The following is a 144,179-nucleotide window of genomic DNA, read 5'->3' on the forward strand; positions in this document are numbered from 1 at the left end:
GCACTTCAATGGCATTACGATGATGTAATTGGCAAACACGGGAGGGCGCGCCCAACTTGACGATTCACGTCTAGATCATTTCCGCTGCCACGATATTCAGAGGCACGTGCGATTGTAACCACGCTTAGATTATCGATATCATCAACTCCATACGTCCTGAAGCAAAACACTTTACCATGATCCTGTCCGTCGATCAAGCATTTATATCCCCTATATCTGGTGTTTTTGTTGTTGTCGACAGACTTAAAGGGATGGTGTAGTATTGGTTGAGGTGAGGATACAGCTTTTAACTTTTTGCGAGATACTTAGAAACCACTTCATGAAATGTTAAGAAGTATGCACTTCTAAGAGGAATTCGAGGTTTATTTGATATAAATCGGGCTTGAAATGGCTGAGATATCCAAAAACAAAGTAAAACATAGCGATCCTAATCAAAGGTGGTCCCACCTTTCGTTAGGATTGATTTGTTTTGGATATTTCAGCCATTTTAAAACCGATTTTCATTAAAATAAATGAACTTTGAATTCCTCTTAGAAATATGAGCTCTTTCGTATTTCATATAAAGAGGTTTCTCATTATGTCAAGAAATCACCATCAAAACCTGAAGCCCCAACTCAACCAAAACTGTACCATCCCTTTCAGGGTCATTGTAAGCCCTTCCACCTGGGACTAACAGTAATTATTGTATTAAAACGTGGTTTAATGGTGCATTATACTGCATCGCGTTCAAGACACAAATACTATTGGGATAATCTTCCTGTTCTTCCTAGTGTTCTTTAGCGTTAATTTCCTGAGGGATAGCTAATTGCGAGAAAGATGTTTATATACAATGCATTCATGTGGTTGTCATGGTTATGCAGAATGTAATCAGGAAAATTAATAATGCAGGTGTGTGTGTGTGTGTGTGTGGGTGTGCGTGTGTGTGAGTGTGTGTGCGTGAGTTGCTTGTTTATGTGAGCATTCAAGCAAAATCCGTGAAAAAATGAGAAGGCTAAAAGACAATATGGATGAGATCCTAGTCAACCAACAGTGTAGATTCATAGAATCTACCCTAAAAAAGAACAATACAAGAATTAATCAACGTATAATATAAATGCGAAGAGACTGAGAAAAGTTAGGGGGAAATACTATACAGACGAATGGGACTTACAGATCTGATCTGGAGGTATACGTGTTTGACCGAGAGGGAAAAAGGAAAAAGGGAAAGAGCAATGTAACCTTTATACCTTAATTACCATGACAACAGAAAGCGCCAATTCACGCTTTCGGGTGGCACTCCACTTCCATTACCGCCTGCTCCTGGTGATAAATCTGAGAAGGTAAACATACGCTGTTGACATTATTAACACTTTCAAAAATGACCGTTGATCGTAATATGAGAATCCAATAAAAGCACGTCACTTTTGTACATCCTACGGCTCTGAATAATGGACGGACGTCTATTTAGTGTGATCAGTACATTTACAGCCAAAATGATCGACATCGAGAAAAATAAGTTGAAAATTCGATCGCTCAAAATCTCAAAACATAATCTTTGGCCTCCCCCCGGCTCCCACCCCCCCCCCCCCAAAAAAAAACACCCCAATGTATTTCCATCTGATAACTATTTTGATGGTAGCCTCTTAGTTTTGTTTCAAAAGTATTAAAAAAAAGTCACCAATTTGTTTACCATGGAATGACTGTTTAATGCTTACGTCATAGCCATGTCCGGGAGTTCTCTTCAAGTGACAAGGTAAGTCAAGGACTATCAACTATGGCACAAAGTAACCCCCTCCCCACCCCCCACCCCACCCCCAGCTCTCCTTTTTTCACACATATACACATTAACGTCTCCTTTTCCCGTTCTTGACGTCATTTCTGTATTTTTCTTTCCTCTTCTTTCCCCCACACATTTTTTTCCCCGCGTAGTGTGTGGGATTCCGACTTGCTAACAGGTTTCCCACGTAATACAATGGACATTTCATTAGAAAAAAAAAACCAAAACAAACGTGGTACCTTGTTTAACTTTAGTGTATAAGAAAGCATCTTAAATGCTAGCAAATGTGTTGCAAGAAACACCATCTATGACGCACAAACACAAATGTACTTGTATCAGAACATTACAGTTCTCTGAAGTTTCTATAAATGTGCTTACATAAGAACCTATTTTTGTTTCGTTAACTCCGCTCTTCTGTTTTTTGTTTCGTGTCCTGCTCATAGTATGATTTGTTTGTTTGTTTGCTTTTGATATTAATTGCCCGCGGGAACAAATGTTTCCTATCATTATCACTTTTATCACTTCACTCTCTATTTCACTGACTCACAAAACACTCCCAGTAAAGTATTTTACTGCAATTTCAAGAGACACAGAATGAATGAAAATGTCGAAATCAGATAACCTTTCACATGTTTCAAGGCCCTATCTGACAACACCTCATTCTACTCCATTTTGTCATATCTTCCTCCCCTCTCTCCCTCTATCTCCCCCTCTCTTTCTCTCCTTTCCCCTTTTTTCTTTCTCTCTTTTCTCCATCTTTTTCTTGCTTTTCTCCTCGTCATACATGTTTGTCAGATAGTCGTGTCGTTTCTCTGGTTCATTTTTGTTCTCCGTTAACGGCTCTCATCACAGATATTGTCTCACCAATCCCTCTGTGTGTACTCGACTCTGTGTCTGCCCACATCCACAACTCATCTCTCACACACACTCTTTCTCACTCTTTCTGTCAACGCCATCTCCCCCATCCATGTCTTTTTATTCTGCATCTCATACGTCTCTTATCTTTCATCTCTCCCTCTCTCCCTTTGCCCCTCCTTCTCTCCTATGAATCTTTCTTTGTATATATATATATATATATATATATATATATATATATATAGGCTTACATTGCGTTTAAAGAAATATATATATATATACATATATTATGTATTATATATATATATATATATATATATATATATATATATATATATATATATAAATGCATGGAAAAAGTTGCACTTAAGTGATTTGCATTGACTTTTACACAAATAATCAAACAATCACTCATGAGTCTGAACTTTTAAGCATGGTTTATTGCATATTTCTCTATCTCTTTCTTTCATGAGCATATAGAGAAGTATTTAATAATTGATATGTCCACCATCCGCTTTCGAACAATGACCAGCCGGCATGTCTTCCTCATACTGTTAACTAAAGTTTGTACTTGGCACTGCTCAATGTTGGCCCACTTGGCACTGCTCAATGTTGGCCCATGCTCTCTGCAAGATGCGCTGAAATTCTTGCTGTGAAGTGTCATCTTTCACCTTCTTGCTCGCTTTCCGCTTATCCCAAAAGATTCTCTATTGGATTACAGTCAGGGGATCTTGCAGGCCACTCCATACGTTCGATGCCATTTACCTCAACAAACTGATCTACAACTTGAGCGCATGATGCAAAATGGCCATAAGCACATTAATGTGATCAACCCAAGTTGGAATTAAAAAGCACATGGCTTTGACCAACATTTTCATATTGAAAAGGCCTATTGTTTAAAAAGTATGCATAACATCTGTTTAATAGAGACGCACGTTGTACCTGAAGAAATTCCTGAGAATTACATAACAATTTAAAAAGGTCATTTGCTAACTTGCATAGGAAATGTACACAATATGCTTCATATAACCTTAAGTGCAACTTTTTTTCCCATGCATTTTGACATAAAATGCACTTTTCCACACCAATAATGATATCTGGTGGCAATGATATTCCATTTTTGTTATGAGTAATACAATTCCCTATCCATTCCCGTTTGAATTATGAAAATCGGTAAAATACTTCTTGAGATATATCCAAAAATGCTGAGAGGGGGGAACTTAACTTTTTTGGTTGAGTGTATATATATATATATATATATATATATATATATATATATATATATATATATATATATATCCCTGTCTTATCTTTCTTGCCGTCTCCCCTACTTCTCTTATCACTTTATTTTCCTTCCTCTCTTTCCTCGTTCTCCCCGTGGTTTCTCCCTCCCTCTGTATAACACCTGTACATGTTTTTTTTTTTTCACTGTCTCCCTTATATTTCTCTCTTATCACTCATCTCTCTCGCGCTCTCCCTCTCCCTCTCTCGCTCCACATCTCTCAGCATTTCTTTCATGTCTAATCTCCTCCTCATCCACCCTCCCCTTCTATTCCATCTCCAACCCCCCCCCCCCCATCCTCCCTCTCCCGTCCTCCCTCTCTCTTTCTCCCTCATCCCCTCTCTCTCCCTCTCTCTCTCTTTATTTCTCTCATGGACAAATAAGCCATGAGTCAGAGTCCCTTTTGCCTCGCGCTCCGGGATGATCATCAGTGTGGCTCCTCCTCGCCTTTCAAATTAGATTTTCGCCGTTGCCCCTGGCAACGCGCAAATATCTCCAATCGCTCGAGCGTGTAGATGCCTGCATCCAAAATGGGTTGGCGAGAGATACGCGCGTAGTTGCTCTTCGAGTCCATTATTTGCGTCCTGCAAATTTTCAGAGTTTCTCACCTTCTCTGCATTGGAATGAAAAAAACAACAGCAAACAAACACTCGATCAATAAGGAAGATGATTCCGCCATATTTTTCCTTAAGATGTCAGCGTTTGGTTATGATCTTGAATGTCTAATAAGATTCATTATGTTTCTCTTTTGACAGTGAATTAGTGCTTACAAATATTTTATTTGAAAGAGTAAATTAAAATGAGAGCAACGCCCAAACATATTCGCTTATAATCAATTTCCTCGTTTTTTATTTCATCAGAAATAAAGTTATGCATCCAGAGGTCTACAAAGAAGGAAAACATGGAAATAAATAAAGATGAGGTCCTTTTGAGAAGTGTAGACCAAGCAAAATTTGTGCAGAAGACTTGTGTTCAATGGCTATATTAGTGGTTTTCATTCATTTTATTTCATTCAGCGATCAGTGCCCTTTGTTTGGTTTGGTTTGGTTTTATTTCTGCCTTTTTCAAATCACACATAACAAAAAATACATGCATTTAGAAAATAAGCTTAGCATACTGTCCTATAAATTCATTCAAAGGACAAAGAACATGACAGTATTCGATGTATAAGACATAATCATACTATCACCCCCCCCCCAAAAAAAAAAAGATTCTGAAAGAAATTGTGAAAATAGCATTTATAAATTATCTAACTGATGATTGATTGTTCATTCAAAATGTGTCATGTCGTTACGATAAAAGAAATGTAGAAAAAAGGGGGATTTAAATGAATAGATTTTAGAATTGTTCATTTCTAGACATTGTAATAACAAAAAAGCAGGAGACCGCGATTATAAGCAGCAGCTTCACTTTTTTATGATCGTAGCTAATACGTGCAATTTGTGATAATACTGTAAAGATTGACATCAACTGAAGAAGGTGATGAAATTCTTCTTGTCACTATCAGACTCGCTGTTCTAAACCTTTAAAGTCTTATAATAAAGTCAACCAAAAAAGAAAAAAGAAAAGAAACGAAGACTAGTGACACGTTGCATATTTCATGATTTCTAAACTTGATTTCGCATTTTGTTTATTGTAAAAAGAAATATATATGATTTTGATAAGGTTGCGTGTGTAGCTACATTCATCAATAAAATGCTGAAAATACACTGTATGCTCACGCTTAAAATCAGTACGGCGAAGTTTATTTGCCCTCGTAATATACAGATAATTACAGTATCAAGATTTATATGTCAGCAGTTGACACCTGTCAAGCAGTTATTACCGGTTTTGATAAAGTGGAAATCGATATTTTGTACACATTTTGCACTCTACGCAGGAAAGCAGCGTCAGCTTTATAACGAAACGTTAATATCTACCGAAGACAGCAGCCCGTGAGAATCTATGCACCTGTTGGCTTGTCGTTAAAACGACTGGGAAGCCGAGGTTACGCATGCTGATGAGATCTAAATCATTAGTTTGGAGGGCAAAAAAACAGCGCTCACTACGAGCAGCTACATCGCTCCCATGTGTGTATTCCCATCCCGCCTGTTTTTGGTCGCTTTTGTTTTTGTCGTGTCTGTTTTTTTCCCCTCTCTTAAACCGGCCGCATCACGATTGTTATGGTGAGTTGTGTGGTGATCCCGGGCAGGCGATTAACCGTAGTGTCTACGTAGACTCACTGCGCCCGCTCGCGCTTCTTGCATGCAATCAGGAGCGAAAAGCACCTCACAAAGAGACTTCCGCGCGCAGACGACTCCATGACATACAACAAGTGGGATACCTCTTCAGTCCATCCCTGTGGGTTACTGTGCCACTGAGAGATGGGGGAAAGCCATTTTGGAAACGCACGAAAGAGACTCGTAACGATTTGACGTTTATGGCCATTGGATTTCGTTTATCTGTTTTTTATCATCTTCGCAAGAGGACGGCGTATAAGCTCGGATTATTTACCGCCAACTCTTTACGGATCCAAAGAAGAAGTCAATCTGTCCTGAGTGAGGGTTATGTATCTATTTTACACCTGTACTAATGATTGACTGGAGAATACTGCAGGTCAAACTAACACAATAGACTCATTTAAGTGCCTTTGTGACAAAACCAGGAGAAAATCATTCTTTCTGCAAACATCAGTAGCTCGTTCATATTTTCCTTGAGACGTTTCTTTGAGATATTCACACCTGCTTTTCTCTTTGGATTCCAGTGGGACGTCGATAACAGCTTTCTTCACAAAAGTAGACACGACATATCGTTTCTAGCTGTCTGTTTACTTGGCTGCAGCTTATTGGAATAGAAAGTGGAAACATCATTGTCACATACAGACAATATTTTGACAGGTGGGAAAGATGTATTATCTCGTTCGTTTGAGAAGTGATCATCGGTGACTGCTCTTTCGCGATAACCGCCAAGCTGGCCGACAACAGTGTGAACGTCTTCGCGCTCAATCGCTGTGGCTTCCTACACGCAGGTGCAACGTCGCCTAGGTGACTCACGGTAGCTGTAGCAGGTGGAAGTTGACTGTGATTTTCCATCCACGCATTTTTGCTACTTTACCGAATCGTATGCGTAAATGTTGGTAAAACATCTGCCATTTCATACTTGAATGTTATTCGAGGCAACTTATAGGTGGTTAGTAATATCATGCATGCAGTGAGTTTCATCGACGATAATAAGAGGGGAATAGTTTGCAGGGGCAGATGTCGGCCATGTTTGATGGCTTTATCGTCTTTGAATGTCCAACGGCTTTCTATGGTTAACTCATGTCGTCACCTGGCGTGTGCACCCTTTTAGCATACAACACTATCGTGTCGGGTGCATAGAGTGTTCATTACTCTTTCATTGATCAGAGCCAAGTAGTAAATCACGGATGTGATCTTACGCGTGTGGAACAAGTGAGATGGATACATACACACTCCGTTTCAATGTCAGTAATTTTTCCTAGTTATGTACGACAAAAATACAAAACGACAGTCTACGAGCGCAGATCAAAATTTAGTGCCTTAACGATTTTACAACTAAAGAAATTATACAAACTTGAAACGAACAAATTCTTTCATAAGATAGAGCACTTTTTATAAATTTCACGTCAGCTATATTTTCCGCTATCACTTTTCAGTACCGAACAAAAGCCTCAATATATAATCATGGATGTGTGAGAAATGTTTACCACGGGAAAATATAAAAAAAAATAATATTTCACTGTCTCTATTATATATTAGACATGCATATCATGCTTCATATATCAAGATCAAAGTTATGGCAGCTTAGATTATATTAAGAAGTGATGATTAGTACATGTCACTTAATATCGTGACTTACAGCGAATACATATCGGGACAAAGTTTGGATCTCTAATCGCCCGATAAATAAGTTAAAATTAGCAGACGCGTGATGGTGCAGTGACATAAAGTGCTTCGTATCTAATAGACAAGAGAGGAAGAAAAATGGATCAAAAACAGGGTCCGCCTGGTCAGGACCAGAGCCCAAATGATGAAGGTGGTCAGCAGTTCTCCAGCCAGCAGGAACTGGTCCCGCAAGAGCAAAGTGTTCCCGTGGAAAGTGACTACTCGGACCGAGAGGGAGGCGGGGAAGGCACAGCGGGGGGAACCGCGGAGGAGGCGGAGGAGGAGAGGGAGAGGCGCATCAGCGCCATGGGAAGGATCGTGGGCACACTACAGGTTAGTTTTCTCCACCGTATTCATTACACAGTTACTGAGCAGCGAGGAGAGAATGAAATAGATTCATTCTATGAAAGGACTTGTTTGAAATAGACATACTTTTCCTTTTAAAGCCATGTCATATCACTTTGCAGAAGATAGTGATCGTACACCAATCACATCACCATCGGATTGCCCATAAAATATTTGTTTCTAATCTCCTTACAGGGAAATCATCTGCGATAAAATCAAACACGATGTTAATACTCTATGGATATCCGATATAATGTATTGCAATTTAATAATTCCTGATCGTAGGATGTACAAAATTAATAGTCCACACATACCCACACTCCATTACAGCACAATGAAGCTCCGATGCTGTACATACTGCAACGAGATTTAATGTCAGAAAAGCCAGATAGATTTAAAAAAAAATAAAGTCTGTACGCTCTGGAGAAATTCCTGGGGTCAATGAAACATGAAATATGAACATGAAAGTTAATAGGGAAGTAACAAGAATACTAACTATATGATATATATGCAAGCAACAATGATATCATACAATTTCACAATCTGTGTTATTCTTGATATACCAACCACTAGTAACCACTTGTACATTGATATGTACCACCCATACGAGTCATTAACGACGTTTTGCCTTTCCACTCTGAAGATTTCAAGAGGTGCGAAAAAATGGATATCCCTTTGAAGAAGCTTAGATTATTATAATATTGTCAGCTGCAGTAAGCGCATGCACTCCGAGAATTATAGGCTTAATGCACGTTGGCCAGCGATCTAAACCCGACTGTTCATGATACGCGCTGTACCCCAATTGCATTTAAACTAAAACTGGACATTTGCAGTTGTGATTCTTTGTGACAGTGCGCCACCTGGATATCCACCAACTATCATTGGCATGAAGAGCAGAATTACACACTAGTCGAATCAAGAGGGTATAGACTGAAAGCTCTAAGAGTTATATTAATTTTGCATATTTGTATCATAATGGTTTCCCCCAGTGATTTAGGTCATAATATAAGCTTTGCTTCGTATCACTCATTTCCAGCGCTATATCTAATTTTTGGTCACCACTGCAATGTGCGCATTGTTTTCTCATTATTGATATTCGTACGTAAATTTTGTATTACACTTTAAGAATTGCACATTTATCAAATTGTGAACAAACAATCAAAAAATGTGAATTGACCAATAATGTATACTTTGTATTATGTATTACTTTTTGTTGGATGGAAATATAGCATAATGGAATTAGATCTTAATTGAACTGAAAGAGAAAAAACAACAACTGAAGATCAAAGATGATTCAATCCGTGAAATCAGTGTAGACTTTATGCCAATGACCTATAATGCTATTTCAAACAATTTAAAAAAAAAAATCGACCTCAAAACAAAATAGAGAACAAGTCAGGACGATAGTCACTGCAAGACATCTATCTCTTCTTAAACATTAGGGCCTAAAGATGAATGTACCGTGCCTATTCTTAAAATGGAAGTATACCTTTTTTCTTGTTTTCAAATCCAAAGTAACTTTTGCACCAGGGATGTCTTTGGCATCTTTAGAAAGAAAACACACAAACACACAAAAGAAAAAAAGCACATGGATTTAAGATTTCGTTTTGTTCCACAACAAGAACACATTAAACATGTTAAAGGGGAACTTCATAGTGCACTTCAATGCGGGCTCCAAAATCTCTTTCTTCGTGCTTACATATAGTTTTTATTATGCTTGGAACGTGAACATTCTTATAATTTCAAAGCAAATAGGCCTCGTAGACTGATCCTAACTGGTATCTTTGTGTGGTATTTTTACTGCAGCTTTACGAATGGTGAAAGTTGTCATAACTTAGTGTAAATCACGTCAACGTGTGATTCTGTAAAACAAGTACCCCCCCCCCCCCAAAAAAAAAAACAAACAAACAAACAAACAAACAAACAAACAAGCAAATCATGGGGGAATCATGTGAAGACGTGTGACGTTGCCTTAAATAATTTCCTTCCTGTCTGTTTTTTTATGATGACGTATCAATATTTCAGGTCTATCTCTTTCAGTTTTTTCATTTTATTTGTTTACAACCAATCTGATATCCCTATCTGATAAGTATGATTATGATAAGTCTAGTCGTTTCCGTTTTTATTTGGTAATATTTAGAAACACTTTGTCACTGCTCTTTTGCCAGTTATTAAACACATCATTTTCTTTGACTGACGATACGGCACAAATGATATTAGATCCAGGTAGATTTCCCCCTATGTAGCCCTGGTAGTGAATTTTTGCTGTATATCATCCTCTTTATTTTACTGGCTGTGGACACGCTATACCAATATTTGAGTGTATATTGAAGATTCAGAACTACGGGGGAAGAGTATCATGTTAAGGTTGGATAAAGTATCACATTTGTCCGAACGACGAAATAGCAAGGACCACTTTTGCATGCCCCTTGCTCATCACTCTACACCTGTTGTAATTTGATGGAATATAGGCTCCCATAGCAACGCTCACTAACCAATCAGGACCCAATCAAGACATCCCTGCGTGAGAGCGCGATCGGAAGACTAAACAGATGTCCCTCGTGGCGTAATTAAGGAGACTGCAGTTTGTCTACTTTCAACTATAGACTGATACCCATAGACCCGCCTGATATAAGCGTCTTCGCAAGCTGCCGGGGTTAATACGGCGTTAATTTACTCTTACGTAGCACCACTGATAATGTCCCCGTGTACTGGGCTCCTTGAGTGCTATTGCCCGGGACTGTATGATACTCGCGTGGCGTTGGTGAATGTTGCTGCTCTTTCACGCACGCTATCAAGTTCCGCGACTAAATTTCAAGGCTGTAACCATGAGGCATGTGTACATGCATACCGCATTCTTCATGAAAAAGCCAGGAGCAAAATGTTATCACTGTGTGTTTTCTTCATGTTCTTTTCATGTTGATTTGTATGCCTCTTCTGTGAATGAATGAATAAATAAAATCTTTTATCAATCTAATTCTTTTACATTATTTCATAGTGCTGGGGTTTAATGAATCCTGAGAGTGCTTATTCACTTATTCATTTTGTTTTCGTAAAGAGCAATCCTTTCAATGTAGATTTACTTGAAGGATTTTGGCAAAATTAGAACGTTTTCACTTCAAACAGAAGACAGAGCAATCTCACTTCGCGAGCAAGAGAAAGAGAGTGTGTAGGTAAATGCTTTTAGAACATAACATGGACATCCATCTTATCTATTTCTATGCAAGTGCGTGTGATCTTTTACGCGAGTGAATTGAACACTTGGAAAAATTATTTGAACAAAGGCCTAAGTTTCTACAATACGCAACTTAGACGAAGTGCAACTGGTAAAGATGAACTCCAGACGACGTGCATAATTCACATCATGTCTCAAAATCGATAGTGCCATGTATTATATTTGAGAAATTTATTTTGGTCCTTGAGCAGATAAACCAATATTTTGAAAACCCAAAGCAAATCACACTGAACAAGGAGGCTCACTGATCTCAGTATTAAAACATGGTAAAGTAGCAATGAAATAGAATAATACCATAGCACTTGCTCGACAACTTCACCTGTGTTGATTCTATGCACGCTTTCTTCTCCTGTTCTGCTTCCTAGATCATCCAATCATGTATTCTTCTCTGATGCTGCTGTGTCATCATCCTCGTTCATTTTGATTTTGTCATGAATTTTGAAAACATTTTCATTCTTTATCGCAATCCTACTAAATTCTCAAATTCTGTGCCCACAGCCAATTTATAGATGTTCTCCTTGAAGGCTCCACAAGTTTAACATTGATCTTCACACAAGTGTTTACTGAATACTTTAACATGTCATATTACGCAAGAATATTTTGTGGACTGAACTTGTAAGACAATTTTGCAAGTGGTTGAACTAGTAATCGAATGTACTTGCGTAGACCAATTGACCAGACTGACCCGTCAATACGCCTGGGGAAGCATCTATTCGATTATTTTCCTTTATATTAATTTATTATGAAACTTTTTTTTTTCTCTCTCTCTGGCCCAAGCCGTCCTAGGGAAATGATGCTGCAGATTTTCATCTTGTCCTGAATGAAATTGGCACCTCTGAATTGAATTGGTATAATTCGTTAAATCTTCATCAATCATATAAAAATTCCATAATTGAAAAAATCTGAAAAAATCAGTTTTTAGTTTATATACATATTTATTGAAGAATCTGGTATAGATTTAGGAATGAAGAACATATTGAAAATTTTGCAGCCGACACAAACACGAAATTTATGTGAATAACAAAGGGCTCACCAGACTCTATTTTACTAGGCACTGGCTATGAGTAGTAGTGTCCTAATGAGGAATGCGCTACTGATAACAGCACCAAAGCAAAGAAATGTGATTACTGGGATTCGATGGGTTAAAGGTGATATAGTTCTGCACTTGTGACGTCCATGAAATAAATCATTTTTCATTCACTAAACGTCAAGACTTCACTTTCATTTTGAGGCCACCTCAGTGGAGGGCAAAAACAATTAAATTACTGGTGTCCTGATGAATGATTACGACACAAGTGCTTCTCAGTAAACAGACGTTGGCCCAACCTACGCAGTTATGATATAATTATTCGTACATCCGTTATGAAAATGAGTTTTGCTGCATGTTAAAATAACAGTTATTGCGTATTGTCAGACGGACATCAGGTTTTGTTACTAGATTATCACCCATTATGTCTTCTTCTTCTTCTTCTGGTTAAGTCTGCCTCCTTCAATAGCCTGAAGATTCTTGCAGACTGGTGCTATTTACATTATAATACAATTTATTTACAGATATTTACAAGCACATAGAAAATTTGACGAAAACAACTAGCCCAGGGATGCCAAGTTCAAAAAAGTTTTATGAGTGAGATTTTCATGACTCGGCATCTCGGCATGCGAATATGCGCGCGAGCGAGGTTGTGGAAGGGTTTTCCCCCCCTGTGGCCCGAGTCCCACCGTAGGGAGCTTATTCAATTTTCAGCTCTTAATGGTGCGATCAGGTGCATACTTAAGTGACTATAAGACAAAAGGGAAATATACCTTCATTTGCAACTATCACTTTAATCTTTTGAGCTATGCTCATTATTATAGGCCCAAGTTGCAGACTTCGCCTGATGCGTGAGAAAAATGGGTGTCATGCGTGAGATCGTGAGATGGCCCCTAAATGCTTGAGTCTCACGCAGAATGCGTGAGACTTGGTAGCTCTGCTAGCCACTGTGATCAACCGTTAGACGGTTTCGAAATGATCCCACAGATGGCGCAGAAACAATGTCTGACGACAGGGAATTCCAGTTCCTTACAGTTCTTGGGAAGAACGAATGGCGATGCGATGTCTTAGAGATGGAGTGTCATTTAGTGCGTTTTCAAAAGTTTTGTTTCAACTCAGCTATGATGACGGGGAAATTCCCCTTTCAAGTGTAACCGTGATAACCGAACATAACGTGAGGGAGGTAAACCTGTAGTGATACGATCATGCACGCATGCGCATTCTGCGCATCATGTGCATGCCCATGTGCGTGAGTGTGTGTATGTGTGTGTGTGCTCGTAACCTTGTGGGTATGTTTTTCCATTATTGCTTTACTGACAATGTTTTTTTTTTTTTTTGGCTCATCCTTCCCTTTCCCATTATCACTGATTATACTTTTGTTTTTGTTTTTCGTGGTGTATTTTTGGTTTTTTTTTTGTCTCTCTCTCTCTCTGACAGCACAGAATATATCTTAAATCATGCGAGAAAATGACTCGACGTAGATTTGACAGCAATGCTTGAACGTCGTTGATCCACGAGGACCTCCACACAAATATCACATGTGATGCTATTTATCATCCAGCAAGCAGTGTTGTCAGGATTTGATAGCGTAATCGATGATTGGATGATTTATCCTCGCTGTTACAACGGCCATGAATTTTAATGCGTTTCCTCGAGGTATGTTTCATATCAAGGTAAGGGGTGGGGGTGGGGAGGGGAGTAGGTTGTTTGATGTAGGCCCTATATCTTCAAGTATGTTCAGAATCCATTCGCAGTGTAAGAGGCACATGGGCTTGAGCACGGATAATACGAGAACTTCTTATCTTGAAACGATCTTTGATAAACACAAGATGACTTCAGGAAATCTGATTAACCTGTTTACATGATTAGTTCTAAAACATCGCGGGACCTTTGCATTTTTCCCTTGGTAATAACAGTATGATTAGAATGAAGTTGATCGCTCTCAAAATTATCGAATAGAAAATGATCCCTTTAATGCTAATGAATTGATTACCCCTAATCAATGAAAGTTCCTAGATCCTACTTCGTCAGAATTGTGAAATCCCTTCCTCACCAAAAGGACTTAGAGATTCAGCAAACTTAGTTGAGAGGTACACGAAGGTTCGAAGAGGCTTGTTCCTAATTGTTAAACATGTTTGTTGTTGAATGAAAGCAAGAGAATATTAAGCAGAGGGTGACGATATGGGCTATTATTTTCTTTAGTTTGTCTCCAGCATGTTCATTAAAAATGTAGATGAGCAGTTTCGTTCTTTACAATTTTCATTTGTACATAGGGAGACAAATTGGGAAAAAAATACAACCATATTTTTTGCTATTGTTGACGTTGTTGTTGATATTGTCATTATCATTGTTGCTGTCATCTTCGTCGTCGTCGTTGTCGTCGTCGTCGTCGTCGTTGTTGTTGTTGTTGTTGTTGTTGTTGTTGCTGCTGCTGTTGAGTTACATTCCTATCAATGGTATCATACCACTGTCATTCCCCTCTCACTCGTACGACCGCTGCAAACCACACAGGCGAGAAAACTAGCAATGAAAAAACGTCTGCATCCGTGATGCGCGTTACCATGACGCAAAAACCTGTATACCTGGAAGCAGGTCCGTCAGACATCGAACGCGAAGTCCACAAAAAGCATGTATTGTGTTACCGACTGACTGGTTGTCGACTGCCTCTTCTGGAAACATTTTTATGATAATTTGCCTCATCTTCACATTTATTCGCAGCAGTGGTACCACGGGTGAATTCGATATGTGTGCGAACAACACAATACATCTAGTTTCCTCCTCAGGAAATGGAGATGAATAATATCGTTTCTCTGCGTTAAACAGACAATGCACTGGAATAAAAAGTCACAAACATAATAGATCCTGCTTGAGTGAATGTAGCGCACGAAACCCATGCAGCTTGTTCGATTTACTCGCTATAGGTTTACAGCCGGGGAGACACCGGTCTGTGTTCTGTCTAAATTTCTCAGAATTGGATGTGGAGTCTAAGCTGATAAACTAATTGGCACAGATTATTGTAGCTTTAGCAGCTCTCTGCCTCTTTAGCCTACAATTCATCCGATTACGTATATGACAATTGAAAAAGCCTGAATTATGTACTAGTATTTGCAAACTTGATGATTTATAACAGTTGTAGTTTAAAATCAATACTTTATTTATTCATCTATTTCAAGTCTTTTGTCAGAATTACCCACTCACCCAAAAGCAATGCATATGGCCTTTCATGTAGCCCCCCAAAAGATAAAGATATTTACATCTAATAGTTATGAGTATATACCGAAGAAATTCAAATAGAATTACATGGCCAAACCAAGGATATATTACAAACAGATTAAGAAACAAGTAGGCCTATCACGGGTTTTATGAATAAGTATAGTGCCTGAATGGTCTTCCAACGTGCACCTTGTGTTACATTCTTTTAAATTATATAAATAACAACAAATTGCATGTATTATACAATGTATTTTGATTGGGATGGAGCTTTATTGAATAAAAAAGAAGTATTAAGCCTACACAGTTAACGCGGGTTTACAGCAACTGACGGGCATTGCATACGCAGTTGCACAAGGACGTCCCGTGGTGTTGCTGCGACTGGGAGAGAGCGTTTTGATGGATAAATGGCGTGCGTAAACATGGTGAATGGGGGTCCCATTGCGTAGGTTTTGATGGATGGAACGTGACACGGATTCAAACGATGTCACTGTTAAAAAGCAATTACAGTACAAGCAGGCCAGACAAGCGCCTCAAACACCCAAAGCAAACAGACGGGATGAATTGAGTACTATCATCCCACAGTATGGCTAGGGAGCCTTATGATGCCTGTTTGGGCACTGATATTCATGTTTCAAGTAACTCGCAAAATAGCTAATAGTTGAAATGAAGATAAATTGTGATGATTATTTAAAAAAAAAATGATTGGTGATAGAAGAATTGATGAATGGGTACCAACTACATGATAAAAATGGTAAATTATTGCAATACTTTCATTAACGATTACTTCAATAAAGCAAAATACTGAATGTTAATGAAAATGTTTAACATACCGCTATCATGTAGCGAAATAACGGCAGCTTTTACACATATTATCAAATGGATTGTTATAGTTATGTAAAACCATCAAAGTTTGAAACATATTACTACATATCAGTTAACATTGAAATTGCCCTACTGGAAAGAACACAGTGTGCCACAATGTGTTCATAATACGTTCACATAGTCTATATCAAAACGCTTGAATTTAACAGTGTGAAGATAATTTCATACTGTGGTGTGGCTTTTCGCACACATTTGACATAGTAATGTTCTCTTTCACACTGTGAATTTATTGATGATTCACAATGTGTTCACAATGTTCACAATATGTTCACAATGTTCATAATATGTATTATTATGTTCCAATATATGTAATCATGTCAAAGTGTATTACCTGTGTTTGATTGGAAATGAAAATAAAAAAGCATGCATGTGAACATGCATGTGTGAAATGAAATGAAATGAAATGTTAAAACGCTCAAATTTAACAGTGTGGAGCGATTTCACACTGTGTTTCAAATAATGTTTCACATAATGTTTCATATACACTGTGGGACAATGTTTTCTTTCCAGCAGGGTGTGTTCAAATCAGTCCAACTATCCATATAGGTATCCAAAAGGAAGAGAGTGCAAAGTCTTGACAATAGAAGTCGAAATCAAGTAGATGAAATGTTTTCATTTGCAAAAGATGAATAAAATCTGAATAAAACAAAAAAACAAAAAAAAATAATAGAGACTCATGTCCATTGAAAAGACATGCACTGCCTATGACGTACAAGATAAATGAGAGAAAACTGTGAAATAACACGAGTGATACCGGCTCCTTTGGAAAACCATTCAAAATTTACAAGGTAACAGAAATCGCACTGCACTCTCTAGTGATTAGATGACTTCCCATCCTAAAATTGTCAAAGTACGTATGACATCAGTAAAAAAAAGAAAAAAATATGATAGATTTTCCTCAAAAAGACATTAATTCTACCTTTAGTTTATTCCTGGAAATGACGCTGATAGCGATGAAAAAGCAGCGCACATATAATACTGGCTTTTCGTTTATGTTTGAATCCATTCACACGTGAACATGGTGAATGAGTGCTGACTGTTTGGTATTTCTGTTCAATTAGTACCAATCTTCACTGTTCAGATGATGAGAGTGAAATGGTTACAGCAATTGTGCTGCGTTAAAACGTAATGGTCACCGATGTGCCCTGTTTTCGAAACAGGCCAAAGTCCTATGTCATATACAGAGCAGTCGAATGGAACTGAGACTCCGCCTCTAATGGTCTTTTTGGTAAATGATGAATACCTTATAACTTTGCGATACAGGCTGTATAAGATCATGAAAATACTAGCCATAATTAACATACACTGCAGCAACGGTACCGGTAATCGTAATGTACGGCAACATCAATCAAACCAAAGTAACAACGAAAGGTTTAAGCGCTGAAATTTACCCGCAGTTGAGAGTATCAAATCACAATTCAATAAGAATCTGGTATTCTGTCTTTAACATTTTTTTGTTTTTTTGAGAGCAAGACCAGGAGAAACAGCTATTCAGTTAGTGTTGTTTTCTCTATATCATAACTTCATGATAATATTCATACATCGAACAAAAATGATAATGACGACGACACAAAGAGGATTAGTATTCAAGATCAACTGAAAATTCCTGACTCATCAAAAACCTTTATTGTTCATTAATTTTTGTTTCCTCAGGATATGCAGCGTTTCATATTCCACAGACCATCTTATAACTAATTCATGACTATCGCAATATTCATTAGCGTCATTGCTACAATTAATTATGAATGCGTGTAGCGAATTTCCCCTATCAGCGTAGATAGAACTTCATTAACCAAACGATTACATGTCAATCATCAGAGTAAAATTTGTCACCCTTACCTTGAACAATAGCTAGATGCTTTTAACCCAAAATCACCATCACTAATTTCAATTTCAATTTCAATTAAATTCAAATTTCATTCACGTCCATCCAACAAAAGGTTGAAACAAGATACAAAGCATACGTTTTACAAATGAAGAGTTTGTTCGCAAAAACCGATAAGTCCATTTTTGAAGATTTTGAAGTACGGTCTCTGTCATGAAGTACAAAATAATACCTTTTAAATGATATATTGATCACTACATATAAAGGTACGTTTTTGAAGTTATGGTCAAAAGGAGCAAAAATTTTCCTATTATTCTCTTTATTTTTCTTGACCTTTAATCGCAAATATCTCCATTTAGCAAATATGGACTTATCGGTTTTTGCGAACAAACTCTTCAAATAATATTGCTTATCAACTTGTAAGGAATAATCACATACAATGTGGACTATAAAGTGTATATTAAAACCTAATTATTCTTTAAAACAATTTAATAGAATAACCAATGCAGCAATGCATACTTTGCAAAGTTGACATAAAAGTAAGTATAACGATGAAAAACAGTGGTCCACTGACAAGCAGCACTTGTAAAACGTGGATCACTTGTTATGTAAAGTAAAACTAAGTATCATCCAGAATCTATTCATATACAGCTGAAATATAGCTGTGAAATGTAATGCAGGTAAGGACATTATCGTTAATGTTTTGATGTACAAGGAAATACAAGTTGATTAAGCTAACAATGTTACAACCTACAGACACCTTTTTTTTTTTTTTGTATCCAGAAAATGCGGTAAAAAAACCCACACAATAAGACATGCATTCACAGATGCAAACATACTTGCCCACACACGTTTAAAATCACATGTATGCAAGTATCCAATCCTCGCCATCGTCTAGATCATTAGCTTTCTCTGCATGTATTAAATTTCTTCACGCCATCATAAGTATCAATCAATTTTTTTCACAATCTCCCAAGCATCACTTCGTGATATTAAAATCGGTTTTACTCTCTCTCTCTCTCTCTTTCTATTTCTTCCTCTGTCTGTCTGTCTGTCTTTCTGTCATACACACACTCAGACACACATTCTTTTCATATTTACATTAATATCTGATACACGAGTACTTCAAGCACAGTCAACTATCAGTATTTACTTTTTCCGTCGTGTCTTGCAGGTGATCAAAGGATGGATGACCAGGGGTGGTACGGAGGAGCCTACAAGGAGAGCAGACTCCTTCCTCGAGAGATTCGCCCTCGGAGGACCACAGATGGAAGGAACGCACAACATGTCCGGTGGAGGCACAACCGGAAATGGGTACGTTTACACAAACCTACATGCAAAAGCATGCAAAAGCAGACCGTTTGGAATGGTCTGCGTACCGAGGACGTCCTCGGTTCTCTTTGCGTCCTCGGTTTAAATGTAAAGTTCGTGTGTGTGTCCTTGTTTTCCACCATAGGTAAGTGCACAAGCCTTTCTCGTCTGTATCCCCCTTTTATTCCTCCTCTTCATTCCCCTACTGTTCTTCGTCCTCGTCGTCGTCGTCCTCCTCCTCCTCCCCATCACCGCCTCTGTGATGTTGAATAATTCATTTACCGCTGCTACCTTTAATTTCCCCTATTTTTCTCTATATTATAGGCCTACTAGAATTATCACCACCACACTGAAAATGAGAAAAAGAGAGCTTATCTGGTGCCATCACTTCGGTAATATTTTGATATAACACATTTATAGTCATAATATGAGTATGCGAGTGTATTTGAACAGTTTTGTTTAAAAGTATAACTTTTTTTTTTCAAAATCACAAAATATGAGAATGAAGGTGGAGAAAAAAAAGAAGAGGAAAGAAGCTGTGAAAAGAAACGAAAACGAATAGAAGGACCTTGTAGATATCTGGATATCCATGTAAACAAATTAAAAATAATGAAACTCCTGAAAATTAACAGTGGGCGCCGAAGGATTTTTTTTTTTCGATATGGAAAGAAATTTATCTGAACTTCACGTCTATACGAAAAGGCACACCATTCACAAAGTTGGCCATTCATCAGTGACCGAGTTTGCATATCCAATAGGCAGATAGGTGTGTCTGCATGTTTTTCCTTTAATTCATGCCGTGTTTGTGCGTTTAGATGTAATTTGGTCGACTATATGAGCACTGCCATGACTGTGTCAGGAGGCAGCAGTTAAAGATTTTCAGATATGCAGCCGCCACGATGTATTCAGTGTTTAAAAAAAAAAAATGTTGAATGGACGTATTCGTCAGTAGAGCTTTAAGCGCAGACTCGCAAAACACCTTATCTATACCTCATCAATGGATTTATCTGTGGTATTTGCATTATGGCGTCTCTGTTCACTGGGAGTCTTTTTTTTTCTGGCAATATGCCTAAATTGGCTAAATTGGAATGAATTTTCTTCGAATTCATAAAACTCGTATATGTCAAAGTGCTCCATAAACGTTTTCATATTTTTCAAATTCAAATTCAAACTTTATTTTCACTCTTTTTCCAATAGAATGTACAAAAAACAAACAAACAATATGATACATTTAGCATGCGAGTCGTTGATTATATACATACATATTCTATATACATAGTCAGACAGGGATAACAACATGCTCATGCCCTTATGTTTGGTACAAAAAGAAATATACACTCTATTTATACACTCTGTGAGAAAAAAAGTGGAGGTACCCACTCAAAAGACTATGCTTGTAACATGTGGGCACCTCTGAGGGAAAAGTGGGAAAGAGGGGAAGTAAAGGGGGTGAAAAACTTACAACTACAAAGATTGCGGGAAACTGGGAAAGTCGGGAATAAAAAAAAAGAAAGAAAGAAAGAAAGAAGAAAAAGAAAGCAAAAGTGTGAAAATAGGGAACAGAAGATGGGGAGAAGAGAGAGAAAGAGAGAGAAAAAAACCTAAATTATTTTGATGCATACACCAAGGGGCGAAGCCCACAGAGACAAATAGCCACGCGTTTTCGAAAGTGAAACAGTGTTGAGCTGCTTTCCAGCGGAACAGACTGCAACCGTGAGGGCACGTGAGGAATACAAAAATACTAAACGCGGTAAAAAAATGGTCGATGCCTCAAGAGAATGCTGCCTATAGTGAAAGAAAATACATTACAGAATTATATTTATTCGGTTGCATTATAAGACTTCAAAAGAAAACTCTTCAATCTCTTTTTAAAAGAATTCAATGACGGTGCATTTTGTATGTCCATGGGAAGGGAGTTCCAGAATCTTGGACCTACATAAATAAAAGTTTGTTGAGCAAGCACGGTTCTTAATAAAGGTAAATGAAATTCATTTGACTGTCTGGTTGGATATCCATGATATGTCCGGTTGCGCATGAACATGGAGTTAAAGATAGACGGAAGACAGTTATTATTATAAGTATACATAAATTGCCCGAGTTGAAACAAAAACAAATCTTTAATTTTCAGAATGTTATTATGGAAAAACAAAGGATCTGTATGAGAATATGGAACGGTGTTACAAATAATGCGAAGAGCCTTCTTTTGTAGCAGTAAAACCCTATCCAATAATATTTGATGAGTGTTTCCCCATACTAAAATTCCATAATTCAAATAGGGTAATATCAAAGATGAATACAATGTAAACAAGGAATGTTGAGGAATAGAAAATTTTAGTCTATTAATAACACCAATGTTACGTGAAATTTTCTTACAGACATTATCAATATGAAATTTCCAGGAGAGTTTATTATCGACTGTAATTCCGAGAAACTTAATATGGGAAACACTTTCTAAAACAGCACCACCAAAACAAATATCCATATTCAAATTATCTAAAGTATTACTGAAAAGCATATATTTAGTTTTTTGGATATTTAAAGACAACTTATTTGCTCGTATCCACTCACATACCTTTGTAACTCAGAAATAACTGTCTGCACAAGGGTGTTTGGGTCTTCATGCGAACAAAATACATTTGAATCGTCGGCAAAAAGTATGAAAGATAAAACATCGGAAGAAACACAAAAATCATTAATGTAAACAATAAACAACAGCGGGCCCAACAAACTACCTTGTGGGACGCCACACTTAAATTCTCTCATATCAGAGTTATGAATATTCAAAAAAAAACATATTGTTTGCGATCAGTTAAATAACTCCTGAACCACTCCAAGGCCTTCCCACGTATACCATAATGAGACAATTTGTATAGTAAAATATCATGATTTATAGTGTCGAAGGCCTTGGAGAAGTCCAGGAAGATACCAATCATATGAGAGTGATTATCTAAAGCATGTGCTACTTTATCAACAAAATTTAACAAAGCGTGACAGGTGCTATGCTTTTCTCGGAACCCAAACTGCGAATTTGTAAAAACACCATACATTTTCAAAAAATTCAACGTTCTTTTATATATAATTTTCTCTAAAATCTTGGACAAAGAAGATAATAAAGAAATAGGCCTATAATTACTTATATCTAACTTATCTCCATTCTTATATATAGGAATAACTTTAGCTACTTTCATTTGTTCTGGAAACACACCCCTTAACATTGACAAATTAAAGATATGTGCCAGAGGATGCGCAACAGAAGATATAACACCTTTCAAAATCATATTGCTTATGTCATCATAACCTGAACTTTTTTTGTTTTTCAAACCAGATACAATATCAATAACCTCATATCTAGTGGTAGGAGTAAAAAATATTGAATGCATATTATACTGATTTAGAAAATCAGAAAAATGTTTATTAGTATCAGGAATTTCTTGAGCAATGTTTTCTCCAATTGTTGTAAAATATGTGTTAAAAATATTTGCTATATCCACAGAATTATCAATAATTTCATCATTATATCTTATTTTCGATATACCAGACTTTTCATTTGATACATTCATTGCTTGTTTTAATATATTCCTTGTACTTTTTATATCACATCTATATCTTTCTAATTGCTTATGATAATATATTTTCTTTTCAATACGTATTATCTTAATAAGGGTATTCTTATACAAGGTATATTTCAATCGTGCTTGTTCAGTTCTTTTCATTTTAAATACATAAAACAACTTATTTTTTCTATTTATCGAACGCAAAATGGACTTCGAAATCCAAGGAAGCTTTGGCGTTGTTTTATAATTCCCTCGCTTATCCTTTCTTTTGGGGATACAAATATCCAAATGATTATTAAAAATATCCAAAAAATTATTCATAGCCAAATTGATGTCATCAGTATCAAACACACTATCCCAACTGAGATCATCTAAAGAAGCAGAAAATGAAGACAAATTTTCTTGGGTTACCCTACGCCTCAAAGATGGCTGGGATGAACTTTTGCTAATATGGTTAAGTCTAAAATGCGTCATTATTGGAAAATGATCAGTGATATCTGATAAAATCATCGACGAATCTGGAAGGGTTATAACATTACTAAATATGTTGTCAATTAAAGTGGCCGACTGACGGGAAACGCGAGTCGGTTTCGAAATAAGAGGTAAGAAGGAAGAGGATAAGAATGTCTCAAGAAATTCTCCCGAGATATTATCCGTTGTGTGTTTTAACAAATCAATATTGAAATCACCGAATATGAAGGAATCAGAGTTTATAGATAAAGGGTTGGTAAGCAGCTCAGTGAGATACGATAAAAAATCTTTGTTGTTGGAATTAGGAGGTCTGTAAATAATACCTATCACAATTTTTTTACTACCAGGAACAGTAATCTCAATGAAAAGTGACTCAACAATGTCATTCATTTTGCTAAGCTCTTCATGTACAGTGCATTCATAACAATTTGAAACATATAAAGCGACTCCACCACCAGAGCGATCCGGTCTATAATTCGCAAAAATATTATACCCATCAAGCGAAAAAGATTGTTTTGGACATGAGGATAACCATGTTTCAGTGAGTCCGATCACTGAAAATAAAGATTTGTTTGGATTGTCTAACAATAACTGTAATTCTTCAAAATGCTTGTTAATACTTCTTATATTCAAATGTACCAAAGAAAATGTATCTTTCATAAAACCCCTATTAATATCTTGAAATTTATTCAAAGTGACATAATTACACAATGGAGCTTGAGTCAAGTCATTAAAATCATACTGTATTTCTTCCGCTGCTGAATTAATGTTGTCAGCGACTAAGTCCTCATAAAAAAATGCACGATTGTTAGAGACTTCTTTTTCTAAGGAATCAGATTCAGGCGTAGTTGGTCTGAATAAATCAAAGAAATCATCGTCTAACATAGAGTGAAAAGGTACATCTATTCCGTCATACATTCTGGATTTACCCCCCCCCCCCCCAAAAAAAAAGACATCATACATGAAGATATAGACAATCCTACACAAAAGGATCAAGTGAAAAAGGAGAATGAAATAGAAGGGGTAATCATTTAAAGGGATGGTATATTGGTGGAGATGAGAAGTGGGCTTTTAACTTTTTGCGAGATACCAAGAAAACACTTATGGTATAGTACAGAACATACCATTTTAAGAGGAAATTAAAGTTTATTTGACGAAAATCCGGTTTGGAATGACTAACACATCAAAAAACAAAGTAAAACAAAGCGATCGTAAGTGTGGGTCCCACACTTTATTAGAATCGCTCTTTTTTTTTTTTTGATATCTCAGCCATTTCAAAACCAAATTTCATCAAATAAATTTTTAATTCCTCAGAGAATTACATGCTCTTTCATATTTCATAAGAGGTTTCTCATTATCTCACCAAAAAATGTTAGAAACCTGAAATTAGGTCCCGACCAAAACTATACAATCCCTTTAGTGTCATTATTGTCACATAACACCAAAAAAAAAAAAATGTTAGTTTTAGTACATGACATGTACTAAAACTAACATTTTTTGTTGTGTTATATGACAATAATGACACTAAAGGGATTGTATAGTTTTGGTCGGGACCTAATTTCAGAGTATTGTATTTGTAAAAGGAACAAGTGAAAAAGGAGAATGAAAAAAGGGGTAATCATTTAAAGGGATGGTACAGTATTGGTGGAGATGAGAAGTGGGCTTTTAACTTTTGCGAGATACCAAGAAAACACTTATGATATAGTACAGAGCATACCATTTTAAGAGGAATTCAAAGTTTATTTGAAGAAAATCCGGTTTGGAATGACTAACACATCAAAAAACAAAGTAAAACAAAGCGATCGTAAGTGTGAGTCCCACACTTTATTAGAATCGCTCCTTCTTTTTTTTTTTTTTTTGATATCTCAGCCATTTCAAAACCAATTTTCAGTGTTGAATTCCTCATAGAATTACATGCTCTTTCATATTTCATAAGAGGTTTCTCATCATCTCACCAAAAAATGTTAGAAACCTGAAATTAGGTCCCGACCAAAACTATACAATCCCTTTAATGTCATTTTTTGTCATATGTAATACAACCAAAATAAAAAAAAAGGAAGAAATGTTAGTTTTGGTATTTGTGACAACCTGTATTGCCGAATAATAATAATGATAATAATAAAAACTACAGTGTTTGCGAGATTGATGCACTAAAGTTATCGAGATTTGACCAGCTTGTGGTTCATTCTTTAAGGGGGATCTACTCTTTCTTCTCAACACAAAACCCACTAAAAACCCAGGTCAAAATAGAAATAATTCATGAAAAAGGTCTTCATTCCTTCCACTGTTGCCTTCAGAGGATTAAAATGAAAGGTTCGTCGCCTAAAAACAAAGACAAGAGCAGACAAACAAAACCAATAAAACCTGCAGAGTTAACATTCCTAGTAACAGTTTTTCGTGTAAATCAGTATGAAGAGTCAGATATGTTCCGATTTCTCTGACGTTTAACAATATCGCGGATGCAAACTTCCCCATAGGGCAGTTGCACGACATGTTTGATTGGGAGATTAAACAACATTGCGAGCAGGCTCTTTCTTGTATAGTCCCCTTCAATATTACTGTTAGATCATGAGAACCGAAGCGTCGCAATACTAATCACAAGATCAGAAGGCAAATCACGTCTCCCCTCATGGACTCGCCTTCTCCCTTTCCTCCTCCAACGTGTATCGTTCCCTCGCTCTGTGTGTTGCCTGCCTATGCTTGCTGAAATTCTCGACGAGAGAGCGAAAACTCGGGGGAGACCGCCTGCGCGCGGGATGCGGTTGCCAAGCGACGCTTTATACAGCCATCTATGCTGATGTGGTATGATTGAATGCTGAGTGAGGCGTGGAAGAGGATTTATGGTTGGACGGGTATCTCTATGCACAGGGCGCTCCAGGAAATCATGACAATGCAAAAAGCAGGATTTCCATTGCATCGTTAAAACACACATATGTACACACCGTGCGAACATTAGTGGTTTTGACAAACAGAACGGACCTCGTGTTGGGATGTATCATTATAACTGTTGTATTTTTTTCAGGCATCACTAGTAAATTTTAAAGATACCTGTCACTGAAGTTGTATTCCATGAAAAACATTTGCGAGGCATTAATCATCAAAATGAATAAAAATGGATGCTAATTAGATGTGTTCAGATGAAATAAGTCATTTTTGTAAATGCAAAATGCATTTAGAAAGATGGAGAAACATTAATTATCAAAATTAATAAATGGATGTGTGGTGTCACCGTGTGTTAAGTTTAAGTTAGTCATTTTGTGTGTGTGTGTGTGTGTGTGTGTGTGTGTGTGTGTGATTGCGGGGGAACAGGGTATTTCCTGCTCTGTTTATTGTGTTTCATGAACTCACTGATCCAAGTTACTAGTCGTGGGAAAATTTACTACGTAAGTGGCCACAAAATCACGATAAGGACACTCGAAGTCAGACACTTACTGAAGGTTTTATTCCCCTCCTCGAGTTGTAAATCACATAAATCATTGGAGAAATCAATACCAAAACAAATATTGGATTTTCCACTGGTCGTCAACGGAATATTATCTAGTGTCACAATGGCAAAGAGTTGCTACGCAACCGGCTGACACTAATCTATGTCGATGTGCTGCGATTGTATACATAAAGTGGACGGCATGGAAGATATATTTTCGTCCGAGTAACCCGCGCTTTTATTCTTTCTGTTCTTACGCGAAGATCAATGCGATGACGTCATTGGCCTGATCTGTGGTCGGGTTGGTTTAATTTTCATAATGTTGAGGCAGTCTTTCTCTGCTGAAGGCACTAAGGTCGCGCCTTTAATAGGCAGCGCTCAAAATCGTCGGTCGCCATCTTCCTTTCTGCGGTGTCTATTATACGTCACACTGGATTCATCCAGCTCAGCAGGGAGGCTTTTATTCCGTGTCTTACTTGTCGAATCTTTAGTCTTATTTTGTTATTGAGAAAATAGAATGATCTAGTATGCAAGCACAGACACTTCGTTGAATCAACACCACCGAAAAAAGAATATCACTAGTACAAGAAAAATGCGACATTTATGCTATTAAACGAAGAACAAAAGTGGTTAAAACGTTTTACTCACACACAAAACACACAAACATATTATACATATCTTTTCTCTGCGTCTTCCACATCAATCTACAATATTCATCTTTATTTCATAAAAAGCGATACAACATACAAAATACAACTACAAAACGAAAAGCCTTAGATGTAATAAGGGAAATAATTATGTTGTAGTGTATTTACAAATATAATCAGTATCATTAATTGATTTTTTTTTCTGTGTGTTATGAGCAAAAATGTGTTTTTCTATATAATGATATGATAAGCATATGAGATTAGATTAGATTTGGAACCATGGGTTGCTGACTAAGATCCTTCACTTATGTCAATGAATCAATTATTCCTTGTCCTCTAATACACTCATTATTTGACATGGTGAAATCACTGATAGGATATCGAAAGGAATAAGAATTCGGGCTAAAATTGAACCGTACTCTCTGATGTGTTATCATCTCAACCTTGTGTTTAGATATAAACTTGGTCAACAATGAGGTCTGCAATGCCATTTTGATAAACACGCACGCACACACACACACACACACACACACATGCATATAATTATGTACATGTATATATATCTATGTATTATGACAACAGGTATACAGTGCGATATCTCTTAAGGAAATCACGATTTAAACTTTTTTTTTTTTGCTCAATGTACTAAAAGTTTAGAACATATTTACCGTTTTCAAATATTCCGTTATGGTTTGATATGGGTCGGAAGCACAGAATCTTCAAAAAAAACAAAAAACTGTAAGGTTGATATGAAACCGAGAGGAAATGTTCAGAATGTGTTGGGAATTGTTTTTCTAGCTGTCATGAAGTTGAATGCGCCATTGAGCAATTTCCAACAATATTTTTATAGCTTTACGATCAAAACTAGCATAAACTCATGAATGATTTCATAAGTATTCTACAGCTTGAATCCCCAACTAAACAATGTTTAAACAGATTCGATAAAAGACAAAGTCGCGTAAAACATAATAAATACATACAACTGCAAGAATACAGGGATAAGCGTTTGATAACGTTTTCTTGTTACCCCTGCGGCACGGTACCATCCAATAATATGCACCATGCAGTAAATAGCCAGATATCCGCAATCAGTCTCGCAACGGACACTGTGCTGTGAGACACGCTCCGGTGTCTTCACCGGACAACGAATGCGTACGTGATATATAATCATCGCGATATTTTACTCGATCTTCGAATAGCCGACGGCAATCTTTTTGCGCTGGGATTGGAATTGATTTTGGAAGAGCCTCGAGGACCGCTCTTTCACGAGGAGATGACAAGGCAAGACTGCCGCATATTAATGATTAGGAAAGACCTCGAGAGTGCAGAATTGGGGGAAGAGAAACGCATGCACGAAATGGCCTGTACCATTCAGTGGTTGACTGCGGTTTTGATTCACAATGATCGTGTGCATTGGATTTCCATTTGTGGCAAGAAATTCACATGTTGTTATGAATTTCATTAGAATTGCAATTATCCTCAAATGACAGCTACAATAAAACACCATTTTCATCAACTGTATTATCATTGACATGTATACTTTTTACTATTTCTATCTTATGATTGAAATTATCATTTTCAATAAGCCAGTTCGGAGTTAGCTCATTGGAACATTGGTACGAATGACCTTTTTCTTTTTTCCTCAGTCGGTTAAGGGCACTTCACTCATTTCCAGAGGGACATAATACATGGGATTCATCAATCTTGTTTAAACAAAGAATGAACTTGCGTATAGACCAAATTAACACTCATGGATGCATTCATTTCATTTCTTTTTTTTTTTGCATTGTATGTATTAACAATCTCTATCCATTGATACAGCCAAATACCCCTTTTGCTGTCATGTGGCTGTGTTGGCAAACAGCATTTATAAGGATTACATGAATAATCATTACGCTTATCCTAGTGAATTTAAAAAACAACATGCCTATTTGTATGAATTGAATTTTTCTGCTCATGCGAAAAGTGGAACTGCGAACTTGTTTATGCAACTACAGTCAATAGTAGTATTATCATTACCATCAGATTATTTAGTATCCTTACGAAAAAAAAAAATCACCTTTTATATGCAGTCGAAGTGATCCTTGTCTGGCTGAGGGGATGTGATTGTTGTTTTCTTTTTATGCTGGATTTTATTTAGTATATAGTTTAGCCTTAAAGGTAGTCTGATTTCGTATTCACTTTGGTAAACATGTGTCAAGAAATGATACATCTTACTATTAAAGGAACGGAAAGCAAGAGCAAAAAAGTAGAAATCACGATGTTACTTTTGCAACACCGTAAGGATATTGATTTTCAGTGATAGTGCCGCATGAGGAAAAGGAGTTAGAAAGAGAGAGCAAAATGCATAATCAACCTTGCCTTCTCTTACATCATCGAAATAAAAGAATTATAAAACAACTATATTCTAACTTCGGTCAATATTAAAACGATGCGCAAGGCTTAATGCTGACTGTAAACAGATAATTGGCGTATAATTAATTTTTTCTTTCGTATGCTTATATGATTAAAAAAATGCTAAGTACACCAAAGAAGTCGGACATCTATAACTTCTGGGAAGTGGAATACTGTCTAGAGGTAACGTCTACAAGGTATGATTATCATTGTCTCTTACTGACAAAGCCGCGAGGTAGGAGGATTACGATGATGGCTGAAGGATTAGACTGAGAGACTGTTTACACTTTTTCTTCATACAGTTATACAAGAAAAGTGTAGAGGACAGGACCGACCACTGCACATCGTATTTTTTATCTATTTTTTTTTTTTTACGAGGGTATTCGATACATGAGATAAAAACCCAGTTCTACAGTCTTTCCAGAGCTATCTCACGTCTGGGGAGCGAGTCTATTGTAGTCACCTGTAATGGTAATTCTCACAGCCGTAAAGAAAGAAGGTGCAGTACAATAACCTTTGGAAAATAACCACATCCCCTGTTCAAAACCTTTGGTAGCACTCGTTGTTATTCCTTACCAAAAGCATAATTTCATGTCAAACATGTACCTCATTCTACACTTGACGCATGCTCATATCGACTTCAGTAATTTTGTCCATATGATGAGAGTCGAGCATTCTATCCTTTATGTCTGGCATACTGTATGTCTTTGTCTCAGTTTCTCTTTTCCTCTTTTCATCTGCCTTGGTAATTTATTGGGTCTCTTCCGTCTTAATTGCTTGTGCCATAATTCTACAGTTAAGTTCTCAATATATATTGTGTATCTATGCATTAAGAAATTGACTCATTTACACTATATGTATCATATGTATGTGTACATGTAATTGTGTGTGTGCGTGTGTGTGCGCGCGCATGAGCCAGCATGCGTCCTCTTTTATGTATTTGTATAAGTGTAGAAATACGTTAGACATATTTGCAGTATGTAAATCTTAATCAAATCTTCATTTTGTAACTTTCACATTTATATCATATTCAGATTTAGACTCGATCTAAAATTTACTGCACTTCGGCTTTTGCCTTTAGCAACATTAGTGGTATACGTGCCAGAATGATATGATCTTAAAGTATACATAAAAATTAATGGTATTAGTCGATGATTTACTTCAAACTCACTCATTTATATTGTGAGGATAATGTTGCAGAATTGCTCATTTCCAGGCATATTTTGAAAAATTACCACTTTCAAAACTTAACACACAACTTTTAACGTTCATTGAAAATGTTTAAAAAGTTGAAACATTTATTCCCGGGCCAAGACTACAGACCGCATTCCCTATTCCCATTTTTGTATCACATAAGGTTTGGTTTATTACCAAGTTAGCATTACACCGTTTTTTAATCTTAATGACAATTCAAGGTACTTTGTTTTGGGCAACCTGCTGTGAAATACAAATCTCTTACTTGATTAAAGACCACGGACAACGCAAAATAAGACTCTCTCGCCTTTCAGTTGTCTTGGAGTGGGAATAACGCTGTAACAAACAAGATAATACTGGTGCAAGCAGATACTATATCTGATATCAGAGCATATCTTAAGCAGCTTCTAATAAGGATCGCTTTCTTGTGCACTCTCTGTTACGAAGTTATGTCTTCTGTTTTGAACGCTGTAAACAGTGAATACTCATGTCATGTCGTCTCAATTAGGCTGTCATAAAAAGAAATTTATGTCAGTAAACTAACTATAGACAAAATAATGACCATGATGAAAACAAACGTTTGCATGAGAAAGTAAATTGACAAAATAGAAAAATATCCTAATTTTCTGATTTATATCGGTCAAATAGGTTCACAGAAATAAGAGTGGAACTTTACACCAACTCAACGATTTACATCAGCTCATCTACATTCGATCGGCATAAAATTACTAAAAAGAAAAAACGTTTGCATGAGAAAGTAGAAAAATGACAAAAACAGAAAAATGTCCTCATTTTCTGATTTAAATCCGTCGAATAGGTTCACAGAGATAAGAACAGAACTTTACACTAACTCAACAATGTACACCAGCTCACCGCTATTTGGTGAAAATATAACTACTAAAAAATTAAAAAGAAAATCAAACAAACAACAATACTATACCACGTAAGCGCACTTGCTGACATCTGACATTACAATTTTATTGTGATTCGACCTAATAGGCCGGATTGATGAAGTCACAGAATTAAGATTTCCCAGTTGCTGTGTTCCTAATAGCGCAGCTTTTCTGTGATGCATAAATTCTTCAACTTTATCATAAAACGAATATACAAACAAAGAAAATACAAAATATCTCAGATATTGCAAGAATTTGTTTTGATGTGGAACGGCTTCCAGGTGTGCAAGAGACCGGGTAGTCAGTCACAAACAGATCAATGCTATGATCATTAACATGTTTTCACTTTCCAAAACAGTCTTAGCCTTTGACATCCTGGATATTTGATTTTTGATTTCCAAACAAAGACCATAGTATATAATTTGTCTAACTATCTTATTTGCAGTTTCCTGAACTTTGATTAATTTCTTCGACTTTATCTGGGTAAAATTGGGGACGCATCAAAATTGTGAAATTTCTACATAAAGTTGATTGTTGACACATACAGATACTTGCGCGAATACGATGCAAGAGGACCGAGAATTATAACATTGTTCACTTCCGACACGCGCGCTGATCCTTGACAGCCATTCAGTTGTCATGGAAACGACTCATATCCCACGATGGTCCTCCGCTAGTGCATCATCGTGCGAGAATTGGCGCTGCACCATTGGACGTGCATGCATGTGTACACTTGACCTTTAGTATTTTCTCGAACTTTTGCCGAGTTGACGGAGCGGGAGCGAGAAACACAAATTAATAACCATCTTGCTTGAAACATGCTTGCTGATGATTTGTATGTGTGTATGAGTGTGTATCTTTTCGTTTGTTTCGTTGCATTTCTCATAAGAATACAGTCCCACGTCTCCTATCCGGCCTCCTTTATCCGGATCTCTCAATTATCCGGACGCGATCTCGCCGTGATTCTTTTTTTTTTTTTTTCAATTTGTATGATGATTACGGGGGAAAAATAATCACGGGATTCTAAACACTGACGAAATTCCTACACAAACTTACTTGATGCATATTATCCCCAACATAATTAACATACATTCACATCAAATTTTCATCTTATATGATGCATTTAGGCATTCACTACCCCGAAATCACAGCGAGAACATGGACAGAAAACTTTTCATTTAACTCAGGGCACGGTACAGGCGATTGTTCATTGAACAAATTATCAGAGGTGACAATAAGGATGTGGCATGTTCACGCAAAGTTGATACATGTACATGTAGCTACCATTGGGTAGGCAGCTGCGTGTAGTTTAAACATTGAGTCTTTCATATCCGGACAAATCCATTATCCGGATGAGCGCCGGTCCCGACATGTCCGGTTAGGAGAGGTCAGACTGTATGTAGAAGTCTCACTCGTCGAATTCGAATGTTTGTCTCCAAGGCTCTCAAATATCGAATGGCTGTCGTCTAGCTGCCCTGACAGTGATGAGCCGCAAAGAAAACAATATTAATAAAGTCTGTTGTTTCCCCCCCCCCCAAAAAAAAAAAAAAAAAAAAAAGCTGTATGAAAATTCATGAGGCATTTAGCAAGGCAGCCATTGGAGCGATGTGTTTTTGTACGGGCAGTCGACTTTGGTAGTCGAAGTATATCTTGTATCGTGAACTGTCAGTAAGAACATTGATGCATAGGATATCACCGTTAATGTGATGAAACGTTTTCTCACCCTTGAGTTAAGTCTTAAATTTTTGGGAACGTTTCACATGTCGTTGGTTCTATATTGCTTCAGTTATGATAAGCAGGCATCAGCCAGACTAGAAATTTCTCTGTTGAAACAGGAAACGCATCAGTGGTAACGAGGTATCCACAAACTATATAGAGGAACACAAATGTCTCTTACTTCACGATCCCTCTCCCTCCCCCACCCTCCATCACCATACCACCGCCCTCAGCTTTTCACTCCTTTTCTCTTTCCTTTCCCCCTGCCTTGAGACACCGACCGCAAAATTTTTTTCACCATGTTCCTTTTGTCACCTCTTCTTCGGTGTGATATGTGTAGGTGTCTCCGTAAAAAATGTGCACGTTTAATAAGTCGTTTGTATGGCATAGAGGCATGTAAAATTTTGTATGGGTTAGAACGCTTGTGTGTAGATGTGTATGATAAAGTAAACGATGTATTTTAGTTGAAGGTGAAATTTTATATGCTTTTGACAGCAATTTCAATTTGATAATGAAAACAACACAAAAAAAAGAAGTCCAAATGGGATAACATTTCTAGAATGATTACTTTTTCTTATTCATTCTCAAAATGAATGTTACAAGAAGGAAATTCATGACTGCATCCATCATCTAATGCTGACTAAATACATTTTTATTTTATTAGATAGCGCTCCTTTCGGCAAATTGATTTTATTCCAGAGTCACGATGGAATTGCGAGTAAACCAAAGTCGAATGTCAGACGAAAAAGGTGCCACAGAACTGTCACTTGACTGCGTAAATATCACGTGATTACCACCCAATGATATCACGTCACCTGAGAATTCTTGTCTGTATGTGCGTTAATTTCAGGGATGTCTTCATTATAAATCACACACACACACACACACACACAAACAAACACACACATACAAATACACATCTTTGATGTGTTTGTATAATGAACGTGGATCTTGCAAAAAGCAAAAATGAAAAAAAAAAATTGTCACAAGGGAAAAGAATAAATTCCTACCCTATAACTCGCAAGACATGCAAGAGGCTGCCCTCCGGGACTTCTTGCTTCACTTAAACTCGTGACGTAACTCAGGATTCAAATTCTTACATGGAGCTGAGAAAGGGCAAAAAGGGTTTGTCGGAATGAATATAGGGACCCCATACGTCGGAATCCAATTCCATCAAATTTGATTCACGGGGTGGATGCGAATAGATGGAGGAACCCATTTGCCAAACGCGTAATTAAGATAATGCATTTTATCCAGCCTTCCTCGCAATGAAAAGCCGACTCATATGAATCGCTTCCATTACATATTTCCATAGTGCTAACAATGAACATAACAACGAGAGCAACGAAAGACTCGCCTCGGTCAGACCTCGACCTGAGATGATAATTACTTGATGATAGAAACGCTGTCCTTCAACGACATGCAAATTCTATGCCAAAGTGACAATCCGATAAGCTTCACAAATGCACCCTGTGGGCATGAACGAGCTGGCTGTGTTATACACACGCACACACACAAGCGCGCGCACACACACAAACAGAAAAAACCAAAAATACAGACACAAACAAGACCAGGACTATCTCACACGAAGGCGCTGGACGCAATGTTTACAGTTTGTAGATGAATTATTCTAGTGAAATGTCTGAAAATTTTCCGGGTTTTAGCGTATTCTTAAACAATAGTCATGTAGTCAAAATAAGAACCACAGAGAGTCTCCAATTGTAGTGTACACACACACACACACACACACACACACACACACACGCACACACACACATATATATATATATATATATATATACATATACATATATATATATATATATATATATATATATATATATATGAAGGTGTGTGTGTATATGAGAGAGATCTTGATATCAAATTGTGGTGCGATATAATCTACATTTTTTGAACTATCTTACACACTCCAAACAATGCAATTATACTATCATTCCATCAAAATTGCGTGGACTTACCAAATGATTACTCCAATATTATTCTATTTTATTTTATTGTATTTCATTCAGTATACTATTCACTTGTTGCAGCTTTAACAGACGGGATGGTGCGATACATGAACGTAGCATAATCTTATATGCAAATGTTCACATATTCTACGAAAGAGTAAATCAATGATAAAGAACTAATTCATATAACGAAATCAAGCAACGAAAGGAAAAGAAGAGAGGGAGAAAAAAGCGAAGAAGAAGACGAAGAAGAGCTCGAATGACACAAACGAAGTGAAAAAAAATATAGACATTATTATAGACAGAATATAAACAATATAAAGGGAGGAGAAGTCGAACATAAAGTATATAGCACTCAGTAAGACAAGTTTGGATTATAACAAGAAAAACAAGGACAGCGTGAATACATGATTTGAAATAAAAACAATAATTTGAAAATATCGTTACACTCTACAATACTTCCTCCAGACTGTAAATTGCAAGGTTTCAACTGTCCTACATTCACAATCCTCGTACTTCGACCTTTTTCAGCATTATTTGATGTTTATTTCAACTTTCAGGTTACATCAAACGAACCGAATTACCTTCTTGAAAGCGCATTTGACTTCAATTAGGGAACAGTCAGACAAAGGAGATTAGATATTTCGATTTCATAACATTGGAGAGACTACAGCTACTTCATCTCATGGTCTTGAACGACTTTGAAGGACTTTGAAGTCAACGACCGAAAGCTGCTTTAAAAGGAAATATAGTCACGTGACTGCGTAATTTCGATAACTCCTCCGCAGTCTTCGCACTACGCACCTTCAAGTAAAGCCGAAATGATGGAAAAGAGATACGTTTGGAATACACATTAGCCATCGCCGAGGGATAAGGTATTTGGGGGCTCTACAGACTTTACTGCGTTCCTGATGAGATTACCCTTCCTGGTTCTTTCTTTTTCATTATTAGTCATTTTCTACTTTTTCTTTAATGTTGAAAATGCAAATGAACGGAATTCAGAAGAGCATATTCGCACCTCAAAATCAGCTGATCAATAGACAAACTAATTTAAAGTTTGTCACTTTTGTAGCTATTATATTGTATTCATGAATTTATATTAGAATTGTTTGTGAGAATGGAAGACTTGAAATCTTCCGAAATCATCTATCCCATCAGTATGCATTGATATCTGTCTGATATTGATGGTCTTTGGAAATAGGGATTTCCAATTATTGGCAATGCATTTTGAAATACTAGAGTACTATGCCTTTCAAAATTACATGTATAGGTACACAAGTCATGATCACTTTTAAATATTTCCATAAATGGAAAGAATCTGTACATATTGAAATCGATACCAGTCCTCTCCTAAGTGTGAGGCATTTTTGGAATGATAAATGATCCTTGTCATGGGATGCAGATTGTGCTATTATTTCCATGGTGGAGCACCAAACTGCGTACATTTTTGTATTCGAAAATTCGATATGGCACCAGGCTAATCGGTATCAGGCCACATTTCAAGAGAGCTAGAAATATATATCTTTAAGACAGGGTGGAATAAGCGAAATACCCTTTACTGGATTTTAAGATATCTTAAGTTCAAGACGTTGCACAGGAATGGAGTAATGCCCCCCCCCCCCTCCCCCCCCCAAAAAAAAAAAAAAATTCACCGGGATGATATACAATTCACAAAATTTGACATAAAATGTGAAAGCGGTAGCATTTCAAATATCTGTTCCTTTGTCCTCAAACTCGGAGTCTATAGCTATAAGCTGCATTCATGTCATACGTATCCAATCGCAAAAGTACAGAGAGTATTTTGAGGGATAACGCTACGTGGGAGGATAATCACTCTTTAAACATCTGGTTTCTGGGAAAGGTCGTATCTGTATAATATTCATCACGGAATTTATATATGATCGCACACCTGCACAGAGGTAGAACAAATGCTAAAATAAACGGTTTAAAAGTATACTATATCAGCTATGTGGGAACTGAATATACATGTGGTATAGATAAAGATGAATTAATTTACAAAATAAATCTCATTTCGAGGCTGATTTGGATTTCGTTTGAATTTAGAAGGAAATATTTTGGTTTCGGCGTACATTGTCAAAACATGTTAATGTACTTTTCCATTGGTGCTGGTATAGAAACTAGTTTTTCTTTTTAAGACCCTCCAAATGTGAACCTTTGCAAATGCCAGGACTACAGAAAAACAAGTTGGTGTACTCGAAAAAAAAAAAAGCTTTGAAACTATAATTCCGCTCAACTACTTTTGATTACCATCTAACCATTGCTTTCATAATGTACGTGCGTTCCTCACTTCATAAATTTACCCAAATTCGAAATGAAAGCACCATCATCCAGGCTGAAATAAGGATTTTTTTTTCTTCATGCTTCACATTGTTTTCTGCAGTCAGCCTATTTTGATTATCAAAATTTTATAACGCTATTATCATAAGATCATTGTAATTCTGCCAAACATTGTTCTAAATTGTACATGTTGTAAGGAGATATGCACATGCACTTTGTTGTTGGTTTTTTATCCACTTTCACAGTGTGTTGTAATAAAAAGGTAAAGGTTAACGCCAAGCTCTGCGAACTACAGTAAAATAATTAAGGGTTTACTAAATCTCCGAAATACCGCTCACACACACGCACACACACACACTAAAAGAAAGGGACAAAAACACATATATATTTTGAATACAGACAGAGTCTTTCAAATAAAAGTCTTATTACTTCTAGAACATTAATCGCAAGAGTATTTACACCATGTATGTCCATGTCTGCATTTGTATCCGTGCAAATAGGGAGAAACTTATTCATTTGGTATTGATTGCAACGATATATATTTGTCGCAAACGCATGCTTATTTGTGTGTGTCTGACGACTGTCTGTGATGACGATTGAAAAAAAAAAACACACGAAGATTTAATGAAAATGTCATGTGTACATCGTGCGCTTCGTGAAGCGATTATATATCGTGTGCTTTGTGGAGCGATTGTTCGGATTGACATCATCAAATCCATGAGGGATGTATAAGTGAAGAATAGATTGTGACTACTGGCAGACATTTGTGTGCGTCTGTTGTGGACTAACGAATACACCTGTACAGTATACTAAAAATTTTAATTTGTATAAGACAATAAGCTGAAATCTAAAATACAGTTAAGTTCTACGCAAACAATAAGTGATTCCTACGATGACAAAAAAAAAAAAAAAAAAAAAAACCTGTTTGGAAATAACGAACACCTAGATAATTTGTTATCTTTACCTAACAAGTCATTAAAGGGATTAAAGTTGTCGTTGTGTCCTAGCTTCATGTTTCTAACATTTTTTCTTTTTTTTGGTGAGATAATGAGAAACCTCTTGTGGAATATGAAAGAGCATGTGATTCCAAGATGAATTCAGCATTTATTTGATGAAAATTATTTTTGAAATTGATGATATATCCAAAACAAAGCGATCCTAAGCGTGGGACCCACCTTTTATTACGATCGCTTTGTTTTACTTTTTTGGGGGGGATGTTTCAGCCATTCGAAAACCGATTTTCATCAAATAAACTTTGAATTCTTCATAGAATTGTATGCTCTGTACTATTTCAGAAGTGGTTTCTTGGTATCTCGCAAAAAGTAAGAAGGTCAATCCTTATCTCCACCAATATTATACCATCCCTTTAATGCATTTAATGTATGGCTGCTTAACGTTAGGATACAAGGGTGAGACATGCGATATTTCATTATCTAATCTTTTTGTTAGCTGCCATTTTATACAGCGGCCGGGTAATACGACTTTCGTCGTACAGCGGTAATACGACTTTTCGAGAGGAGTGGGTATTCATAATGAAGTTCTAATTACTTTTCTTTATGAAAGAAGAAAACGAAAACTAAAGATGCCAACAAATAGGTTAATTTTGGCACACTTATGCATGACGTAAATCTTCGAGTGCAGTCATCGTGAAGTAAAACTTTATACATTTAATATCACACAACTGAAGCCATATGAAACGACCAAGAAAATATATATAATTATAATTTGTGTGAAAAACCAAAATATCAGAAGAAGACACTCTTTTTTTTCATCCAAGTGATACCTAATTCACTGAGACAAATACTTCGAGATTTATACAAGGCTTTTTTTTTTTCAATTCACCAGTAGGCCTACTGTCTACCCCCAACGACTTATTGGTAACTCTAAAAGGGGAAAAAATAGCCAACTCCCTTTTCCTGTTAGGGAATTGTAATATAATTTGCATTACACGAATACACTTAACTATTCGTTTCTTAGTGCCACATGTCTCTAACCAAATAGACAGCAAGCTCGTAATGTAATTAGCGGGGATGGTACGTCGCCTGATTGAGCGCCGCCATCCACAGTTGCTGAAAGTGATGCGGGCGCGTCACTATGGCAACTGCATGCGCCTGCATTATGTAGGAAAGTGAGAAAGGCCGGCGAGCAATCACGAGGACTATGGTAATTATGGTTGTCTTTCGACACTCAAACGTGAAGTGCGGGACTTTCGGACTCTCGCCACGGTCTACAGAGTTGTCGGGCTCCCAAACAATGAACGACGAGATGTTGCCGAATTTAGAATAATGCTTACTATATTTATCGCGTTTTATGTTACACATAAACTCAGCAGTGGTAGGATAATGAGCAAAGTGACGAGAGTCCAACCTGTTCTTTACCCATTGCGTAATGTAGTTTTTGCATAATTATAGTGTGTTGTAATAGGAAGGAACCGTCGTTTACTACTAGGTTTTCAAACTACGTTAAATACATTTGTATATACATAAATCTCCGAAATGAATACTTACACAGACACACTAGGGAGGCGGACACACACGCGCACGCATACACACACACACACACACACACACACACACGCCCACATTTACAGCATATTATACTGAAAAACACACATTGTCACATACAGAACCAAGGGAAATTCCTGTTACTCATGTAATCTTAATACTTATACGTGCATGTCTGCTTTTGTACCTGGGTAAATCAGGAAAGACTTATTCATGAAAATTGATTAGAACGATTTCATTGCCGCAAAACGCATGTGTGTGTGTGTGTGTGTCCGTGATGAAATTAAGAATACGCATGATATGATGCATTTATGTCACGTGTAATGAGGTGTGGTTTTGGAACCGATTGTTGGGACTGACAACATCCAATCTATGATTTATAGATGAAGAATAGGTGGTGACTATATTCACAGACAATCAGCAGTATGCCTTTGCACGTAAGACTTGTCATCTTTGCATAGCTCCTGAGCGCGATAATAACATCAAACACTACAGGCTCATCAGCCAGAGCGGACAAAGCTCGCGGGAGCCCGTGGTAAACACGGTCTCTTGTTTCAAGGACTACTTTGCCTCGGAGAGTGGCAGCCGTTTGGTAAAAACCCTTGGTGGAAAGTGGAAAATATAGCCATCATCAGCCATCCCCTCACCATGGTGACGATATGCAAGATTCAAAGGAACCTACCAGGCGTATAGACATGAACTCATCAATTTGATTAACAGACATCACACATCCACAAATTACGTTTCGGAAGCCTTGGCGCTGCTTCGTCCCAGATCCTTCCCCATGGAATTTCAACAGGGGTGATATTGCCAACGCTAAAGGCACACCTCACAATCTAAATATGGGGTTTGCTATTTAATGCCACCATCCTGCTCTCAATTAACAAATTGAATATAATCATGTGCGGCTGCACTGGCCAGTGGGCCTATACCGCCATCACGCACTGCGCCAAAATACTGTGAAAGGTCGCGAGGGGTTCTACTTCATATGTTATGCCTGTATGTTGTGTGTTGGTTTTTTTTTTTTCATCGATATCTATTAAAGTCATCTTCAGTTTGAAAAAAGAAATGAAAACAATTTTCCTTGCAAAATTAGGAATGAATGTAAAAAAGAAGGAGAAAAAAAACAAACAACGTTCCGGTTATCGTGGTGATGCGACTTGGACAATTTTATTGAAATCGTTGAAAGATTAGAAGGTAATGAAACGAAACTTTGATATAAGTTGCGACAAAATAAACAAGTTAGGCAAGAAAGTGGCGTAATCGTCTTGCAACTGTCGCTTTCTTTGATGTGTTCCTAAAGATATCAGAAAGTTATTCTAATTTTGTCAGTACTTCAGTCACTTTGTCATATCCCTTTGAACACAAAGTCATCATTGCTGAATTTTTACACTTATTGAAGATTTGTTCTGGAAGCAAAGAGACGACTTCTGATAACATGATGTTGTATATCGTCTATCTAGTCAGTCAATGTTCGTTATGCCGAAGATTCGTTATTAGATCTGAAAATGAAATATAAATCGTTAATCCGAATATTCATTAATCGGAAGACAAGATAAGGTTCGTCATGACGAAGGCTAGATAATCTGAATATGAAATATATGGTTCGTCATTTCGAAAGTTCGTGAATCCGAAAATCTAAAGACGGTGTGCACTAACAAACCTTCCTTACGAACCTTATTTCGTTTTCGGAATAACGAACCTTCGGAATAACGAACCTCATTCGATTTGGGGATTAACAAACTTTGCGAATGACCATGCTTCGGAAAATCGAACTGTAACTGTCAAGTTTGCATATCACCAGTAAGGGACCCTGAACAATATCATTGTTGTTGGAAAATTTGTGAACATTAAGGCCATTGAATTCTTAATCATATAATATGTCCACTTTTGTGGAAAATGTTGATGTTCTGTTTGTTTATCTGTCCATATCTATTTTTTTAAGATTTTTTTTTTTAAATCGGAGTGGACGTTGTATTGAAAAAAAAAGACAAGAACAAAAATGTTTCACTGAATCTTCTCCAAACCCAACCAAGGGCGTCTTGACTATCGCAATACATCATACATCACACAAACGACAGCTTCTCTTTATCATTAGGAAATACATGAGGAAATACATCAATGTGGTATTTGGTTTATGGGTTGTGTTGTAATGCATTATCGTTTTATTTGAAAATCCTTGGTATCCAAACCCTGTCTAAACACAATTCTATCGACTTGTTGATAAATTATCACTACATTTGATTTGATTTGATTTGATTTGATTTATTGGTTTCTGCGTTATCATTTTTTGACAGTATTATGTACACATACCCTCAGCACAAAAAAAAGTAAACACTTACTTTCCACTACAAGTTTTTCATAGAAGATTTTGGCAAAAGTCTTTGCGTCATGATAAATACCATGTTAAAATTATTTAATTGGCTATCAACCCGGTAGGTTAATACAAAGGGAAGTTTTACGCATGAGTGAACACATATGTCTTCCAAGGCAAAAAAAAAAAATGATTAAAATTGGCGTTTTGTTAGTCATTTGCAAAGGTCCTTCACAATAGCATTGACAAGGTAAGACCAGTTAAACGCAATGAAAGACATGAATGAATAGAAAAATATGTTTTCGTTCCCTTGTATATCCTCAACAAAAACAAAGTAGGAAACTAAAGGGGGAATATATATATATATATGTATATATATATATATATATATATATATATATATATATTTTTTTTTTTTTTTAATGTCACCTCAAATTCAAATGACATAATATGTAGTAGGCCGCTAAGGTGATGAAATGGAACGAATTCTGTTTTACATTCTTTTTATTTAGGAATTTTAGAGTTCATAGGAAAAATTCAAGAACCAGATATCATTTTCAATTTTCTTAATTTGAAATAACATTTCAAATTTCTCTGATGACATTTGAATTTGGATTTGACAAAAGATTCTTCATTTTCTCCATTATTTAATACCTTTCTTTATCTTTGGGGGCTACAAAGACATCATACAGATCAGTGGGTGATATTTGCAAATTAATTCGTGTTTCTTATTGTGTTGAATTTATCTTTAGTTCTCATTGTTGTATGGAAGAGGGCATGAATGGGAGAACTTGTCCATTTTTGCAATTGTTACTTTTGTGCCTTTGAAGAGAAAACGAATGTGTTCACTCATGCGTAAAGTTCCCCTTTTTAATGACCTACCAGGTCTATTAAGTTACCTTTTAAGTTACCAATTAAGTTACCTTTAACATGGTATATAATATATTAATATCTAGCCAAATGTTCTATGACAAATATGAACTTGAGAAAGTGTTTACTTTCTTTTTCTTTTAATACTGAGTGTATAAATACATACATACGTTATTTACAATCTTGTATAACAAAAGTTCTTTTATAACGTGAAGTCATGCTTCTGTAGTCTTGTTATAGCACAGTAAATATGACCTTGTGGAAGAAAGTAGTAAAAAAAGTATTTTGAACCATAGATTTGAAAAAAAAAATCAATTTAAATGTATGTTTATGCGAAATGAAATGACAAAGTTTGATGGTGATAGCAGCACTTTATCAGATTTTATAGTGTACAATGTTTTGTGAAGACAAACATCACCTATTTTTCAGTTTCATTGATAAAGAAGTTACAATTCGATCATTAATGAAAAACAAAAACAAAATAAAGTAAAGAGCAAGTACCAGTGGCGGATCCAGAGGAGGCGCACCGGGCGCCGCGCCCCCTCTTTATTTGTCGTTAAAATAAAAGAAATAAAAAGAAAAATGAGATGAAACCCGGAAGAAACGTATTGTTTGCGCCCCGCCCCCTTAACGGAGTTCCTGGATCAGCCCCTGAGTACTGTATAGCAGCTGAATTGTGTAAAGTGTGATAGAACGACCCCTAATGTCAACTCGCATTTCAAACCTCCCTTATTTTGCTCCAATATAATCATATATTACACTTATTTAGTCAAAGATGTAGTGCGCGCAAACGCTTTCAAATAATCTTTGTTCAATGTTTGTTTCGCTGTTTTCACTGAAAAATGAAACGAGTGCGGAGCATCCATAGGCGAGAGGAGTGGAGAAATTTGATGCTAAAAGTCCGCGTGGGATACATGTTTCTTTTCACATTATTTAACTTCATCAGCATGCACCCACAAATGGTAGCTTTTATTAAAAAAAAAAAATACTTGTATTATACTGTATGTGACCCTGCATCACAAAACCAACAAAAAGTCGCCAGATATGGATTTTAGGTTAAGAGCAGATTCTGAAAGAGCAGACTTTAAGCTTTAAAATGATGCATGACTCAAATTCAAATGTACTCTCCTAACATATCTAAACATCGGAAAGAAAGCACACACTCTGGAAAAGTGTGTACTGACATGACTGAGAAAAGAGGCTCTGAAGAATAAAGTCAATTCAAGCGCTTAATCTGACCGGTAGCTGGCTGCGTGCAATGAATGGGACAAAAGAAAAGAAGATAGGATGTAAAATTTCATAGCAACAACAATGAAGGGATTATGAGATTAAGCTGAAATTCATCATGCTCTATCAACACATTTGGTCCATGACTAATACCAACTTTCAAAGCAGTAGCTTTATAGTTTCAAAAGTTATTAGAGTTGACAGTAAAGAGTGTGTAAAGGGTTTATAAGAAATGAAAAGGAGACTCTAAGACACACCTAATCACACTATTCTAAAAAAAAGTGTGTCGTAGAAAAAAACTGCTACAAACACAATTCTCCGTTTGTTTTATCATCCTAAACTTTAGCATAATGTATAAGAAGACTTGCTCTTTCAGAAAATATGAAAAACTCAAGATTGACTAGGTTGGCCTATTTCACCTTTTTTGAGTCCACATACAAAATCAGGACTTGTGACTTTTTTTTTTTGGGGGGGGGGGGTTGTGATGATGCACAGTCACATTATGATATACAAATGCGTTCAATAGCCCACCTATTCATACATGACTTCTGATTAGTTGAAACTGCATCACTTGGACTATTATTGATTTGTTCAAGTCGAGTGCACTGTGGTGCTCTAAAACCACGAGATCATTTTCGATAAACACGTGTTTTGAATAATTATAATGTGTTATATTACTCACAATTGCCAATGATATGTGACATGATAATGGAGTCCATGTGCGTGGATATCAAACAATCGCATGAAAACATCATGCTCTTTTGTTTCATCTTTTCTCCTTATTGAATGGAAACTATGACATTTTAATATATTATTCAGCTTACGTCTAACATTATACATTCTAGGTAATAATTATGTAATTTTGTATTTCATATATCATATTTATACGTATAAAATTACATATAGGTAAAGAATAACCATCCATGTATATGAACATTTCTCACAAAATCCTGATGAGGTTACCTAGCATTGGTTTCTGATTTGGAACTGATTAATCATTCAGACAGTTAAAAAATTCTATGCACGAAACGGAATTGTATGATGTCCATGCTATTGGCTGACAACTTGGACAAGGTAAAATTATATACATGTACTTTAAAGAACCTTCTTCTAAGCATTTGGCACCTGTGGCATGCATGTCTTAAAACTAATGAATTAAGGTGATTACGACCGCTGAGATCTTCTCACACTTTTGACCTACCTTCGTGTCAAAATACTCCCCTTGGGGCACGAGACTCGTCTTGCAGTGGGTCGTCATCTCAATGGTTAACTCGCGACCACTACGAACCTCTCACGCGATCAGACATGTGCTCTTCTCTCTAATAAATGATAAATGTAGTACTTGAACTGGTAGCACTTAACTTGAAAACCCATTCAATTCTCACGCATAGTCCAGTGGAGCATTGCTTTCTGTATCCTACAGACCAGCATTACATTTAGATTCAAATTACATGTAGTCTGACAACCTTTTTTCCCTCCTTTTTCTTCAAACAAAAACGAACAATAATCCCGTGTGAAGAAATTATGATTTTGAATAATTTAGGACGTGGTAATTATGATGGAACATCTACTTTTCTCATTGATATTGCATTAGGTTAGTATGATGATGAATGTATGTATGTACGCATGTTGAGATACATAATTCGTATTTCTTATCTTATCGCCATTGTAGGCATTGATGATGTCTGATTAATATCAGCGCGACAATATTTTGAAAATGATCATTCTAAAACCATTGTTCCAAACACATTCCAAACGTGATGAGTCTCCTGACGTGATATGATCATCAACTTAAAGTGAGACGCTTTTAGCACAATTTATACCTCATGAGTTCCTTCATCATGTGCCTATGAGAACTGCGAGTTATCGTCACAATATCTGTATCATTTCTATCTTTATCATCACCGTATATCTGCATGCGGTGTAGGAGCAGATAATGAATTTACATACTGAAGTCACAAGCAATTCACAACTTGGAATCATGTATGGAATCTCGGGGGGGGGGGGAAGAGTCTCAAATACGCCATGGATCCAACGAGAAGTTTTGGTGTTTGTTTTTTGTTTTGTTTTTTTGTTTTTTACAAAATTTTCAGCCTGCCTCAGGCCTTCCTCAGTGTAGTGTATACTAAGACAATGATAAGTTTTTGCAAAAAAAAAAAAAAAAAAAAAAAAATTCTCGTTGGATCCATGGCGTATTTGCGACTCTTTGTTCTTATAATTATATAAATAAATAGATTTACGCACATCGATTTTTTTTTCTTATTTATAGAAAAATCTGAAAGCTTCACTGATCTGGAAAAAACTGTCATAAAAAAAAAACGAAGTATACATAGATTATTGTTATTATTTTCATTTATCTATTCATTCGGCAATACAATAACAATTTAACATGCATATGTTATATATATATATATATATATATATATATATATATATATATATATATATATATATATATATATATATAATACACATTGGCAAAAACCCCTGCAGTCACCTTTTCATTTACAGAGCTCGCCAAAGAATGTGTAATAATCAACCAGCGAAGACCATGAACACTGAAGCTAAATCCGTTTGTATACAGGCAATGCAGCTCCCGATGCAGTCTTCCCAAAATGCGGAGAGAGAGAGAGAGAAGAGGCAGAGAGAGAATAGGGAGGGAGAGAGAGAGCAGGAGAGAGATGAAAGAAAGGTGGGATGGAGGGGAGGAAGAGAGACCTGTCAGATTATGCCACTGTGTGTCCATGGTAACGGGATGTAGAAGCAATTTCACAAAATGCCAGTACTCAGTATACGCATCGAGGTTAGGGTTCGCTCCTAATGTCTCTGCTTTCATTATGATAATTGCTCGGACCTTTTCCGTATGAAAGTGTCGTTTCTCCGAACGTGAGGGTTTGTTAATTTCATTCATTAGAATTTTTTATATGTAATATATAGCAAAGTCAGTAGTCATGGTAGTATACCCCCTCCCCCCCCCCCCCATATCCTTCGAATTCTTACTCATGAATCATCACCAGAAATACAGGTATGCCAATAAGTCTGTTAATGCATTTATTTCCCTTGAACATGGATAAAAATTAGAAATGATGTATGCAACATCGTTTAATATTCTATACTTAATACATATTTTCATTGCTTTGGTTTTTGGTGTGTTCGTTTAGGAATATGTTCTTACAGGAAATACGCATACCGTATGTACATTGGTGTATGCGTATAATTATGCATGTACATTGCATGTATGTATTTAGAACGCGATATTCAATACCGTTTCTCCCTCCAAGTAACCCATCCAAGGACGGAATGCAAAACAAAATCATTCGCATACACTTTTTAGCATGCACTCCCGTGTAATGATATTGCAAGGCACCTCCCCTCCCCCCCACACACACACACACATTTTAAAAAATATATATGTATTACAAAGCAGTAGAATTTGATTTGATTTGAGAGGAAGGATATACGCACGGCTGTGTGCATGCCATCAGTGCTGATGGGCTTCTTATTTTCTTTCTTCTAACTAGTTTACCTTTTTGCGTTCATTCAGATATCTGAGTCTCTTCCCGGTTCAGTTATATGATATTGACATTCTGATTGTGTATCTGTATGATACATGGATATTGTTTGAATCACAATGGTTTGATTTGTGTTATTCATGTACATAATGAAGTTCCATGTAATTTCATGATGGCCCATTTGTAAAAAAAAAAATCCATGCAAAACTTCAGGGCGCCTTTGGAAGGCAGTTTTGTACAACTGAATAGGCCAACGCTGTAGGATAATAAGTTAAAGAAAACATATTATATATATATATATATATAGAGAGAGAGAGAGAGAGAGAGAGATGTAAGACAAAGTGTATATATCCATGTGTGTAGGCTTTTGTCCATATTAATATGTTTCGAACTTTTCACTCTCATGATGTACGTACAACCACATCATTTACTGGAGACTTATTAACACGCTTAGGCGTAGTATAGCATACACATGTATCGATGACATTATGTCGACTCAATCTTTCCCTGTTATAATGAGAAAGGGCCTATTGTATTAAAATTGACCATAAAAGAGTGGTATCAAATCAGGGAGATGAGACATAACACCTCTCTTATCAAATATAACCTTGATAGATAATGAATTAAGAGAGTTTTGTTATTCTGTGCTACCACGAAATGGTGATTCATGGCCGCACTCACATGCAAATTGAATGCGGCAATAATGCCATCCCTTAAAAAAAGATATGCCATCAGCGTACATATACCTGCCTCTACTATATGTTCGTTTTCAGCATAAACTAATCTAGGATATGACATCGTCACTTAGATAGTGTTCTGCCAGCGTGCATACTTTTTTTTTCTACTGTGTATCCTTTCTTTTAACATAATCTCATCAAGTGAATATTCATACACATCATTCTCGCATAAAGATGTTTATATTACTTACATACATTGAATCATTTGCAGTGATAGTTCATTTGCAGTGATATAGCGAATGTGACGTCTTTGTTGTAGGCGAAGCTAAGTTGCTAGGCTAAGAAAAAGATGCACTCAAAATATCATTGTGCACACTCATAAAATAAAAAAAAAGTAAGGCAATGAACTCATCTGCTCATCTTCTCCGCAAATTTGACCATAAGTCTGTAAGTACAATCCCTGTTTCATGAAAACACGTGAGACGGATGATAATAGAAAGATCCCGTACAGCTTTCTTAATGAATCTTTCACCTTTTTTTTTTTTTTTTTACTATCCCCACAAACAGAGACAACGTGAACGGGAAAAAAACTTTTCCCTTTAAACGAAAACATGTCGACTTCTTATAACCACCTGTACAGAATACTGAATCGTAGCTTCTCCAATGTTGTCTAAATTTAGCTTTAACAATAGTTTGTCTGTCATCACGTAGTACTAGCACCAGTGTTTTTTGTTTTGTTTTCTTTTTGTTTTGTTTTTTCTTTGTTTTTCTGCTTCATCATCTTTTCCAATTTTCTCCCTTGTCCAGTCAACATTACTGGTAACCAAAAAACTTGAAGAAGAAAACAAGCCAGTTTAGCATATATTATTTACTTGAAAAATTAATTTTGCCAATTTCAAATTGATCGAACGAGGAAGACTGTTACGATTATAAAAAAAGAACGATGCATATAATGATGTGGTCTGAACAATGGACCACATCATTATGTGTAGGTTTATTGGTGTTGTAATATATTCGTATATTTAAGATAGGGCCTCATCCACGTCAAGCTCTGCTTTATGATGACGGTCCTCTCTATTGATTTCTCATTTGTTCATATATGAATACAGTATGCCTTATGTTACTTTGATTCATATGTTATTACAGACTGATGTTGTTATAGAATTGACATTTCTTACATAGATTTGTGTGTTATACTCTCCTTTATTTGCATACACTGTATCACTTTGTTTTCATTTGTTATTGTATTTGGAGAAAGAAAATGCAGGAATAAACCAAACCAATCTACCAACAGTGCACGTGTCAATATAACAACTTGAATACAAAGATTCCCCTTTAACATAATCATATGTAAATTCAGCAGAGACAGAAATAAATGGCGACAAAAATATTCAGTCACCTGAAGAAAATTGACTGAAATCTGTTTTAACAGAGATGAAGCTGTACAAAATGTGGTTGTTTTTTTTTTTTTTTCGTGTACGGCCGTCCTTTCAAAATGAGAAATTTAACGATAATTTGTGATGTCAAAGAAGTAGAAAAATTCAAACAAATTGTAAACAGCATTTCACAAATTTGTATTCTTTAATGAAAGGTGCCATTTCCCTTTACCCCTCACTGACATTTACTGAGACAAGTGTTATAAAAAATTGTCCTTTGGAAGAGTTAGATTAAGTGCTCTTCGTTGTCTTGCATGAGTTTGTATACGAGTATTTGAGAGTGGTATATGTTCATTATGTTGAATAAGATTTCCGTATGCAGTATACAACCCTGGGATGATTTCAAGTGAACCAGGAGTGACAATAATTGATGAGATAGTGATTATAGTGACAAAGATGAAGTATAGTGATAATATCTATAAAATAATTCCAGGCATTTCCAGGCATGGTCCGGTCAAATCGCTTTAAACACACACACACACACACACACACACACACACACACACAACGTATTTACTGTATAGATGAAAATATATTAAAGATAGGTCATCCATTTTGCATGCAAATTTTTGAAAATTTGGTGAGAACACTTTGGTATTGGACAAAACAATATTTGAAAACCTGTAAATTTTGAACTCAAGAAGGTCTTTATTTGTTGAGTTAAATTGACCGCTAAGATTCGAATGATTATTTCGTACTATGAAAAAATACAAATCGAAACTACAAGTCTAGTTTTACAGACCTGTGTGATGCACTTATGTAGTTCATGTTGGTGGTGTGTTGTGATTTGCCATAGATAACAAAGTAAAAGAAGATAGTGAATTCTTCCTTTCTGACAACTTTAACATACACATCTTTTGTTCGAAGTAAAAGTATTGTATTACAGCCATAGGAGGATTAATGTATGCAACTGTGCCTCGTACACATAATATGTTATACGGTGAGCGTTTGGTACGTTATTTGAATTTTAACGGCTAACAACCTTCAAATATCACAGAAATGTTATAGCCTTACAATAGTCTTGTCATTCTGGTGGAATATATCATATGATGTTCTGTGCTATTTGAGGAGGAATGCCATAGGGATGGCCCATCTTTAAGGTTTAAGAGATGTTAGGTTTTTGCTCTATGATCAAGGTGACAGGAAAAATGAATGTGCTCAACAGGGTTCGTGTTTACCCCCCACCCCTATGAGATTCTGAAAACCCCATCGACTTTAAAGGCATGTGCAGATGAAACAAAAACGCAGCTTTAGTGCTCTAAAGTAGTTCTAAAATGTGAGTTAGGGACAGAAACAACCGATGTGAATATCTTATAATCAATGTTAAATATACAAAAAGTGAACCATAATCATAATAAAATTGTTTCTAGACTAAACCGTTAGTCTGGAAAAGTTATGGTTTTATAGTGAGAAGGTTATATGGTTTAGTGAAAAAAATAGTGATATCTTCTATTTTAGGCTTTATTGCGACGTTTTTATATGGTAGGATGTTTCGTGATACAACTAACCTACACATATGCATCAAATGTGATAACTCGACATTTAAAAAAGAAATCACTGCTCCCAATGGTAAACAATACCTTTAACAAAATCCCCTATAGATTCCGTCCTGGGCAGTGGGTATTACAGAGGAACACTTGCTGTGGAGTGGTGCTTGTGGAAGAGTATTATCGATCGTCAAGCCCGCTAAACTTGGAACCTCCGCCCCTCCTCCTTACACACACACGCACACACCCACACGCACGCACGCACACACACACACACACACACACACACACACACACACACACAGACATACCGATGTGTTGGCTCAGTGAGTAGAGCGGCTGCCCTCACAATCGGGAGGTCGTGGGTTCAAACCCCGGCCGCGTCATACCAAAAGACGTTAAAAGATGGGAGTTGCTGCTACCTTGTTTGCCGTTCAACAGTTGAAAAGGTTAGAGCAACGTCGATCTGGCGCTGCTCAGTGACTGCCGGGCCCACGATCAATTGGGCAAAAAGAATTTCCATTCTTGGAAAATAAAATTTGGAGTTTATATCCAAAACAATTATTATTACTATTATTATTATATAAAATCAACATATATATATATATATATATATATATATATATATATATATGTATATAAAATCAACCTTTATTTCTTCATAGTCACAGACAGAGATGGAGAGAGGGGTAAAGCGAGATGTGCAATGCTCATCTAACCGCAGACTAGTTCAGTTTGACAGAATGGCAATAATAATGATGATAATAATAATAATAATAATAATAATAATAATAATAATGATAATAATTTGATAATAATAACACCTGACATCTTTTCTTGCAACCTTCCAAAACTTGCAGGAATGCACAGCGGGCCAAACCTCGTATCATTGTCTTTGACCGCTCAAGCACCATGTACACCCGCTGGCTGTTCATCATCACACTGGCCGTGCTTTACAACTGGTATCTCATCATTGCTCGTGCGTCGTTCACCCAACTTCAGACCACCTACTCTACGCTGTGGTTTTCGCTGGACTACATCTGCGACGTCATATACATCCTTGACATATGTGTACAGCTCAGAACAGGTACCAGCAAAACTCACATTTATATCCACATTAGTAATTATTATTCGTATGTGTAATGAAATTTTAGTTTGTTGTCTTTCTTTCTCAGGCTATTCATACTCAAAACTATATTTCATCTTCCAAAATTTGCCGCATGTTACGTTAATAACGATACTCTATTTTGCATAGCGCACACTTTAACCTTTCGATAGACAAGGTTAAAGTCGAAGTTCATCTATATGGGAAATCAACCTGAACCGGTGTGAAAATTTGATATTAATGCAAAATACTTACTTCAGAAATTTTCATCTGTCAATGAAATAGCCTTCATCAGCAGAATGACCCGTCTTCGACTTGTTCACGTGACGGTAGATAAGTGGGTCACCGCACTCTATACCATACACTGCAAAAATTCGGATGTTAAATGTGAAACACCGAGCTGGTGTTAAATTTCTGGTACTCGTTTGTTAAAAGAACACCTTCGAGTGTCACTTCAAAACATAGACGAACAAGAACTTTCCAATAAAGTATTTGATTTTTGAAAAAAGAAGAAGTTGTAAACACGTTTACACCACAGTTACAGTTTACAGTTTATACCACAGTTACAACAGTTACAACAGTTACAACAGTTACAGTTTATACCACAGTTACAACACTAGTTGGTGTGGTCTCCTATTGTAGCTAGGCTGGTGTTATAGCATTGGAACTAACACCAGCAATATTAAATCAGCACCAAGTAGTGTCATTGTTGAATTAACACCAGTGCAGTGTAAAAAATATCACCAGCTATAGTGTCAAATTAACACAAGGAAGGGCCAGGTGAGCACTTTTCAGCACTGTCAAAAAGTACTTTCCACACTTGTCGGTGGTTTCAAATTATCGAGGTTCCCGGTCCGAAACCTTCTACTTATGTTTTGAGATCAAACGTTTGACAACAAAGTGCATAATCGATCGTTACAATAGCAGTCCACAGTTATTCATCGACACCCCTCAGTCTTGAATGACACGAGTTTCTTTTATCAAAAACGAGTGGGGTATTGTTATATAGCTCTCCTTAATTTTTCTATAAGGCCTATAGATCTCCATAACTGATACCAGAAATAGCATTTGACAATAACATCATTCAAGAAGTAATAGCCTTGAAAAAGTTGAAAAAGAGATTTTTCCCATTTTCTTTTTTTTTAACGACAGGGTAATTGTGGCCCACTACAACTACCGACGATATCTCAAAACATCAATTTTGTGATTGATTTTTTTCTCTCCTTCTTTTTCTTTAGACATTAAGTTGTTAAAAATTATGTACTCTTAAAAGACTCTTTAATTAAATCGCTTCTCGGCCTATGGCTATGATCATGACCCTTTATCAATTTATCAAGAGGAAAGTAGAGACATGTCACGTTAGAAGCTCCTCGGCACTCTTTGATAATTAAAAGACAGTTATCAGCTAAAACAATCAAGGCCTCGGCACACCAAGCACAGTAACGGCAACTGTTCGGATTTTTGTTATAGTGCGCCAAAAGGAACCAAGTCTGGTTCTGTTAAAAAACAAACAAACAAAAAACAAACAAACAGAAATGAAATAAGAAAATAAATAAATGAATGAAATAATAATAATGATGATGATAATGATAACGTTAATAATAATTCTCTACAATGTGACCCCAAATCTTACTCTTATATCAAAATCAAGAGCAACAAAATCACCAGATGAAGATTTATTTTGTAACAAAATTATTAGAGTGGAAGTGATATTGTAGCAGAACCTGACATGGTTCCTTTTGGCGCAGCATAACAACTACACAACCAAAAAACAAAAATAAAACAAGAAAAAAAAAAACCGGACCGTTGTCCAGTTCTTAACGCTCATCACACCTTGAATACGGGTGCGAGGGGATTTTTGAGCCTAGTAGACTTTGAGTCGAAGTATTTTCAAACCTGGTGACTAGCTGTATCATTTCTTCAAGACTGCTCAATTTATTTGCAAATGTGCTAGTTATAGCTCCCATACACAGATGACGCTGTACTCAAATATTTTCAAGTTAGAAGAGACTATAAGTGCTTCCGGTTTTTATGATGTAACCAGTGGCGGATCGAGAGGGGGTCGCATCGGGCGCGCACCCCCTCTTTATTTTTGGTTAAAACACAAGAAATAAAAAGAAAAAATGTGGGGGTGCGTGCGCCCCCACCCCCCTTTAATTTTGCAAAGGCGCCTCCCCTTGAAGGAATTCCTGGATCCGCCACTGGTAACACTAGAACATGTTAACTTTGGCTTCATTGTATACAGTAGAACGTACAGTATAGAATCAAAGACACTTGTGTATTCCACTTCAACATACGCCTGGACGTACATACTTTCGGACTCTCGCACACATGTACTCAAATTTATTCACAACGAATTCAAATACTTCTGATGTAAGAAACTTTTGAACAAAAACAAAACAAAACACATGACCAATCTCGAATTCCCTTCATCCCCCCCCCCCCTCTCTCTCTCTCTCATATATATATATACATATATATATATGTGTGTGTGTATATATATATATATATATATATATATATATATATATATATATATATATGCAGACATCATAGTTAAACCAAACTTTCAAACTGTTTCCACTCTTAATCGGGACAACACGAAGTTCCATGTCTTGTAGTCTAGAGTGAGGGTGTGTCTCTTGTGCCTTCTTTTCCTTTTGAGCAACCAACTGCTTATTAAACTCTTTGAATTTCCGAGGTTGTTGAATCTTTCATTATGAAGCAATAAATCGTATGAGTAATGTGTTGTGGTGATCTCGCTTCTTATTCTCCCGTTTTGATAGATTCACCACATTGACCGTCATTCTCAGTTACAGTAAACCGCTACCTGTCAGGGCCCCTTCTTCTTGCATGCTGTGGTTTTTCTTCCTCTTTTTCTTCATCCTCCTCCTTCTTCTTTTTCTTCTTTTTTCCTTCTTCTTTTCTCTATTTTTGTCTTTCAGTGCTGTCAGATTCAAATGACTTCAATAATCTACCTTTGGTTTTCATTACCATGTGTTTATCTTTTCAGGCTACCTGGAACAAGGCATGTTGGTAGTAGACTCGAAAAAGCTGAGGAACAATTACATGAAGGACCGGAAGTGGACGTTTTACTTGGACATGCTTTCCATCATTCCCTTGGATCTGCTGTACATTCAAATTGGAACCATCTACACTATTGTGAGGTTGCCCAGGCTGCTACGGTTCGGCAGAGCCCTGGAGTTCTTCGAGCGCACGGAGACGGTGACGAATTTCCCTAACGTGTTCCGCGTTGTCAACCTCGTCATCTACATCATCGTCATCATCCACTGGAACGCGTGCATCTATTTCTCCATCTCCAAAGCCATTGGTCTCGGAAGCGACTCCTGGGTGTACGACAGCAACTTCAATCTAACCGACAGCAATGGCAATAAATATCCTGCAGATTCTCTGACCAGAAGATACATCTATAGTTTGTATTGGTCAACCTTGACCTTGACCACCATAGGAGAGACGCCAAAACCTGTGACGGATCCCGAACACCTCTTCGTCGTTGTCGACTTCCTGGTCGGCGTTCTCATCTTTGCTACCATCGTCGGTAACGTTGGTTCCATGATCAGTCACATGAACGCGAGCAAGGCGGACTTTCAAAACCGCATCGACGGCGTGAAGCACTACATGAGTTTGAGGAAAGTTAGTAAAGAGCTGGAGCAACGCATCATCAAATGGTTCGACTACATATGGTCCAACAAAAAGACTCTAGACGAAGAGGCTATTCTGAATACCTTACCAGAGAAACTTCGTGCGGAAATTGCTATACATGTACATATGGACACGCTAAGACGTGTCACCATATTCTCTGATTGTGAACCCGGTCTTCTTGTGGAACTCGTGTTGAAACTGAAACCGCAAGTATTTAGTCCTGGGGATTACGTGTGCCGCAAAGGGGACATTGGTCGCGAGATGTACATCGTTAAACAGGGTAAACTCCAGGTAGTCGGGGAGGACGGAAAGACGGTATTTGCGACTCTGAGTGATGGCAGCTACTTTGGGGAGATCAGTATTCTGAACGTACCAGGAAGTCTATCGGGAAATAGGCGGACAGCTAATGTGCGCAGCGTCGGCTACTCGGATGTCTTTTGTCTGTCTAAGGACGATTTGCTCGACGCGCTGAAAGAATACCCCGAAGCGCGCGTCATCTTGGAAGAGCGCGGACGCACAATACTCATGAAAGATGGACTCATCGACGAGGAGGCAGCAAAACGCGGCGGGCGCACCGCAGAGCAGGCGGAACAAATCGAGAAGCTGGAACGGCTCGATGTGAGTATGACCCGTCTTCAAACGCGGTTCCATCGTCTCTTGCAGGAATACAGCAACTCGCAGATGAAACTCAAACAGCGGCTTACCCGGCTGGAGAAGAAAACAAAAGGAATCAGGAGCTCACAGTCGAACAACGAGGCGACGCCGAGGTCAGGACTCGATACGGAAATCGATACGAACAGGGGATATGTTTCATGATCGAACACTAAAACTCATGAAATTATGTCCAATATGCAGTGCTCGTATTGAAATAACTGTCATTTGTTATCAAACCAACCAAGAGAAACAGAGAACAAAGAAATTCCATATCAAATAGAACAAAAAACTCTGAACAACTTATCGACTCTATGCTTTCTTAACAAATTAGAGGTACATGACTTCGATTCTGATAATTCATTCATACAGGCTGTATAAGGCTGACACGTTTACATTTGTACATTTTATATACCATAAATGTCCTTTTCCTTATATTGCAAAAGTTTGTAACATAAGATATGATAGTTTTGATATGTCAGCATTCATAGATGCTATGGTCGCATGTCGCACTGGAATGTATATGAATATCTAAAAGGTGAATCTCTAACGACGGTGAGGTTTCGTTAATGTTTGCAATCTGATTCAACTGCAGCATTGTCAAAGCGCTATGATGCACGATGAAGAAAAACTAGGAGATATGAATACAAAAGAGAACCAGCAATTATGCTATAAATGTAACCATGCAATATGCACATCCCAGCTCTGGTTTCAAATCATATTTTCATGTAATGACCGATATTTGGTGCAGTATAGGTCAAAGTGTTGCCTATAAATGATTTGTAGATTGTCTTTTACGAGCTATCAAACTGATTATCTGTTAAAGATTTTTCTTCGATCCGCTTTATTGTTTCATGTACAATAGATTTGCATGCTGGGTTGTGAATTTTCATCGTGTAGCCGGTACTACCGAGGGTTTTATTAACATTGATTTCTTAAACCGCAAATCAAATATTTTAGAGTCAGTAAGGTATAATCTTTCAGCGTTGCCCTTCTTCCTCCCCCCCTTTTTTTTTGGGGGGGGGGAGGGGAGTGAATATCTCAAGTACAACCAATTTGCGTTTTTTGTTCTTAAAATATTCTCATTCATGAAAATTTTGCTGTAGGCTTAATAGGGTACCAGTCAAGGCTTTGGATGACAGAACATCTTCTGAATACCTCCTCTTTGGCGGGAAGGGAAGGGCTTGTCGTTGTTGTTTTTACGTGCGCAGCAATGTAAACATCGCGATAAAAGCGTAAACAGTTCTCCCGGGTTTTTTTTTTTGTGTTTTTTTTTTTCATTATCCAAAAAACACGTCTTACTAGGAATGTTTATTCACGAGACATGATCACGTAACATCTTGTGCTATAATCTACTCACAACCCTTTTTTTTTTCCTCCTTTTTTTTTTTGGCGCGCACCACAACGAAAACCGGCCTCCCTGTATGTGCCGTTGGCAGAGCATTCGCTGTATGAGTGTGTCGCAAGCTTGAGCGTTCAAAAGAATGGTTGACGACTGTAAAAAATGGAGATGATATCGCAAGAGGGCGTGCCAAACTCCAGTGCAATTATCACTATGTCGCTTACGTCATTGACCCTCTGATACCAGTGTACTGTCTCCACAGTGTGCGCAATGTTACAACGGGTGTCGAAATACAACGAGATACGTTAAGGCCATTAACATTGCTTTCAGGAAGCTAGAAGACTCGAGTTTCTTTTCTTGTTTGTTTTCATATTGATTGTTACTGAAGAGGTAGGTTACTGCTCGAGCAGAGTGATTATCATGTCTACGTCATATTTATATTGAGATGATGTTTTGAATTCAAGGGATGGGCACCGATATTCCTGACGCATATTGAACAAAGAGAGAAGGTTGTGGCGTTCATATCTAGTGCCTTCCTTAGCAGTGTTCAAAAATTGTCACAAACTAGCTCATATTATAACCATTCACATTTGCAGTCGAGAGGTAAGAGACTTCTGTGCAGTGAGATCAAAGCATTTTGAACTTTCCATACATATATATTTGTAGTGTGTGTCGGAAACATTCGTGGAACTTGTCAAGCCTATGCGACCGTTGTAAAAAATAAGCAATGCAAATGTATGTACGTGTGTGTGCGTGTGTGTGTGTGTGTGTGTGTGTGTGTGCCGAGCAGGGACGGATCCAGGAATTCCGTAAAAAGGGGGGGGGGGGGGCGGGACGAAAATTTCTGGTGCCACTTCCGGGTTTAATCAGCTGACAAGCATTTTTCGTTTTTGTTTTTGTTTTTGTTTTTTTTTTTCTGGTGCCACTACAATCGGCTGACAAAGATGGTTTCTTTGAAAAATTAAAGGAGGCGCACGCGCTTCCTTTCATCTTTTTTTCTTTTTATTTCTTTTATTGAAAAAGAAATTAAAGGGGAGGCGCGAGCCCGGTGCACCACCATCCCCCCCCCCCCTCCCTCCGATCCGCCACTGTCGAGTCAGGATGAAAAGCAGAGAACGGACCTTTTGCTGATTCTCTGGCTTTCGTCCTTATTTCATCATCGTGAAGAATTAATTATGGGTGAGTTTGAAAACCTTTGCTGATTAACATATTATATATGAATCATTACAAGATGTCTTCAGTTTACTCACTAGAGGTCGTCATAAGCTAGTGATATACCTCATTTATTACGCTGAGATGTTGATGCTGTGTCAAATTTATGTCAATCGTAAACGTAGATAGCGCAGAATATCATGTGCATTTTTATCATTGTTTCTTCAAACAGCTAGTACTCCGATAGTGAGTATTAGCACATAAGAAGGGCTCGACACTATTTTTTTTTTTCTCAATGGTGGTCCGTTCGGGCCACTTAAATCTTTGAATTTTAAATTTTGGTGGCCCGAAGAAGAAATGTAATTGCCCAAAATGAAACGAAATATGAAAATTACTTTTTAATGATAGCTGCCCGATCGGGTCACCAAAAGAAGACCTTTTTGGAAGTTTGATGGTCCGGCATTAATGTTTGGTGGCCCCGGGCCACCTCTAATGTTGAACCCTGCTATAGGTATGAGAATTATCGATGTTTCAGTGCTATTTTATTTTAAACGTAACCTTACCTGAAAACAATGACGGGACGCGTTTATCAATACGCACCATTACTATGTAACATTTCAACGCTTGCAATAATCCAGTGTATATATGGAAAACAGAACAATTTAAACGAATGAAACAATAGACATCAAGTGAAAATGAGTCGGATTGAGAAATCGCTAGGAATTGTGATAGATATTGGTGATAAAAATTAATGAAAATGGCACAGTGATAATTCTTAGAGATAGGAATAGTAGGTCAACTCACAGTGATACACGTGAAGCATTGTATATCACTAGCCAGAGCTAGACGCTAACTTTTACCTCTGGTGGTTCGGGCCACTAAAGTCTTTGAAAATTATATTTTGGTGGCCCTAGATAACAGACAACATGTAACAATCCATTTTGAACCTAAGGCGTACAATCAGACCACCAAACGGAAAGAAATATCAAAGTAGCAAAATACAACGTTCTATACATGTATAAGTAACAGACAGGAAAGCACATACTAATCATTAACTCGTTATGCAAAAATCTGTACAGTTATCAATAAGTACCACAAATTGTGACACGAAATAAAACCCACAAATTAATTTCGTTTTCAATATATTTATTTAGACACTTGCTTATAACAACCGTAACAACTAGAATGTCATTATTAACTTATATCTGTGAGGCCAGCATTATTGTGAGATCATCATTATAATTACCATTCGTTGTTATAGTGACTGAAAGGAGGGCGCTGAAATAGGGACCCTGCCATTTATGTTAGCCTGGCAGGTAGTTATTCTTTTTCGGGTGCACGTCACGAGACCTACACCCACGAGTCATACAGCCCAAGAGTCGTAAAGCTCACGAGAGAAACAGCCCATTGAGTTATACTATACTATACTTATACTAAGCTAACAAGGCCCACGAGACCGACACATTAAGTCCCGTGTTGTATCTGTCGAACTCGTGGGCTGTTTTTACCTAGTGTCGAACTCATGGGCTTTATTTATGGGGACCAAGTGTCGAACTCATGGACTGTATGACTCATGGACCTGTTTTTAATGTCGAACTCGTGGGTGTCGGTCTTATGGGATAACCCCATTTTTTTAACTTCACTTTCATCTCAATTGCGGATGTTAGTACCTGGTAGAACTCGACTTCATGGTCTCATTGAAAGTACGGTTCTTTTCCCACAGTGTATCATTATAAATCTTCTTTTTTATCGATTCTTTCTCTAAGACTTCATGTCTTACATAAATCTATTTAAAAATTAATGTTTATAAATCAGGCAGAGTTTAGATAGGAATGATGGTTTCTTCATGACCACCAATGTATTGAGTACCTGTATGCATAATACATGCCATAATTTTAGATGCAGTTTAATGTGAAATCTTGTGATATCATTGAACGTAACAAACATGATAAACACATATCCGTGCGAACGACATTGTATTTTTGAAAAGGATCAAATAACACTACAAACGATCAAACAAACGTACGCGTAAGGGTCACCACGTGACTCGAGTACTTAATGCATTGAAATGAGTACTGTTGCGACATTTTCTTCCTATTTAGTCTATGAACACGTTTCATGTCATGTTATGTAATCCACTTCTCGTTCGAACAATTCCGTAGTCGTTCTTTTGGGACCAAACGATTTCTGTTTATCACAGGCTCTACCATACCTTACGATTTGTGTTTATCTCTATAAGGATCAAAATTCTATCTGAGGCCAACAGGCAGTTGAAAAGTGACCACTAATTAGCGAACAAATCAGAGCGAGCAATGAACTCACAGCTAGGCTCTCTCTGTTCGCCAAGAAGGGAGAGACTGCTTATAACCTTCTTCTTTTCTATCTTCCTCTGCAAAATTAAATGCTTGCTTTTGTCGTGTACATCACAAATGAAGTATGGCTGTAATCACTGGTAAACCCGGAAAAGATGAGTGAACTGAATTTCTGTGGCTATGGCTGTAATCACTGGTAAACCCGGAGAAGATGAGCGCACTGAATTTCTGTGGCTTTCCTTACGATGGCAGAAATTAGTGTAAAGTTTATGAATGCTATGTGTTGTTGTGAGAATCATGCGTTTTGCTGGATTTTCATATTATCTGCTCATCAAAAACCAGTAGATCACGCGGACACAAAAAATAACATGAAAATGTGCAAGTAGTTATATTTGTACTGTGACATGTCATTACCAGTCCACATGCACTGCCCATACCTATCGAATCTGCAAGCGCTAAGTCTATTATCAACATACTTTCCGTACCACCTGCCATATTGTCAAATGTTTTGTAGCCAACAATGGCCAAGGGCACGTAAATTAGGCCTGTGTCGGGCATTAATACATGGTAATCGCATATTAGCATAATTGCTATCCCCTTTTAACTTTTGGAGCACATTACTGCAAATAATAAAACAATGGAAGCTTCATTGAAGCGAACATGGTTCCATGACATTAGAGAGTTGCTCCTGCGACAATTGCTCCCATGAAATATCTGCAAGCTAGGCCAAATATAATTAATCATAAAACCTACCCACAAACATAACGCTAACCCTATTGATGCTCACATCAAATTAAACCTAAAAACTTATCACAACCCTAACCCTACCCGTAACTCCAAGTCCTTGGAGACAATAAGACCGGAGCAACTGTCGCACGAGCAAATGTCGTGTCATTGTGAACTCATCCAGATGTAAAAGGTATATGCCAATTAATGATACATGTATAAAGCATACCATTTTGCGTTCCTCATATGAATCTGCACGGAATTCATATTTGAAAGCGTTTGAAGACAATGATAATAATGCAACGTATAAAAGGAGATGATCCATGTATTAACCTATACTATCTCGAAATGATTGGCTACTGAAAACGCAATACTAATTCGTTTTAGAAGTTTAATTAATGCCACCTTCCATTGGGCAATCAGTGTCGGCCAGGCTCACACTTAATATTGGTTAAATATACAAAAATGGATAAAATTTCAAATAAGATGACCCCTCCCCCCCCCCTTTTCTCTCTCTCTCTCTCTCTACGGCTTATATTATGATTATTTGTATTCATACTAAAACAATTACTTCAGTGTACTTGTTACCAGCGTGCTATGTAACGTAAATATCTATCACGATATTTTTGGTCTTTTCTAAAGTAGGATATATCAAATCGTTTATCAAATTTGCATAACAGACAACTGTTCAAAATGAAGACAATCTTGAGAGAATTAAATGTTTTGATAGCTCTCATTATGAAGAAATGATAGCATAATTTATTGTGTGTAGTAGAGTAGCTTTGTCTGTTTTGAGTTACTTTGTCCGTGTGTGTTTCGAAGGTGCAATAAATACTCGCTATCTGCGGCAGAACAAGATCTGACCTAATTATAACTCGCTTAAGATTAGGAAATGCTATCTAGCAATTAGAAACACGTGGTATCACAATTATAGTATTACTTTATATTTTGTGTATGAAGCTGTTGATTTGCATACGAGCAGGTGTTGTAAGTCGCAGCAAACGAATGTTCTGTGTAGTGCTCATAAATAGTATGCATCATTACTTATTTACAGGAAAACCAAGAACAAAGAAAAGAGTAATTCAAGAATGATAAAGTGATAGAAAACTACGTATTTGTATATATACGCCATGTAGGCTGTTTGTACATTTCTTGTATGATAAAGACTGATAGTAATAAAATTTTTCCGATTAAGAATGTTTTGTACGGTGTCCAATATCTGGTTCTCCCTGGGTTTTTTTTTTTCTTTCTTTTCTTTCATTTCTACCGGCAGCCACACACTGTCCTTTTTTCTTTTTAAGCAATTATTAAATTGCATTTCAACGTGAACCTAATCTCATATTATTACGAAGACAGATTTTTCTCTGAGGTTTAAGTTTTTCTTCAATTTGTCTGCCCTCTGTTCAAATGAAATTTATAAGATCGCAAGTGCTGATCTACATTTTAACAGACATGAAAAAAAAAAAGGATCCATCGGGGATGGAACGTGTCATCTACTGCATCCCGGGCATCGACACTACCACCAGGCTATCCTTGGTTACCGCAGTGACATGATGAACCTGGAAGAAAACGCATACCTCATGATTACCTTCACCCGTCTGCTCTAACAATAATGATCTTACTTTCAAGATTTTCCATCATAGTCAAAGTAGTCACTTGCCATATACCACCCAATCTGGTGGAAATGGCTCTATATATTCTACAGTCAAAGAAAGTTGAAGTGGCTGAAATCATGGAAATGCTCTTCACTGCGCGTTTCCTCTTTTCATCCCTCTCTTTCTATTCTGGAAATCACATTTGCAATCACTGAAATCTTGAGAAACTTTCACTAACCCAGACGAATTTATTGAATTGCAAGTGAAAATTTCATTTTCAAAACATCACATTATCAATATCTGTTATGATCTTTTACCTGGACTTCATGTGCTATTTTCTTCAATGCTTTATACTGTGAAGTTCTGGTTTTAATATTAAGCCTGATATGTACTGCGTGCTTGTTCTTTCATGGCTGACATTAAAGTTTTACGTCGATGGATAGATCTGCGAAATATCAAATAAAATTGATGTTGTCTAGCCCCCGCGCACTGTTTTCAAAATCATGTTATCCATGGAATGGCATGACCACGTGCTGGCTAGGCATTTTCATGAAGAGCAGTTGGTTAACGCACTTTCTTGTTTAAACTAGCAGTCAGTTCATGAAAAGTCATTACTGACCACGGGATATATAAATCAAGGAGGGATTTAACTTAGCTTTGACACCCAACCACTAAAAAAAAAAAAAAAACCACACACAAAAAAAAAAACACAAAAAAAACACCCAAAAACAAACATGAGAACGGTGTGCGGTAGTAATAATTGGAAGCTAACACAAACATACGCCAATTCGAAATCAAAATACGATTCCGAAATTATGTCAACAAATTATTTACTGAACCGTATTTTTTCTATTATCCGTGATTATCATCCTGTAATAAAGAGACAGCTCTCATCAATTCTGACAAAATGCTGAATCCTTATGAAGTTGAGGAAAAAACGTTAAAACAATATTTTTATGCTCATCTCTTGAGAGAATATCAAATCAAATTTAATGTAAAGTAGTAAATCTTTACTATCTAATGAAACTTGCCAGGATAAACACGATTTATCACATAAATGCTCTTCGTCTAAATTGTCTCGTCTTGAAAATATTTTTGCAGTCAGTTGCCAGTAGCTACTCAGACAGATGAGCTCCCTGAGCATTTACAAAATAGTGTAATCAATAACACAATTCAAACTATCTTTCATAAGAAAGTCACGTTCACAATACTTACATTTTTACTTACTTAGACACACTCTTAGAAAAAAAGGTTCTTTTGAGCACCATTAAATGGTTCTCAGCACTGTCACAATAGCGACACCCTTTTAGGTGCTCGTGAGAACCTTTTCTAAATGGTGCTTGTCGGCACCTTTTGCAAAAGGTGCCCATTAGAACCTTTTTCCCGATGAAATGGTGCTCGTGAGTACCATTTAAAAGGTGCCCATGGGCACCTTTTTGACTAAAGATGGGCACCTTTTTGACTCTTTTCAGAAGGTGCTCATGGGAACCATTTCATTGGAAAAGGTTCTAATGGGCACCAATGTTAAAAGGTGCTGACAGGCACCATTTAAAAAAGGTTCTCACAGGCTCCAAAAAAGGTGTCGCTATTGTGACAGTGCTGAGAACCATTTAATGGTGCTCAAAAGAACCTTTTTTTTTTCTTAGAATGTAGTATGTGAATTGATGTCTGTGTATTTTTGGTGTGTTTCACATGCAGTGCTGGTAAGGTGCTTCACTGGCACCATTCTTAAAGGTACATTACCTATCTGCATTGAAAATGTGCATCACAAACTCATTTGAAATGAAATGAATTCATCTGAATTTCATCTGATCAGTCAAACATACGTTCAAAACATGTATATTAGCAATACATCAGCATATCATACATTATCAGTGACACTAGAAAAAAAAGAGCAAGGATAACACACCCATGCACACACACTTTCACAAGCATGAATACATGTACATGACATTCACCAATATTTTTTCATGAAACATTACTCAATAACTGAAAACCATAGAAATTTGCTCTTTCACAAATTCGCAGAAATGTATTTATTCACCTTCACTTTTACAATCTAAAGTTCAGGTTTGTATTTTTCATGTTATAATCTGTCAAATATTCTGAACAAAATATTTTCATTTGTTCACTAATTTTTTCCCACAAACACCATCACACATCTCTGTACAGATGATATGAAATAGCAAGAGGTGCATCAGGCTTTTGAAATACATAACAAAATTTCTAATTCTCTGTGAAATAATTCCTGCATGGATGAGATACAGTAATTGTGTAAGTCTTAAGATAGGCAGAAGTCAAGTTCATTACCTGCTTAAGTAGTATGAGGAACTTTTTCCACATATTTGCTAGTTTGTTCGGTGTTTTTTTTTTTTTTTTAACGCATATTTGTCCTAAAAGCAACTACAAAGGGCAGGAAAACAATTCCATTAAACAGGACCTTTGGTATTGTCACAGAAAACATATATTATATTGCTGGTATGATACTTGGGATAGGATAAGCTTTACACTTCTTCGCTTCACTTCACTTCACATTCATAACGTCGAGTACTTGAATTGATTTATCTTTGTTTGTATACGAGTGACCTTTTTTGTTGTTGTTGTTCTGCAATTTGAAAGCACCATAGAAACATCTATACAACTGCAAATACAAGAAGAGTATCAATTCAGGTTAATCATGACTTATGACAATTTACAGCATGTCCTACGAAAACACACCAAAAAAAAAAAGAAAAGAAAAGAAAAGAACACATTGTTTTATAATGAGAAGGATAATAAGAATCCAAAGGGGAAAAGAGCTAGGATACCACACCCACACAGTTTCACAAGCATGAATGAACAAAACTCCTCAACCATGATCTAAAATATATAACATTGGGAATCGATAAAAATTTGAAGAGTTTGATAGCAAAAACCGATAAGTCCATTTTTGAAGATTTTGAAGTACGGTCTCTGTCATAAAGTACAAAATAATACCTTTTATATTGGTTACTACATATAAAGGTACATTTTTTAAGTTATGGTCAAAAGAAGCAAAAATTTTCTTATTGTTCTCTTTATATTTCTTGATCTTTAATCGCAAATATCTCCATTTGGCAAATATGGACTTATCGGTTTTTGCGAACAAACTCTTCATTTACACTTTTTTTTTTAAAGCAGAGCAACAAATTCATTAGAGTAAACTATATACAATGCAGGCCTAAAGCTGAGGTTTGAATTTGCTGTCCTATAACCTGCCTATGACAATAATATGTTGTTAGCATTTGTCATTTTGTTCACCAAATTTGCCAACAGTCTTTTAAACACCACCACCACATACATGTACATTTTGTATTTCTGCAATAGCAATATAAACTGGTGACAAAAGGTGCATCAGTGCTTTGAAATAAATTACATAATCTTCAATTCTCTACACAATATGTAATTCCTGCGTGGGTATTAATGCAATAAGTTTTACCTGTCTACGTGCAAACTTTAAAAATGTGCAGAAATCGACCACACAATGACTGGAGAAGTATAAAGAGCATTTTCCGTTTGTGCTTTTAAAGTTTAGAACTATGAATGACTCCACTTCTAAGATTGGCATCTGGTCTGATCTCATTACGTCTACCCCCCCCCCCCCCCCCCTACAGTTGATTCAAAGCTGTTAAATGCAAATTATAGTGAAACATTATCACTGGTACATTGTAAGTTCCAAATATTGTATTGGGATCATAACAAAACATGTGACCCTCCATCACACAAACCAACAAAAAGTCGCCTGACATGAATATTTGGTTGACCAGATTCTGAAAGAGCAGCTATAAAATACACTATAAGTCAATGCAAACGGACTTACCTACCCTATCTACATATTTCTCAAAGGTTTTCTCTGGCAGCATCAGTGTTTTTTCTTTGACTCAGCTCACTCTTGGCTAGCGTAGGTTTCTGGTCGATGCTGTCAACGGGCTATCGGGCTAAAATTGTCATTCTGATCGATGTATTCTTTTGGTCACCCAGCTCATTCTTGACTAGCCCATCGGTTCTGTTTGATGCTGTCAACGGGCTATCACAGGCTGTCATTCTGATCGATGTATCGTCTTAGCCACACAGCTCATTCTTGACTAGCCCAGGGTTCTAGCTGATGCTGCAAATGGGCTATCCCGGGCTCTTTGATATTCTGATCGATGAATTCTTGTGGCCGCCCACCTCATTCTTGGCTAGTGTTAAGCCTACGGTTCTGGCCGATGTTGTCAACGGTCTGTCACGGGCTGTCTCTCTGATCAATGTAGAGTCTACCTTTTTCCCTAACCGCACCAGCGACCCGAACACGTACGTACTGCTTCATTGTCCCGGCCAGACTTACTTGTTCCCTGGTTGCTGTGCATGTTGGTGTGTCCACTTCCCTGATATATGAATTGAAAGATACAATAGACCTACACCGCGTTAATAAAACAATTTCATTGCTATAATTCGATAAACAGAACACAGCATTACATGACGTAACTCGTCACTTAGAACAAGCCTGAAAACATACTGAAGAGATTTTGACCTAACAGTTAGGCCTACTGGGCTGTGGACAGACCTCTATTGGCTCTAACGTTAACACTGACAGTTATTATAAGTGCGAATATAGAACAAATTTCCTTATTGCATGTAGACGGTATAGACCTTACCCCGGGGCGCTCTTTGTACACAGTTATCTTTGCGTTCGGCGTTTGGGCTATGTTTCGGAGTCAGTAGACTCTATTTTTAATAGGCATAGAAATGTCTAAACGTTACAAATAATGCATACCTAGCTAAGTAACTTAGCCCTGCCCAGTCGCTGTAAAAACGTGACAGCCATGCTCCGGCCCCGCACGGCGTCTGTTCGGGCTAGCCCATGAGCCATTGCTACCGGTATGCCAAATTTCTAATTGGGAGAAGTGTCAGGCCTAACATGTTATTGTTAGATCTGGATCTACTGTACCTGGTAAACATTACACAAGATAGCAGCTTCGATCAAATTAGATCTAACATTAACATGTTAGGATCTAGCTAACCGTTAAGGTTAATCACTGACTGAAAACGAAAACTGAGTGCAGTGAGTGATGAATCTAACAGTAACACGTAACATTCTAACTTGATTTTGTACCAACGAATGTCATCTAAAAGTGAGATAAAACCACATTAAAACTAAAAATCTTACCTCTTCTCCTAAATTGTGATGACTGCCATGGCGAAAATGGAATTGACAGTGACATGTTTCCAGTCCACTTTGTCAAAATTAACGTCTAACGTTACCGGGTGCCGCTCGTTATGGGTGTGATGTGTTTATGTGTAGTGTCTACATACACTAGCCGTCTGCTGTCATGCATGCATGGGTATTGCATTGGCACTCTGCCGCTGTGCGGTGGTAGGTTTGCATAGGTGCAGGCAGGCCAGGGATACAATAGCCGCGGTTACATAGTCCTACAGTGCAGTACTAGTATGTGTACGTTTACGCGTACGCATATCTGATCGAGCGCTAAAATTGGATGGTGGCAGCTGTCAGTTGGCACGCAGCCAAGAGAAGTCATTAGTCTACGATAAAAACAATATGTACTTTTTATGATCACAGCAGTAGAAACACATACAATATTTTTGTACCAATACCACAGTTTTGGTGATTCTTACATCTGGCATTCGAATATACAGCAAGGGGAAAAATGAAAGTGGACCTAAAGATATTGTTTGACCTGCAGGAGTACCACAAATAACACTCGGGGACTGGATCGCATACTAGCAAATGGTGACGAACGGAACCATTTCGATTGGGAACCATTTATAGGTGCTCATCGGAACCATTTTGCGAGAACCATCTGATGAGAACCATTTTGGAGCCGACGAGAACCATTTGAGAACCTTTTTTTCTTAGAGTGCATGGTTGGCATGATTTACAACAATAGTTTTAAACTAATATAGTGCATGGTCATTTCCATATGTTTCGGGAGAATTGCTCCTTTCTGATTTCCCTTGAAGAAAATTTAAAAATTATTTCAACCTCTAAGTGTTCTTCCCTTCAAAAAATAGACAAAAATACTTTAAAAATGTATCATTCAGGAATAGGAGACCTACTTCCCAATTATGCGTAAGATGGCGTTCGATGCTGTTTCTATTGGTGTTCTTATTGTTGTTTTTCTGTTCATTCGACTTGGGTTTCTTGTTTCATTTTACTTCTCTTGTTTCGTTTGACTTTCAGCAGTTATAAAGATATTTACAAACGTATAAGTACACGAGACTATACCGCTATGAATAACTGATTATCCTAAATCTTCGTGTCCAACTTTAGTATGTCCTGAATACTCTGGGCCACCTCGGCATCATCGGCCGTGGCGTCATCACGGTCTCTGGGCTTCCACAACCACGCCGTGCTCGAGCCACGGATGCTCTTTTTCGCGGCCGCTCCCCTCCTTGGTCGAGGCTTCTCGAGACTCGCTTGGGGAGCCAGCCGTGTCTTCACGACTACGAAAACGAGAGCGATTACCAGACAGATGAAGATGATTGACAATGCCAGCAGGACTTGGATAACCGTGCTAGCTTGGTGAGCTGTGAGCTCCAAACGAAGTTTTGGTATGTGGACTACAACCTGATCTGAAGGACTCGTTGTCGTTCCACTGGTGTCATTGTAGAGAGACGAGTCGGATATCAATGTAGGAGATGTGTTCAGTTCTGCTCCAGTCGTCGTAACGGTGTTGCCAGGTAAGGTGATATCACAGCCCGTTGTATCCAGGTAGCTCTCCACCTGAGGGAGCGTTACTTTCCAAAATGCCACATCACTCGCCTTGTAATGGTCGCCGACCTCTATGCCGGTAAGTGTGAACGCAAGGTGACGTCTGTCTGCTGTATCGTACGTCGGCCAGTTTGGAGTAAGGCTGTCATTCATTTCGCCAGATCGATTTCTGTTTGGATCGCTGAACAATTAAAATAAAAAAAAATTGCAAAATCATGGATGATGCTTTACAAAACAGTCATGTAGACATAAATCTGGTGCTTAATCCGGACTAAACTCCGTTCTAGCACATACAATGCACCATGAACCAAGACGAAGCATCATTATCTTCATAAAAGTATGAATAAATGAAACTAAGATTTTAATTGAATTTGAATTAAATTGAATTCTTTCTGAATTTCCCAATTTCCTTTCGTCATGACATTGTCATTTCACAAATAGAACGAAATTTTCACGCAACGAATCTCCCATAACGAGCCTTCAAAATTGTGAACACGACAAGCATAATTAGAAATGACGCACTGTGTGGTAGCACTGCTAATAACATGGAAAAGATCACTCTACATACCCATCGATGATGAAATTTATGAAGTAGTGACGAATGTCATCCGATAGTTGGCGCTCTTCATCCAATCGTAATGCCTGGCTGGAGTTCATGCCGAGAAACCCTAAGATGTCCAGCAGGCGAGATTTGTGTGGGTTGGTCATGTTTGATTCGCACACAAATAGATACACGTCTGATGTGGGCGATTCACTGGTTACGTCTTCGAGGAAGGAAAAACCCGGCAAGAGAATATCGAGGTCATTCACAACTTCCGCCGAGTTTACAAATCCCAACGAACTTTGCGTTTCCGGTTGTGACCAGTCACCATATTGCTGTCGGATGAGGGTTTGTAGAAGACTACTTCCAGAGAGACCGGGTTCAACACGAGAAAGTTTCGTAGAGACATTGTATAAAAATGGAGGTAGGATACCGTTACCAACGAAGTCAATATTTCGATTTCTTGCCGCTCGTAGACCAATCTCGTTGTCAGCAGAGGAAAACCCAACAATGACGTCGACATTTTGCCGAGTAATAGACGTTGACATTACGTTTGTATCGAAAAATGGTCGCCAGATATTTGATACATTTTCATCACCATTAAGCACAGCCACAAGAGCGACAATGTCATTCTCTGATCTTGAACGTAAACACTGCAGAAGCACACTTTTCTCCGAGACGGTGCAGTTAAGCAGGACGCCTAATTCGTACGTGGCATCAACAGGTGGTTCTTGAAGAATGTCTCCGGGTGTCGTAGCTCCACCGTCGTCGATTAGCCGTTGGAATAGCGGTCCATGGCCGGTGTCGCTCGTGGTGTAAAGGTGCAGACTGACGTATGACTGGTAGCCACCGAACAATGTAACTCGATTCGGATCGCCACCAAGGAAGCCAACGTTCCTCTGTATCCACCTGAGAGCTAGCTCCTGGTCTAAGAGACCAAGGTTTCCTGGAGCATCTGGGGTACCTGCGTATCCCCCCCCCCCCAAAAAAAAAAAAAATAAATAAATAAATAAATAAATGAATAAATAGATAGATAAATAAATAAATAAATAAATAAATAAAGAAGGGTAATGATTTCAAAATACAACATACAATCAACTATTGGTATTAAACACATTTGATTATCATTTCTTATCTGAAAATGCGTTAATAAATCTGTTAGACTGGACTTGTGAAAATCACGGATAGAACAGTTTCGTGACTCGTTCGAGTCACTTCTAAGGCTCTGTCTGGCTGGCGAGCATTCAGAGCATTCACCCGTGATGGGTGAATGGACGATGTTACTGCCTTTATTGTTTGGACGTCGAAGAATTCTGGATCACCGACTTGTATTTACGAGTCACGAAACTGTTTTCTCTGTTCTCTCCGAAGAATCTTAACAACTACACTCACATTAGGAACACAAGAAAAGTAGCCAACATGTCAAATGCTGATACTGTAAATGTATTAACTGAAAATTCGGTGAAAATATCATTAGGTCCTACCATTCTATGAAAGATTGGATTGAAAATCGGTTGGGTTAAACATCGGTTGTCAGTACTACTGACTTTAAATCTGTGGTACGTTATTCCAAGCTGTGCGGCGGTGAGTGAAAAGAAAAAAAAAAAAGAAAGATATCAGGTACACCTACAGCTCTTTTCAAAATATGTTATGAGTATAAATACAATGGAAACCTCAAAACTGGTTACGCGGTTACGCAGTGAATGCATTTACAACTGCTGCCAAATGATTCAATGTTTATGATGTCAAAACGAGTGAACAACAAAGTGGGGGAAAGAGTGGGAAATGTGTTAAATTAAAGTGATATAATGCATGAAATACGTACCAACAGATAGATATCCAAAGACACCAACGCGATGTCTTATTACGACCACGATGATCTCATCACGGGTCAACTTGGTTGAACCGTCCCTGCCCACTTCCGGGTCACCGCTAGTAATGTAGGCTAGAACAGCCTTTCCTCTTCCGGTTCCATCGGCATGAGAGGAGGAGGCATTTCCACTCACATTCCCAGATTGGGTCCCCGCGGCTGTGGATGGCACGTAGATATCCAGCGTCAGGCAGTCTGTAGTTCCGCCAAATTGAGGCCCGCCATCGTCATGTGCTAGTGGCAGTTGGCGAATACACGGGTCAGCGGCCCTGTTGTTAACGTCATGATGTAAAATAATGTTTGTCGCAAGCATATCTAACGTCAGGTTATTGTGTACATCATCGAACTTAGGTACAATATTGCAGAGTGACTGTCAGTATCTTTCCAAATCACTGGTAGCGATTTCTTCCTTTTATACCTCTGTATAATTATTGAATTGCCATGTTGCCATGTTTATCTGCTAGTACAATGTATAATGTTTTTAGAGATGACAGTGCTTGCTAATAAATAAATTCAGAATCGCTTATCTATTGGTATTAGCGAGTCAGTCCGGTAATCGCCCTTTAGATTACCCCAGAATCTGTTTTTTTCTCTTTTTTTAACCAATTAGATCATAGTTGCCATAGTAATTGCACTCAACGTACACGGAATATATTCCTCTTGTTTTGGTAATTTGATTAAAGATTACAATTGAATGCTTAAGTATAAAAACGGCAAATTCCAAATGTGGCTATCAACTTTGGAGACCCCTTGCGAAAAAATTAAAATACAGTGTATAGATAACCATTGAAATGACTGCATTACATCTCAATTTGCTGACATCACATACCCATAACTGAAAATACAAGAATATCATGTTACTGGTTTTTTTTTCACATTTTGCATCTCTTTTGATATGCTATCTGTACAAATTCTTTTTACTGGTAGTAAATTATACAAAATCTTAAAATTAAATTCTTTCAATTTGTTTTCTTTACAATAACACAAGTTTCTTTTGAATATATTCATCCAGTCAAATGATGAGTCGAATATCTTTTAACAGTATAAACAACGTCTGTTACATCGGTTGTTTTGTTTATCTTTTGTAAATTAGGTAGTTTTTATAGTATTAAGGTAGCTAATTTTTCATATGCCGTAAACCCTCCTCCACCTCGATCCTCCACCCCCACTTAATAAGTAAAACATGAAAAAGAAACGAAATAAGTAGAAAAAACTCATAATGAAATGAAAAGAATTTAATTAGATTATATAAGATCAAACTGCATTAATTAATTGTTCAGTTGATTAAACAAACAATGAATACAAAGAATAAGACGATTCAAGTTCGAGGCTGAATGAAAGTCTACGGTGTTGGTTATCTCATGTGACAACACATGATTACGTTATAAATAAATCATGCCCTAACATCATTTCCGAACAGTCACATTTTTATCACGCTCATGAGAGGCTGCTAAGAGCATGCACTTCCGCAAGGCCAACCGCAAAACGACAAACTTTAAGATACGGTCATATTGACTAATCAGTTATAGGAACAGTAATTCAAAGTTCCACTTTTCTGAAAATTACCATACTAGAATAGCTCAACATTTAAATTGGACGCAATCTCAAATGTATAGAGAAGGGATATTATACAGAATGTGAACAGATTTTTAAACAAGTAATTCCTTTATTGTCAATAGTTGCTAGCTGTATAGTAATTATGATGTTATTAATATTATCACTATAATGTTTTTAAGAGGTAACTCTGGGAAATATAGTAAAAATGCTTTTATAGCTTACTCAGTAGCATTTCTAATACCAGTCCACGGGGAAATTTCTCTCGGAGGCATAAATCGCAGCGATCCGACAGGCGGCTCGGCGTATGGCACCCCGAGATACACGGCATACCTCGCCCCAGGCTCCTCTCTTTCAACCCCCCTCAGTATTCCATCAGCGGTGGTGCTTTCTACAAAGTTTGGATACTCCTCTAGCGCTGACACACCTGATGTCAAATAGCACGAAACAAGAAGTACAAGAGCAGGTAAAACTGTGGAAGCGTAGCGATCCATTTTGATCCTATCTGCGGTGCTATCAATTTTTTACCCCTGGCACTCTGCTGCAACAACTGTCAAGGCTTGTTCGAATATTACACACTGTACGTCACTGTTTTATCTTTGCAGGGATCTTACACACTTCCAGGTCAGGAACACATTTCCTACTTTTGATGACGATAACAGATCTGTGTGTTTGACATTCTGTAAGCCTTTTGCCGTGTGGTTTGTCGTATTACGGTTGTACTCTGACATTATGAGCTAAAAAAAAAAAAAACCCAACAAAACAAAACAAACAAAACTCGTAGAGTAGATTTCATCGAAGTATTCAAACGAAAATAGCGGGACCTTGCGGTCATCACCGACACACAAACACACACACACACACACACACACACACACACAATGAAGTGTCAATGTTTTGCATATTATGTATAATGACATGTTTATAACATGTGTATAAAATCTTATACGCTTGGCGTACATAATGTATCGTGCCTTTTTCTGTTTGGATTGGATAATATTATGCTTAGGGGAATAGGCCTAAGTTCAATGCCAAATGGCACCCCCCCCCCTCACATTATATAGTACATATATAGCAAGAACTATACAGTGTGAGATAGATACCCATTATACAGACTTCTACAATCTTCATGTTTTTATTTCAAAATCATCCCATATTATTTCAGTTATTTTCTTTATTTGTAAGATATATTTATATCATGATACATGTAAGTGTTTGTGTGTATTGTGTGGGCAAGTCTAAAGAGAGTAATGAATTGATACTAATACAGGTATAGGTATATCAATAGACCTACATTATATTGATTTAGATAAACGGATAAAGAAATTTACACTTACGGAAACAACCAAATGACTGTAAGAGATTCAAAAGTGAAAACGTAGAGAACAAGACAAGGTCGTTTCCTTAAGTCAATTCAAACAAAATCTGTATAGACCGCCAGGCAGGATGTGAACCAACATCGGTTCAGGTTTCGAATAACTCTTTGCTGATTGGATGATCATTATAAAAGTATCCGGTGTTGTTGTTTTTCCCCTTTCTCTTGCCATTTCCTTCCAGACGAAGCTTTCGATCGCGTAAAATGAGAAGCAATAATCCTTTTTCCTTATATTTCATTTTCGCTTTATCATATTGATCTGCACAACAAACTGTACTTCGATTCTGAAATTATAAGACTATGGATGCCGTTTTATTATCATCTTTAAGCGCCGTCCCCTTTGTGATTCCCCTTACAGAGCTTTAATCAATTGTGCGCAATAATTATAAAAAAAAAATACTTTGTATTCTTCATGGAGTGTAAAAAAAGAAAAAAAAAGAAATCAAAAACAAAACAAAAAACCTCAATACCTCTCATGTTTGGTTGATATATTTATGTAGATATATTTCTATAATAAAAGTTATGCTGAAAACAAAAATGACCTGCGGGGAACTGCACACTACCAGTATCTGTCATATTGTCCAGAAGCAAAGTTATTGGAAAAAAAAAAGCAATGTTGACAATAATCAGATAAAGGCAAGACAGGAAAATAAGTGAATAATCCGATTTACCATAATCATACATCCCACACAAGGTATTTCAGAAATAGTTTACAGGTATGATAACATAAGTTGCAGTTCGTTATTCCAAAGACTCCTCGTTCTGCAGATTTATTCCGAAATGTTGTTATTACGAAGAGTCGTTATTTCAAATTTCCAATTACTGGATTAACTACTGGAATTACTGGATTTCCAAATACTGGATTTCCGAATCCTATTTCATTTTTAGATAAACGAACCTTCAGAACAACAGTGGTGATAATGATAATGATAGTAACAATAATGAAAACCATAATGATAATGGCAATACTATTCCATATCATTCAGGTGGTATTAGATAATAAACACGTTGTTAATTTCACCATGCTATTGACAGCATAGATTTTGCTGGATGACATTGTATGGCCAAGTGTTACTCACGGCTAGTTTAGTATCATTATACAACTCAATCTTCAGAGGTAGATATTTTACTTTAATAAGATGTTATAAAGTGAATTTGGCCAGATGTGAAACGAAACGACAACCCTGACTTTTGCTATTAGTATATGGCTGAAACATCTCTCAAATTACAGTTTCAACTGTTAAAACGATAACTGTAAACAAAACTGCAAGTGGGGAGCCATGATTTTGGGGATATTTTTTCCTATGCATCCGCTTTTGACAATGACATTCGCGCCCACTGTTTTCCTCTTGCACGATGATTTACACCTAGCTTAAGGGGATTTTTGTGGAGAGTAAAGGATGATCTGTTTCAAATTATGTTAATAATCACCGACAAATTATGAAAAGTCTGTGCAACAGCTGGCATTACTATAAAGATATGCTGATCGAAAACATCGTAAACTTCAAAATAACGAGAATTATTTCTTCTTCTTTTTTTGGTGGATTTCCATTTCTGTTGAAAGAGTTAATGATAGTAGTGCAAGAATACCGGAGCGTAATCTCAGACACGTTAACTGTTAACATAAATTTGACACGATATTTTAAGTATGTAAAGGAAGGTTATACTATTTACTGTCATTTGACTATTATGTTCTTTGTTCGTCGAAGAAAAACACATTGTCATTTGACTGTGTTTTCAATTGCATAGACATTGGTGATGCAGACATGAAAGAGAAGAATACATATACAAACAACAATGACTATAAGGTCCGTTTTTGCCGGCGTTAGTATTGTTCTAAATCAACATGTCTTAGCGCTATTTAAAGGGGAAGTTTCCCTAGGCATGTTTGTGGAGTCAGTAAATGAAAAAATATAATAAAAAAAATAATGAAATGTCGCGAAATTCTGTTTTATCATAATTGTGTTAATACATGTTAATTCACCGTAGAGCTGTAGTTGAAACAAATCAAGCCATTCTATTTCTTTTTAATAATCTGTTTTGTCTCCAGGTGATGTCAAAGGGGAAATTATGAGCTGAGGAAGGAAACCACGAAAGAAAAGATCACATTTTACCTGAGCTGATAAAGCGTCGTGTCACCATAATACATGTACAGTTCGACCTCGATTATCCGGACATGTCGGGACCGGCGCTCATCCGGATAAGCGAATTGGCCGGATATGGGAGACACAATGTTAATGTATATAGCTGCCGTCCAAGTAGGCAGGCAGCATACCCCGCAACGTTGGTGTAGGTCTAATCAATGCTAGCCTGCGCAAAATAGTAGTCCCTTCATCACAAAAATAAAGTATATCTTTGTGTGAAAATCATACATGCTTTACGTCATTACATATTGAGAAACCTATTATACACATCTTATGAAATTAGTTAAATAGATCCCTGAAAGTCACTTTTTTTCTCAAGTTTTGGATGAAAAAAAAAAGTCCTTCACTGCATGAACGCGTTGGGATAATAGAGATTTCCGCATAAAAGGAGGCCGGATAATCGAGGTTGAACTGTATTATGCAAAATGGTAAAATCTTTGCTACTGAAACACACGAAAGACAGGTAAATGGATACGGGTTCTATTTTCGTCACAATGTATAATGTTGTAACACGTGTCCCGAGTATACCCGCATAAACCTGAAAAGTGAGGAAAAACAGCAACAACAGACAGGGATCGATCAGGGATTTAAAAGGGTATCATTACCATCATCACCTCAAGGACGTTATGGGTTTTAAAAATAAGACAAGAATTGGTGGAAGCAAAGCGAAAAAAAAAAAAAGAGGAGGAAAAATCTATGAGTTTTGAGACAAGCATATACAGAAAACAAAAACCCAGACAGATGCAGTTAATTTTCCCATGGGGGAAATTTATTTTTACCACATTATTTAAGATTAGGAATTAAGTTTAACATTCACATTCATTGCCAATTGAATGAAACTTTTGTTACAAATGGAATGCAAATTCGTTCCTGTAAAAAGAAAAATCTAGGTATAAACCTTTGTTAATCCACAATCAATTATTCTAAAGGATGGCGGTCTTCCTTCCCCTGCATTTCTGAGATTAATTCTCCAGTAGTAAATGTGTTTCCAGAGAGTTTTTATGTTGGCTGTAAAGAATACAGTAGAGATTAAACGCATAAGATAATATTTCTTATGAATCGAATAGAACGGGTCATAGGATTATTATAGTTTCGCAAGTCATCAAGTTTTACCAAAAGCTCTATGTCAGTATGTTTCCAGAGAGTTTTTTTTTTATGTTGGCTGTAAAGAGTACAGTAGAAATCAAACGCACAAAATAAGATTTCTTATGAATCGAATAAAACAGGTCATAGGATTTTATAGCTTCACAGGTTTTATGAAAAGCTCCACGTCTGTATATAAGTAAGCACTGCAAAAGCAACTTAGATAAAGTAATGATATCATGGGTACCCCGTTAAAACCTTCATGAAAATTCCTTCTTTAACATGGCAGCAAAAACAAAATCTTGTACCCCTCGCATGAGTCGTTCATTGTTGTTGTTGTGTGTTTCAATGACCAATAACCCAGGAATGAACACCTGTAACGGCACGGACTGCGTCGTCAAGTTATCAATCATAAACTTGATTTCAGGTAAAAATTCATTTGTTCACATACCTGTGGGAAATACATAGGGCCTTAGGTGATGATGACCTGAGTCGATCCCTTCGGCTCATTTGCATACCTTATTTTAATTATCCATCTGTACTGTGAACAAAATAAAAACTTATCTTTCGAACTCTATTTCAGGTCCGCTTTTGTTGCAAACCACTGAAGTACTTTAATTCTGGTCTTATTTTACTCCTTAAACCAATATCAATTTGTACATGGATATGGAGTTACCCTTTAAAGGGATGGTACAGTATTGGTGAAGATGGAAATTGGGCTTTAACTTTTTGCGAGATACCAACTAGACACTTATGAAATAGTACAGAGCATACCATTTTAAGATTAATTCAAAGTTTATTTGATGAAAATTGGGTTTTAAATAGCTGAAACATCCAAAAACAAGGTAAAACAAAACGATCGTAATAAAAGGTGGGTCCCACACTTTATTATAGGATCACTCTGTTTTGGATATCTTAGCAATTTCAAAACCAATTTTCATCAAATAAACGTTGAAATCCTCATGGAATTACATGCTCTTTCATATTCCATAGAGGTTTCTCACTATCTCACCAAAAATGACCAAATAAGTCTCAACCAAAACTATACGATCCCTTTAATGTAAAACGTGGAGACGCGATGTTTATCAATATGCACCCTTGTAGTTGAACCCTGTACCTCCTTCTTGAACGAGTGTTCCTTGTCAAGCTGTTCCTAACGAAACAACCCTTTTTTCAACCTGGGCTTTATTTGCTCACACGGTGAGTTCAAATTTTACCCCTGGTTCAGCAACACACATCACGTATCAAACGCAACAGATCCTGGAAACTACTAATAAGTAGGCCTACGTGCAATAGGCTCTTACTGCAAGCGGAGGGGATTTTATACTGAATGGAGTCACGGTGAGATTCAGAATGCACCGACCTGCCTGCAGTTCAAACAAGGTCAAACAAGGTTCGATAAAATCCTGCGTTGTGTACTCTGTGTGTTATGATATTGCAGCATGATATCTTCAGTGTAAGCACCCACCTGTTTCGCATCGGCAGAGCTATTCAAATACGAACAATTTATAGCTTCGTTGGTCAGCTTCAGATTTCGTGCACTTGTTGCAATAAGATGGCCCTCATGTGGAGCAAGATATCACAAGTTAGACTTGTTCTTCTTTTCATACATGTATTAATGCTCAACGAGAGCCAAGGAATGGACATCCTACTGTCCTTTGGTTCAGGAAAGGACAGTCACTTACTGGTGGCTTCATACGTTGGTAACAGTCTGGTCAATCGAGGGCATAATGTAACGGCACTAGTGGGTGAACTGGGATACAGATATCGATCGGGTGATCCGCACTTTGCCAACTTGACCTTCCAGGTCTACACGCACTCACTACCACCCGAGGAGGTGAAGGGACTAGAAGACATGGCCGTGGACGCCATGTTGGAACTCTCCGGCCTACGCTTCTTCGAAGTGGTGCACATGTTGAATATGCATGCCTTCAACGAATGCAGGGCCGTCATGACCGACAAGGATTTACTACGTCGACTTGAGAGCGTGGAGGTGATTGTACTAGACCCGGCCTGGCCTTGTGGGCTCCTTATAAAGTCCTACATTGAAAGCAAGATGAAGCAACAGGTACGCCTCGTAGCTCTAATCCCCTATGTCACGTCCGCCTTCATACTTCGCGACGCTGGGTCGCCTTATTACCCGGCATACCGGCCAGATGGTCTCACCGGTCTAGCCTACCCCATGACGTTCTCCCAGAGGCTATTCAATTTCTTCTTCTCAGTCATTATGATTAAACCAATGGAGCTGCTCTTTCTAGCTCCGTACTGCGACCTGGCGAGCCAGCTGGGCCTGGCGCCCATCGTTCGAGATGGATGCCACATGGCTGGTACGTACGATCTGTATCTCTTCAACTCGCATTTCACAACGGAAATCCCCTATCCCACAATGCCCAACGTGATGAATGTTGGCGGACTGACTGTTCATCCCGCACAGAATCTCGACAAGGTATTTTATGACATCAGTTATGCACACTGAGTTGAAACGTTTGAAAAGGTCCAATTTACGCACAGTGTATTCAATACAGACCACTGTCAAACTGTATGTACCCTATGACTTTGAAGCTATTATCAAATATTAGAGCTGTGAAAGTATTATTCAAGACTGCACTTAAAACACTTTGGTTTGAAAGAAACTAGTGTGACAGTATGCGGACGTTTTAGAACAGTGTACTAGTGTAATAGACGGTGTGCTTGTATTTCTAGATTATCATGATGACTATGATTATTAGAACTTTACTTGTTAACACGAGGCTGATTGATCTACCACACTTATTCTCACATTTAGTGAAAATTGTCAATCTAAAATAACAAGTTCAAGTTCAAATTCAAATATGTTTTTCATTTCCATCAAATAAACAGAGAAATTATATAAATGTATAAGAAGAAAATATTAAGCTAGAGCTCTTCGTTGAACTGTTGATAAGCTTAAGAATCGGGAAATTATCTGTAGATGATTGTAATTTACGAATACTTTGCCGGTAAAATGAAACTGCTTTTTTTAGGCCCAACTATACCTTTTAACATTGCGTGACTTTTTACGAAAATGTAACCCATGACAGGAATTAATATCTTTTTTATATTCAGTAACATTTATTCCGTGAAGCACCTTGTTTCATGTCATTCTCAGAATTATACAGATTATCTTGAGCAGTCAGGGGAACACGGTGTGATTGTATTCACTCTGGGTCACGTATTCGCTACCATAACGGCGAAGAAGCCAGAGATAGCCCGGTTCTTCGCCGAGGCGTTCGGCCGATTGCCGCAGCGCGTATTGTGGCAGATGCCCTCTGAGTTGCCTTTTCCGCTACCGCCAAACATCATGACAGGGCGATGGCTACCACAGAATGACTTGTTGGGTGAGTTTGAAGATGATGATTTGATGCCCCTATTATACTCTGTGAGAAAAGAGGATAGAAATACTCGAGAAATACGCCTTCTCTGTGTTAAATGCAGCGAATACTGCATCATTTGGATTGTGTTGAAAGTAAAGATGTTAGCTGTAAAGTATTAACAACAATGATTATAATAATAATAATAATAATAATAATAATAATAATAATAATGATAATGATGATAATAATCATAATAACAATAATAATGATAACATGAAAAGAAGATTGCATGGCGCCCATTGTAAAATGTTTCTAAGCACTTAAAGGTCCAGTTTACCTTTGGGAGCAGTGCTTTCAAAAATGTTCAAGATATCACATTTGATGCATATGTGTAGGTCTGTTGTATCATAAAACATCCTACCATATGAAATATTTGCAATAAAACCTAAAATATAAGGAGATATCAGGGTTTTTCTCAGTAAACCGTAACTGTATACGGTTTAGTCTGGAAACATTTTTTATTATAACTATTGTTCACATTTTGTGTATTTAACAACACTTAACATCGATTATACGGATTCAAATTTTGACAGTGGTTGTTTCTATCCCTAACTCACATTTTAGAACTATTTCAAAGCACTAATATTTTCATCTGCAAATGGTAAATTATGCCTTTAACAGATAACGACAAGGAATCAACACTAACAATTACAAAACAAAACAAAAAAGCAAACGAACATGTCCACAGGATTTGTACGCGATGCCACTTTAAATCACCTACCAGAACAAGTTGTTGGACTTGATATTGAAAATAACTGACACCTCAAAAGAAAAGGAGAGCCAATATAGCGCGTTCAATCACAAATTCAAACTCTGTGAAAACTGAAAAAAAAAGACTGAAATTGTCTTATTTGAATTGTTTGTTGTTGACCACAAATATTGATGAAATACGTGCATTTCTAAAGAACACAGTGTCCAACAGTGTTGTAAAATGTGAAAACGATTATTGTTTAACACTGTGGTATGGTTATTCAAAGGGTATTCCCGTAGCAATGATCTCTTTCATACTGTGAATTGATGATTCGCAAAGTGCTCGAGTTTGACAGTGTGAAGAGATTTCACCTGTGTGCACACTGTGTTTACAGTGTGTTCTTTCCAGTAGGGTTTATGCGACTTTGAAATGATTAAACACTTTTGACTAAAGAAATTAATTAAAGAATTTGGTGCAGTACTTTTTATTCTACGCCATTTTCTGAAAATGCAGTCATTTTCAAATTTCGCCGGATTTTTGCGACATATGAGATAATAATTTGAGTGCGACACGCGATCCATACGGTGAAATTGTGTAAGCTCGGTGATCCATGTCAACAAAAGATACAGCTTTCACATTGGGCACGGGCCAGGAAAAAACAGTGTGTGTGTGTGTGTGTGTGTGTGTGCGCGCGCCCAATATGAAAGCGTTATCAACGAGCTTACACAATTCACTGTATGGAACGCGTGTCGCACCCAAATTGATATCTCATAAGACGCAAAAAATTGAAAATGACTGCATATACAGAAATTGGCGTAGAATAAAAAGTACTGAACCAAATGTAATGATTTTGGTATCATGGTCTTCTGCAGAAGATGCTCTTTCTAATGATGTCAAAAAATATATCACTTTTAGAACGCAAAGTACTGAAAATCCACCGTTCCGCTTTTTTTGGGGACACCCGGTATAACAATATGACCACTTTATATTATGTTCTCTGTTATTTTTTTATCTGGTAAAAAAAAAAGAATAAGAATCAGCCATTTGACTACTACTGCCTTGTTAAAAAGAATAACAAATGGATGTTTTTATAAACTTCATCGGGGTAATCTAGATTAGGTAGTAATATTGGAGGTAAAGAAGCTTTCAACACGGTTAATCACTGAGTACAGCTCAAGTGTCGTCTAAATTGTGAAGACTGGAACTCCGTAGGAATGTCCTGATGCGTAGCGTAAACACCATTTGTGAAATCTTCGGTAAATGGGGCACCATCATCCAAGCGAGTAATAGAGTGTGGCGTTCCTCACGAGCATTTTGGTACGTAACGATTTAGCGGAATGCCTTGATCAACGAAACGTGTCTTCGTATGCAGATGACACATGCATACACTGCACATAAGAATCTTAAATTAATGGTCGAAACACTCAACAAACATTTGGAAGCAGTAAGCCACTAGCACAAACAGAATATCTTTTTTTTTTATAATACTTTAACATGAATTACTAATGTCAGTTTTCATCACTCGGCACAAAAATCAAAACAAAAACACAACTGAAAATGTAAAATACTTTTAGTTAGACCAAGTTGAATCATAAAGAAAAATGGCAAACAAGTACTATATCTTGGAGTCATCATTGATGAATATTCAAATATTGCAATCAGGGCACTCACAAAAAGTAACAAAGGAGGTAATTAGTTTGTTTGTAACCAATACTACCTCGTATAACCATGGTGATAACACAAAAGACAGTCTTTATGAATGTAAGTATTATTAGACAAGAAAATTTCATTACTGTGAGATGTCGTGTGGGAAAAATTGTGGTAGGTAGTTAAAGTGAAATAGCACAAAGATATAGTAACTCATGAAATTTACCCCAACAGTCTCTGTTATAATAATATTTCCATGAAAACATACAACTTCAGATGCACTTTACATATTGAGATTTGAGTCTGTAAGTTAGTAATTGATAGAAAACAGGAATTTTACAAGATACAGGAAGTAAAGAGTGGAATGATATTCCATATGACTTGTATGAGATTAAATCTTTTTTTATTGTTCCACATTAGTAATAATAATTAGTATAAAACATAAACATCACAATACAAAAGCATGGATGAATTGTCAAGTACAGCTTATAAGACAGTAAAACATGTGAAATATGAGGAATCTACATAGAAGCATTGCTTGTAGGGTGTAGATTCCCAGATGCGGATGTGAGAATATTTCTTACTTGGTATATGTAATCAAAGGAATGACAATTTGTGAATTGGAGAAAAATAAACGCCAAAAAGTAAAAAAAAAAACAAAACAAAACAAAACAAAAACAAAAAAACCCCAAAGAAAACAATGTCCGCGGCACAAGACTTCTTGAGAGTTGCGTGATCACCCGAGCGAGGTACAAGTCAGATGCAGTGTACAATAGCAGAGATACCGAATGTGTACAAACTACAAAGGAAGTTCAGGAGATAATACAGAAATCGCGAGCGAGGCACATGTTACATAATCGATAATGTCAGTAATGTGAAGTATGAACAGAGAATGTCGAGGAGGATTGAAAAATAGCTATAGATATGAATTCAGAAAAACTAGTTTAAGTTTATGCTTAAATGAATGAAGAGATTGAGATTGGATTATTTCTCTATCCAACTCATTCCAAAGTTTAGGTCCTGTAGTGGTTATTGTTTTTAAAGCAGATACGGTCCGTACAGGAGAAAGATGAAAAGAATCTTTTTGTCTAGTAATACTAGTATGGTAAGAATGAACTTCAGTATTTTTGACAAACATCGAAGAAAACACATCAGGGAGACCACCTAAGTCTCATTCATAGCGAGAGAAGGTGCTGTTTAACATTTTCATACGACAAACCCCACCTACAATTATAATACTTACCGCTGCAGTTTTGCATCAATGTCTTGTATTTGTTTGTATTCTCTACAGTTCTGAACATGTCCCCCCCCCCCCGTATGAGTTTTGTTTTCTTTCTAGTCTGTACTTTGAATACATTATGCTGTGCTTATACTGATATATTTTACGCACGGAATGGCAAAATAATTTTGCCAGTAGCTGAGAAATGACATGATAGAAAATGAAATATGAAATGATGGTTCAAAAAGAGAGCAATAACTGAAAATGAGTGTCTCATTATGTGCTAGCAAGAACATATTACAACAAACAAAATAGATGAAATACAACGACGTGATGCATATCTTGCATATTTGCTTTGTACAAAAGTGGTCATGAAAGAAGATTTTTCTCATGAGTGATAAAGGAATCATAATTTACTCATTCAGATATCTGTTATCTGATTTCTTTTCTGTTTTCTCCTCATTGCACAGAATGACGTGTTTGATTGGGTCATTTCCTGTGTAATAAAATTTTTATTCGTTTCAAATATTCTATCATAAAATTTGATGAGTGTTAACTGTTGCAGTAACATTAAACAAAGTTCTGTCACCGAGTATACCATTCATTTGAGCTGTTAGGCATCGTAGCATTGATAAAGATTGACAGAAATTGGTCTCTTAACATATTTCAACAGTGAGGACTAGTGGTAATCTGTTTTAAAAAGTAAACAAACAAACAACCAATTTAACAGAATAAGGTCAGCCGAGTAATTTTACTTCATGTCCCTTCCAATGTTATGGTCTGTGAGGCATGTCACTTTCACAGGCAAACTCCCTGTCGTACATCAATGGTGTCGTAGATGGCAGCATTAATGTTTTCAGTTTGATGGTTATAGTTGATATTGCAAAAAGTATGTGCGGATATGTTTAAAGTTGAATATGATGTTGCTGCCAATTTTTTTATTTGAAATTTTCTCGTTTGTAAGAGTTCAAAGTGTCCGTTACTTCTTAATGGGCATAAAATCCTATTATTTTTTACATTGCATAACACATCTACTTCTTCTTCTTCTTCTTCTTCTTCTTCTTGAATGTTGGTTATTTGGTGTATAGGTACGCAATGATGTTTCATGGTGAAAGTAAAATGTCACATAATGGGTATAAAGCATATTGGGCGAAAAGAAAGTATCACACTCCCGCTCATGTGTTTTCAGGTGCTTCACAGACTCGTGTGTTTGTGTACCACGGGGGCAACAATGGCTACCATGAAGCCGTGTACCATGGCGTTCCGATTGTCGTTTTCCCGATCAATGCCGACCAGTGGGACATCGCCGCTAGGGTCGAAGCCAAGGGAATTGGAAAAATGATCAGCAAGTACAACGTCAACGCCGATATCATTTACGACACCTTGACCGAAGTTTTAAATAATGATACGTAAGTATGGCGACAATGACCCTTCTCTGCCGCAGGGTAGTCCTCTCCGTGATTTACTTTGGGAAAAAAAAAAAAAAAAAACCCGAAGCTAGTTTAACTTTTGAAACACAGAAATTGTCCTTCTTTCAACAAAATGTTTCTGTCATTTACCCTACTTGATCATGCAATGGCATTACTCTTTCTTGAAATGAGGAAACTCAATTTTGATTGCAAAGACAAACAGCCTCTATTGGCACGATACGTCACATGTTTCCTTTTGACATAGCTTGGTAGACAAAGAGAATCTTGGGAACTTTTGGCCGTTTATAATCTTTGAACAAGTCAACACTTAACTAAAGAGGTCGAATGCATTCACGTTACATGCAATTCTCTTTCATAGGGTCCTTTAAGATTTTTTTAAAGTATTGTGAACAAGAAAAAAATGTCGGTATTCATAAACAAAGTGATTTATATATTTCTGCAAAGCTTAAGTCTCTAGGAATATGAATAGTTAACTTTCAGAAGGTGAAAATGTCTTTAGAACGATTGAGAGATGGTGTTTTGAGGCCCTTTTTAGACCACCTGAACCCGATCTGATGGCGAAATTTTGGTGACCAAAATTATGACGTCATGACATGGACGAATCAGCCCTGCGCTCGTTACGCTACCGCTACCTAACTTTGCACCTAAGCTACGCTCCAGGTATCACGCCGCCGCGGGCGATGGCCTGAGTGCACCGAGGTATCTGTACGTGTCTTGTTTACTCTATCAAGCAAAAGTGAGTTATAATTTCACTTATTGAATCCATCTTCCTTCGAATTACCATGAAGTATACCTTTTTAAATTTCTACTTGCGCTTTCGCGCCTCAGTCTCTACTCTTAAACGGCTTATAGTAACCGTTTAATAGGCCTAGTTAGTACAGTAGTAGAGCCTAACGTTACGGTAGAACAAGAACTCTGACCTAGCTAACGTAAGGATCTACGTTGTGGAGTAGCCTATGTAGGGTTGGACCTACTACTCATCGACCGCCTAATGTTTATTTGCTTGATAAGAGTATCTAACACTGAAATTCACGTAAAAAACTCCAACTTGACCTACGTGATTGAGAAAATCCAGCTCTATCAAATGCTGTTGTTCCCTTTTCGATTCGAAGTTTCAGTGCAAATATGTCGCCGACGAACTAGCGTGGCCTCGTTTCAGCTCCCCGCGGTAAATCGCATTATCAGGATCGACCGCTGTTTTTTGCATTGACAATGCACGCAAACCGAGTTGTATTGAACACCGTGTTGTAGAAAACGTCAACGAAGCTTTTTAGGAACTTCCATAGACATTACATTGTGCTGTCATTACGATTCGGTGAAAGTATTTATTCGAAATTTTGTCCTTGATTAAAACCATCAATGAACAGTGAATTATCGCGTTTTCCCACACCATCCTCATCTACATTCAAAGCCAATCCATTTTTATGTGCTTTGCGCACAGACGAAGACAAGTGCGTACTAAGTGTTTAGTGCGCGAATTATACGCGGTCGGATATGTAGTGGGGCTACCATACACACCAAACTAGCTCTCCGGCGGGGACTCGGCGGTTCGCTACTGACGTTGCTTCAGACTATATTATTAGTATTATTATGGCTATTATTTATTTCTTTATTTATTTAGTTATTTATTTATTTATTCATTCATCTCTTCTTCTTTTTTTAAATAATGGTACATTTTACCCTGCTGTTTCTGCCGATAAAGCAGATGCGACTAAAGACAGGCAAGGTACAGTATTGTATTGCATCCGCTCACAAAGAACTACGTGCTTTATGAATGGCGGACTCGATGTAGAGCTAGCTAGCGCTGCACACTCGATCGTAAAGGGTACGTTCGTCCATGTCATGACGTCATATTTTAGGGCCCCGAAAAGACGGCCGTTCTGGAGCGAAAATCGGTGAAGTAAATCAGTCAGTTTTAACTCGCGATTTTTCAGTGGTACGAATATATTTTAAAAAGTCACATAAAAAATCTGTTTTAACAGACATTTCCCTCTGCTTTGACACCTTCTTTTGTATGATTTTCTTGATTTTAATGTCTCGTTCACCATCCTTTAAGCGTTTTGCAAGAAATCCATTATTGCCTTGGTTAAAGTTCGTTATTCCGAAGGTTCGTAAAGGCCGTGTCACACCATTCCGGGCAAGCTACGCGGGCTTGTGGCGAGGAGGTAGTTTCCAGCACGTAGAAGATTTTCAGCGGGCGAACAAGAATGTTTGCAATTTTCATTCATGCTTTGTCATACCGTACGGGGGAACTTCTACGGCTTGACTTGCGGGGAAACACATTTACTCCCCGGAGCTCTCCGCAGTTGGTCCGCACCTGACAGTATCTAGCGCGTAGTTGCCCGGAGGTGCTCACGCAAGTCCGATTTAACCGCAGCCAAGTTTTGAGCATGACCAAAACTTTTTCCGGGTGAGTCGCGGGAATGCCCGTAGAGGTCCCCGCAAAACGCCAGTAGGAGACCCTAAGCGTCAGTACTTCCCAGGCAATTCCCACGCAGGTACTTCGCAGCCGCGTATGCAGCCAAGATAATGAAATTCTGTGAGATTTCAGCCATTCCATTAGAGGAATTCCTTCACTGAGTTGTCAGCCCCCATGCAACAGGTACAAAGGTCACACAGTATACTCTCAAGTATAACGCGTCCAGCAAGTAAATCACATGCGCTGACTCGCACAAATCCTTTTCCGCCCTCAGGAATGTCCGGTATGCTCGAAAATCCCTACACGTAACAAGCCCGAGTAGCTTGCCCGGAAAGGTGTGACAGGGCCTACACACGGTTGCGGGTAAAAAAAATATGCGTGCGCACCTCCGGGCGACTACTTTTGAGATACATGCTAGGTACTGTCATGTGCGGATCATCTACGGGGACCTCCGGGTAGTCAAAATTGTTCTTTGCAAGTCGCACGCAAGGCTGGTATGACACGGCCTTAAATCCGAAAATAAAATGAGGTTCGTAATTCCGAAAATGAAATAAACTGCATTTAGTGACAACATACGGTGTTGGATATGGATATTACGCAATGAAAATTGAATGAAAACATAACTTTACACACCCACCTATACACATGCATGCACACACATGCATGTACACACACACACACACACACACACACACTATACACGAACTGCAATATAATCCTAATCTGTAATTGTGTTATAAATAAAAAAGAAGTATTTTCTCCTCTCCTGCTTCTCCTCCTCCTTCTCTATAGAGTATGTCCCTACCCCCCCCCCCCCCCCAAAAAAAAAAAAAATCCACTTTTTGCACTGATAATACCCAACATGATTAAACTGTCTAAATGCGACTTCAGGTTCTTAAAATATAACATCTTAGCTCTATTTTGCAGAAAATCCCATTCAATTTGGTTAAGCGGTCACAGAGAAATGTGGATTATTGTAAAGCATGTGATGAGTCTGATTCTTCCAAGTTTAGCACCTGGATGCTCTTGGAAATGGAAATTAATGTGTGCACACAATAGACAGAACTTGGAGGGAAGAGATTTCTGACATGCTCTACAAAATTCCTCATTTCTCTTTGACCCCTGAAGCAAATTGAATGGGGGTTGTCTGTAAGATGTGGGCAATGAATTATTTTTTCATACCATGAAAATGCATTTGGATTGATTCACTATTTTTAAATTATCATTGCAGAAGGTACCGGTGTATTTTTTTTTTCTGGGGGGGGGGGGGGGAGAGACATAAGGTATGTCATCCTCTCTCGTCTTCTACTTCAGTATCGGGATGACCATGGATGACGTAAACAGTTATTATAGGTGGTCATCCAAAGGCAAACAAAACAAATTATATATATGACTATATTTATATTCATTTTGTGTTGCATATAATGTGAATAGTATTGGAAAATTGTTATGTTGTATATACTTTGTGAAAAATGCAGAAATAGAACAAATCAATCAATCAAAAAAGAAGTAAGAGAGAAAAAAAAAAAACGCAACTGCATGTACTGAACACCCCCTCCGAAAGGTATCCTGCGTACGTGCTCCCCTGGTCAGCCCCTTCTCACCCTCATAACTTCTCAATAGAAAAGATGACCCCCCCCCCCCCTTGGCCACAGATTGTTACAATTTGGCGAATAACAAACCTTAAATCATTTTCGGATTAAAATGAACCTTATTTTCCTTGTCGAATTAACCCTATGAAGCCCAAGGGGGGGGGGGAGGCACATTGTGCCCTCCTACCAAATTTTCGATTGCCACTCCTATACCCTTTACCCGATTTCAACCAAATTTGGTGACTTTTCCTAAAATCTTATTGCAAACATTGTGATGTATAATTTAGCTATGTCTGATATTGCTGGTTGCCATGGCAACCATAAACTGACAACCATGTTCATCAGAATTTGCACGTTTTTCTATTCAAATTTCAATCAACAATATATTAATGGATGAAATTAGGTTTTTCTTTGCTGTAATTTGCTGAAGGACCAAAATGTGAAGTAATTATGGGCCTGAATTACCCTGAAATAGTTTTCTTATTATTTCCTTTATTTTTATATGACGTAGGCATCAAACAATAGATATAATAGAAAAGTCGAAAATACAGCATTTTCCGAAGACTACCCTTTTATTTTATGACATTATCACACAAGCTTTGCCTGTAATATCATTTGTTGATCATATTATCAATCTGCAAACTCAAAATTCCAATATTATGGAAATATTACATGTGATACCAATATTTGTGCCTATCCCAAGAAATATATCATAGGTTGCATATATTTCTTTATATTGTAATGAATAGCGCCCCCACATGTTGACCTTGCGATATTTCAACCATAACTAATAATGAAGGTTGACTTGCTTTTCCTTTGTGGCAAATATGAAAATGATTGATATGAAATAAAAATATATAGTTACTGGGGATAAAGAAATATAAAGAAAAAATATGATTTTAGCCTATTTCCTATGTATTTCTTTATATTTTGGTAAATACCGCCCTCAATAGGTGCCTTTGAGAAATTTCAAATGTTGGGTCATGTAGAGTAGGAGTTGCTCTACCCATGTGCCAAATATGACGGTGATACATCATATAATAAAGAAGTTATATAGGGGCCCCCCTTATGGAACAAACACAGTGTTACCACAGTGTGTTCACATAGTTGACTATGTGTAAACAATGTGTAGTCACAGTGTTGTCACAGTGTGGTATTTGAGATCACATAGTGTACCACATAATTGGCATACCGCACACTTTGTGGCACACATATACCACAGTGTGGTATAGTGTTACGACAGTGTGTTCACATAGTTGACTATGTGTAAACAATGTGCTAACCATGTGGTCACAGCGTTGTCACGGTGTGAGATTTGAGATCACATAGTATACCACATTATTGGCATCCTGAACACAGAGTGACACACAAATACCACAGTGTGGTATATATCGAACTATGTGTAAACCCTGTGTTCATAATGCTACCACAGTCTGGTATTTCAGTTTAAGTGTTTTACCACATAATCCCCACATAGATAATATACTGAACACACTGTGATTCCTGTTTGACACAGTGTGGCATATTTTTAACTATGTGTAAACCCTGTGTTGATAGTGTTGTCACACTGTGGAATTTCAGATCATTCATTTACCACATAATCCACACAGACATACCACAGTGTGGTATATATTGAACTATATGGAAACCCTGTGCTCGGTGTTGTCACTTTGTGGGTTTCAGATCATTCACCTGCATCATCTCCACATACTTGGCATACTAAACACACAGTGTGGTATATATTGAAATATGTGTACTCCTGTGTCCATAATGTTGTTACACTCAAGTGGGAGTGCTGAGGTACAGAATGTGATACTTCATGCGGTATTCCTGTGGTATTCCTGTGGTATTCCTGTGGTGACACTGTGGTATTCCTGTGGTGACACTGTGGTATTCCTGTGGTAACACTGTGGTGTTCCTGTGGTATTCCTGTGGTACAGACTTTGCATAGCTCATGAATATTTATAAAAAGCAACCTAAATGTGAGAAAAGTCATAAAATACTTCGAAGTAAAAAAAATTCGAAGTATTTGTGATGGGATTTCCTGTGAACTATTGTCTAATAATGTTATGTTATACCAATGTCATAAATTTTGTTATGAAAAGGTAATTTCATATTCAATAACAGTGTTATCTAGTCAGTAACCGTGCCTTCATGCATTACAAATATTGATACATCTGATGACTATGTGGTATTAGATACATTTGATGACTATGTGGTGACTACCACATTGTACTGTGGTAGACTATGTGGTGAATACCATAGTGTGGTGGATTATGTGGTGACTACCACAGTGTAATGGACTATGTGGTTATAACCCTATGGTCATAGTGTGTGAGATTGTGGTTTGATTCACAGTGTTTTTAATATGTGTTTTGGACCATGTGTTGCACAGTGTGCTGACGCTGTGTTTCACACTGTGGTAAATACACAGTGTTACTACACGTCCCAAAATCACATATTAAACACATATTAAACACATGTGTTCGACACTGTGTTACACATTGTGTTCCACACTGTGTTCGACACTGTGTGCCACACTGTGTTACATGGTGTGGTAAAACTGTGTTCTTTCCATAAGGGGGGGGGGGGCACAATGTGCCCCCCCCCCCCCCTTGGGCCTGGAAGGGGTCAAAATAGCTTGGGCTTTATATAGGGTTAATGAACCTTATTTGATATTCAAATTAAAGCACCTTCGGAATAACGAACCTTATTTCATGTTGAAATTAACGGACATTCGGAATAACAAACTTTCTTTCATTTTCAGATTACCAAACCCTTAGGAGTATAAACGCCAGAAATTGTCGTATGAGCACAATCTTTTTCATTTCCGGATAATCGAGCCTTCGAACTAACGAATCTATTCATTTTTTTTTTCTCGATTTAATGAATATTCGGAATACCGAGTATCACCCAATTGCCTTGATGTCTTGAATTAGAGGAACTATGCAATGCAAATGCATGTTGACTTGCCCTGATTCATGATTCCCTCAACATCACTAATGTGGTCGTGAATGCCTGAATGGGTGTCATATTTTCCTTAATGTTCCCCTCTATCTTTATTTACATGTAGATTCCTGTGATACGCCCGAAAGCACCTTTAAAACCAAGATTTGGACAGTGACATCATCTGTCAATCATTGCTAAAATACTACTATGATTAACAAACGACAATGGAATGCACCTTTCTCTAGGTTGATCAAAACTTGCATGTTTCTATGTTACTAATATGATTTACAAAAGGCATTGCGGCCAAACATTCATGTTATGTACGGTGTAAGGTAAGTGCATTCAGATGTCTTGTTGATCATATTATTCATATAAATATGGTTGGTATCACTGCAAATCTTGGTTTAGAGTAGTTTTTTTTTTTTGGGGGGGGGGGCGCAACCAAGTAATCTGAACAAAAATTGAATAAAATCTATTAATATAAATATGGCACATGTTTATTTTTTTTTTTCACCACATAAGTGATGATAAAGGTACTCTGAATCAATACAAGTCAACCTGCATTTGCATTGCATAGTGCCTTTAATCTCAAAACATTCGATGAAAATTATTATATCAAAATTGGATGTCTAACTCCCCCGCATCTCACGACCTCCAAACGTTCGTTAAATTGAAACAGTGGCAGAGCGCTTCAAACATTTGTGACATTTATTGTCGGAATGCGTTGACTTCTCCATGACATGCATGAAAACATCCATACACATGCTCGATTTATAGAGCAAATATTCAATAATACTTCGGTAATAATGGTTATGATAATATAACAATGGACACGTCTCCAGTATGTACACTGCTCTTTAAAAGGGACCTATCATTGTCATTGCCCACTGTTAACTTTGCTGATACATGTTACGTTTTTTTTTTTTTTTTTTTTTCATGTGTATTCACTCGTCAATTAAAGCATTCAGGCACTCAGCGATTATGGTGTATGCCTGTTTTTATCACCTCATAATACTATTGATGATGATTTGCTCTCACGTAGCCAAGACACCCTAATTAGTATATACGGTGCTCTACAAGAGGGCCCTGCCATTATAGTTAGCCCAGGATTGACGGGTAGGCCTGCCAACTTGTATGGGCTACATACACCATGGTCAACAATGGTCAAACTGACGGACATTGTGCAAGGCATCATCACGTTAGCGGACGTTGGGCGAGATTCGAACTCACACTACAGAACTCTCAGAGTGAGAAGATATCAATATCTCGCCTTCTCCTCATAAATAGATTCACTAGAGACAAGTTATTCATATCCATAGCTTTCCGAATAAAAATATCTGCTAGAGGCGGGAGATTTAACGGAAACACTTTCACCAAATGTTATGAAATTGTGATTGAAGTGATTATTAACGCGTGATCTAAATTCATGTTGGGTGTTTCATGTTTCAGCTATGCAAACAACGTGAAGCAACTCTCCCGCGTGTTTCGAGACCGCCCAATGACACCAGCCGAAACTGCGGCCTTCTGGATCGAACACATCGGGAGACACGGCGGCGAGTATCTGCGATCGCCCATCCACTCCCTCAACACCATCCAGTATTTAATGTTGGACGTTATAGCGTTCCTCACTGTCATAGCTGTCATATGCATCATTTTGATATCTAGATTAATCAAATGCTGCTGTCGATGTTTCTGTAAAAGGTCGAAAAGTGGAGTGAAGCAAAGTAAAAAAGACGACTAGAGTGACTCCTCAATTACAATAATGGGATGAAGGAATTTAATTTCTTACTGTGATTTATTTTATTTTGAAAACATACTTATTCCTCATCACTATCAAGTCTGAAACGCTGTACCCAGTAAAAAGAATTTACAGTTGTTCAAATGTAAGAGTCTGAAAATTATCCGAAGGTTTCCGTCAATCACGGTGTTGTTGAAAAGTCGTGTATACCGGATGTCCCTTCTTGTGAATGCATTGAGTTCACGTGTGTTTGTGCATGACGTGTGTGCGTGGGCACATATGTGATTTTTGTGTTTTTTTCAGTTTTCTATCTATCTCTTACATAATGAATGCCGGCTCTGCATGAGGTTCCTCCCACACAAATGATGATTAGATTTCACCAAAAGCCGTAGACACTATAACACCATTAACATGATTATTTTAGCCCCGCCTATTATGTTCCTCCAATCTGTTTTCACTGCATCATATGGATGCCTATTGTACGGCAGGTGCTCTCTACTTCGGAATTGGCCCCTTTGTAATTTTTGTTACCTGCGAAGTTCCAAATTTGTCGACGCTGGATTTTAGACGTTCGGATAATTTTCAGAATTTTCAATGTGATCATCTGCATCATGCAAAACAAGAGAAGAAAGCATGCATAAATTCTACACTGGTGAAGTTGCTCAGGAAGTGATATTGCAATGAAATCACACTGCTATATCACTGGAATATGTGTATAGTTATCGATTTCTTCAAGATCCTGCTCTATACCGATAAAAAAAAAATGCGTTTCAGGCTTCTTCTCTGAATACATGTCATCATCAAATTCCTATGATGATAGTGAAAGGCATAAACTACTACGACATAAACGTTACTGCTTTTCATAGAAGACGATGGTGAATTCCAGGATTATGAAAGTTAACATTAGATGAGAGCAACACAAAAGAGTAGTATGAGGAATTTCAGTGCTCGTTTACTCTAACTTTGTTTTCTGAACTTTGTTGCATTTATTCCGCTGCCACGTGTCAAATGGATTCCATGAAATATCCAAAGAGATTATTCTAAATAAATGTTTCATCTTAATTAATCGTTCTGCCATGTTATTGAGTGTCGCGTTTCTCTGGGAGGAGAGTGTTCCACTGCATAAATGTCGCATGGAGACAGTCAAGGATCAAAGATTCTGGAATTCTTTAATTCTCTTGATAATAGTATAAAAGAAGCCTAATGTTCTAATATTTTTCCTTAAAGTTATATAATATTGTAAAAAAAACTTCTCATGCAACACAGTAAGTTACTCTTTCTTTTTTCTTTTTTATTTTCATAACTGTTGTTGCTCCGGTTTAATTTTACTTATCTTTGTACCTCAGCGAGTCCAAGCTTCTGTGCCTCTAGTGACTTGGTCATTATGACCCACCATTTCCTTCTCCACTCCCTTTCTTGTCCACCTTGGACTCACTATACCTTCCTCACTAATCTTTCTATCTACTTATCTTTTCTTCCCTTACAAGATAGCTGCATCGTGATTGTTAATGTGCGTCCTTGTGTGTGCATGTATGTGTTTACTGTCTGTCTTTTTTCTCTGTCTCTTAGGCTAATTGTCCTTTTTTTCAGTTTGATTTCCCCCCTTTTTTATGAGGGGACTGCATACTACAAGCTCTGCTTTTTAGCGGTCCCCTCCATTTCCATTAATGTGCGTCCTTGTGTGTGCATCCATGTGTTTATTGTCTGTCTTTTTTTCTATGATTTTTGCAATTGCCTTTTTTTTTGCAATTTGATTTTCTTTTTTTTTATGAGGGGACTGCATACTACAGGCTCTCCTTTTTAGCAGTCCCCCCCCCCCCGTTCCATTTATTTCTGACTTTACCCTACTGATATAACATTTATTTGTATCTCTGTTAATAATTTACCTGTGTCTTCATTACATGTTATTACGTTCATCACATTGTTGTACCGATTTCGTGACATAATCTGTACATGTGAATATCTAATTGTATTCCTGATTATTTTGTTGGAAATTAAATAAATCAACTTGAATCATCTTGAACTTGAAGGGAATGTGTGTGTGTGTTTGGGGGGGGGGGGGGATGGGCGCCTATTGTGGTCTAGTGGAAATTTCACAATTTCCAGCAAGATGACATTTGACATTCAAGAACGGAACATGATGACATTTCTTTGAATTTTTTAATTGAATCAATTGTAAGCTAGTGAAATCGTCACAATTTCCAATAAGATGGTCTCTGGGACTTAATGAACCCACATGATGACATTTTTTTTTTAATGAATTGAATCAATATTTGCTTCTTCATTTGGAAAATTACTGACTGTAAGTGCCCTCGGCTCTCTTCAGAATGACCTGAATACCACACCACATTGGCCCGCATTCACGAGGGTGGTACAATTGAAACCATGGTTTAAACCATGCACAAAGACCGTAGTTTTTAAGGGGCGCGGCCGGGTGTCGCATGGCCTATTTCGTTACGAAATCAGTCATTTTGTCTACGAAATGACCATTTTTATAACGAAAGTATCATTTCGTCGACGAAATCTTTTTGCATGATACATAGGAATACATAGGGTTTAAACCACTTGGAGTCCCCCCCCCCCCCCCCCGCCCACACACACTTATTTTTTTTTTTTCACCCCTGAAGTGCATGGCTGCAGTTTTTGCTTCAAAGCCGATTAACCCCTGAAGTTGTATCAGAACACTGCTGCTAAAGGGATGGTGTTTTTTTTTTCCTTTGCCAAGCCCCCCCCCCCTTTTTTTTTGGCGCTGTTGCGGATTGTCCCACTCACACAGGTGCAATGTTTATCAAAAGTTATCGCGTCATTATCATCGTTGTAAACCATGTTTCTTTTATTCTTACAATGTGGTTGTGAAGTGACCGAATAAGATGGCAATACATCCGATGACGTGGTTTTCCCGCACTTTTTTATTTTGCCAATTACATTCTCGACCTTAGTCAGTTTTAATTGCGGCGTATGATACAATAAACAAGGTCATGACAAATTACACACACACACACACACACACACACACACACATATGTATATATATATATATATATATGCGTGCCTGTGTTGGTATGATATTATGTATGTGTGCATGCACCAAGCATTTACGTTTATAACTAATTTCATCTGCCATTAGGGATAAAGGGTGTACCTGCATGAAGGCTTCAGCCTTCATGCCATGTATAATGCTAATTAAGTGACCATGAAAACAAATTTTGGTCTACCACTGGACTGTATGCCTTATTTAACATTTGTTTCTTGTTTTATTCGCGTGTGCAGCTCGAATCAATCGCAATTTATGAATACATATTACAGTATATTAAAGGGATGGTACAGTATTGGTGGAGATGAGAATTGGGCTTTTAACTTTTTGCAAGATACCAAGAAACCACTTATGATATAGTACAGAGCATACCATTTTAAGAGGAATTCAAAGTTTATTTGATGAAAATCGGGTTTGGAATGAAACATCCAAAAACAAAGTAAAACAAAGCGATAGTAATAAAGTGTGGGTCCAACACTTTATCAGAATCGCTCTTTTTTTTTTTTTTTTTTGGATATCTCAGCCATTTCAAAACCAATTTTCATCAAATAAACGTTGGATTCCTCATAGAATTACATGCTCTTTCATATTTCATAGGAGGTTTCTCATTATCTCATCAAAAAAAAAATGTTAGAAGCCTGAAATTATGTATCAACCAAAACTATTTAATTTAGGTTAATTGTTGTTGCCTCGGACAGACTGATTTTCATCTGCCATGTGCAATGTCATTTTTTGTTTCCAACGTATCGTTTTACAGGCAGTTAATGACAGGCTGATATTACCTTTTGAATGGAATCAACATCAAGTATCGATCACTGACTTATAATTTCACACCACTTCTAATTAAAAATTAGCCTGTATATACGTATCATATATATAAGCAATGACCCCCAAACACACTGTACATATATTATAACCTTTCTGCCCTACATGGCCTTATATTCTCAAGGAAATATCAACTTAACATATTCATACCAAAATCAAGAGAACTGTAAAGTGGTAAAGGAATTCAATTGTCGACACAAATTGTCAACACAAATATTGTCAAATCAATAAACAATGATAATGATAATGATGATGATAATAATAACAACAATAATAATAATTATTATTATTATTATGATAATAACAATACTGGGTACTTATAAACAAGCGCGATTGCAAAAAATTTTGACAACATTGTTACATTCATTTTTTTTTGGTCTGTGATTTAATTGGAATGATATCCATTGTAAAATAATTACATTAGTCATGAATACATTGTATGAACATTTATGAAAACACTTTCCCGTTTAGTCAGCATTTTGTCATGCAAACAATGAAAGACACAACTTATCACATGACGACTTTATAAACTTTGAAATACTATAAAATCCTATAATAGGTACATTTAAATCCTATTGAACATGTTCATGAATTTGATACGCCATGCTGAAATTCTCATCAACCTTGTGCTGTAATTCTAAGATCTAAGTCATATCATCAACTTTGTGCTTTAATTCTATGATCTAAGACATAAAACGCCGAACAGCGTTTCTGCAAGTGCGCTTGGCCTCACTGTTGGTCAACACGTACACCAAGGGTTGCATCCACGTCCCTGCTACACCCACGGCATCGAGGATGTTGAAGCCTATAAGGCCGGGTTGCCAGGTCGTCACCAGGATGGGTATCCAGCACGCACATGATGTCATCGTCATGAGAAATATGGTAAGGAGTCCTTTCACTCGCGCCCCATTTTTAGGCCAATTGTTGGAATGCACCCCACCATGGCGCCGCCGTCGCTCTGAGGATCCCGGGGAATTCACTGCAGAAGTGTCCATAGTGCGGAGGTTATAAATTGTGGATTCTTGGCGCACCTTCGCAGAGTGCTTCCTTCTAGCAATCCGCAGCAGCACAAGGTAGACCGTCGTGGACAGAACGAGAATGATAGCTACAGGACACGACAGGGTAATTTTCCGGATCAACTTTATGTATTCCGGCACGACGCACGTGTTGTCGAGAACGCAGAGACACACAATGCTTTGAATGAAGGGAGAAACTGGAATAGGCACAAACAAGCAATAGATTATCGTTGTGACGAGAAAAATCACCAATCCCACCTTTGCCACATTTGTCTTTGTGACTATCGCGTGATAACGCAGTGGCCTGCTAACCATGATGAACATATTGACGTTAATCCCACACAAACATGCCAGGTCGCAGCAAAACAGCAAGCGGTGGATAAAAGGGAAAGCCGTCCCAACTATCCGGCAGAGATTGGCGTCGGTGTGAGCAGCTACCCAGAGTATCGAGTAGAGACCCCACCATATCCCAAGTATGAGGTTAAGACTCCCGTAGACTTGGTAAAGCAGTCTTGTAATATCCCATAAATCCACCTGTCGGCTAACTATGACCAAATAGAACAAGTTCGAAATGAATGAAAACATCATGTTAACCGTTTGACAAGTGCAGTAAGGCGTCCAGGCAAATCCTGTGTCGTTATTCATGTTGCCGCAAAGATCACAAAAATCTGCTGGAGCAGTATACAATGAATGTGGCGCAAACAAGTTGAATTACCCCCTCGAGTGCTAGTAGGTACTGACATAAGCGTCGGCTCCACAACAAGCGCCATCAATGCCAGAGCTGCAAAAGCTGCACGTTCGGCTCTCGAGCATTCCATTAACGTGTCTGACCAAATTGTGTAGACTCAACAATCACAGCCAAACTAAAGGTTGGCGGCGTGATATTGCAGCTATTAGTTAAATGAATCAGTCGCTCATTAGTAGCTGATGAGTGGAAACTGGTGGAGATGGTGATTAATTCATCAAGCCCACCACCCCCTCCCCCCCCCCAAAAAAAAAAATGGAACACATAAAGATTCAGTCTAGTCATTCACTTATCCACCATTCCGAAATATTATTTGAGGGATATATCTCGTTAGGAAAATCTAGTACACATACAAATATTCTTGTAATTTTCCTGACGTCAGTGGAAAAATTTCAAACAATAACTGTCACGACGGGTGCATTTCATTTCTAGTGTATGATTTTCTTCCTTGTGGATCTGCATGCAATTACATAGGGGTTTCTACAGCTTTCTTTTTTTGAGAATGTCGAAATGTACCATCGTTGATTTATCGGGGGGGGGGGGGTCCTTGTCAAAATGTTATAATCGTGCTTTATACAACTTGAAAATAATCACAGATAATGGAGCCGACATATTTTTCTATCTTTATCTAATGTAGCCAAAAGTTCAACCACCAGACTACATTAGACAGTAAACCTTGAACATTATTTTATATACATTCATAAATTATACATAAGATATATACATATAAATAATATATATAAACTTTAAACTCTTTAAACAAACAAAATGATCATTGACAAGGCGGACATAATTTTTTGATGAATACAATTAAAGTCTGAAAGTGGGCCATATTATAGTACTTTGCGAGTAACTAGTTCTTTGAAGGCTATTTTTACACTGGATTTTAACAGGAAAAAAAGCGTCTGTTGTGACACAAATTATCGCCTCGTCACAAATTGTCGCCTCCGGCTCGGGGCGACAATTTGTGACGGAGTTGGCGGCACAAGTTGACGCCCCGTCACAAATTGTCGTCTGGCGACAATTTGTGATGAGGGCTGACTGCACAAATTGTCGCCCGCCCTCGAAGCACATAGTCATTGAAATACCAACACATAACTTACATGGCTACATCCATGCAAACAAGCATGTAAAAAGTCACGGTGAGGTTTCAAGGAAGTGTGTATGTGCGCGCGCACATGATTATTGAGTGTCTGTTCGTGCGTGTGTGTGTGTGTGTGTGCGTGGGTGTGTGTATTATTGTATTTCAATACGTATTATGGAAGAATGTGTGTTGAGGTGGTTTACATGCATTATGAGGATTTGTTTGAGAGTTTGTAGGTGTTTGTTTATAAACACGTATGTATTTGCGGTGTGTATATAGCAGTTCGTTTGTGCTAAAATCAACTAACTATTGGGAAATTATTTACGGCGTGTCGAAATTATTCGCCCATGCGTAAAGCATGCCAAACTTATTCTGGGACAAAGAATAGTGATATGGAAGTTGAAGTTAAGACTGATGGAAGAATATGACTGCAGTGAAAAAAAAAAAATAAACAAAGACAGATAACATTTAGGGAGGGTGTCTCCCTCGTTTGCCTTCTCTCGGTCTCTCTCTCCTAGCCCGCCTCACCGCTGAAATTGACACACCCATACTATTTTGAAATCAACGCCGCTGTGAACTCTATAAACACGTTATCATACACGTTGAAGGCATTTTCATTGCCACAGTAGTGCCTGCTGCTGCCCAAAAAGTTCGTTCGCACAAACATCAAAACACAAACACAGACACACGTACCTACAAATGTATACAGGCAGACGTATACACACAGACAAACAAACCACTACCACTATACAACCACCACACATGCACAGTTTCCACATATTGTATTATTGTACTCCAAACACAAACACACACACACACACACACACAGCTATGCGCAAAAGCATACACAAGTCACATAATACGCACCTACAAATCATACACAGCACATACCTTGCAGCCCCCCCCCCCCCCCCGGGCCCACACACACACTCATACGCATAACTTACTAGTCATACCCACCCCACCAACACCGGAGCAACCGCCCCAACCACACAATTCACAGTGCATGGCAGACGACAATTTGTGCAGCTACGTTTAATTTTGCCAGCACAAATTTTCGCCATCGAGGTAAAAAATTGGGAACTGCACAAGCATCACAAATTGTCGCCAGACAATTTGTGACGGGGGACAATATGTGCCGCCAACTCCGTCACAAATTGTCGCCTCGAGCCGGGGGCGACAATATGTGGCGGGGCGACAATTTCTGTCACAACAGGCGTCTTTGGAGGGATAGATATGTTAAAAACACACACACACACACACACACACACACACACACACACACACACTCTCTCTCTCTCTTGTCTGGGTGATCCTAATGAAATGAACAGCTGATTGAGAAAGGTGCCTGCAGAGAAGGAGGTTTTGTTGAATGTGACAGGAAATGTGATCTTAAAAGGATGTGTTGCTTTTTGCTTTACTGTAACTTGTTCTGCGTGTTATAAGATACATTTTAAATTACACATAGTTACGACACAGAAAAATGAGCATATCAACATCGGCAAAAATATAAATACAAAGTAAATTTTTGTAGGAAAAAGAATCAATTTCGGACAAACTAATTTAAAAGCTACTGCTTGCAATTTGGAGCACTGATTAAAACAAAAAAAGTTCGTTATCACATTTGATGCATATGTATAGTTCAGTTGTATCACAAAACACCCTACTATATACATACTTTGCAGTAAAAACACAAAAAGATATCTCTATTTTTTTTTTTTTTTTGATAAACCACAACTGTAGATGGTTAATTCTTGAAACAAGTATTGTTCACATTTGGTTTATTCAATATTACCTAATGTTGATTCTACTGATTGTCATTTTTACACTAGTTGCTTCTATTCCTAAATCGCATTTAAGAAGCATTGAAGATGTTTCTTTGTTGTTGTTGTTTTTTTTTCATCTGCAAGTGATAAATAATGACTTTAATACAATGGAACTCTTGGCATGACTGCTTTAGAAAATAGTAAAATCAATCAATGAATAAATTAATGAATAAAGTCACAATAATATATCATGTGAGCGTAACGGTAATCGAAGGATATGTTTGTAATGTAAGCAAGATTATCATATTTGGACTAAGTTGAATGTAATTGTGGTGTATATTTGTGCTCAAAACAAAAGTAATTGTTGTAAATAACTATGTGGCTTTACACGGTGTTTCTTAGTATTTGTGAGGTCAGGGTATACTTTCTGAAGCGGCAATGTTTAATAACAACTGTAATGCATTTGACTGATATCCATGATGTTATGTAATTATGGTTAGCTTTGAAATTTGACACTTGCATTATGAAGGTGCTGAATTATTAGAATTGTAATTTATCAATTTATTAATTTATTAGTTCATTTATTTACTCATTATTAAACATTGTTACAAACTACAAATTATAAACAATATCAGTGAAATACATTATAACATAAAACAAAAATACACTTCAAATGAAAAAAATGCAAAAATATAGACCTACAAATACAATAGTCAGCTTTTAAAGTAAGCTACATACATTTTTCAACCAGTTCACGAGTCAGATTGACAGACGAACTGCAATTCCATTCTTAGACATTTTTAGATTAGCTTAGATGAACACATACCTCTATTGTTAATTTTTGCTTGATTTGAGTTCCACTTGTTTTACTGCACTATGAAGAGAAACCTTCCCATTGCGCCACGCTTTATTCATTATCGACAGAAACACTTGTTTGTGTTCTATACAAATATTTCTTCATTTGTCATTTCTCTTTTCATTTTCACCAAATAAATCAGCATTAGGTTGTCTTTTCTTTCACGCAATGTGCACATCGTCTGAAGAAATATGGGGAACGCCCCACGACTAATCAATATCATTATTTAAGTACATATTGCTGCAATTATCAGAAACTGGGTATGTAAATGCGATGTAATTTTTCAATCTGTCAGAGATCTTGGGATCTATTCTTGATATCTCTTTGTCTGAACTTGAAGCCTATCTACGTGATTGGTACAGAAATGTATACGCTGCGTATTGACACCCAAAAGGGCTAAAGCATCACCGCCGACGATGAACCTTTTCCGTTATCATCTATTATCCCGATGCGATGATCGGAGAATTATGCAGCGCTTAACTGATATTGCTATTGCCATGCTACTGCCATGCTATTTTAGTCTTTAATATGGAAATATTTGACGGGAGATTAATTTCTAAAATTACCCTGTCCAAGCACCAATAAAGTCAAATGACATTCGTTGTAAACAACATCAGGTGACTTATAGCTGTAACGAAATTGCTTTGTTCCATCATTGCGTCAGTTTCCCTTTTGGACTCTTTTTATCTTGCTGCTTCTCAATTTCCGTTGACAGGCATACACGTAAAACTTATTTTTCGTTTTCCGTTGTGGTTGTCTTGTTTCGCAATACAATGTGTACCTGAAGATTTTATAATTGACATATCAGTTCAGTTCAGTTCAGTTTTTATTTCTGCATTTCAAAATCAATACAAATCCACAGATCAACAAAATACTTACATAGTCATTTACACAGCTAATATTCGTAACGTTTGGATCTTACATACATTTTTTTTTTCAAGAACGAATATCATATATGAAAGGAAGCAATAGGAAATGATAAAAATGAAATGCAGGGGACCATCATCATAAGCTAAGCTTGACGAGGAAGATGGCCCCAGGTAAAGAGATACATAAATAAAGAAAATCTTGCCACTCACTGAGTGGGGGGTAATTGTGTAAAGGGCACAACGAAGAGATACATAAAGAAAATCTTGCCACTCACTGAGTGGGAAGTAATTGTGCGAAGGGCGTGCGGTGCAGTGCGGTGTGCATTGTGTTGGGATGAATCTTGGTTTGTACGTTGAGTGTTATTTTGTGTATCAGTGTGATGAGGTGAATATTACTTCAGTTATGGCCGTGAACTCATTGTTTAGGGTGTTTGTTGACCAGGTGGTATGAATATTTTTATGTGTCAGAAGTATACTGGATTATGAGGGTGTTTTTTAGTTCTCGTTTAAAAATGTTCAACGACGTACGTTGTTTTAAATTAGGGGGGTAAAGAATTCCAAATATCTGGTCCATTGTGCTTTAAAGATTTTTGAGCTAAAATGATTCTGGGGTTTTCGAGATGGTAATCGGACGACTGACGTGTTGGATATGAATGAACGGTGAAATTTGGAGTGAAGAAGCCATCAAAAATTTTTGGAAGACAATTAAATGTATATTTATACATAAAAACAGCAGTTTGAAAGGTGTGAAGATCCTCAATTTTCAATGTTTTTAGTTGATGAAATATGGGATTGGATGGGGATAAGTAACGGGAATTGGTAATCAAACGTACAGCACATTTTTGGAGAGTAAGAATTGGATTAATTTTAGTTGAGCCACAGTTTCCCCAAACGATATTGCAGTATGTGATATGTGGTAAGATCAATGCATTGTATAGAATAGTCAGGGAATTTTGAGAAATGAAGTTTTTCAGTCGATATAAAATTCCTACAGTTCTTGAGACAGACGTGTGGATATTATGAATGTGATCGTTCCAAGTTAAACTCGAGTCAATTGTGATTCCTAAAAATTTAGTAGATCTTACTTCAGTTAAAGATAATCCATCAATATTGATATTATAACTGCTGTTAATGTTCTGTGAAGCAGTAGGTTTGAAACATATAAAATTTGTTTTAGAGACATTAAGAGATAATTTATTACATATAAACCATCGGGAGACTTTGTCTATTTCCGTGTTCAGAGTATTAAACAGTGTTTCGAGGTTTTCATGGGAGTAAAAAATATTAGTATCATCCGCAAAAAGTATAAATTTAAGAGTTTTTGATGTATTTATTATATCATTAATATATACAAGGAACAGTAGGGGGCCAAGAATTGATCCCTGGGGAACACCACATACAATATTAGAATTCGGGGATTTAGATGACTTAAATAGTACATATTGCTTTCTGTTGGATAAATAATCAATAATCCAAGAAAGTGCTAAACCACGAATACCATATCTTTTTAATTTGTAAATTAATATATCATGATCTATGGTATCAAAAGCCTTTGATAAATCCATGAAAATTCCTATAAAATGTTTTTTATTTGCAAAAGATTCAGTAATCTTATCTAACAATTGAATTATAGCTAAATCGGTGGAATGGCCCTTTCTAAATCCAAACTGATTAGGTATAAGTAGGTCATTTACATGAAGAAAAATGTACAGGCGTTTATGAATAATTTTTTCCAGAATTTTAGAAATACTAGGTAATAACGATATTGGTCTATAATTTGTTAAAAGAGAAGGGTCGTCTTTTCTTTTGAAAATTGGAACTACTTTCGCAATTTTTAATGAGTTCGGGCATATTCCAGAAGACAGTGAAAGATTGAAAATGTAAGATAAAGGTGTGGTTATTTGTTTGATGATTTTCTTCAGTATATAAACACTTATTTCATCATGGCCACTAGATCTACTTGGCTTTAATCTGTTAACAATCTCCAGTATTTCTTCCTCATCTGTTGGGGTAAAGAAAAGGGATTTGTCGCAGTTTGGTGGAAGAAATTCAGTAAAGTTTGAATGAACATGTTTGTTTTTTATTTTTGAAGCTAATTGGGGGCCAATATTTACGAAGTATGAGTTAAAAGCATCAGATATTTCATCAGGGTTTATGAGTTCTTTGTTGTCATTATAAAAAACGGACGATGTTTCCTTATTATTTTTACCTGTTATTTCATATATAGTTTCCCATAAACCATTTACGTTATCCTTTTGATTATCAAACTTATCGGAATAATACATTTTACGAGAAATACGAATCAAATTACTGAGTATATTTCTATACTTTTTGTAATCTGTAAAATGTTTTTTATTGTGGGTAGTAATCGCCAGTTGATACAATTCATTACGGGTTTTTATTGAATTGATGATTCCCTTTGTAATCCAGGGATGTTTGTTCTTTCTGCGTGTTTTTTTCTTAACTAAAGGAATGTTTTTTCGATAATAATATAAAAGTTTATCTAAGAAAATATCATAAGCTTTATCGGCGTTATTTTGAAGATACACTTCTTGCCATTCTTCCTTCACTAAATCAAGATTAAGTAATTCAATATTCTCGTCTGATTCTTTTCTGTACATTATCGGCCTGGGTTTTGAAATACTTTTGACGTTTTCAGAATAACGAAGAATAATGAATATCGGTAAATGATCAGATATATCATAATATAAGATACCATTAATGAATTTATTTACAGAAAAGTTATTAGAAAAAATATTATCCAACAAGGTTTTAGATGTTTGGGATATTCTTGTTGGGTTATCAATATGGGAATGGAAAGCATATGAAAAAAGAATAGTTTTTAATTTTACCGCTAAAGTATCTATTTTCGTCATGTCAATATTATAGTCGCCCATAATATAAATTTCCTTATTTTCTTGTGTAATCGTGTTGAGGCATTCATCAAAATTTTCTAAAAACATTTCGGTTTTATGATTTGGTGGCCTGTATATAACACCAATTATCTTATTTTTCATTTTATCATTAATTATTTCCACAAACAGGCTTTCACAACCTTCAATATCAATATCAGTTCTTATTTTTACTCGCAATTCGTTATATATATATAGGGCTACCCCTCCCCCTCTACCTCTCTTATGATCAGAGCGAAATATTTTATATCTATCAAGGCTAAACAAATTTGGAGACATGTGTCCTAGCCAAGTTTCAGTTATACCGATTGCGGAAAAGGGAAAATTTTGTAAAGAAAGAAGGAGTAATTCAAATGAATCAAAATTTTTGTTTAAGCTTCTAGCATTCCAGTGGAATAAGCTATAATCTTTAATGGGGTTATAATTAGTGTCATCATTCCTATTTGTGGAATTGCTACAGGAATTATTAACATGACTTGCAGTGGAATCAAGTGAAGATTGGAACATATTATTGAAATCCGAAATAGTGTAGTATTTACTGTGATTACTTATGATACCCTGGTCAGGATGATCGTTGTTATGAGTCATGAGGATTTGAGTGCAAAGTTGAGAATGGTTGTTCTGGGGCCATGTATTTTGTGTAGTACGTTGCAATGTCTGTGCGTGAATGTAAATGTGAGTGTGTGCATGTGTGGGGTGTGCAGTGCATGTGCGTTGATAATAACAATAATGATACTGATACATTTTTACGTTATACAATAGAACAAATGTTACATCATATAGTCTCGCTAAATTTATGTCTACAAAAGTAAATGGAATCCTCCTACACTTAACGTTGGTGAGGTAAATTCGTATGCGTAATATGAAATAACAATGATTATAAAAGAAGACAAGGCGCTTCTATGGTAATAACAGAAATATAATTACTCCAATAATAGCATACGAACGAGGTGTTCTAACAGTTAAGGTAAAAAAAAAAAAAAAATTTGATTGGTTGTTTTACAGAGTCATGCTGACAAGCCCCTTCGAATGTCTATGCATTTACGTAGAGATAGTTTGTGAAGGTGAGACATGAAAGAGGAATGTACATCTGGAGAAAAATTCTTGTGTCAAACTACAATGAAAGGGTTCACAAGTTTACAAGAGTGCAAACGGAACATTCTTGAGTGATTTATAACTGTGCACGGACACAGTCTTGACAAAAATAAAGAATTTTTATGTTATACAATAGAACAAATGTTACATCATGTAGTCTCGCTAAATTTATGTCTACAAAAGTAAATGGAATCCTCCTACACTTAACGTTGGTGAGGTAAATTCGTATGCGTAATATGAAATAACAATGATTATAAAAGAAGACAAGGCGCTTATATGGTAATAACAGAAATAGAATTACTCCAATAATAGTATACGAACGAGGTGTTCTAACAGTTAAGGTAAAAAAAATTAGATTGGTTGTTTAACAGAGTCATGCTGACAAGCCCCTTCGAACGTCTATGCATTTACACCTCCCTGGTGAAGGTGAGACATGAAGGAGGAATGTACATCTGGAGGAAAATTCTTGTGTCAAACTACAAACAACAAACTACATATCAGGTTCATGAAACCGATTACATACCAAATAAGAGTTATAGTGATTACTGAATAATTTAGTGAGCCATCAATAATGTAAGAATAGTCTTACATGTCAATACATAGGATGGCATTTGTCTATGTACCTTGAAGAGACAAAAGATATGTTGATACACCAAAGATATCAAGTGGTTGTCAACTATAATTGAATTGCATATGTATACATGCATGCAAACATACATACATACATACATACATTATGTACATGTACGTAAATGTCAGTACACCTCTGAATGTTATACTTTTTAAGTGGAATGAATTTTGCTCCAAATTAATGAAAATAATAATATTGCAAACAGATGATATATATATATTTTTTTTTTGCCACATGACACTTAAATATGTAACCTTTTGTTTTATTTGACCAAAGAAGTCTATTTTGTGTTAGCATTGCTCACTAGGTCTTAACCAGGATTTTGAACATGCAATATGAAGATCACATCGAGGAACAAATCTCATGAAATATAGCCAAACCTCTGCATTATGTCATCAAAAGAAGAGTGGTTTATCGTGTAACTGCAGAAAATGAATGTACAAACTACAAATAAATGTAAGAAAGGGTAACATATCACAAGTTCTTCATCTCTCAAAATGTTCTTTCCCAATGAAGTTGTACTTTATAGCTGAAATTCTATTGCCTGAGCCAGAGAGGAGACTTTCCCTAGAAGTGTTAATGAGATTTGATAATGAAATTGATAGTGTTGTTACTCGGCGTAGGAAAAGTGAATACAAGCAGGTTGGTTAAATACATCATCACACGTATTTCTATTCGGACTTTATAAAATCAGCTGTAATTTGCTTTTGACTTGTATTGTCTTTATCTATTTCTTTTTTTTTTTCAGTTAGTGTCCTCATCACAGGACAAAAATGATGCTGTGATACGTATTGCATAAATCTATCATGTATTATTAATTTTTGTAAAAGGAATAAAAGCAAACAAAAAAGTTGCAAGCGCTAACTTAACGTGCTTGGGATAGCGAATAGCCTGTGTTTGATAGTGAAGTGAAACAGCGGCTAAAAAGATTTTGACAGATCTGCTTTGCCTCGCTGTTTGTAGCCATGTAGACCACTGGTTGGAGCCAGGTTCCCATTACCCCGGCGCCGTCCGACAGGTTGAAAGCAATCAGGCTCTCCTGCCAGACTGTGGACACTACGAACGGCACCCAACAGGCGTACGAAGATGTCGTCATTAAAATCACCGTCAAGACACTCTTCATGGCTACTGGTGATCGACCTCGCCTCACTGATGGACGATGTCGTGGTTCATGCTGTGGTTGGTCATATGATGTGACGATCTAACGATACCAGTGATGAATGTTGGCTCAGGTGACGGTTTCGCAGGAATGTGAACAGACCGGAACTTCGCTCGGGCTATTTGCAGCAGTTTTGCGTTCACCGCGGTGTTAATGAGAAGATTGACAGCAACAGGAGTGATTAACAGCACCTTTCTGATTATGCTAACCCACTGTGGAATGACACAAATGTGACCAGCAAGACAATGGCAAACAATACTGTTGGTAAAAGGGGTATCTGGAATTGGCATGTGCACTGAAAAGAGGATAAATGTCCCAGAAACGCTGAAAACGACAGCTTGCTTAAACCGTTTCACCGTCATTAACGTGTGATAGTGCAATGGCCGGCTGACCATGATGTACGTGTTGAGAGCGATACCACACAAGCTGTTTATCACCAGCGAGAAGAAGATTCGGTAGACGAAAGCAAACAGCGTTCCAGCTATCTTGCAGAGGACGTTGTCAGTGTACGCCGCCACCCAGACGAGTGAATACAAGCCCCAAACGCATCCCAGCGAGAGGTTAAGGCTCCCGTAGAGCAGGTACAACATTCTCGTCACCTCCTGCAGTTCCACCTGGCGCCGCACGATGGTGAGGAAGAAGGAGTTTAATCCTATCGACAGACCCATATTTAGTACCTGACAGGTACAGAATGGAGTCCATACCGAGATGGTTACGTTAGCCATAACTGCAAATCAACATTAGTTGAGATCCTAGCGTTCCAACATGCTCAAATAAACTTTAAGAACGTAGTCTCTCCAAAAGCAAAGACAGAATAATGCCGTAGTACTCTAGTCTCAGAGTGAAGTTCTTCGTTGAAAGGGTGGCAAACGCTCATGTATGTCAGACAAACGGACAAAATTTCAAAATGTCTGACGATCAACGTTATGAAAGCGCCAGTATACGACTTTCTAATCACATTTTTCAATTTCACCAGTAATGAAATGAAAATGAAAAATTGAAATACCCTCTCGACATCGGCATATTTACCAAGTCAGTGCCACGGCTATGATCGACATCTCTTTACCATTTTAAGTGGACGATTCAATTTGCAGTCACGCACTTCGTTGGCGTCATTTCTGATGTTACAATCTTGTCCGATGTGTACTCCAATGCCAAACTGATCAAGCTGTATCTGTTTAGCTTTATTTTGTTTCATGTTTTGTTTGTCATGTAAATAACAAGCACAATCACTAGATCAGGTGAAGTAGCTGCCTGTTTACCAAGCTTTCACAGTCAATTATTATTGTTAGATAAAAGCGCAAAACACGGCATCCCTCCTCGTTATTCACTCCTCGTTATTTACTGTTGCTACTGTATCCTACGAGAATGCGTGCAACCAACATCATTAAACAGTAACAAGGATAACGTCGTTTGAAAATTGTGGTTTCCTCCAGTGAGAGAAGATAAAGATGCACTAAACAAATCCGTTTGCCTTTACAGCGGATCAATCAATTTTATTAGGCGATGGTGCAATGTTCATGATGTCAAAAAAAACAACAACCCACAAATCATAAGTGACTTCAATCTCGTCAACGCCGAAAATGCCTGCATGACACTTCTTTACATTGCATGCATCAAAAATAAACTTCCTCACAGATTAAAAGTGTTTTGTGAATGCGTTGTCAGGGAGCGAGAAAACCGCACAGTCGTCAGAGCACATGAAATCACGCCTAATCCTAATGAGATGGCCCTCGTGAAGTCGTTAAGTAGAAACCACATTACAGGGTAGAGGGCGACAACACTATTAATTGATGATGTCATCATGCCATATCCTTTGGTATGTGGCGTTAAGTGGTACTCTGCCCAAGCGAGGGCACGTATCAATGGGCCTCGCGAGCTCTTCCATCTCCTGCGGCGGTGAAGGGAGAGGAGCAATTGGCTGCCGTGATGCAGATACAGGATAATATGATAATTATATATATGATGGTGAAAATGATGAAAACACGCACCCTCCTCAACAAACACACAGACATGTATGTTTTAGTCAGTATGTCTTACACATCGTTTTTTTTTTGTTACATTCTGAGAAACTAATGTAGTCTACACCGATCTATTCAGAATATATTATTCACTGTCTGTCCTAGAGACAAGTAGATATCATCCAAAATTAATGATCTATTCTACAATCTGTTTCAGGACAAAAAGCATTGATACAATTTGTGTAAACACACACACACATACACACACAATATTTACACACAATTTCTTAATTGCAGGGAGGTAACAAAGAGGTAGCACAAATACAAAGCTATGCAAAACAAACACAAAACATTTACAATCGAATTAAACGTTTGTAGACAAGCTATTCAGAAAAAAAAATCTGGAAAAAATGAAAATTATACACATTTACCTTCACACAAATACACAAACACATATCTAATCGCATACACACACACACACACACACACACACATAGGGCCTATTTACTATTGCACTCACGCTTAAAAATATTACCTGAAGTCTATCAAATAAACAAAGCATTTTCAGCAACGTGTTTGAAATGAGTTTTAACAAAACTGCGGTAGTGTTTTGAATGAAAAAGGTTGAATTGTTCCAAATTTTGGATCGTTGTCAGAGAAAATATATATGGAGAGTTAAATATCTCAGGCAGAATCATTCATTTCTTTTATTTTTTATCTCCGACAAATTGCATGCAATTATGAACACAACATGATAAAATGAATACTACTCAGTTCAAATATTAACATTTCAAAATCAATTGTATGATTGAGGTAGCTGAATTAAAACTAACTCATCTGGAATTCATTTACGTTGTATTATATTGATTTAATAATGGATAAAAAATGGTAAGCGGCCGGAAGTGGAGAGGACTGCGAAAAAGCTTAGCCTGTATATTGCAGTTCCTCAGGGGGAAAAGAGTGGTAACGTCAAAATGTTATTTTTACCATCATAAATTATGATGTGCGAGCGGATAGTTCAAAGTTATTTAGAGCAGCTGCATAAATGAACTAAAAACAAGAAAAAAAAAGTAAAACGTAAAGGAATTGTAAAATGTCATGTTTTCTCTGAATCTTGATTTTGAGCATATCACATACGAAAGTATTAGTAAAACTAATCTTCAACCCTAACATTTTTCACCTCTTCAAGTTGGTTACAAGAATGCACGTTTTCCCCCATTTAGTCGTTCCAAAATAGCAATGACAAGGCAACGATAACTATACAAAGAACATGGTAGTATCGACGTTGCTAAGTTAAGGATAATGATAATAATAGTGATGATGATAATGTCAACAATATATCAAAGTGAATGTACACGCGAGTTACATGTGAGGCCAGAGCTACACCACATCATCTAATTTACGAAATTGTCTGATTGATAGAGATGCAATTTATCATCTAGAGCATAGAAAATAAATTGCTTTTACTTGATTTATGTAGGTTTTCTCCATTCTAGGGTAGACAAATCAAAATAGGGCGTAGTCCCTTTTGATGTCATCACTTAATTCTCTTTTAAAACTGCATTCAAGTGTTTCTTGAGGGATCTCGAGGACTTTCTTAAACGCTATCATAGCTATTGAGAAGTTCGAGGGTCTCGGTTAGCTATCCGGTGCAACCTATTTTACAGCCAATAACTCTCTTCTACCATAAGGGTAAGTCGATGGTATTTCCATACAAGTTGTTTGCGACCTTTTTCTGTTTTGCATTCATTCTATTTCCCAGTAGGGAAAAGTGTTTTTTATGATTGCTGAAAGGCACTTTCAATGGCTTTCATGCATTTCCATACGACCTAAGTGATCCAGATATTTGCTCTCTGGAGTAAAGAAAAATCAGGCTTTGCATTCGTTCATGATTTTTTCCTATACATATCCTCTATGAATTCCAAAGCGATGACAGGTAATCAATAAGTTATGGGAAGAGCATGCAATGGCGAACGAAAGTCATTTGAAAGGATAAAACTTATTATTGCATTTTATTTGCCTATGGTCTTCATTCCTTTCCAGATTTGACGACATAGTAATGTAAGTTTGTGTTTGATCTGTCTTTAATACCCCTTAGATCGGCTTTCAAGTTTATTTTAATCCGAAGTAATACATTTCAGGAATGTCAAATAATTTTTTTTTTAATCCATGGCAACTGCAACATTGTGCAAGGTCAAATGTTATAACAATCTAGACGTAATGCTCTATAATATCAACATTTGATATCAGTGCTTGAGAAAAAAGTCTTGACACGGTCAAACGCACACAACACAGACATATATATATATATATATATATATATATATATATATATATATATATAATATATATATATATATATATATATATATATATATATATATATATTTGGCAGCAAAACTTACACATAGACGTGGCTGATGTTGGGTTGCACCCATTTATTCAAGCTTTCGGGCGAAATTCCCTTCTTCAGGATCTACACAGTCAATGACAACAACGTATATACAAAATGAACCTTAATATTGAATAATACTAAACTTCAATATTATACATTCCAAAATATTCTCAACATATCAATAAATACAAAACATACATAATTACAACACATTTTTTAAACAAAAAAATAAACGATCACACTATCTCGGAAGAAAACTTACTGTATTGGTGCTGAGTGCGGTCTTGTGATGCTGTCTGTGTAAAAGTTATGGTCGGGTGTATCTTATATGTGTTTGTGTATGGGGGGGGGGGCGTTTCTATACTGAGGCTCGTTCTCATTTAATCAATCAAAAACTACCAATACTCAATTTTTCAACCATCCGGCAATATAAAAACTTCCAAATTACAGTTACAATTTTTTACATATTGATACACTTCTTATAATACATACACACATACACGTCCGCGTAGATAAATAATTCATGCACGTAAATCTATTTATCCAAATACCCTTCTTACATACACATACATACATACACATACATACATACATACACATCGGCGTACATAAATAATTCATACACGTAAATCTATTTATCCAATTACCTACTTACATACACCAACATTACTTTAACAACAATTCAACCTTCCCAATAATACATATATCATTATTACATTACATATTATATCTACATATATTTACTTAAATCACCACTTAAATTCTCAATTCCTATCTACCTAAATAATATTCTTATCATCTCAAACAGCAAAATATTTATTATATACATTTAAGTTATATCTACTCATCTATATCTATGTAATAAACATACATACAACATCTACTCAATACTTCCCAATAATTCAAATAAGTGATGTGAAGTGTTGGTATTATTCAATTCAATTCGCGTTTATTTCATTCAAACAGATCAAAAAAAAAAAACATTCAGACAAGGTGAATAAATGAAGTCAAATTGACAATAAAAATGTAACAATGTGGAGACAGCAAGAAAAACAAAATTTTATAAGCAGCTGCCACCAAAACAAAAGTATTTATAATAAAAGTCATATTAAATCGTATAAATGAATGTGCATAGATATTAAGACCAAAGAAATTGAAAATACATATTCTACAATAGACACATAGAGACAAAAACAAACAACAAACAAACAGAGAGTAATACCCGAATGTGTAGATTACTTTTCTTTTTCCAATAAGAATAATTTAAATCTTCGTTTAAAAACATTTAAAGATGGACTAATTTTAATTGGCTGTGGCAAGTTATTCCAAATTAAAGGTCCTCTGTACAAAACAGAATGTAAACCAACATTTGTTTTATTAAGATTTCTTTTATTAATGATAATTCAGAGGATTTCTCAAACAATACGAATGAATAGCACTATTTAACTGAAACAAGGAAGAAAGACTTGGGGGAATACAATTTTTAAAACATAAATACATAAATACACCAATAATATATTTGTTCAATTCAAAAATATCTAAAACATTACATTTCATAAAAAGAGGTTTAGTGGAGGCAAGATAATTGGCGTGACATATAGTTCTCACTGCTTTCTTCTGCAGAGGGAAAAGTCCATATTGATTCCGTTTGGGTGGAGGGTCTTTAACTTATTAATCCAGAAGGATTCTCGACGTAGTGTTGTGTTGTGTGTTTTACTTTCAATTGCTTCGATGGCTGTGAGTTGTAGGTTAGATAATGAGTGTGAGGGCAGATTGAAATGTTTGGTGTATGGGAGTGTTTTGTGATGTGGGGAGTGGTAGTTGCGTATTTCTGATAGCGTGTTGTTGATTCTTGTGTACAGTGTTGTTTCTGTTTTCCCGACGTACTGTTTATGACAGAGCGAGCATGTTAGCTGTTATATGGCGCATGTGGATTTGCAGTTGATGTGTGAAGAGATCTTGAATTGTCTACCTGTGGTTGTGCTTTGAAATGTCGTAGTTTCTACGATGTGTTGGTGGAGGTTGCATTTTCGTGAGTTGCAGCGGTAGAATCCGTTAGGTTTTCGTGATGGCGTGTTGGGGGAGGGGTCTTTGGCCCGAACTAAGAGGTCTCTTATTGTGCGTCCACGGCGGAAGGAGATGGTAGGGGGTTTGGGGAATAATTCCCGGGTGTTGTCAGATTGTTGTAGAGTCTGGTGGTGTTTGTGTGTGATGTGGGGTAGTTTGGCGGTGGCAGGTGAGTATGTGATTGGAAAGAATATGTCCTGTTTTTGTGTGTCGTCCCTGTTTCTGTAGGAGAGAAGTTCATCACGTTGTGTGTGTCTTGCCCTTGTTATCTGGTTATGGACCATTTGTTTGTTGTAACCTCGTTGGATGAAATGTTGTGCGAGTTGTTTGTAGGTGGTGTTCCAGTGACTCTTTGTTTGAGCATATGCGTGTGACGCGTAGGGCTTGGCTGTAGACAATACCCTTGAAAGAGTGTGCTGGGTGACAGGATGTGGGGAGGAGGTATGTGTGGGTGTCAGTGGGCTTGGTGTAGAGTTCTGTGTGAAGTTGTGAGTCTGCGTGTTTGATTGTGACGTCGAGAAAGTGTGTTTGTGTGGGTGAGGAGTCAAATGTGAATTTTATGGATGGATGTATGTTGTTCATTTTCTCTTGGAGTGATACGAGGGAGCGGGGGGAGCCGTTCCATAGGAAGAAGATGTCATCAATGTAGCGTCGCCATGCAGTTTTGAGGAGAGGAGGATTTGTCGATGATAGTATGTCATGTTTTTACTTTGCCCATAAAGATGTTGGCGTATGTGGGGGCAACCGGTGTTCCCATAGCGGTCCCTTGGATCTGTAGATAATGTTTACCATTGAATGAGAAGTTGTTGAGTGTGAGTACGAGATGAAGGAGGCGGAGGAGTTGGTCTGTCGGTGGGCGTGTATTTGTTCTGGTGTTGAGTGCTTCTTTGCATGCTTGCATGCCTTCTTGGTGAGGTATGTTTGTATATAGCGATGTGACATCTGCAGTGACGAGGAGTGTTCTTGAAGAGAGCGGAGTGTGGTGTGTGTTGATGTCGAGGATGTGGTTCAAGAAGTGGGTTGTGTCTTTTAGATAGGATGGCAGTCGTTGTGCGAGTGGTCTGAGGTGGAAATCTAGGAACCTCGAGATTTCTACAGTTGGGCACGAGCAGCGCCCTGGGTCAGTGGGTTGTTTTGCTTGTGAATCTTTGGAAGGAAATATAAGCTTGGGCATACTTTTTTTTTTTTTTTGGGTACCAGATACTTTTTTGTGTCAGAGTCTACACCTAAAGACTGAATTGCATCTTTCACTTTCTGTTATTGTACAAGTGTTGTGGGGTGGGGTCCGCAGGAAGTTTTTTGTACGTGGTACTCTTTGATAATTGTCTATCTCCTTCTGCAGTGTAGCCATTTGTGGACATGACGACAACCGCCGAGCCTTTATCAGCCGGTTTGATGATAATGCCTTTGTTGGACTTCAGTGCCTTCAGTGCTTCCCGTTCATCCTTTGTGAGATTATCAATGTGTCGCGATGAGTTATATGATTTGGCATTGTCGTCCGTTTCTGACTGTATTTTGCTGAGGTAGACACTCAAGTGGGGGTTGGTGATTGGGGTGACCACAGATTTGCTGGTTTTGGTAGAATGAACGTATATGCGTTGTCTTGTGTGCCGGAGTAGGTCTGAGGAATGGAGGTGTTAGCGTTAGCGTTTTCTTTTTCTTTTTGATCTGTGCTAAAATGGGCTTTCAGAGACATTTTCCGTTTAAACGATTCAAAATCTTTGTTGATAGATTGAACGTCAACTTGAGGGTGCGTGGGACAAAATTTTTCAGACCTTTGGAGAGTAGACTTGTTTCTGCTGGTGATAATTTGTGGTGAGAGAGGTTCACAATGGCTACCTTAGAGTTTTCAACTAAGGATTCAGGGGGTACATTTTGGGCACTGTTGTTGTTACATGTATTCTTTGACGTTTTTCTTCCTTGTCTTTTCCTCCTAAATCTTCTATTGCTCCGCTTGTGTTCAGAGGTCGTGATTGTTGTTCTACCAAGGAGGTTCTAGAGAATGGAGTCACAACCGTCTTATTCCCTTTGCTAGATGTTCGAAGCCGCCGCTCAAAAATATTTGAAGCATGTGCCAAACAGGTTCTGCCGCGCAGATACGAAGACAACTGACTCGTGTCTCATTGCATAATCACCAGCCACTTCCAAAGGAAGATATGTCTTTGTGATGGTAATTACTTTTCGCTATCCCTTCTTATACAAGGTAGGTGGTACAGACACGAGGATGCGCGAATAGAAATTGAGCAAAAAATGCTGAAATAGAGATGAAAATTACTCGACTGGGCATACCCGGGCACTAATCTGATATATCTATCAATAAAGAATTATACTTGAAGATTATTCCATATTAGTTTCATTTGTGGAAATTAAGCGGAAAAGTGATAAAACCAGCTTTCCAGGATGGTACAGTTGTAAACATTTTCACGTGATACAGCTCTGATTTACACTTTTGCACAAATTTCTGGACGGGATTGACTTTTGTTTTGCATGCTCTATCATTAAGTGAAATTTCATTTCATTTGATAAATAAATAAGCAAAATATGACCAACATTATGATAACGTTCAAAATGAATCTTCAGATTGCTCAGCAAGAGTTGTTGTAGTTCAGTGATTTTCTTTTCTAATACCTGGATGGTCAAATCTCTCAGTTGACAGGATGCTTTGTAAAAGATGGATTGCCATTGTTCCTGTGAGCTGATGTCAATGAAGGCAGGTGTCTTCTTTAAGAGGAGTCCTTTGGGGACAATGCCTCTCTTTCTGTATTTGCTCAGGAATTCTGCGTGCAGTTGATATCTGTTTGTGCGTTCCAAGTGATTAAAAAGATTGCGTGTTAGGCGGTTGATTGTTTCATCGTTGTTGTTCGTCATTGTAGCGTGTATTGTCAGCGATGTCGTGGACGAAATGGGCCAAATGGCCGGGGTGCAGCAGTCGTCTGTGCCTACGCCGTGGATCCGGGTGTACGGATACGAGTAAAGTCCGTGGAGTATGAATAGTGACAGCAAAGGACTTAACCACAACATGGCGGGGCGGTGCAAGGACAGTGTAATTGGCAGCAAAACTTGCACTTAGACGTGGCTGATGTTGGGTTGCACCCCTTTATTCAAGCTTTATGCAAGTTTTGCTGCCAATTACAATCAACTGTCCTTGCACCGCCCCGCCATGTTGTGGTTAAGTCCTTTGCTGTCACTGTATATATATATATATATATATATATATATATATATATATATATATATATATATGTATATATATATATACATAACATACAAACACACACACACAATACACACACATGTATTATACATATATATCATATGGAAGTGAACTACTGCAACGTCTGCTAGCAGCCCTTCTTCCTCCGTCACGACTCTCTCTCCCTCTCTCCCTCTCTCTCTCTCGATTTCTCTCTCTCTCTCTCTCTCTCTCTCTCTCTATATATATATATATATATATATATATATTATATATGTAGGCCTATATATGTATATATATATATATATATATATATATATATATATATATTATATATGTAGGCCTATATATGTATATATATATATATATATATATATATATATATATGGAGAGAGAGAGAGAGAGAGAGAGAGAGAGGTTATATACATTTAAGTATTTATTTGAAATACATATACCCTGGAAAACTCATGGCTACTTTTATATTGACGCAACACGATGGATGTGAACATGCCTTGGTTAGACATAAAAGGATTATTTTCAAGATTCTGTTATTAGTACATCATTGTTCTGTTCATTCTTTTCCTCCCGTTTACCTACGTGAGTCTGTTCAAAAATACAATCCGACACGAAGTCTACGCTCATCATCAGATGCATTGTTACTCCAAACACCCAAAGTAAAACATGGTTGGGGTGATCGTGCTTTCTCCGTTATGGGACCAAAATTGTGGAATCATCTACCTATTCAGTTAAGGCAATTGTCATCTATACAGAAACATTCAAATCCAAACTTTCTCTCACACCGATGACTATAATTGCTGTCTATAATGTTCGGAACAATTTTATTCTTTATCTGGTATATGTTTGTTTGTTGTTTGCCATTTTCTTCTCTGTTGTCATGTTTGAACATGTATATTTAAACAATGTACATGAATATATCTATCTTTTCCTTTTTTAAGCGCCATGAGCACTGAAATTTCTTTAATATTACCTTATCTTAATTACGGAATTTTAGCATGGGGTAGCGCCCATCAAACTTTATTAGATAAACTATTATTATTACAAAAGAAAGTACTTCGTATTATTTGTGGGGTTTCGCCACGTTCTCATTCAGATTCATTGTTCATTGAATATAAGATTTTAAAAATTAAAGATTTGTTTCTTTTTCAACTGGGCCAGTTCATGTTCAATTATAACACAAATGCTCTTCCCAATATTTTTAATTCAATGTTTCCACGAAATCAATCTTTTCATGATTATCCTATTAGGAGGTCTAATGAGTTTCACTTACCCCTATTGAGAACCTTATTAGCTCAGAACACATTTATATACATCGGCCCTAAATTTTGGAATTCATTAGGTCCTGAAATAAAAAAAATTCTTCATCGTTATACATTTTTAAGCGTAATTTGAATTTTTTTTTTTGTTAAATTCTAGCTGAGATATTTATTTTCATTACCTATACAGGTTACAGCAAACATGAGGGTCATCATCGGTTATTTAATTCATCATTACGCAGTGAAAAACGGCATTACTAGGCAATGAAATACGGCATGTTATATGCATAATTTTTACACAGCTGCGTGCAGTCACCAGCTGTTCGAAGCACCTCATCGATTCTCTCTTCCGTTTCTCTTGTTCTTTTCTCTCCCTCCCTCCCCCCCCCCCCTCTCTCTCATTTCTCTCTCTCTCTCTCTCTCTCTCTTTCTTCCTTTCCCTTTCTTCCATTAATTTTGTTTTTGTCCCATTCCTTTCGATTGTATCTCCTTAGTTTAATCATGTCATGTTGTTGTGTCTCTGTTGTTTGTTCCATTTTGTCTAAATCGTTTTGTGTGTGTGTGTGTGTGTGTGTGTGTGTGTAATGTATTTGTAATTTCTTGTATGTGAAGTAAGTATTTTTGGAAGAAATTCTTGAGTGGTCCACAATTTACAAGCACTGCTTTTTAGTGGACCTCTCAGTTCTCTTTTTTTCTCCTCAAAATATACTTTGTATTTTCCCGTATGTATACATGATTCATCTCTATTAGTTTGTTGTATATCGTTAATCCTTCGCACTTTGTACTGTATACAATATGCTTATGATGGATTTTCTGATTTACCTTGTGTTATGTTTTGTTGGAAAGAAAATGAGAATGAAATAAATGAATTGAATTGAATTGAATTGAATTGAATTGAATTGAATTGAATTGAATTGAATTGAAAGGTGGACCTGTGCGCTATCCAGGTAGCCAATATTATTATTATTATTATTAGTAGTAGTAGTAGTAGTAGTAGTAGTAGTATTACTATCATTACATACGCTATCAAACATCTACAAGCTTGTATGTGCCTAAAATCCACAAGTTGGGATCGTGACACATTTATTCTAAGTCTGTCAAAAAAGTTAATACTAGTAAACCATAATTTACATGTACTAAAGCATACTATTTCATAACATGTAATATGTTTATTGCTGCAATATAGTCATCAATGTGTTTGCAACAAGTTACATACATATGCAATATGATATGTTGAAATTTTCCCAACAAACAGAAACAAAAAACGACATTTTTGCAATTGTCAGACACAATAAAGGTATTGAGAGTATAACCAGTATCAGCAAAGCAACTTTGAATCTATACTTATGTTACTCAAGATTCAAGTATAAAATAATGAAAATTAAGAGACATTGCCATTATACATCTTGTTCGCATTTCAACGATCCTATGACTCTCACACTGTCGTTGTAATACATCGTCTTCAATGAGGACGAACATACAGTGACTAACGACACTTGCCCACTGAACTTCATATGAAGTGTTTGATGGTCAAACGAGTAAACTCCATTCTTTCTAAGTTGAAATAATTGAGGTGAAAGCGACTAAAAAACAACGCAAATGATGAGAAAATTTGGAATGTTTTTAATCATTAATACTGTTTAAAAAAAGGTCCTCGTTATACAAGTGAGATATTACTGGAAAGGTTTTATTTTGCTCTATGTGCTGATGCATTTGCTTTGAAGTGTTTAGAAAATTAATATGGTTCTTTTAAATTAACCCATATTGTAATCAAACTCTCCTATATACACCATAGTTCTTTCACTGTAGTTCCGCCAAATCTTGACGACTTTATAAAATCCATGTCTGTTCAATGCTTAGCGTTCTTCCCGGGCAGTAGTAAAGCGGAAAATGCGGCTCGCAAAATTTCGGATAATTCTCTTGGCTTCGCTGTTCGTCACCAGGTAGATGATTGGTCTCAAAATGGGACCCATTCCCGCCGCCCGATCAATGTGTCCATGCTGTGAAGGATTGGACCTCAGGAAGGTGTGCAGTGCTAGCGGTATCCATGACGCAGTTGTAGTAACAGTCAGAAGGAGAACCGTTATGACTCCTTTAAACCGCTTCAAGCTGGACAATACAGATGTACAGTCCACTGAACAGTGATCGCACAACGATCGACTATGTCGAGCGTTTAGGTCAGGAGTATTTTTCTCACTGATATTCATAACCTTCAGCCGGAAGTCCCCATCACCCACAGCCCGACATTTCACGAGAACTATCCGTAATAAAAGAATATTGATTAGGATCGTAACTAATACCACTATCAGACAGGGGGTGGTAACGGTTCCGATCCTTACGTTGAAAAGCCAGATGTAGAAGTGATGGGTCATACATTCCTCGACATATTGTCTGTAAAAAGGAAAGGATGGTAGTGGTAGAAGAACGACGTTTAAGAGCCCGGCAAAAGCGATGGTAACAACGACAGCCACCCTGAATCTCTGCTGAGTAACGATGTTGTGATAGTGAAGTGGTCTACTCACGAGTATGTACTTGATCAAACTGATACCACAGACGCAAGCCATAGTCAAGGTAGTGAGTAGTTGCTCCACGAACGGATACATCCAAGTGGTGACCGTACATGATACAGGGCCATTGAAATGTAAGTAAATCATGCTACCGGCATTCCATAACATACCAAAGAGCATGTCCAATAATGCAAGGAGGTGATAAAGAACTCGCATGACGTCTTGTAACTCTCTCTGGTAGCATATTACCACGAAAATCACTCCGTTCAAAATTAAGGCAAGAATCCCGTTGAGTAGATATACACATAACGAGGCTGTATTGTCCACACTTGCTGTCTGATTTAGACTTGGGCTTTCCATTGCGATAAAATAGCAACTTACGAAAATTAGACTTTACTAATGGGATGTGACGAGACCTAGACCATGAGAGTCTTTTCGTCAAAGCCAGATACAGATGATACACATTGTCTACTTCAGTGCTCATAGGTTATACACTATACCACGTCAAGCAACAATATTATTTGCTTCTCTCTTTTGTTCAAAATGCTCTTATTCGTTCTTTGGCCCACCTGCCGTAATTTCAGTTCTGCCCGAGACTTCTAAAGGAGACTAAACAGTTGGAACATCTACATTTATACAAATTGTAATGTCGATGCAGGTCTTCATTCTTCCAAATATAACGACTGTCAATTAAAGAGTAAATATCATTCCACTCCCAACTATGTCATGTCTGTCGTTTGAATGGAATGAAAGGGTCACTTAATATTAAGAGAAACATCAGAGAAATCAGCCAAACCTGCCCAAATGAATTTGAAAGAAAGGGCAATTAGACTATAGAGAATATTAAGGTCTGCGTAAAATCACAGCAAATTTGAACATGTCTCTACCCGTCAGGGGACTTCAAGCTCTTATGACGGTTCAACTGTTCTGATGTTCCCATTGTTCTGATGTAATCATCAGATACAGCCAGCGATTGATAACATATTGAAAGAAAAAGAAATGGAATAAGTGACCGGCTTAAGCGTCCACTTGAAAAAAAAATTTTACTGACAGCATATTAGGCAGCTCAAGCATGTATACTATAGAACAGCATTAGATCAGTGCTCTGACGCAAATCAGGGCAATTACCCCCGAGGGCAATTACCCCCGGCTAAATACAATTTTTGATAAGGTTAGAGTAAAGATTAGAGTTAGGATTAGGGTTAGGAATAGGTTCAGGATTAGGGTTAAGGTTAGAGTCAGGGGACGGGTTCGGGGTAATTGACAAGGGGGTAATTGCCCATGGTCCCAGGGGATTATTGCCCTAGATCACTCTGACGCATCTCCTCCCAGGTTGAACAATGACAGATCTATTGGGAACAGTTACCACATGCGCAAAGCATTTTTTTTTCTCAGAGGCTAATAGGAGAGTCGTAGCAAAGCGGGGGTATCCCACTTGACCGACACCCACGAGACATACAGCCCACGAGTTTAACACTTAGAAAAAAGGTCAATTATTCATACAGCCCACGAGTCATACAGCCCTTGAGTTCGACACTAGGTTAAAAGGGCCCATGAGTTCGACAAATACAACACGCGGCTTAATGTGTCGGTCTGGTCGGTCGGGTTTGCTAAGCGTCGAACTCATGGGCTGTATGACTCGTGGGCTGTATATAACTCATGGCCCATATGACTCATGGCCTGTATGACACATGGGTGTCGGTCTCATGACGTGCTCCCGCAAAAGCGACGCAGCTCTAAAGTTGCCTAAAGTGTGTACACGTGTGTGTGTGTGTGTGTGTGCGTGTACAAAGGCGTGTGTGTGTGCATGTGCGGTTTGAAGCTGAACAGTGTTCTCTCAAAAAGCCTATTGTTAAAAAAAGGAAGTTGTCTTATTCAATGACCAAACATGTCTCTTATCGTTAAATAGAATGAGGCTTTTAGCCATCTGTTAAATATTAAATGATAGCAGGCCCATCTAGATCAAAATGGAATGAGAAAAGTAGACCTACTTGACGGCACCTTTTAAAGGTATGGAAATTGTTGGGAAGGGTAAGACCTTTCATGAAAATGAATATTAAGGAGTTGATTGAACCATGTCATAAGCTGAAAAGGTAATTTTTCTTGTTATCCATGTTTAGGAAATCACAAGCTTGGTGCATTCAATCACAGTCTTCAAGCAGATCAAAGTTGTTACATTAATGTTTGTTGCCTGTCGTACAGGAGATAAGTTCGTGTTTAGATCGTACACCATAGTCATTTGGGAATTATTAACTGTGATTCTAAAATCACGTTTGAAATTTCACTACATTTTGTAAACTGTAAGGGCAAAAACAATGCGTATACCCGAATGATTATGATTAACAGATAAAAGCCGGGACCCCTTTGAAGCAACTAGTGTTTTAAATGGGGTTCGGAAAGATTTGCACGAGGTTCATAGATGGCTGATAGCACTACGAATTGTGAAAAACAAACGCACGTATTAAGAGAAATCACATAATGGATAAGACGCAGAGTATCACACCTGCCACTCAGTATACACACCGTGCTCTACTCACACACACAAACATACACACAAGCACAAACATTCAGATGCAATGCAAGGATCAGGTAAGTAAAAAGAAGAAGAAAAACAGTCTACTCAGTCATGGATAGCATTTAATATTGTTTTAATGGTGTGCTGAAGTGAGAAGGTGCAGCGCTGGACTTGAGAGTGCTTAGCTAATCAAATTCCATTCATGTACCACACTAACTTGTTAAACGAACGAGTCCTAACGGTTAAACAGGCAAATGACGTTCGAATGCTATTTGTTAGACGAGTATAGTTATTATGAAAACATGAATTATGTTTAAACATACCATGAAACAAAATTGGGAGTATCCGTTGATGATAATTAAACATGAAAAACAACAATTTATCAAATCGAACAAGTTATGGACGCTACGGACAGAATTCTTCACTTTTAATAGAAAAACATCGGTTAACTTGGACAGCGGCAAATTTACTATTAGTAATCAATCTTATTGCACACTTTATGATATGCAATTTTTCAATATGAATCTTACCCATATTTCACTACGATAATTAAAGGTTATTACAATATTGCATCGTATATATGCAAAGTAAACTTTTCCAAGTAATAACTTCGCCAATGATAGATAAAGCTCAAACAAATTTTGACATTATCGAAGAAATACTTTCAATGTGGTATTTCCTCCAAGACACTTATGGATAAAAACTCCATGAAAATTGATGGTTTGAGTTCTTCCAATAATTACATCCCCTATTTTGATTAGATTTGAGTTTTTCTTGGAATGCGATAAGACATACTTTTTGTTCTCGAGATACAAAAATAATTTGGGGAAATTACACCATTGGTTCAGCAATTGTAGTTCATTATTCAAAATGGCAATAAGAGTGTTTACAACTCTGTGTGAAAATGTTATCACCAAATAGAGAAATTTTACAAATTTTGGAACAAGTCACGATATATTTAACATAATTATACCATAAATAAAAGTAGCCCAATCAGAGAGCGTGGTATACCGAGACCTCTCCTTAATATGTGGATTCGATACCATAAACCACCACATGTTGTTTTCTGTTCAATCAGAATCAATTAAAGCCACTGCAAAGGTAATGGACCTCTTATTCCATATTCAAATGTTGGTTAGATGGATCAATGATTGTCGATGGTGTTGACAGTTTTTGAGAGGTCCATAAATACTTCACAGCAAGTATTGTCTTTATCAATTTCTTTGAAGATATAGGCAATAAAAACATAGAACATTCCACCACGTTTATGGAATGATATTTTTCCCCACAACAAAAAGTGTTTAGGAATTGAAATATTCACCTTTGTATTATATAGTCATGACGTCTATCATAGCGTACATAGCCCTTTGAAGCAAGTTTGCAAAATATAAATGAATGAATAAATAAGTAAATAGATGAATAATTGAATAAAATATACGAAGGGAGAGCAATAGGTCGGTTAATTTGAAAATTCTAGAGATTATCTTTTATAAACAGAGGAACTTTGTTGGCTACCCCGAGTTCATTTGCAACAACATTTGGAATGACATAATTAGAAATATTACACAATGGATCATCGGTATATTGAATTGTAACCCTTCATGATTCCAGGAGATTTGTCATTCGGCCCACTAGCTTTGATTTTTCAATTGAAGAACATATTTTATTTTTTTCATACTTTCGTTAGGCTTTACATAAAACGATTTTGGGAATGAACTCATAAGTTGATAAAATTGAGCATAAATTGACTTTGACAGGTTTTCGCTATTATAAATATGTATATGTATATGTATATCTATAATATGTAAAGTGTTTTAAGCATAACAATATTTTTTTCTCACTAAAATAGTATTTTAGAAAATTATGCCTTTAGGTTTTTCCAAGATCACCTCGTGATGAGGAAAACACTTCCCTGTAAAAGTTTCAGAGCAGCGACTGATACTTTTACTGATATATGTATATATATATATATATATATAGAGAGAGAGATATTATATATATTTGGAAAAAGGATATCTAAGACTCACCTTAAGAATTCCTTCTTACAATCTATTGATTTAAGTATGCCTTTAGTAATCCATGGTTTTATAAGTTTTATCTTTCTTATCATGAATATTTTTTCAACTTTACAGATAACAATTTTTCTTACATGTCCAACGAAAGTGGTCACCTGATCGTTGAATTTCAGTTCTTAAAATGCAAAAGGTTCGTCGTCTTGGAGAGGGCCAGGTCCCCTCCCCCTACACACACACACACACACACACATACACACACACACACACACACACACACACACAAACACACACACACACATCCTGCCTCTTTGGTCTATCTCATTTAATATGCTAAGCACACATTGAAGACCCACACGACCATTCACATTGCAATTCAATGTGATTTTTCTCACTTTTTGATAAACAATTTTCCGAACATTTCCCAAAATTATTTACAAGATAGTTGTAAGCTCCCTTGTCTTGTAGGAGGATACCCCTCCTAACCCTGCCCCTTTCAATGCCTTTGGTTCATCTCCGTAGACTTAAATACACAGTGAAGACGTAGACACAGAAAAGAGGTGATCGATACCACATTAGCTCTTTAAAGTGTTCTTGAAAAGCAAACTTTCATACCTTTTTTGATTGCCAAGTTTCCAAAGATTCCATCAAAAAGTGTTCATCAGACCATTCAATTTCTCTTCTAAAATTTCAAAATTTTTCACACCCTCTCCTTTTTCCAATCTCCATTGACTCAGTTCGCAGTTAAAACACACACGAGGAAAAAAAAAAAAGGAGAGAAGATGCCCTCTCCCACACTATCCCCCTTCTGTCCATCTCCATATACAGAGAAGACGCATAACAGACACACACACACACACACACACACACACACACACAAAGGTGATTGGTTCCGGGTTACTTATAAATTTGCATTGTTCTTGAATACTATTTTCTTCATTGACAACTTCCAAATTGTTCAACCAAAAAGTTTTCATCATATCGTTGGATATCACTTTTGAAAATGCAGAATAATATCCCTAGAATGGGGGGGGGGGGAGCTAGGATCTTCCCCCTCCCACACCCTTTCCCTGCTCGGTCTCTTCACTTCCCCGCATGAGTGTTTACCTATTTGAAAAAAAAAATCAACAAAGAGCCAACTCTTGCCCCGTAGAAAAAAAAAAAATGTTCCTGCTTGCAACCATGCTCTCCAACATCCCCCTCCCATCACCCCATCTTGAATATGGATCGACGTCTCTGTTCCCATTTATATTCATATTTGGAGAAAATGACGGCGGAGTATATGTCAGCGGAGCAATATCCATGGAGCAATAATGTTTTAATAAGGCGGAGCAAATGCCTGCGGAGCAAATTTCTTGGAGCATTTGTAGTGGAGCATTAGTCGCAATTTTCAGAGCAATTTCGGCGGAGTATTTGACTACCAGGTTTTGAACAATAAATGCAAACGTACAATTCTGTTTTGTTTTGTTTCACTTTATGGATTTTAATTGTTTGTTTGGTTTTATTTCTGCTTTTTCCAAATCACACATAACAACAGAATAAGTACATTTGAGAACAACATTACACGATGCATAAGGCTTAGCATACTGTCTTTAGTGTCTTACAAATTAATTCGAAATACATACATACATTATGAACAAAATACCATTTTGATGTATAAGACCTAGCACACTATATATCACAAAGAAATTCAGCAGTGATTCAGCAGAAATTCAAAAGGAGACGTATAAATAACATTGTAAATTAGCTAGGTGATGATTGAAAATTCATTTAAAATAAATGTCATCACAATAACCCGAATTTAGATGACGGAAATATAGAGAAAAAGAGGGATTTGAATAAATTGATTCGGGAATTCGAAATACATACATAGATTATGAACAAAATACCATTCAATGTATAAGACCTAGCATACTATATATCACAAAGAAATTCAGCAGAAAGTCAGAAGGAGACGTATAAATAACATTGTAAATTAGCTAGGTGATGATTGAAAATTTATTCAAAATAAATGTCATCACAATAACCCGAATTTAGATGACGGAAATATAGAGAAAAAGAGGGATTTGAATAAATTGATTGGGGAATTATGTATTTCTGATAAGAAAATTAAAAGAAACGCAGGAGACAGCGATCATTAGCAGGTGCTTGACATGGATCGAGGCTTTCGAAACTAAGTTTTGCATACATAGTTATAAGGGGTGTGTCTACAAAATAGAATATATAGTTAACTCCGAAAGATCGTGATAGCATCCTTATAATTTTGATCGTATTTTAAAGAAGTATGTTGACACTAATTCATCCAGATTCCCTTTTCCTAGTGAAAGAAAAAAGAAGTAATAGTTTTTGCATGCAAAATCTAACGCTGTAAGGGAGTATCGGGTAATGTAAAATCACCGGGTGCTCGTTGTATTAAGCTTTCGATGCAAACTATTCGTTCGTGGTGCAGACAACACTGAGACGACACAATGCTACCCCAAAATCACTACTGACTCAGTTCACGTCTGTCATTTGTATTGCACATGAAACAAACACTACACCAAAACAACAGCACGACTCGTACTTCACATTGTCACATTCTGGTCAGAGTAAATAAATAAAGAAGTCACAAATGTTGGGACTCAATGCATGATATGACACTACATGGCACAATATGATATGATGTGATATATTGCATCAATTAATACATTAAATCAATTTATAAAGTCAGTCAGTTTATAAAGTCAGTCACGGGAATTTCCATTTTCCCTGTGTAAACACAGCACAAACTAAACATTCTGAACATGAATGCGCTAAGTAATGAATTACTAACATAATCATATGAACACACAGCTGAAAACGAGTAAGAGATTTACCAGTCCAGATGACTGGTCTTTATTCCAAGCAAATGTACAACCTAACGGATGCATGTATAACATGGTAATGTTGAGGAAATTAACATATTTACTATTTAAAAACTAAAGTATATAAATGCCACGGCATAGAAAGTAATAATTACCGTTGGAGGATTCCATACTGTAAATCTAATAAGCCTGTATAAAATATGCCCCTGGGAAAGAGATTCGTCTATCTGTGTGAAGGTATCTATGTTTATTATCTTGTTTGTCAGCTTTAGAATGTCAGGTCTAATCATTTCACTTTATCAAATAATACCATGCTTTACATCGTTATGTTACACTTTACGTACAGACACTTACAACGTCTTACCCTAGATAAGCTAAGGGATCAGTCCAGGCTGTGTTCTCACTGAGTCTACATTATCAAGAATCTCGTCGAAAATAAACAATTTGAAATTCTTTTCCCAATGTGATTATCAATAATCAAATTGAACTGAGAGAATAGCTGAAAGATTCAGACTAGGGACAAAAAATATGTAAAGACTTAATCAAACTTTGTATCGTGAATATGCCATGATGTGTAGATTATACTACTATGGAGAGACTGCAAATCATGTTTGCCTGTAACATGTATTATAAGGCTTCCTTTCCTATTCAAACACTGCCTCAAGACAACATTGACAGACGTCAACATTGAAGATAAACTAGTGCTAACTATCTGAGTGCTAGTTTGCAAAGACATCAAATCATATGTTCAAAGCACGAATGCAAACACATGGCGAGTTTTTGGGGGTTTTTTTCACTTCCATCATTGCGTGAAATGATGAACAAACGATGAATCTGGAGCTTGTTATTGCTTTTGACGACGCTAGAGTAGAAATTTGGCAAAAAGCTGTTGATGTCCAACACGTCTTTAACGATTTGACGTTTATTCTGGTTACTGAAATATTCATTTGAATTAAGTGCATATCATGATATGGTACGTCTATGTTGCTGTAAAAAATGAATGTGAACATGCATAGGTTAACCTACACTTTTAAATGTCAGTCAGCCTAAAAAATGACAATTATGAGTATTATGATACATTTCTTCAAAGTTAGTCTTTTTCTGCATTTAAAAAGGCTATATACCGATGACGCACTAGTGTATAATTTTCCTACAGTAAATAAATCATTGTGTACTAAAATGCGGTAATTTACCATAAACAACTTAGGAGTAAATACATCATGATAACTATTTGTCAAATTTTAGGTCCCTTCCTGACAGTTAATTTTTTATTTTTGATAGATATGAAATTTCCTTTTTTTTCTTATTTCTGTCCTGCCTTGTGTGTAAACTAGTTTATGTAGCTTTTTATGCAGGTTTTTTTTTTTCAATTTGTATTTCATCGCTGATCTCTGCACTTGTTTTTTATTGCGTGGACTTAACCCCCCCCCCCCCCAAAAAAAAAAAAAAAAAAAAAAAATCAGACGTAGCTGATATTACTACAGAGAAATTATAAATGAATTTTTGGGAATAAATTGAATTTGTTGTCTTCTGTGTCCTACTTTATTAGTCTACTAAGTTACTTTCTTTCTCCGTGAGTTTCACTCTTTTCGTGTGTTATACCAAAGAGCATGATTCTACGGCAATTCTGTCAGTCTTAGGGCGAACGGAATCACTTTGGCATATTACGAAACATTTTTTTGTTTGTTCAGTGACTACTTGATTCCACCAAACCTTGACGACATCGAATCCAAGTCTGTGCAATGCTTAGCGTTCTTCCCGGACAGGAATAGAGCTGAGAATGCGACTCGCAAAATTTCGGCTTATTCTCTTGGCTTCGCTGTTCGTCACCAGGTAGATGATTGGTCTCAGAATGGAACCCATTCCCGCCGCCCGATCAATGTGTCCATGCTGTGAAGGATTGTACCTCAGGAAAGTGTGCATTGCTAGTGGTATCCATGATGCAGTTGTAGTGACAGTCAGAAATAGTACGGTTACGACCCCTTTAAACCGCTTTAAGCTAGACGATACGGATCTACAGTCCACTGAACAGTGATGGCATAGCGATCGATTACGTCGAACGTTTGGGACATGAATATTTATCTCATGTGTATTCATAACCTTTAGCTGGAAATTCCCATCACCTACAGCCCGACATTTCACGAGAACTATCCGTAATAAAAGAATATTGATAAGGATCGTAACTGATATCACTATAAAACAGGGGATAGTAACAGTTCCGATTCTTACGTTGAAAAGCCAGGTGTAGAACTGATGAGTCATACATTCCTCGACATATAGTCTGTAAAAAGGTAAGGATGGCAGTGGTAGAAGAACGACGTTTAAGAGCCCGGCAAAAGCGATGGTAACAACGACAGTCACCCTGAATCTCTGCTGAGTTACGATACTGTGATAGTGAAGTGGTCTACTCACGAGAACGTATTTGATCAAACTGATACCACAGACGCAAGCCATCGTCAACATCGTGATTAGTTGTTCCACAAAGGGATACGACCAACTCGTGACAGCGCAAGGTATAGTGTCATTGAAATGGAAGTAAACTACGCTGCTGGTATTCCATAATATACCAAAGAGCATGTCCAACAATACCATTATCTGATGAAGAACTCGCATCACATCTTGTAGCTCTCTCTGATAGCATATTACCACGAAAATGACTCCGTTTAAACCTACGGCAAGAATCCCGTTAAATAGAAATGTGCTTAATGAGGCTGTATAGTCCTTATTCGCTGTATGATTTAGACTTGCACTTTCCATTGCAAGAAACAGTAAGGAAATTTAGGCTGCAAGAGTTATAATTGCAAGTGACGAAACTGAGACCGAGAAAGTCTTCTCGTGAAAGCCAGATTCAGATGATACACATTGTCTACTTCCGTGCTCAGTACACTTTAGCACGTTACGCAACAATTTGCTTCTCTCTTCTCTTTAAAATGCTCTTATCTGTTCCGTGGTGCAGCTGCCGTAATTCTAGTTCAGTCCGAAAGTCCTAAAGGTGTCCAAACAGTTCGAACATCTACATATATACAAATTCTAGTGTTGATATTTTCCAAAGTACCTTTATCCTCTTTAAATATAACGTCTGTCACTCATTAAAAGGAAATTTTATTCCTCTCCGAACTAGGTCTTGCCTTCTTAGCCCATTATTGCCATGTCTGTCGTTCGAATAGAATGACATGTCACGTTTACTTACTCAGAGAGAGAGATATGAAAAATCAGCCAATTCTTCCAAAATAAATTTTGACGTAAAAAAAAGGAAATTGGTCGGTATTTATTATATGTAATAGTGTTTGTGTAAATTAAAGCAAATTTGAACATGTCACTACCTGTCAGGGGATCGATTTAGAGATCTTTTCACTGATCGGCTGTTCTGTTTCCGATAGTTTACAGATACAAGTATTGCCATTATGGATGCGGCCAGGGATGACAAATCAAAACAGAAAGGACATAGAAAAGCTACCGGATTAAGTGTCCTGTCGAAACAGATTTTTACGGGCAGCATATTAGGCAGCTCAAGAAGGAATATCACTAAACAGCTTTAGATAAGTGCTCTGACGGACATCCTCCCAGGTAGACAATTTGAGATCTATTTGGAACAGATTGCACATGCGCAAAAGCTTCTTTTTCTTTTAATCCTATGGGAACGGTCTTAATTTATTTCATTCGGTACAATATACATATATATACACATATACAGTATAAGTACATTATGTACACAGTAAAAAACAAAACACTGCGTATCCGTTTTATATGTACAATATATATGAACATGTTAACAGATCAAAGTAGAATTTTCTTGGTACAAAATTTACCAATTTAGATAAAACTCCAACAAATTTTGATTTTCTCGAAGAATTACTGTCAATGTGGTGTTGCCTTGAAAAAAAAAATGTGGATAAAGGGTTAATGTGCCAATTGCGTTTCCTTTATTGATTACACTTAAGTTTTTCTTACTCTGAAATGGGACATTTTTAGACATAATTTGTTGCATTTAAACAATTCTTCAGCGTTTACAATTCATTATCAAAATGGCTATAATTTATCACATTTACGTAAATATAGTATAACGGTGTCATCCGCAAACAGATTTCTAAAATTTTTGGAATAATTCACAATATCAGTACATATACTACAAATAAAAGACAGAGCCTTGAGTTACACCGAGGTTTACCTCTCCTTACGTGGATTCGAAACCACCAACCATCAGATATTATTTTTCTGTTCAAGAAGCAGTTATAAGGCTACTGTAGAGGTAATAAGCGTCTGATGGGATTTCAAATAAACGTTGCTCAGATGGATGTGGTGAACGAGGGTGTCGAACGCGTATGAGAGGTCCATTAACAACCCGCAACAAATATTATCTTTATCGATTTCTTCTAAAACATAATCATCAACACATATCACATTCAAGTGGAATTATTCTTCCCCGAAGCCAATCTGTTTAGAAAATTAATTGAAATACTCACCTTTGCGTGGTGATTCGAAGTCATGAAGTCTGTCAAAGCCTACATTACATTTGTATTTCAAGCAATATAGCGAAAAAAAGGAAAATAGTATACATAAAAACAATATAAAAAGGAGAGCAACAAGTCTGATCATTTGAAAATTCTCGTGATTACCTTTATATATATATATATATATATATATATATATAAAGGGACTATTTTGGCTACTTTAAGTCCATTAATTTTGGAACAACACCAGTACTTAATGACATATTAAAGATATTAAGGGATCAGCAATATATCTAATGCAGTCCTTGATGACACAATGAGAAAAGATATCGTCTGGCCCACTCGCTTTAAATGTTTCATTTAAAGAAGATGTGTATAATTTCGTGTGGAGATTTTGTCTTTTAGTAAATAAAAAGTGTTACCATTCTGATAGTGAAGGAACTCTTGAAATGAATAAGATGGGGTCTAAATTAACTTTGACTTTGATACTTTTTTATGAATAGAAGAGTTTAATTGGTTAGCTATATCCTGTTTTGAAAAAAAAAAAAGGATTTAACTTTTTAAAACACACGCTTTTGGCATAACATTATTTTCTTTTCCCCTAAAATAGAGTTATAGAACTATACCTCCAGGTTTTCTAAGATCACCTTGTTTTGAGGAAAACACTTTCCTGCAATACTTATATCTAGAACAGCGAATGGCACTTGAATCTTTGTTCTTTATAATTTCAAAGGATAGATACACTTGTTTGGCATGAGGATATCTAACACTCACCTTAAACAATTATTCATGCAATTAATTGATTTAAGAATGCCTTTAGTAATGATTTCAACATTTATCTCTCTTATCATGAATAATCTTCAGGGGAAACATCCCCAACATAAGATGATAATTTTGTTCAAAGAATACTACAATCATTTTTTTTTTTAGTCTGAACGTTCTTTAACATAAGACCAAATAAATAATTAACTCCCATCAATTTTTTACACAATATCAAATTTTCCTCATTAACATTTTTCTTTACATATCTTCATTTAAGAGTTTATACTTATATATTTGGTTACATTCAAGGTACCAAATATTGGAAAAATGATAAGAAAAATCATTATAGATTATTTTAACTTAAATACTCTTGTCAATAATGTTACGAAAATATTTTAATGAATGTGATAAAAAATAAATCCGCAATATCAGTCTTTCGAAGATATATTCTGAAATAAAACAATTAGCATTTTGAGTGCGTTCAAGAAAGAATATTTTGTTACTGTATTTCATTCATAAATGATTTCGTTTTATATATTCAAATTCATCTTTCACGTAGAGAGCAACACCACCAAATTTACTATGGATCTACTATTGTTAAGAAATCACTAATCATCAACAGACAGGTTTCAGGCACTGCCATGACGCTAAAGCTGAAATTAAGTGCAGCAAGAGGAGCATTAAACTGATCAAAGTTTGTTTGGGTTTTTTTTTTAAGACTTCTTGAATTGATATGAAAAAGAATGTCAGAGTTAGTATGTGTATGCTTGGTATAAAAATCCTCTTTGACCATATAACCTAAAATTAACATGAAAAAAGAAATGAAAGAACTTCTTGACTTTCATCATTATCAAATGATTTGGTGAATTAATAACTTGATTATGAAGGGATTGATGGTTTAATCATTCAATTCTGCTTACATTAATTTCTTTATGTATTACTTTCAAGAATATTATCAAGTATAGAATATAGTATTTACTAAGAGTGCAGATTTTTGTGCAGATTTTTTTTTTTATGAGAAATGCAATGAAAGGAAGAGGGAAGGTAGAGGAAAGGGAGGAGGAGGTTGTTTATCCAGTCCACAACGCGTTACATTTTTATGTTTTGCCCTAATTGGTCTGCTATTGAAGATCTCAGAACGTCATTATCCTACTATTCTGCACCCTGAAAATTTCAATCCCATCCCCTCCCTTTTCTTTGGTTTCGGACATAAGGTTTGCAAATGATTTGATTAGTTATGAAGAAAATAAAGCTAATATTAGCTAATTCGTCCTTTTTTATTTGTGTTTGTTCATTACTCTCCTCGCATCCCGTTTAACTAGTGTGTGATGTCACACATGGTAGTATCATGAAATTTTTCAACACTGTATTTACTGCCGTCTGCTTTGTTATTGTCATGTGAGAGATATTCACATCCACATACTATAAGCTACAGAGTGACGATGCACACGCAAAACAAGGCGCGAAAATTTCACGATTTTAATAGGCAAACAATATTTTTTCCTCGATATTTTTTTTTCAACTTTACAGATTGAACATTTTCTTACAATTCCACTCGAAGCGAGCACCACTTCGTTGAATTTCAGTTCTTAAAATGCATAAGATATATAAAAGATATATATATATTACTATTTGCATAACAATTTTCCAAATATTTAAGAAAGAGTATTCACCAGATAGTTCTTATCCAATTCAGTTTCTCCTAACCCTCCCAATTTGTTTAATTTTTGTGGGCTTAGTATATTATATACACTTTGAAGACGCAGACACAGAAAAAGAGGTGATCAATACCACTGTATTAGCTATTTGAATTGTCTTTCAAAACTACATTTTCATACGTTTTGAATGACAACTTTCCAAATATGCCATCACATAGTGTGCCTCATGTCGTTGGATTTCACTTCTAAAATTGCAAAATTTCCCACACCCTCTCCCTCACTAGTTAATCTCCATTGAATTAATTCACAGTGAAAACACATACGTGGAAGAAAGAAGTAGGAGATATCCTTTCCCACCCCCTGAAACATAAAACTTTCGCAAATTGGAGCCGACGGTCTTTTTCACTGCATGAAACTTCGCGAATTGCCGCTGGCATCCAATGCATTATTTAGAATCGCGCGTATTTTGCTTCTCGCGAATCTTGGCTCCTCGCGAAATTTGCGAAAGTTTCCTGCACGCGAACTTTTCCACCAAACGAAATTCAGCATTTATACCATCAATTTAACAAAATGTCCAGAGGGCTCCAACTCAATATCGATGAATATGTCCAGAGGGATTATCTCTCCAAATTTGGTGCTTTTATCCGCCGTGTAACGGTAATTTCAAAATTTCACGTTAAGCGACCTGGCCACTGAAAAAAAAAAAAAACCACTACAATCTAATCATCGAGAGTTAAGATTTCGAGTTAAACTCACTTGTTTAGGTACAGCGTGTGAAAGTAACTCATTTTGGTAATGTAACACCGGAGCTAATCATAAGCATCTGATGCAAACTATTTCTTGTGACACAGATAAAAGTTGAGAAGACACAATGCTTCCCCAAAATCACACTATGGACTCAGCTCACGTCAGTCGTTTTTTTTTTCACATAAAAACAAACACAACAACAAAACAACAGCAGTAAGTTCTTCACATCATCACATTCTGGTCAGAGCAAATAAATAACGAAGTCACAAATGTTAGGACTTAATGCAAGATAATAGACACGATATGATACAATCAACGATGTGATACACGGGTATGACAGTAACTACATTGATTTTAATTCAAGTTAAGTCAAGTCAGTCAGAGTAATTTCCATGAAATATCTAAAAGCCAAGCCACACATCATTTTTACCCACAAACTACAACCCAATAACCCTAATCCTAAACTTCACGTCAAGTTCAACCTTAAGCCATATGACAACCGCCTCACCGTAAATCCTCAAAGAAAATAAGACCTGAGTAATTGTTGTCGCCGGAACAAAATGTTGTGTCACCCTTCTATATACCATGATGTGTATAATATACTACATACATGTGTACGTACTAAGGAGAGACTGCATATCATGTCTCCCTATACAGGCTTCCTTGCCTATTCATACACTGACTCAAGATAACAATGACGTCAACAAAAAAGGTCCACTGGTGCTGACGATACCTGAGTGGTAATCAACTCATAGGTTCAAAACACGAATCAACTCATATGTTCAAAGCACGAATACAGTTAACACATGGCGTGTACTTTTTTTTTTCTACTCCCCTTGTTAATATGTTGTCGAACACTTTTGGACATGATAATGAACAAGCAATGAATCTGGAGCTCATATTGCTTTTGAAGACAATAATCGTAGCAGTTTAGCGAAGGAGTTGTTGATGTCCAGCACGTCTTAATACGTTCTTGACGTTGATGCGCGTTACTGAAATATTCATCTGAATGAAGCGTCAGTATATTATACATAATATATTATACAAATATATATATATATATGAAGAGTTTGTTTGCAAAAACCGATAAGTCCATATTTGCCAAATGGAGATATTTGCGATTAAAGGTCGAGAAAAACAAAGAGAATAATAAGAACATTTTTGCTTCTTTTGACCATAACTTCAAAAATCTACCTTTATAATAGTGACCAATATATCATTTAAAAGGTATTATTTTGTACTTTATGACAGAGACCGTACTTCAAAAACTTTAAAAATGGACTTATCGGTTTTTGCGAACAAACTCTTCATATATATACATATATATAAACATATTTATACATAATATGATATGTTACTTCTATGTAGCTATAAAAAAAAAATGAATATGAACATGCGTAGGTCAACCTACAGTTTTAAACGTTACTCATTGTGCAAATTTATGAATTCTTCCGTAGAGATGTTTTTCATTGCAACTGATTGACAAATTGCCCTACATCGACGTAAATAAGCACTGAATTGATCAGTGTTTTAGTAGTAGCCATAATAAAAAAAGAATCATGGGCGTACATACTCGAGTAGGATTCGACCTCCTGATCTCCGGACAGGCGTCATCTCCACTAGACCGCCGAGCTTCCGCCCGACAGCAAGTGTTGGTTCTAATCCTTATAACATGCAGTGGGTACTGCGTAATTATTCAAATTTATGAATTCTTCCGTCGATGTAGGGCACTTTGTCAATCAGTTGCTATGAAAAACATCTCGCCCTCACACTGTCCTTGGGGCCTGGTCACACGTAATGTTACGTTCAGACGACAAGCCCTTTTACAAACCTCGAGGTTAAGCTCTTGCCCCCCCCCCCCCCCCAACTATTCTACTTCCACGTGCGTCCACACGACGAAGCTCAACCTCGAGGTTAGGAAACCTCGAGGTTAAACTCCTGTCCCTTTGAGTGCGTTGATTTTTGTGCCCACACGTTGCTTAACTACGAGTGGGGACCCCCCGCGGCTCATGGTTAGAACGCTAACCCTGAGATACCTCGTGGCTCTTAACATCGAGCTAACCTCGAGGTTAACTAACTACGAGTGCGTCTACACGGTCCCTAACTACGAGCTTAACCTCGAGGTTTCCTAACCTCGAGGTTAAGGCTTGTCGTCTGACGTAACTAATATGGGAAGATGGTAGCCAGCCTCCGGCAATCAAAAACTTCTGGCGACTGTCGACAACCAATCAGCGGCAAATTCTTAAAATTTTCGATGGACGACTGGTTGTTGTCCCGTTACCAACTGGTTGCCAAAGGGATGCCGATCATTCATTTTCAGACCGTTTGACGGTCGGTTAGAGAGGGCTTTCCAAACATTTATCGAACAACAACAACAACAAAACGGTGAAAGGTTACAAATTGCAGCTAGTCGGCTGCTGATCCGCAGTAGAATGGGTACCAATAGAAGGGCTGCCGATTGGTTGCTGATTATAATTTGGGGGCTCGGCACCAGTTACTACCCTCACTTGAAAGCAAGTGGACGCAGAGACTCCGGAAAAAAGTTTTCATATAGTAATTGTAATGATTGCCATTCACTTGGCAAATGGCTTTGCGATCGGTCCTTATTTGATCGGCAATTGTCTGCAACTTGTTACTGACCAGAAATCGTAATGCCAATAAACATAAATCTCATGCTCC

The 144,179-nt window shown here is 37.1% G+C and overlaps 3 protein-coding genes across 3 annotated transcripts; 2 read left to right on the forward strand and 1 right to left on the reverse strand.

The window, feature by feature from the left end:
* Nucleotides 1-7,876: 7,876 nt before the first annotated feature.
* Nucleotides 7,877-57,787, forward strand: LOC140234961 (cyclic nucleotide-gated channel alpha-3-like). The gene is made up of 4 exons (XM_072314999.1): nt 7,877-8,110; nt 19,479-19,618; nt 53,064-53,290; nt 56,322-57,787. Exons 1-4 carry the CDS (start codon nt 7,877-7,879, stop codon nt 57,785-57,787), a joined length of 2,067 nt encoding a protein of 688 aa, XP_072171100.1.
* Nucleotides 57,788-72,034: 14,247 nt separating this feature from the next.
* On the reverse strand, nt 72,035-77,296 carry LOC140234962 (pyrethroid hydrolase Ces2a-like). The gene is made up of 4 exons (XM_072315000.1): nt 77,290-77,296; nt 75,689-75,871; nt 73,846-74,124; nt 72,035-72,948 (listed from the first exon to the last, which is right to left on the reverse strand). Exons 1-4 carry the CDS (start codon nt 77,294-77,296, stop codon nt 72,035-72,037), a joined length of 1,383 nt encoding a protein of 460 aa, XP_072171101.1.
* Nucleotides 77,297-81,424: 4,128 nt separating this feature from the next.
* LOC140234963 (UDP-glucuronosyltransferase 1A7-like) lies at nt 81,425-97,126 on the forward strand. Its single transcript, XM_072315001.1, has 4 exons — nt 81,425-82,492; nt 83,174-83,402; nt 88,185-88,404; nt 96,835-97,126. The coding sequence occupies exons 1-4, from the start codon at nt 81,476-81,478 to the stop codon at nt 97,124-97,126; spliced, it is 1,758 nt and encodes a 585-aa protein (XP_072171102.1). The 5' UTR covers nt 81,425-81,475.
* The last annotated feature ends 47,053 nt before the right edge of the window (nt 97,127-144,179 follow it).

The sequence above is a fragment of the Diadema setosum genome, chromosome 11 (assembly GCF_964275005.1).
Source record: "Diadema setosum chromosome 11, eeDiaSeto1, whole genome shotgun sequence".
Classification (NCBI taxonomy): Eukaryota; Metazoa; Echinodermata; class Echinoidea; order Diadematoida; family Diadematidae; genus Diadema; species Diadema setosum.

Coding starts and splice junctions, on each gene's coding strand:
- LOC140234961 (XM_072314999.1), top strand. CDS start 7,877: ATGGATCAAAAACAGGGTCCGCCTGGTCAGGACCAGAGCCCAAATGAT. Junction 19,619..53,063: donor GGAGGCACAACCGGAAATGG/GTACGTTTACAC, acceptor CAAAACTTGCAG/GAATGCACAGCGGGCCAAAC. Junction 53,291..56,321: donor ATGTGTACAGCTCAGAACAG/GTACCAGCAAAA, acceptor TTATCTTTTCAG/GCTACCTGGAACAAGGCATG.
- LOC140234962 (XM_072315000.1), bottom strand. Junction 74,125..75,688: donor AGAAATTTCCCCGTGGACTG/GTATTAGAAATG, acceptor AACTGCCACTAG/CACATGACGATGGCGGGCCT. Junction 72,949..73,845: donor CTTTGGATATCTATCTGTTG/GTACGTATTTCA, acceptor TTGGTCTCTTAG/ACCAGGAGCTAGCTCTCAGG.
- LOC140234963 (XM_072315001.1), top strand. CDS start 81,476: ATGATATTGCAGCATGATATCTTCAGTGTAAGCACCCACCTGTTTCGC. Junction 82,493..83,173: donor CCGCACAGAATCTCGACAAG/GTATTTTATGAC, acceptor TGTCATTCTCAG/AATTATACAGATTATCTTGA. Junction 83,403..88,184: donor ACCACAGAATGACTTGTTGG/GTGAGTTTGAAG, acceptor ATGTGTTTTCAG/GTGCTTCACAGACTCGTGTG.